The 141,800-nt window shown below is 55.0% G+C and overlaps 2 protein-coding genes and 1 long non-coding RNA gene across 4 annotated transcripts; 1 reads left to right on the forward strand and 2 right to left on the reverse strand.

Moving 5' to 3' along the window:
* On the forward strand, positions 9,635-18,623 carry LOC106506856. Its single transcript, XM_021078807.1, has 3 exons — positions 9,635-9,739; positions 13,874-14,365; positions 16,989-18,623. Exons 1-3 carry the CDS (start codon positions 9,722-9,724, stop codon positions 17,073-17,075), a joined length of 597 nt encoding a protein of 198 aa, XP_020934466.1. The 5' UTR covers positions 9,635-9,721; the 3' UTR covers positions 17,076-18,623.
* Positions 12,917-13,865, reverse strand: LOC106506857. The gene is made up of 2 exons (XR_001302468.2): positions 13,600-13,865; positions 12,917-13,232 (listed from the first exon to the last, which is right to left on the reverse strand). It is a non-coding gene; the product is annotated as an uncharacterized LOC106506857 (long non-coding RNA).
* Positions 19,234-119,211, reverse strand: ADCY1 (adenylate cyclase 1). Of its 2 annotated transcripts, XM_021078661.1 has the most exons (20): positions 118,561-119,211; positions 101,172-101,321; positions 88,685-88,803; positions 82,290-82,401; positions 69,529-69,656; positions 64,275-64,433; positions 63,272-63,413; positions 61,648-61,803; positions 51,118-51,312; positions 50,853-50,950; positions 49,877-49,961; positions 44,822-44,911; positions 44,090-44,346; positions 43,765-43,891; positions 40,911-41,027; positions 39,771-39,917; positions 39,064-39,162; positions 35,118-35,232; positions 32,620-32,744; positions 19,234-27,364 (listed from the first exon to the last, which is right to left on the reverse strand). In XM_021078661.1, the coding sequence occupies exons 1-20, from the start codon at positions 119,209-119,211 to the stop codon at positions 27,026-27,028; spliced, it is 3,411 nt and encodes a 1,136-aa protein (XP_020934320.1). In that variant the 3' UTR covers positions 19,234-27,025. The 2 variants fall into 2 exon arrangements, 1 of the variants encoding a protein (XP_020934320.1); XR_002340263.1 differs by lacking the exon at positions 19,234-27,364 and having other exon boundaries at positions 32,710-32,744; positions 39,064-39,181; positions 118,561-119,136.

Consider the following 141,800-nt stretch of genomic DNA (forward strand, 5'->3'; position numbering starts at 1 on the left):
TATGGAGTTCCCAGGCCAGGGATCAGATCCCAGCTGCAGCTGTGGCAACGCCCGATCCTTAACCCACTGTGCCTGGCCAGGGATCGACCCTGCCTCCCAGTGCCAAATATGCCACCCATCCCCTGGCACCCCAGCTCCTTTGTAGCCTTCTGGATATCTTTCTGAATTTACATTATGAGGGCATCTCACCACAGCCCCCAGAGACCCATCTCGTTTGTTTGGTTGGTTGGTTGGTTGGTTTTTCTTAAAGGATAGTTGCTTTCTGTTGCACAGCAAAGCGACCCATGTCTCACACTCTCCTCCATCACGTTCTATCCCAAGCGATGGCATATCATTTCCTGAGCTGTAGAGTAGGAGCTTATTTCTTATCCATTCTAGATTGCAAATCCATTTAGGATTTACGTTATCTAGTAAATGCTGCATTATTTGGTGTTATCGGGTACTTACGTTATGTATCTTATCTCAAGAAAGAATGAGTAAAATTAATTTACTAGCTTTTTTTTTCCCCTAGCTACCTCACTGGCTGTGTGGCCTTAGGCAACTTACTTGTTTGTGTTCTACCACTACTGTGTCAATAAATTGTAACACACACACACACACACACACACACACACACACCAGCATCTCCTCAGCAAACCATCAACATAAGCTTGGTGAGAACATTTGCAGGTGGAAGTTCACAGTCATATTGGTTGTTTTTTTACAGAACAAAAGTCAGTGTCCGGTGAAGGAGCTGACCAATGCTTTTGACCTTTTAACATTATTTTCGAGGTGAGTTCCTAAACGATTTCACTTCCCTCAAAAGAACTGGAATTTTCCAGCTCTGAATTTTCTCTCTTGGCTTTCTCGATTTAGAATCAGTATGCCCACTTAAAATGTTTTCGGAATGACACACATGACGGAGAGAATCATCTGGTAAATGCCTGGGGCCCGCCTCCTGTGTGCCTGGCAGTTTGCCAGCCCTGGACAGTTCACCCAGTTGCGCACTAGCCCAGCGAGGTCCCTCCCTCCCTCTCCCAGGCCTTGGTCATCCTGCACGCAGTAGAAGTTCCTCTCCTGGGGGATCAATGTCCCAAATGTTTCCATGGCTTACCTCGGAGCAGCAGCAAACCAAATGGCCCTCAACCCAGAGAGAGGTCTCCCTGCTCCCAGCCCCACTGGCCCAAATGGGCAGGATGCTTCCTCGAGGCCTGTGTAGGTAGGCTGTCCCTCTGTCCTGTGGGGTGAGCTGCCCTCCCCTGGCATGTCAAGAGGTACTTGCTCTTGGGCTCATTTCCAGGCACATCCTGAATCCCAGGGCCTGCTGCCCAGCGGTGAGCATCCACAGCCTGGCCTGGCCTTCCACGCTCCCTGCAGTCTGACTTCGGGTCTGGCCCCTGTTAGCATGAGGGGGTGCTCTCCCGTCTTACGTGTTGTAGCCTCCTCACTTGCCTCTCCTAACCCCAGCCCGACAGACTCCTGTTCATTTTCCAGCCTTGATGTCCCCCCCACCTCCAGAAAAAAAAAATCACCATCGTACCTCCATAACTTTCTTCTCCCTGTTCTCCATGCCCAAATTTCTATCATCCTATCACCTACATCTCGCTGGCATCCACATTTCCCCGTTATCTGCATCCCTGTACTCCAGCATCTCTCCATCATCCGCATCCCTCTATTCCATCATGTCTCTATCATCCAGCCATTCATGTCTCTCTACTCCAGTATCTCTCCCTCCATATCGAAAGCTCATTCTTCCAGGAGTCTATTCTAGCTGCCCCCACAGCCATCCCTGAGAATGAGGTGCCTTTTCTTCCAGCCCTCTCCATTCTCCCCCACACAGCAGGTGTCTGGAGCTTCCTGACATTCTTTCCCCCAGCAGAGAACACACAGCGGGACGGGAGCTGGCCTCCCATTGCTGCAGGGACAGAACTAGGTATGGGGAGAGGGCTAACTGTGCCACGCGCACAGTCTAGCAAGAGACCTGCTCTGTCGAGCACCAGTTAGAAGCCCATCCTTGTAAGGGTGTTAGCGGAGGGTTCAGAGAGCGGGGCATAGGTAGAGAAAGAGTCCAAGCTGTGCCCGGGCACTTCCTTGGCTGGCTGCCCCCGGACAGGCTTGGGCAGGGCTGAGATGTACAGGTCATCAGAGAGCCCTGGAAAGATCGAGGGGAGCAGCCCTGGAGACCAGAGACTGTTTCCAGCACCCCTCATTCTGGCGTCCTTTCAAGCCAGGCCCCAAGGGAGGCCCTGCGCACACTTTTCTGCCCATGGAAGGGCCTTTGGGAGTGTATTTGGGGGATTGGGAGTGAAAAGTAGTTTAGGGGGTGCAAATGGGAAGTTTTCAGAGCTGAATCTGTATCTTTTTTTTTTTTTTTTTCGTCTTTTGTCCTTTTAGGGCTGCACCAGCAGCATATGGAGGTTCCCAGGCTAGGGGTCTAATCGGAGCTGTAGCCACCGGCCTATGCCACAGCCACAACAATTCAGGATCTGAGCCATGTCTGCGACCTACACCACAGCTCACAGCAACGCCGGATCCTTAACCCACCGAGCGAGGCCAGGAATCAAACCTGCAGCCTCACGATTCCTAGCCGGATTTGTTTCCGCTGCGCCACAACAGGAACTCTCTGAATCTGTATAGTATCAACAAGGCCAAACAAAGCATTACATTCACGGAGTCCCAGATGTAAATTTTCTGCTTTTTGCCAAGGAGAGGAAACTACCGTTCCCGCCACAGGAAAGCAGAGGAGCTGCGCTTGATCCGGGCAGCCCCTCTGTGTGGTCCCAGGAGACACAAACTGAATGGGGCCACACAGATGTCATGCTGCCTCACAGCACAGCCCCTCTGCCTGCAGGATCTAGGGATACAGGAGCCCCCACCGCATCCAAGGAACCCAGCCCTGAGAGATTTATCAGCCCCTGCAGGGCAGGCACGGGAGCTCCCCAGCAGGTCTGCCTGTGCTGGCACCTTAGATTCCAAGTCCCTGCACATTATGTAATCCCCCTGGGCCTCAGTTTCTGCATCGGTAAAATGGGGGCATGGGGGAGGCTGGCAGAGTCAGCCCCAGATAAAGATGAGCTGTCACCGCCACCCTCGGCCACCGTGTGGGGTCACGGAGCAGAAGCCTGTGCCCTTTGCATGACACAAGAGCAAGGGACCTGCCTTCTGTCACACACTGTTTCCAATTCTGTCTTCTCTTCTCGTGCTGCTTACTCACCAGCAACCGGAAAATTGGGCAATCCCTGCCTGAAAAACAGTGCAAAGGTCAAGGACAAAATCAAAGTTTCCACGGGAGAGAACGCCGCAATCCAGGGGACCCCTCGAAGGGAGGTTGTTTTTAACCCAAGGGAAAAAAAAACAAAAAGAGATTCTGCTGTGTCCACCCATCGATCGCTGCAGAGAATGATGCAAATCTTGCAAAGTCCCGGCCCGGCTGCCTGGTGGCTCCTGAGTCATGAAGGACACCGCTCCGCAAACGGAGGGCAAGCCTGCAACCCCGCTCCTCACATCGGAAAAGTAAACCTCACTCTTGTCACGTCAACACAGCCCAGATCTAAACTTAGGCGCTCAAACAGCGCGTCCCGACGAGGCGGGCGCCCCGGGTTCCCCGGACAGACCAGGGTTTCATCTCTACTTTGGCAAACCACCCCCTGCCTTCCCATGTGGGATGCCATTAGGGTTAGGGTACAAGTGCCAGGCACATGGACGGTGTGCCCTGACCCTCCTCCTGCACCTGGGGCCTCAGGGTCATGGTCTGGACCGTGGTCACCTCACCTGCGGCCTGGGTAGAAATGCATGTTCTCAGGCCCCACCCCGACCCCCGATTTGGTAGCTCGGCTGGCCCTCTGTCTTCACAAGGTCTCCAGGAACCCTGAGGCTCTGTCAAGTTTGAGGGCGCTGGTTTAGAAGACACCTCCCATCCCACCCCCTGTTAGGAAGCTGGGAAGGACGAGTTCAGGGCAGGGCAATGGCTCGAACCGTCGTTGCTGCACTTGGGCGGGGTGGGCTGTGAGGGGCGATGGGGAGGTCTCAGAAGGGCCCAAGGGACCTGAGCCCTCTGGTCTCTAGCCCGCTGCTCACCCCAGAGGGACTCAGCTGAGTCATTTCCACCAAGACTTCACTGCCTCGTGTCCAAAAGAAGAGGTCGCCCTGGCCCCTTGCGTGGGCTGCGGGAAACCTGTGGCCTCTGCGCTGTGTTGCGCAAAGTGCTATTTGGTTAAGCGCTGATGATAATTTCTTGGCTATGAGGTCGGCGGTTTCGTCGATGGTTAAAGTTGTCTGTGACTTTGATGGAGAGAAAAGGCTGCTACTGCCCCTGGCTGGCCCCTGTCTCATCCTCCCGGAGGTCCACCTTCCCCAGGTCTCTGCCCACAGAGACCTTCATAGGTCTATGGGCCCATCAGGCAGCCTCAACATCCAGGATCCCCGGCCGAGCCTCCCTGAACCCGCCCATGGCAGCAGGGTCTCTCCCACCCACGGAATGCGAGGCGGTATTTTGCTCACATCTGCCAGGCTTGGCATTACCCAGCTCTTCCCCTTCTCTGACCTGGGCCCTGGGCCCAGGAGTCAGAACTTGATAATCTCTGGTCCATCACACAGGGGGCTGTCACCTCGCCTGGTCATCACATGGGGTGTTCTCGGCTATAGCGTGGAGTGAGCATCCCCTGCCAGGGTTGTCACCTACATCCCAGTGTGGACATCGCGAGGGGTCCCACCCACCTTACGAGTGTGGACATCCATGGGGCCGTCATGCGGGAGTGTGGCTGACGGTTCTCTGTTATTCAGTATCCAGGGATCCAGGGGCTGGATTTGGGTCATTCTAATCATTGTGTGCTTCTATCTCTTTTTTAAAATTTGCATTTCCCAGATGAAGTATGAGATGGGGCATTTTTTCATGTGCTTAATTGCCACCTGTTTCTCTTCTTTGGGGACGTGTCTGTTAACAACTTTGACCATTTATTAATCAAGTGGTTTGTTTTCTAATTTTTCAGTTCTAAGAGTTTTTTGTTTTTTTTTTTTTAACATTTTAGTGAATAGTCCTGTATCAGGTTTGTGTTTTGCAAAGATTTCCTCCTGGTTCTGTGGCTCGTATTCTCCTTACGTTTTCTTTCACAGATCAGAAGTTGTTAATTTTATTGAAGTCCAGCTTGGGTATATGTACATTCGTTTTCATGTGTCATGTGTTTGGTATCGTATCTAAAAAGTCACTGCTGTCCCCAAGGTCATCTACAGCCCTGTGGCTGCAGTGTATCAGCTCTTTTACGCGGTGAGAGACCAAGCGAGCCCCCGGAGAGTTGGAGAACTCAGGTTTATTACCCTGCGGCTCGGAGGAGGTGGCTCTCCCGAGTCTGAGCCCCGAAGAAGGGTTTCACAAGGCTTTATGGGCTGGCTCTTCGGGGGTCCATGCTTGGCGGACCAGAGTGAGGTCAGGCAAGGTAGTAGATGCAGAAGCCAGTTTCCAGAAGCAGATTGTGGGGGAGGGGTGGTTGGGGCAGGTGGCTGGACTTTGCTTGGTCATCACGGCCAGGGTCTCTCCTTTCTACCTTCTTATAGGGACATTTTTTCTCCTACAGATTGGTTGGTTCCCACATCAAAGAGGTGCTCCCAGATGAGCCCGTTTCTATCTCCAAGAATTGGCCAGGCCAGGGATGAGACCCGGCAGGGCCCGGGGGGCTCCCCAGACACAAGCCTTTGGGTGACCCCTATCTCTTGTTCTTAGGGAACAAGCTTCAGCCTCCACGACCTTCCCCAGAGCTCCAAAGGGCAAGTTCAAACTTGCTAATCAGGGAAGGGAGGGGATGCAGAGACAGGGAAGGAACGGTCAAGAAACGATGGTGCAGCCTTGGGGCAGGGTCCTGGTTCCTCCTCAAGGAATACACAGAACAATATCTTTGAGCCCTTCTGCAGATCTAAAACCCCCAAGAAGACGTTAACTACTTGATGGAGCATTTTTCATTCCATAAAGAAGGACCAGGAGTTCCCAAAGTGGCTCGGTGGAAACAAATCCGACAAGGATCCATGAGGACGCAGGTTCGATCCCTGGCCTTGCTCAGTGGGTTAAGGATCCGGCATTGCCGTGAGTTGTGGTGTAGATCACAGATGTGGCTTGGATGTGACGTTGCTGTGCCTGTGGTGTAGGCCAGTGGCTACAGCTCCAATTTGACCCCTACCCTGGGAACCTCCATATATGGGGACGGCCCTAGAAAGCAAAAAAAGAAGGACCACTGGAAGCAGTCCTGGGGCCACACTAAATACCAACTCTGAAGAAGAAAAGCTTGCCTCTACCCTGATCCTTATCTGTAGCCCTATTTTCTTCTCCCAAACTGCAAAACCACCTCCTAATCTCTCCCCAGGGAGGGCACAGTCGTTAGGGCATTAGCCTGCTGTGGCCTCCTGTGCCTGGCAAAGCAATAAAGCTGATTTTTTTCTCCTCTGCTCAAAATCCTGTCTCTGTGTTTCTTCTCAGCCCCGGTGGACAGAAGCCAAGTTTCAGCAGCAAGGAGAGTGGGTCTCTCCCCAGCCGGAAAGGTTTCTAAGATGCAAAACATCACACCGTTGTGGTCTGCGCACGTGGGTTGGAAAGAACTTTCCAGATTCAAAGCAAGGTGACTAAAAGACTCGTTTATGGAGGAGAGAGATGCTGTCGACACAGTGGGGCCGACTTCGTGGTGATTGGGGGAGAGCTGACCCCGGGCACGTGGTCATGTCTGCTTTTATAGCCCAGGGAGAGGCGAGGGCTCAGGAGACACCTGCTGACCTGCTTATTGGTTGGGGAAAAAGAGGTCTTACATATACTTGCTGGTAGTTTGGGACATATATTGGCCTGTAGGGGTGAGGGGAGGAGGGGGGCATATACCTTTCCTAGTAGGGACAGGAGGGAGTAGGCCAGGCTGCTTAAAGGTGGAAGAGGGGGCATTACAGCGAGACCCGTGGGGCAATGATAAGGTCTGGTGATCCTTGTCTTGGCCAGAGGCTTTGACTTCTCTCTCCTTGAAGGGAGCTTGAAATCCGATACACACTGTACAGAAAATTAAAATGCATGTACTACAGAAACAACAGGTCATTCACAGTGCTGGGGTTCAGAAGAGGCCCCAGTGCGAAGGGGAGATGGAACGCACCGGTGCAGGGTGACCACGTAACAGCGCGGGTGACAGGGGTGCTGACAGAAGATGCTGCCCGTTGCTGAGAGTCCGCCACGTGCCAAGCATCCCGTTATGACCATAACACATGGCGGGTGACGCTCACTGTGCTGGGCCCACCCCTTCAAAGTGACCAGAGCCAGGCTCTGAAGCAGCCCTTCCTCCTAGCGGGGCTGCGCACACCTGCGACTTGAATTCGAATCACACATGAGTTCAGCCTCCTTGTCTGGACAGTGAGGGGAATGTGGGTTCTGGGCGGCTGGCATCTCTAAGGATCAACACAAGGAAGCTTCCGGGTTCACCATGACGCTCAAGAGCTTGGGTCAGGCCTGAAGTCCCTGTAGGGACCCTGCACACTCCCAGACCCCCACACTTCTCCCTAGAGGGCTGCCCAATGTCACAGTGAAGGGCAGTGCTGACAGGGGACGCCGTGTCCCAGAAAAATGTGACTCTGGACACACACCTCAGATTTCACAATGTTTTTATTCACAAACACAAACAAAAAGCCTTACGTTATACTCAAAGCAGTGCGCCTAAGGGCCATGAGGTCAGGGGGGGACACTGGGATGGACAGACGCCGCAGGAAAACACCGGGCCAGACATCAGGACACCGGGACACAGGCAGCCCCCACCTACCCACTCCAGGGCTTTGGGCAAACTTCCCCTCGGCGGCCCTCTGTTTCTCCGTCAGGAAAATGATGGCCTGTCCCAGGGGAGCTTTATTTTTTTAATTATTATTTACTAATTACGTGTTCTTTTTAAAAAAAATGTAAAATGGATTTAAGTGATGTTAAAATTTCCCCATCACTTTGCCGCTTAGATATTACCGATGCTACTATTTCTACGAATCTCTCTCTGGACCTGTGTGTGTGGGGGGGGGTGTATGTCTGTGTGTGCACACACCATGTGTATGTGTAATTTTTAAAATGAGATCATACCCCACCGCCTGCTCTATAGCATTTTCCATTTAATACATCACGAACGTGCTGCCTGTCGTGCGTATTTACACACACGTGCATACCCGCGTGAATGTATGCGCACCTGTTTACACCGATTACCGGGTGCAGAGTTTACCTGTCCTTAGATGTGTGTGCATTTCTATCGGGCTATCAGAGGTAGTGCCCAGTAAGTAACAGGGAAGGAGTGACAGCCGGTCTGATTGTCCCCTGGAGCTCCTGAAAACGGAAGTGCCCTTTGAAGGCCTTGCATGCTCTCAAGTGTCTCCCACTGAAGGCTGCACCACCCTCCCAAAGGCAGTGCCCACGGAGGGCCCCAGAGTCCCTTCCACCGCCTGAGGCACTGGAGCCCAGAGAGCTTCCCCCGCTGCGATGATGGGGCCCCTGGAGGACACCTGTCTCTGACAATAGCCTTCAGCACCCCAGAATCTAGAGCTGTCAAAGCATTAATTAGGCCATGCCCTCAGATGCTGCCTCAATGTATAGACGAAAGAGAACAGGGACAAAAGCCATCTGCTCCAAATCACGCAGTGGCCGGGGGGCAAAGTTCGGATGGGTAATACTTTCTAATACCAGAAGAGGGGCAAGGGCAACGAGCACTGATTTTGGAGTCAGACTGTGTGGGGTTCTCATCTATTTTCCCCTCATTTTGAAGGTATTCTTAGTCCCTTACACCTGAGAGTGACAGAGTTTATCAGCTTTTTCCTGAGAACAGGGTTTTCAGAGAGGGCGAGGGTTCAGCGGTTCTGCGAGGCACCCCTGAATGATGCCAGCAGCTACCCCCGCTCCCAGGGCTCAGTCCTCCCCTCACTGAAGGGGGATCAGCAACCCGCTGCTTTGGGCTCTTGCGACACTGACATCGTGTCTCAGAGCAAACCCTCGTGGGCAGCGGGTTCAAGGCCACAGCTGTCCCTCTTCGCTGCTGCCTCCTCCCTGCAGCCCTCTCCCCCCAGAGGCTTAAGGCCAGGTGGGAGCCAGGAGGTTGGCGGGTCAGGTTACCTGTCCTCTGCGGTGAGAGAGAGAGAGAGAGCATTCATTTGCTCAGCATCCCCCGGGAGACCAGAGAAACGCCAGTTATGGGTCCCCACGGGGTCCTCAGCGGCTGGGCCCAAGCCAGGACTCTAATGGGCCCGCAGGGTCCCATCACTGAATGGAGGCTGCTGAGGGGTTCACCCAGCCCAAGGGACTCTGGAGTCTGATGGTGGTCACCTCGGCCAGCCTACCTTTCAACTCGCGCTTCAGTCGCCACGGGGACTGGTCTCGGTTGCCTCGGGGGCTAAGCGGAGGGATGGGCTCCTCTCCTTTAGGATGTCGTGGCCTTGTTGGCAAACCGCTTGGCACAGAGCGAGGGCACCATGCTTGGCTCATTGTCTGGGGGTCCCCCAGGCCCCCATTGTCCCTGACTTCCTGAAGGCCCAGACACACAACCCAGGCACACACAGAGGAGCCGGCCAGGTGGAACCCATCAAGGCTTCCCCAGCCCGATGCCGCCCTGCGCCTGCGCCAGGGGTGTCATCAGTGGGAGACAGGGCACAGGTGGGCTCCCGCACACCTGCGTGGGCCTGCCGGGCAGACGCCGCGGGTATTTCAGGGCAGGGGCTCGCCACAGCTGCAGCAGTCCGAGGCGTCCAGTCTCTGCAGGGAAGCAGGATGGAGCTTGAGGCACAGGTAGGACGGGACAGGATGGCGGTCAGGATGGGGAGGGTGAGGCAGGGGGGACATGGGGCAGCCGGGAGGGTGGAAGTGGGGTGGTGGAGGGGGAGGCATCCAGGTTTGCCCAAGGCACAGGTGGGCCAGGGCAGGATGGGGCATGGAGCGGGGTGGGGGGATGCTGGGGGGACGAGGTTTGGTGGGGGGCTGAGGATGCAGGTAGGAGGAGAGGAAGGCAGGGGAGGTGGAGAGGCCCTGCTCCTGCAGCCCAGGGGTCCTGCCTGAGCTTCCAGGCAGACAGGCCCCGTGTTGGCATAGGCAGTGGGGAGGGCCTCCTGGTCCTGGTCCTGGTCCCGGTGACAACTCCCCTCGTCCAGAGCCCCAGGCCCACTCCCCAGCCCCACCCCCTGCCAGCCCCCTGTGCTCCAAGGCCCCGCTTTCCCCAGCACCAAGCCCCACGTGACATCCCCGGAGACCTCAGAGGGGAGTCCCCTGTTCTGCCGCCCTCCCCCCTCATCAGGGGAGGCCTCTGTCCTGGGTCTTGGCCTTTCTGGGGAAAGCCCGGAGGCCCAGGGAACGAGGGGCGGCAGAGGAGAACCTATGCGATGCCCTGCTCGGCGTGAGGACTGAAAAGCAAGGCAGCTTTCTGTAGCCTCGGCACTGGGAAGACAGTATGAGCCAAAGAAAGATGACCGTATGTGGATGACTGTACAGCAGAAATTGGCACCACACTGTAAATCAGCTATACTTTAAAAGGTTTTTTTTTTTTAATTTAGAAAGAGAAAAATAGCAAAAAAAAAAAAAAAGCCAGGCTGCAGAATTAGGTAACAGGCCTCAGGTGAAGACCAAAACCGGACCTTCAGAAGCCTGCATTTTGGCTCCAGTGGCAGCAGCTGGCTTGGGACCCCTCGCCCACTTCCCACCAAGCAGGGGCGCCGGGGGTTTCTAGGTCTCTCCATCAGACCAGCAGGGATTCCTTTGCCCATTCTCATTTGTAAATAGGTACTGCGTTCCCATGGTTTCAAAATAAAAAAGCACAAATAGGTACGCACTGACCCCTGTCACCCTCTGTCCAGCCCCCAGCGCAAGTAAACATCATGTTTTTAACCTTTTCTAGAACTTCTTCAGATTCTTTTTTTCCCCTCAATTTGCACACTCAACCTAAAACAAAGACATCTTTCCTTATCAGCATATATTTTTTTAATTTGTAAATAAAACACTCTTAAGGGTCCTTGTCCATTTATCCATTAGGTTGTTAGTTTTTTCCCTAGCCTCTAGGAAGATTAACCCCTTATTTGTCTTTTCTAGAACTTGTGGTTTATCTTTTTCCACATAGTATATCATCTTTGAAAAATATATATATTTTAAATTATTACGGCTTTCTGAACTGTGAGTTATCATTAGAAAGCCTTGCTTCTGACAGATTTACAGAGGAATATTCACCCCAATTTCCTTCTGATACATTTACAGCTTTTCTTTTTTTACATTTACATCTCATAAGCATTTGGAATTTATCGCTGCGAATGATGTGAATAAGAATCCAACTTTGAGATTTTTTTTAATGTATTGTTTTTTCCTAATAATCTATGGATTTTTTAAAGAGTATAATATTCAACCCTTGGTGATTTATTTAAGGCATGAGGCGGAGCCAAGATTTTACTACCGTTCGCTTTTGCTTTGTTTTTCTCCAAATGACCAACCAGTTAGAACAACATGTAATGAGAGAAAACAAACTCTCTTTCCCACTCCCTTAAAGCCTTTATCTTTTCCCGTCTAATGTTCCCACATGTGTGTTTAGATGAAAAACAAATTATTTTTTATCTGTAAGCTTATCTGTACGCTTTTACATACATACATAATTTATAAAGATATAAAAACATTTTAAATAATTGTAAAACAGTGCTAAATTGTTTTATCTGTAAGCCTTCAATATGTTACCATACCATTGGCTTTAAAAACCGTATCACATTTCCAAAATGGAATTATTCATCCCTTCTTTACGTGCAGAAAGAGGTTCGTCCAAAGGCGCTCCCGTTAATAAGAAAATCCATTCCCCTGAAGGGTCTTTTTTGCCAGGGTCCCAGTCTTCCCCGCCGCACATCTTTATTCCGAGAACTTGGCCCTCGTTTAGCGTAGAAAGACGGAGGCCCCTGTGACAAGGGCTGATGATCTGCCCTAGGATTGGGAGCACTTCCTTTTCTCCTTGATCCCGCAAAGGCTTAAAAAAGGGGGGGGGGTGGTCCTCACTTCCTGCGTGAGTTCTGTTTCTCCTACTTCTCCTTGGATTGTGCCCTGTGATAGGACAGCTCTATCGATGCTGTACTATCTGGCGCCAAATAATTATAACAGCAAAGCATCTGGGCTTTTATTTCTACCACGCTGTGCTTTCGTTCCGTGGTCTGGCTGTGTTCCGCCGTGAATCCAGCCTTTTCCGACCCGGTGATGTCCCAGCACTTCCTCAGCTGTACTTCCCTGGGTGACTCCGTCATCCCGCGACCCGGAAACCCTCTCTGAGCCCCTAGTCCTCAGGGCGTCCTACTCCACACAGGGTGGAGCTGGATTTGTTTTCTGATCCAACCCGAGAGTCTTATTCTGTGAGTCTATTCTGTCTGCCTCTAGTGTGGCAGCGGTTTGACCTTCACCAAACAAGACATGAAGATGGTAAACAGATGGTAGATAAATGAAAAGATGCTCAATATCGTTAGTCTTTACAGGAATGCAAATACAAACCACTATGCAAATGAGATACCACTACTCACTATAAAACTGAAATTCAAAAAAATAAAAACCAACAATATTGTAGTTCCCGTCATGACTCAGCTGTAACGAACCTGACCAGGATACATGAGGCCACAGGTTCAGGCCTCGCTCAGTGGGTCAAGGATCCGGCATTGCCATGAGCTGTGCTGTGGGTCGCAGATGCAGCTCGGATCCTGTGTTGCTGTGGCTGTGGTGTAGGCCAGCAGCTGTTGCTCCAATTCGATCCCTAGACTGAGACCTTCCATATACTGTGGGTGAGGCCCTAAAAAGACAGAGGAAAAAAAAACAACAAAAAAAAGCAATACCAACTGCTGGTGAAGATGCGGAGGAACGGGAACTCTCCCGCACCATTGGGAGGGCAGGATGGCCCTGACACTCCAGGAGACAGCTGGGCAGTGTGTGATGCCAACTCATTCTCTGGAATAAAATTTACTGTTCAGGATATTTAGAGTTACTTTTAATTCATTTCCAGGGATTTTTGCTAAAGGAAACAAGGTTCAAAAGGCCCCCAAGGGTTACACGGTGGATGCTGTGCAGACAGCAGGATCAGCTCATCCTCCCAGGAGGAGGGCATTCTATCCTTGCTTTTTCCAGCCAAGCTGGAGGCGTCTCAGTGCGTGAAGCCAGACCACCACAGACGTGGGCTCCGCCAGCTCCAGGCCGCAGCTTGTCCCTTCTCGCCTGCTTCTGGCCACTCGCCGCCCCTGGCCTTGAACACCCTTCGTTCCTGGGTGATGATCACACCCACTCCCTAGGAATGCCGTGAGAAATCAAGGAGAACAGAGTTTGAACCTTCCAGAACACTCCATCGAATAATGTTTCCATGGGAAACCCTCCCTAGACTGTATTTTCAGCACCTCTGATGCTTTCATCAAGGATTCATGTTGGAAGAAGCAGAAAAGTGGCCATGATGGACTTGCTACCGTCAGTCATGGGGCTGAAATTAGGACATCAGGGAGCATCTCAAAAGTGTCCCCCCCCCCCCCCCCCGCAAGCCCACCTGCCCAACGGGATTTCACTTATGTGCAAAAACTGCAGTTTTGCTTCCTCAGGCTGAGGTTCAATGTTAAGATGATTTCATTGACAATTCAAACTCTTTTTTCCCCAAGTAATAATACCTGAAACTCATCCGTTTCTCCTTAAAAAAAAAAAAAAAATCTTTTCGACTAATGCTTAAAATTTTAACAAACGAAAAGTCTAGTGAAAGGCCGGCAGAGCATGGGTGTGGCCTTGTCCTGAGCTGGTTGCATCTCACGCTGCAGGCAGGCTCCCTTCTCTGGAACAGAACCGCAGAACCGGCGGGTGGTCGTACCTCGGGAGTGTGCCCTGCCGGCCGGGTCTCTGCTGGCTGTGACCTTCTAGGAGGCTGACCTCTCTGCTTTGCTTTGACAGTTTCCTGGGTGGAGCTCCCCTGAGGAGGAGGCCCTTGGCTCAGGGACCAGCCAGCCGGGCCCGAGAAGGCTCCTAAAGCACAGCACCCCGGAGGGAGCCGCCGTCAGCTGGCGCTCGGGGCTGCTGGGCGATGTCCCCTCCCCGCAGGAAGCGGGCCCTGCAGGTGCATCCCCGCTGCCTGCACCCTCCTCGCAGGGCCTCCCGTCGCCCCGGGCAGGGCTCAGCCCCACGGCCCCCGTCAGAAAGAGGCGGCTCTCCACCATCCGGGCCTCTGGGGTGTCCAGTGGGCAGCTAGGGTCCGACGCAGACCCCTGGGCTTTCGAGGAAGATCCGCCCGTGCCGGCCTCCTTCACGCCACGGCGGCGGCAGCGGCGGCAGCAGCAGCAGGACGCGTCCCCCCAAGCAAGGAGAGGGCCACCACACTTAGGGTTGCCGGGGATCCCAAACAAGACCAGCAGGAGGCGCCGGGACCTGAAGAAGCTGGCGGCTGCGGTAGGACCTGACCCCGCCCCGCCCCCGTCCGCCCCGCCCCCGCCCTGGGTCCCCGCCCATGGCCCCGCCCACCGGGAAGCCGCCAGCTGGAGGCAGAGAGGGAGGGCTGCCCTTTCCCCAGGGATGCGCCCTTGGCCTGGGCATCACGAGGTCATCCGGGCTGGAGGAGACCATCCAGCTCAGGGCCCTGCCTGTACCCCGCCCTTTCCCCTCCCTGGGGGTCCCCATGACCCCATGAGAAGGACCTTGGCTTGTGCCTAAACTAGGGGCCTCCCCCAGTTCCCACGTGCTCCCCAGACCCCTCAGTCCCTGTAACCTTCCTGCGCCCAGGGTGGGACTCCCCGAAAGCTATTTGCTTGGTCCTCATCTCAGCTGCAAACCCCGCCGCCCCGATCCTGCTCTCTGTTCTGGCGGAGCCCTGGGGTCTCCTGCTCTTCCTGCTGCGAGCTCTGCTTCCCAGCCCCTCAGCGGGTCCTTCTAGTGACCTCATGTTCTAGGAGTTTCTCGGGAAGGAGCCATGGACGCTTCTGCCTTGTCGTTCACGTGGGTTTACTTACAGCCTCTGCCCCTTTTCAAATTGGGTTATTCGCCTTCTGGCTATAGAGTTATCTATTTCGGATATTAATCCCACGTCAGGCATATGATTTGCAAATATTTTCTCTCCTCTCACAGGTCCCCTTTGCATTTCGTGGTTTCCTTTGCTGAGCAGAAGCTTTTTAGTTGGATAGCGTCTTGCTTTCGTCTGGGTTCCTTTCGTTGTCTTTGCTTTGGTGTTGAGGGACGTCAGGGCCAAGACCATGGCCAAGGATCTCACCCCGATGTTTTCTTCTAGTTTTCTGGTTTCAGGTCTGACATCCAAGTCTCTAATCCACTTGGAGTAGGTCTGTGTGTGTGTCAGGGGGTGCTCCAGACTCGCCGTTTTCACACGTGGCAGCCCAGGCTCCCCAGGGCCGTTTACTGAAGAGGCCGTCCTCTCCTCACTGTGTGTTCTTGGCTCTTTTGTCATAAATTGACCACGTACCCACGAGTTTATTTCTGGGTTCTGTATTCTGTCCCTTTGATCGATGTGTCTGTGTGTCAGTGCCATATTGCTTCTAGTACAATAGGTTTGTAATTCAGTTTGAAACCAGGAAGCCTGAGGCCTCCAGCTTTGTTCTTTCTCAAGATTGTTTTGGCTGTTTGGGGTCTTTTGTGATTCCATATGAATTTGAAGATTGTTTGTAATTTTAGGATCTATTTTTGTAAAAAAAAAAAATGCCCTTGGAATGTTGATAGGGATTGCGTTGAATCTGTAGATGGCTTTGGGTAGCATGGGCATTTCAACAGTGTTCTTCCAACCCATGAGCACAGGCTGTCTTTCCATTTATTTGTGTCATCTCCCATGTCTAGTGAAGACACCCTGTCTCAATTTTTTTTAGCCAGCTGCTTCAGCCGTCATTGGGTTCTACCTTCCAGAGTTACCTACTGCAGGATGACTTGACTTACCAGGAACTCCCTTGTTCCCATAAGCCCCTCTTCTTGGCCCTCCCCCTTGCACCCAGCCCTCTGCTTGGCTTCACTTGCCTTTCTGGGGCCGTTGCTGGTTGAGTGGGTTTTTCTGATGCCACCCTCCACACCCTGCCAAGCTCCGAGGCATGGCGGTTGTGGTTATAGGAGCAAGGACTTACCAGCTGATCAGAAGCTCCATATGTGTTGCTGGGCTGCCTAACCGTTGCAGGACAGCTGCTTCCTCTCACTGGTCAATTTCCCTGCAAGCTAATGTCCCCACCTGCTCCCAGGAGAGGCCTGAGCCTGGCTGGAATATTCTGGAGCTAAAGAGGGGAAGGGGCCTGCTGATTTTTGGTGGGGGGAGATTGCCCCAAACCTACCTGCCCTGGGTCCCCAGAGGAGCTGGGCAGCTCCGTGCCGTCAGAGGCCATCTCGGTCCAGCTCTGGGACAGAGGCGTGAATCCACCACAGGGCCACGCCCTCCCATTCTGCATCTTGCCCCAGGGGCTTGCTTCTCCTTTATAGTCCTGGGGTGTGTGGAGGACCGGGTCCACAGTGGGCCTGCCATCGATGGCCGGCGGCCCCCAGCCTTCTTCCTTCCACTTCCACGCTTCTCCTCTGAGGTTGTCCAGTCCCCACATCACATGCCACTGGATGTGGCTGCGTCACCTGAACCCCACCCACTCCAGTTTCTACTCCGCCTTGTTCTGCAGCCTGAATCATGCTGTCCTGGGGGCCTTCCTCCTCGGGGGCCCTGAGTGGCCCTGGACAAGCCCCACAGCCCTCATGTTCCTGGCTCACACCTGGCTGGCCCCTCCCTATCCTGTCCCCGCCCCCCAGCAACCTCTCCATACCCTTGTCAGACCCAGATCCTGGGGTCCTGCCCACATATCTGTCCTCAAACCAGGATCCGGCACTCTGGGTGCTCGCCGGCTCTGTCATGGGGTCACGGTGCCCGGCACGCAGAGGCAGAGCCGTGGAGGCCGGCCAGGCCAGCTCTCACTGGCGAGGCCTGGATGGTGCCCGTGCAGGGGTCCACAGCCCTGGGTGGCATCTGCTTTTCCTACCCAGCTGGTCTCTAGCAAAGACCAGTGCTCCCGCAGAGCGCACCTCAGAGGCGCCTTCTCCTACACAGTTGGAGCGAGCGAGGCAGTGGGAAATCCGCCTGCTTCAGAGCATCGAGGAGGCCACCCAGCATGAGCTCACCGTCCAGGAGGAGTGAACTCTCCGCCCCGGGACCAGGACGCAGCTGTGCTCAGGAGCTCCTGCTGTGGCCTGATCTGCTCAAGTGTCCGTCCGTCTGCCCATCTGTCTGTAAACCCTGCACCTTCCTCGGGGCTTGCCCTGGGTCCACCCTTCACCTCTATTGTGCCTCCTGGTGGCAGCGGGAGAGGGGGTGCAAGGAACTGGCTGAGGCTGTCACATCCCACATGTGGCCCTCGGGCCCCATCTGAGAGGAAGGGCTGCAGAGCGCAGGTGCAGACAGGGGCGGTGGATGCCCACTGCCACCCTGGGCAAACCACTCCCCCACTCCCCGACTCTGCCTTCTTCCCCAACACAGCTGGGTGAGCCTTCAATGCTGGGATGACACAAGGTGGGAACAGGACCAAGTTTTGCAGGTAATCACCAGGGAGGCAGGCACCCCACCGGCTGCTGAGGATGGGGCTTCACACCCAGCAGGCTTAGAATGCCACTCCAGGAAAAAATGCCACTCCAGCCAAAGCGGTGGCTCTCCACTGGAGGGCATGCTGGGGGTTTGCAGGTGCTGGTTCGGTTCGCAGGGGACGGGAGAGCTTTGAACCTCGCCCCCTTCAGTGTCACCGGCTGTCTCCTGTCCCCGCCTCCCTCGCTCTAAAGTGGAGATCACTGCCTCACTGCTTAAAATAAGAATCCCGCCAGGAGTTCTCTGATGGCCTGGAGGGTTAAGGCTCTGCAGTTTCACCTCTGTGTCTCTGGTTGCTGCTGCGTGGCGAAGGTTCAGTCCCTGGCCCAAACCCACCACCGCCAGCCTCCCAGGTCCAGACATGTTATGGTTATAAATACAGAGCTAGGTTTTATTCTTGGAAATGCTTTCATTCCTCACTTTACCTAAAAATTGCTTAATTTCTTTCCTTCTAAAAACCAAAGAATGCTTTTGTTTCTAGAGCCACCCTGGGCTATAGATGTGACCTGGCTCTCCGCTGGGGTGCAGATAAAGCCTATGGCCAGGGCAGACTCAAACGGGCCCTCCGCAGTCTCAGGCTGGCCTGGAACAACAGGACAGGGCAGATTCCAAGGGCAGGCAAGGTTGGGGTAGGGGTGGCTCAGGGTGCAGGGAGGCTTATTCTGGAGCTCGGGATGGGTGGAGGCATTCGGGTCAGGAACTGGATGGTCCTGGAAGAGCCTGCCTTTGTGTGGTGGATTCGAATAAAGGGCATCATGAGATTCCTCACGAGAGGGGTTAGATGCAGGCTGGGGGCTGCAGTTATTGGAGTCGTTGCTTCAAATTTCACCTGCTGATGCCCTTATAGACATAAGAATGTATTTACTGTGTAGTGTGGAAAACATTTAAGTTTTATGAGCTAATTCCCCCTTTAGAAGCTGACTATTTAACTTGTTCGCTTTTTCCTTTTTTTATGATAATTATTAGATTTAAAAAAGTTGATCTTTTTGTTTTAGTTGAACAATTAAGCAGCAGAAAAACTGCATACAGTTACACAATGTGAAGATAAATGCTTCGGTGTAATTCCTTCCCAACTTTATTATCAAAAATAAACTGTTTTCATGAGAACTGTTTCCAAAATCTGTGTCTGAGGCAAAGTGATTCAGATGTGTCATCAAGGGACTTCTATCTCTGCTTTTCATCCTTAGAAAAATTCCAGTTCAAAATGAGTTCAGGGAGGAAGAAAAACAATGTAGGGCCTTTGGGGAAGCCTGTTCTTGAAAGATGGGGAATTAGAGGGTCTCATGCAAAATTACTTTATGCATGAGAACACTTCCTAGATACTTTTGCTGCTTTTTCTTCTCAACTGAAAAACATATACAACCCGCGGTTCCCGTCATGGCTCGGCAGAAACGAACCTGACCAGCATCCATGAGGACGCAGGTTCAATCCCTGGCCTCACTCAGCGGGTTAAGGATTCAGCACTGCTGCGAGCTGTGGTGTAGGTCGCAGACACGGCTCGAATCCTGCATTGCTGTGGCTGTGGTGCAGGCCGGCGGCTACAGCTCTGATTTGACCCCTGGCCTGGGAACCTCCATAGGCTGCAGGTGTGGCCCTAAAAAAGCAAAAAGAAAAAAAAGGAAAATGACGGTCTCACTGCAGGGTAAGTGAAACAGGCAGGACTGTCTTTAAACTACCCACACCACCATTTGTTTTTCCACTTAAAAGGGCCACGGAGCTTAGTCAAGCAATTTTTTCTTCTTTATTTTTGTTAAATAAGATTCCAGAAAGTATAGTGCAAACACTCAGTAGAAAAGTTGCAATTAAGAAATGTACATTCACATTTAACATTTCAGTCCATTCACTGGTTTTTGCTTTTTAAATAAAAATAGGACAAATTATTCAATTACTTGTCTCAATTTAACAATCTTGGAAAAGACTGGAAGGTGCTCTACAGTGTTCAGTTGACGTAAAAATAGACCCGTATTGATTATACAAATCTATCACGAGAGGTTCCCCAGTGATATTGAGTTGGTGTCCTTCTGGAACAGACATCTGGTTTCCGCGTCTAAAGAAGCATTCTCAGCAAGGTCTACTGATGGGAGAACGTGTCACCCAGGCCCACTCTGTGCTCCCGGGCGGGACACGGAGGGACACAGGGGTTCACACAAACCCTTCTCAGACAATCAAGAAAGTCCAAGCGGGGGCTTTGGGTTTACCTTAAATGAGAGATGGTTGTAATTGTTACATTATCTCTGCTTGTGCAAGGCGGTGTGCAATCAGTGTGAAGGAGAGATGGGGGGGGGGCTCTGCAGGTGTGCAGGAGATGCAAGGCTCAGGGTCCAGGATCCGCCGTGGCGGGACGCTCTGCGGCCAGCCGGCAGACGACCCGTGGTGGCCTGGGCCTGTCCCTTTGCACATGCTGCATGTGTTGGAATCCAAACGAAGTTTCACACACTTGGGAATCTCACAGCATGCGATGCTGAGTGCGTGTGGCTTGCGGGGCCGCAGTTTCCAACGGGGAGGAAGGCAGGACTGCAAGCCTCTCTGGGGCTGATGCCCGGGGAGCGCCCTACGGGCAGGTGCAAGAGGCCGTGGAGGCTTCCTCGGGACTCCCGGAACATGGGAGTGGTCCCCTGAGACGTATGCTTTGTGCCTGGGCCCAGGGTGGCGTGGGGGTTGCTGGTGGGAGGCAAGAAACAGGTTCTGGCGGCCAGCGGGCTCGCTGCCCACCGCGTGTGCGTGCGGCGGGGAGTGAGGGCCCGCAGACTCGGCCCTCTGACTGCTGGTCCTGCCCGCTGCCTGGCACACGCTTCTGACGCCCAAGAGGTGGCCAGACCTCCCAGGGTGAGTCTAGGGATTCCTCTCTGCTTAAACGTCGATTCTCCGTAAGTGACTGCCATCGGTTTCGGAACCGCCACCCTTCTGAAAATGAGCTGCTCGGAACCACAGCTCCTGGAGGGGCAGGGGACACCTGGGCTCGGGGGCTGTCGGCATCTCCCCATCATCGTGATCCCCACCACACCCTCTGCACATTCTCAGTGAGATCTGCCCCTGGGTGTCCTCCTGTCCCCAGGAAGGGACACTACACCACGTGATGAGGACATTGGCCGGCTCTGGCCAGGAGTTGGGGGCTGGCTTGGCTCCTTGTGAGGGGAGAGGCGTGTGCAGCTTGGGGGTTCCAGGGGGCCTGGCTCTCCCCCTGGCTGATGTCAGAGAGGCCTTACAGGAAGAGACAGGACGACTGTGCTCCTGGCCGAGGGAGAGGCTGTTTACTAAGACACGATGGCAGGTGGTACTGCGGACATGGCTTCAGGACAGAAAGTGTAACAAGACAGGGCGAGGTGGGCTCCTTTGGGCCCCCACTGTGTCTCTGCTGGGGATCAGCTGTTCAAGCAGAGGCAGGGCTCAGCCGCGAGCACATGCCCTGTTCTCATCTCGCCACGTGAGGCCTGGGTGAGGATGACCTTGTGCCTGGGCACATCCCTGGATGGGCTGTGGGGCAAGCCCCCGGCCTGAGGACCCACCTGGCTGCTCAGAACCAACCTGCCAGGCACCCCCGCCACTTGTGCATGCACGGGCTAAGGGCTCCATCAACACCAACACTTCACTGAGTTCATGGTTAGCTACGAGGCGCCCAAGAGAACGGACACCCAGGGGCTTGGGATGGATGGGACCCGGATGCCTCCTGGTCCTGCGCTCAGTGCTGTGCAACTTTGTCCAAGTCTGTCACCTCTCTGAGCCTCTGATTCCTCACGGACAACGTGGGGCGTGTAAGCAGGCCTCCCTCTGCAGACTGTCTGGAGGAGAGCGGGCTCGAGGCCGGGAAGGCGCTCCTTGCGGTCACAGGCAAAGCCCATCAGAGTCATCTGCTCACCAAAGCCCCCACAGGCCTCCCCTGTGCGTCTCAGCTACTACTGAACCCAGGGGTTTCACAAAGGAAGGAAGAACTGTGTCTACACGGACTGTCACCGGGGGGCTGAAGAAACAGAGCCGTAACAGCGAGAGGCCAGGGGCGGCCCCAGGTCGGTTTTCTGACTCCCAAGGTGTTTTTTCCAGCCAGCTGTGAACCACCCCCCGGAAGACACTGTCTGTTGTTTTGTCTTCACACCGCACAGCGCAGACTGAACCCCGACCACCAAGTGGCTCCCCAGGGAACTGGGAGGGAGATGGAGGGCCCGTGGGCTCCTCCCTTCAGAATCCCTGCACCCACACCCACCTGCAGCTCTCCCCACAGGCCTCCGTGTACCCAAACCCAAACCCAACCACAAAACCACCACGCGAGCTACTCAAAATGGGGCCAGTTCGGTGCCGATAGCCACCCGGGACTTCAGTACTGAGACTGCAGAGATTCGAGGAAGGAAGAGAAGGAAAAGAAGACGGAAAAGAGACTTTCTTACTCGGGACTTCAGTACTGAGACTGCAGAGATTCGAGGAAGGCGGGGGGGGGGAGGGGAGGAAGAGAAGAAAAGAAGACGGAAAAGAGACTTTCTTACTCCCCAGTAGCCGCTGGAGCCAGAGGCCCAAACACCACATGGACCCAGTGGGGGCCAGGCCACCTCTGTGTCCCGCCGCTGCTGGGTAGCTGCTGCCCTGCCCCTACCCCCACCTCCTCCCTCCAAGGTCAAGATTTCTGGGGGAAACAGAGTCAGGGCATCAGGGACGGTCTCACCCAATGCCCTGGGGGGCAGTCATCTCTGCCCAGTTAATTTATTCCCAATATGAATCGACCCTAATCCCAGGAACAAATAATTGATTTTAATTTTGCTTAAACCACGCGCACGCGTGCGTGCACACACACACACACACACACATATACCCCGATTCAGATTAATCATGGCCCCTCTGGCAGAATAATTATATTTTATCTTCGGGAACAGACATCTTTTCAGGGATATTAAGGAAGACGAGAGTCTGAGTCGTGACGGGGAGTCCGATTGTTTAGGAAGGTCTAGGAGGTCTAGGCCCCAGACGGGGCCGGAAATTGGGTTTGCTAACTTTGTGAGATGGAAGGGGGAGAGGACAGATTTCCTCACCATCACAGGACCTGCCTCTAGTCCGCATAAGCACGAGTGGGAGACAAAGGAAACTTCCCGAATCATTTCCAAAGCATCCCGTGGCTTCCCGGGGTGACGATCCCCAGGAGCTCCCCTGTGTACCCTCTGCCTGGGCTGTGCCCACACGGCCTCTGACCTGAGGGAAGATCTACGTCGGGTTCCAGCCGCTGGGGCCCATGGCTGCTTTGACTGCCAACCTGCTTTGACACCCACCCCTGCCCCAAGACCCCCCGGGCCCACTCTCCTGTGCTCCTGCATTCAGCGGCTTCCGCCCACCGTCTCCTGCGCCCGGGGCCTGCCTTTGGCTCCCGGCCATCAGTGCACACAGAATCGGGGATGCCCATCTCACTGTGCAGGACCGGAGGGTGGGGGACCACTGGCTGTCAGCATCCCTGGGGAGGCCACCCCCCCAGGCCTCAGACGGGACCACCCTCAAGGTCCCGAATCCACCCTAGAAAGACCTAACAGCTCCATCCCGCACCCGGCCAGGGCAGTGGGTGTCTAGCCTGGCCCTGTCTCAGGACACACGTCATGGGACAAGGGGTACTGCGTCTAACAGGAGTTCCGTGGGTAATATCTATCTCTTTGTTGCCCCCCAGACTCAATTTGGAGGCCTCCCAACCCTCAGGCCTGGGCCCCCGGGCCCTGCCTGCTGAGCTCTGGGCCTGGCAGCCCCCAGAAGACCTTGAATCTGATTTAGACCAAGCCCCAGCCTAAAGTCTAGTGTAGACAGATGCAAATTCAAGACACCACAGGAAGAAACGTCCCGCCTTCCAGCATCCACAACAGAACCAGGGGTATCCGGCGACACGAGGGACAGCGAGCACAGACTGCCAACTTGCAAAGCAAACGGCAGCTGGGGAGGCCGGAGGTCAGGGCCCAGGGACACTGCCCTGTCTTCCAGCTGCCACGGGCCACAGCTCACCTCTCATTTATTTCACCAAGCCAAGTGTTTTGAAACCAGCTGCCTCTATGGCGTTAGGATTTGGGGGCCTTGTTTTGTTGTCGTTTTTTTCATTGACGCCGTTATAAAACCAGGGGCAAGTCAGGTTCTGGAGGGCGAGTTACACACAACCAACGGGTCTGCAGCCTTCAGAGTGGCAAGCGTGACTGCAGAGCTGTGACCCTCCCGTAAGAGCACTGCTCGGGGCAGGTCACATGAACTTGCATTTCCTGGGCCGTGGGCACACGGGCAGGGCCTGCCACGTGAGGTCCCAGTGCCTGCCGCGGGGAAGGGCCCAGACGGGGGTCCACTGCCGGGAGGAAACCTAGCCGCACAGCCGATCGGCCAAGCCAGCCCTTCCTTCCCAAGTGGCGGTCAAAGCAGCGACGGGGAGGACATCAAGGTCACTGCTGGGACGACAATGCAGTGTTCCTACCAGGTGGAGACAAAGCACGGCGTCTCGGAGGCTGGCTGGATCCTGCCTCAGCCTGCACATCCGCCAGGGATGAGGGTGTCAGCGCCCCCCCCCGGTGCCCTTCAATTTGGGGAAACTTGGACACCTGGCTTGTCTGCTTTGGACCAGACCTGCCTCTACAGTTTAGTTAGTGTTATTGCTTCTAATGATAGAAGGTATCGGAAGCCCCGGTGGCTTTGGAGTCTGATAAACACGGCAGGCTCGGGGTGGGGGTCAGGGGCCCGGGTCTGGGGAGCGGGGTCCTAGAGACCCCGGAGCCGACCAGCCCAGGGCAGGGGCCACGGAATCACGGGGACATTCGGGGCTGCGTGCGAATCTACTGAGGTTGGGTCCAAAAGGCGTGCGAGGGTCGGAAGGGGACACACGGACAGGGTCATTCCAGAGGGGTGCAGCCCCGCCAGGCAGGGCGTGATGCATCTGGAAGCTCACACATCAGCTGATGTGAGCTGTTCACACGGCGTGTCGGGCTCACCTTCCTTTGGTCAGAAGGGAAGGGCAGCCCCTGTAACCGGTGCGCTATTTACACAGCATCTTAAAATAAAGAATTTAGAGAGAATTCTACGCGGAAGGCTCTAACATTTGTACACGAATATTGTACACGGTTAAAAATAAATAAGGCAAATATCATACAGTCTTATCACAAATAAAAAGGACGTCGTTGGCCAAACCCCAAGGAACGCTATGGCTGACGGGCCCCTGTGCCCACAGGAAGCAGGTAGGGTTTGGAACTGCTGATGATGGAAGAGGTGCTGCTTGTCAAAGGGGAGGCCTCGCCGCCGTCTCAGAGCAGCTGAGGCCCCGATGGCTTCCCGCGGCCACGGGGACAGCGGGCCACATGTCCCACGGCTTTGCCAGCGCACACGGAGGGTCCCGTGGCTCTGTGGACCCGAGCACGGCGGGGCTGGGCTCTCACCCCAGGGCTCAGGTCCATCCGGCTCTGGTTGGTGTGAATTCAGCGCCCGTGGCCGTGGGAGTGGCGACCCGCCGCCTCGCTGGCTGATGGTTAGGGCGTCCTCCCTTCCACCGGCCGCAGCCCCTCATCTTTAAACAGCAACTTCGTGCTTTGAATCTTCCTGAAGGCCCTGCCTGCCCCGTCCACTTCTAAGGGGCCACGTGGTCACACTGAGCCCACATAGCTGGCCCAGAATCCAGTCCCCAGCTCACAGCCCCGGCCCTGACTGGCCCCAGCAGAGCTGCCCTGGCCGTGTGACACAGCATCCATGTGACACAGCATGTTCACAGGGTCGTGGGCCACCGCGCTGTCCACCCCCTCCTGCTCCGCCCTGGGGTGGAAGCTCGGCCGTGACAAGCAGGCGGGGCGGCAAGGCCCTGGCCCGGGTCTCAGCCCCCAGGAGCAGGTGGGCACAGACATGGGCACCTGCACGGGCCACCTGTCCACTGGGCGCTGGAGATGACCCAGTTTCCTTCCCCGGAGGGAATGGCTCCCCGTCTATAAGGGAGAAGGGCAATTCGGCTGCTCATTCAGGGCCCGTCAGAGGAAAGACACAGTCCACCTGCCCAACTCCATCACTGGCCTGTCCACACACAGCCAGGTGGCCAACTCTGCTGGCTGTACACACACAGCAACAAGTCACACACCCACACTAGGGGTGGCCCCGGGGACACCGCCAGCCACTCCCATGGGGCTCAGTCCAGAGTGAGCCCCTGTTCTAATCCTGAAAAATCAGGACCCTCAGTGGCGGGGGGTGGGGGGAGCCCTTGAGGAGCAGTGACACCTGGGACCCCCAGGGCTCTGGCTCGACAGAGCAGATCCCCTGCAACCCTAGGCACCCCGCAATCAGCTGCTGTGGGACCTGTGGGTCTGGGGACAGCATCCCCCTACTGACTGGCCCATCCAGAACCTTCCTTCCAGTTTCAAGCTGCTCTCCTTCCTGGAGTCAAGAGCTGAGGTCTCCACGTCCAGCTATGTCTGGCCAGTCCTCTCCCACTGGCCCTCCCGGACCCCTGCCCGCCAACAGCTCATCCCAGTCTCACCCTTCATCGCCATGGCGACCACGGAGAAGCACAGGCAGGAGATACCCAGACTTGTACAGAATGACTTGCAGTCACTTTCCCTGCAAACTGGAGCAGGGACATCTGTCTTATAGCCAGAAACTAACACCAAGATTCCATGTCCAGGGGACCGGCTCTGCCAGAGAAACACCTTTCATCCAGGAAGCTTCTCACGCTGTGAGGTTCCCTGGTCTTCAAAATCAACCAAGCCTTGCACTGTTGTTCAAGAACCCAAGATGCCACAGCAGAGAGGTGAGAAATAACAGCAACTGCCGTCTCTGCTTTGAACAAACACAGTGACTTGGGCAGAAAAGGGAATGTCCAGGTTTCACGGAGCCGATACCCTCGGGTGGGGCAGGTGGAGGACACACAGGCAGAAAAGGATCTATGCTGGTTCAGAGATGTGGCTGCAGAGCCTCCAAGAATTCCAGAAGACCTGCCTCTGGCTCTTAGCGAAAAAACAGTCTTGAAGAAAGCCAGTGGCCACCATCATCCCTGCTATGGAACAGGAGCGTCTCAATTCTTCCCAAACTGTCTGTCTAAGGCCTGTCCAGCTCTGGCCCTGCCGAGAGAGTCCTGACTCCCACTCCAGCTCCACAGGCCACTGCCCAGAGCTGGAGCCGCCTCCACAGGACCCCTGCTGGGCTGACGCCAATCCGTCTTAGGGCACACTCGAGGGGGGGTGCCCCGGTCCCTCTGCCAGCCAGATTCCAGGGCTCTTGCTGTAGCCTGCAGCCCTGGCAGATGTCCTGAAGGTCCGGCCTCCTGATGCTGACCCAGGCAGCCTCCTTCTGCCGCCCAGGAGAGGCGGGAGCAAGCAGAGTCGCCGTGAAAGCCTCGGCATCCACACAATTAGGTTCTCCCCTCACCCGAGTCACTGCCAAAGGCTTTGGCCCATGCTTGGACAGTGCCCCTTCCCTAGCCTGGCCACTGGCTCCCGGCCCTGCTCTGCTGGTGGGGCTGGTCCCTGGGGGAGCTCCCCAGGGCCCCCCACACCCCAAGCATTCATGCCTTGTGCCCCCAGTGGCCCATGGGAGCTCCGCTAAGCCTCCTTCCCAGCCACTCTGGGGGGCAGGTGCTGGCCTGGGGGGCAGGGGACGACCCCCGTGCCCTGCACAGCCCCCAGCCCGGCTCTGACGGGGAGGCCGGCTGCTGGGGGCACTGGGGGGTGGCCCGTGGCCGGTCTGGCCTGGAGGCCGGCTCTTCCGTAGGGACACATTTTCCGCTCTGAGTTCAGGGACCTAGCTTGGGAGCCGTTTCCATCGGTCCTGCCTTCCAGGAAGTATGTCAGCATCTCACCCTTGCCCTTGACGCTGACTTTGCCTCGGCACACAAAACGGTACGTGCCCCGTCGCAGCAGCCGGTGAACTTCCTCGGTCACCTGCAGCAGAGAAACACGGCATCACGCTTGGTCAGGGGGGCGCCCAAGGAAGGGCCCCTCCTCTCCCCACACTGCCCCCCAGACCAGGACCTGCCCCCCGATGGCCTGGCCTCCGGCCTCCCTAGCTTAGCCTGGAAGCGGAGTCCTCTGCTCCGCCGATGGTCACTCTGGTGTCATCCTGCAAACAGAGCAGGGGACTCGGAGGGGCCCTAACGGGGTCCTGGACAAGCAGGAGAGGAGTGTCTGCCATGAGAAGTGCCCAGAGTGGACAGGAAGCTGGACAGGGCCCATGCGGAGCCAGCTCCAGGAGCTGGGGTGTGAGTTCCATGGTCACCCCACGCTCTAGCCAGATGCCTGGACATGGAGCTCCAGCTGTGGACAGAGAGAGGCAGGGCCAGTCCCCTGGGCCAGGGCTCTCGGCGCCCATGGTAGCCTCAGGTGTCTTTGAGAAGCCGGGAGGGACCAGCAGGTAGCCCTCGGGGCCCAGGTGAGGTGACTGTGGGCCTGCCAGGGCCCCCTGGGGCTTCCGTGGGCCAAATCGTGGGAGCCACTAGCCCAGAAAGGGCGGTGGTGACAACAGGGACAAGACTTAACAGCCCTGATTCTCAGGTTCTCAGCCAATAGCTGAGCCGGAAGACTTCCTGCCTCACGAAGTTATAGAAACGGTGAGAGAGGAGCAGTGCTGCAAATCGAAGAGGACGTGACGGTTGGGCGTCTCCGGGTCTCACGCTGAAGGCCTCTGTCCTCCCGGCCTCCCAGCTGCTGCTCCTCCGCAACCCGCCCCTCCTCGCCGTCACCCATCACTGGCATCTTTAGTTAAAATGACGCAGCCCATTCCCAGAGCCCCAGGTCTCGTTCCGGGGTGTCAGCCCCCGGCAGCACTGGGCAGATGGCTCTCTTTCCCACTGCCTGGGCTGGAACCCGCCTTTGGCCCGCGTGGCTCCACACTTGCTAGGCATCAGCCTGCCTCGCGCAGGCCCACCACCCAGCGCCCTCTCTGGACAGTAAGGGCCCCACACGAGGGACCTGGTCGGCCTTGCCACGCCTCATCAGGGCGTCTGGTACCCTCCTAAGTGCTCACTGAACTGAAGGAGGAAGGGAGGAAGGGAAGGAGAGACCCAAGCGCTGCCTTAACCCCGCCTGGGGCAGCTCAGGAAGCAAAAATAAGCACAGACTATCAGCACCTGCCCAGCTCCAGGGACAGGGAAATCCGCCAAGGGTTCAAAAGCACTGGGATGGGGCCCTCGGCTCCCCTCATAGGAAAAACACCACCACTGCCTGATCCAGTGTAGACAGGAGGGGTTGGAACCAAGAATGCCCAATCCACAGAAATGGTCAAGGAGGTAGCATCCCCCTTAGTTAATTAATTCCGACAATGTCTGTTCATCGACAAGGAAGCGGCTGGTGCGCACACAGGGGGGCTGGGGGCTGGGGGCTGCTCGGCGTTCTGGAGAAGGTTCCGTGGCTCCTTGCCAGGGCTGCTGCCACCCACCCACCGGGACGGAGAAGGACCCTCACCAAGTCCACCCCATCTCTCGGCCTCGGGAGCCGGTCAGGTGGCCCCTCTCAGACCTTGGAAATGAGAAGAATGCCATCCGCTTACAAGAAGCGTATCTAGACCGCGACTGCTACCTTCACAAAAACTCAGCAGTCAAGAAACAGGGCCAGTGCCGCAACTCCCAGGGCGCTGGCCGGTTGGTGGCCCCAAAGCTGCCAAAGACCCCGACCCAAGGCCGCACTGGGGCCAGGGCCACATGGCCTCACTCGGGTCCCCAGCAGGACTCAGAGCACCCCCAAAGGCCCTTGAGGAAGTGAGCCACAGACTGGCCGGTGACACAGAGGAGACGCCATTGCCACAAAGGTCACCACTCAGATGCCAGGTGGCGAAATGCAGGGTGATGAAAGCTCCACTTTGCGCTGTCCTTTCACAGCTGAAGCCGTAACTCATCTGTCCCAAGAGTCCTGGGCTCCTGAGAACCTGACGTCCAGCTGGAGCCTCGAGACACACACTGACACAGCCTCTGCGTCCCAGTCGCGTGGTGAGCTAGCTCCTTCCACTGCTTTCCTCTGCTTCGGGAAGAGTCAGAGGTCATAAAACACCCATTCGTTGCACAAAGAAACGCTGGAGGTCACGTTGACCCCCCACCCCCACACACACACGGCCCCACACTCAGGAAAGCCAGGGCCCGGGTGTCCTTCGGGGCCGCCTAGGAGCTGGGGGTGCATGCCCCCCGCCCCATGCGCCCCTCAGCCCTGAGATTCGAGCCAGGAAGTCCCAGGCTGGGACTCAATCAGGACGGTGCAGGATGCTACCACAGTGGGTCCTGGAGAGGGTCCAGGTCAGGTGATCAGAGACACGTGGTCCCCAAGAAGCCCGATTCCTGGCCCTCCGCCTGGGGACCCCTGTGTCCCCGCAGAGGCGAGCTGGGAACCCTTCCTGGAGGTCTCGGTGAGGCCCTGCCAGCGGGGAGGACACGCCCTGCAGCCACGTCAACCTCAGTGTCCACGAGAGAGAGGGCTGGGCCCCACGGAGGCATTTCCAGGGATGCACCTGCTTGGCCCCCACGTGGATGGCCAAGGTGGAATCTGGGTATTGGGACAGTCAAGCTGCCCTTGGCCACCTTGCTCCTCAAAAGACGGGGCCCTGGACCTCCCGGGGCTTCGGTCTGCACAGAGCCCTCTGGTCTGCCTCTCCTGGGACTTCAGGGGAGGCTCTTTTTTTGGAATTTTGACATAGAAGCAAGAAGGCTCCCAGCAGAGCACCGACAAAAGAGAATTCCATTCCGGCAGGTGATAGCTGATTAGATATTATCCTCAGGAAAAAGGGACCGCTTTTTTTTTTTTTTTTTTTTTTTTTTCCTTTTTAGGGCTGCATCTGCAGATATGGAAGTTCTCAGGCCAAGGGTGGAATCGGAGCTGTCGCTGCCGGCCTTCACCGCAGCCACAGCAATGCGGGATCTGAGCCACATCTGCGACCTACGCTGCAGCTCACGGCAACGCCCACTGAGCGAGGCCAGGGATCGAACCCGCATTCTCACAGAGACAGTGCTGGGTTCTTCACGGGCGGAACCACAGTGGGAACTCCAGGACACCTCTTCACAAAACGCTGTCATTAACATCTGAGTCTCTCGGTCACTTCTTCAAGGAAAGCACCCCAGGTCTCACTAGGACCGGCAAAGGGAAGGGTCCTCTCCTGAGCCGTGACCAAGAACCCCTAAAAGGACCACCCAACAGTGGGGCATAACTGTTTCTCCCTTAAAACAGGGAAGAGGAGCGCGACGGGCTGGAGGGGAAGCTCCTCTGGCCAAGGGGGGGTCGCGTGGCCAGGCCAGGTCACGTGGGCTGCCCCACGGAGGGAAGGCTGCTATTACCAGGCTGGCAAACACGAGCAGAGCCCCGCTTTTGCCCTGCCCTGTCCCAAGGGTATGGGTGCGGACACCAAGTGGAAAGGAGGGGCCTGGGCTGCAAAGACCTCCCTTGAGGAGGGAGCTCGCGGGAGGTCCATGCGGGGCCGGGGGTGCAGAGCCAAGGGAGGGCACTCGGCCCGTGAGGAGTCCAGACGCAGACGGGCCGGGTAGCCCAGCAGCTGGGAGGGGCTCGACGGGGTGGTGGAGGCCCTGCCGAGGCAGAAAGCGCTCAGAGGAGGCTGGGGGAGCAAGACGGTTCTGAGCAGAAGAGTGGCGGACTCAGATCCGATTTCAGAATCTCAGAAATGGATGTTGGTGCCATTCAGCAGCTGGGCTGGAGAGTGGAGGGGGCTCCTGCCAGGCCCCCCAGGGGCAGGACCAACTCCTCGGGAAGGCTCTGAGAAACCTGCTGAAAGATCCCATTAGAAAAGGAACAGTGGGAGTTCCCATTGTGGCTCAGCCGGTGAAAAACCTGACTAGTACCCATGAGGACACAGGTTCGACCCCCGGCCTCGCTCAGGGGGCTAATGATCTGCCGAGTCTGCAGCATAGGTCGCAGACTCGGCTCAGATCTGGTGTTGCTGTGGCTGTGGTGTTGGCTCCAGCCGCAGCTCCTATTCCACCCCTGGCCTGGGAACTTTCATATGCTGCAGGTGTGGCCCTAAAAACTAGAGCAGTGTCCTGGGTTCTGGGATGGACAATGTGGACACACTTGGCATCACGGAGCAGTGCACTTAAAAACAGCTAAGACAGGAGCTCCCTGGTAGCTCAGTAGGTTAACTGGCATTGTCCCTGCTGTGGCGCAGGTTTGATCCCTGGCCCAGGGACTTCTGCAAGCTGCAGATGCAGCCAAAAGGGGGAAAAAGGAGAGAGGAGAGCGAAGACGGTCCATTTTCCATTATGTGTATTTCACCACAAGAGAGGTTTCTCCCCAGGTCTGCTGGGTGGAGAGCCCACCTGTGTTCTAAGCAGCAGGAGAGCTCCAGGAAGATTCTGGGCTGCCTGTCTTTTAAGCAGGTGCTAAAGGACCCACCAAGGTACCTGACCCAGTGTTAGTGCCCAATGAACGCCGGGCAGGGGCTGCGGGAACGAAACAGGCATGACAAGGGAGGGACCCAGGCTGACAACCTCCTCCAGGACCGCGCCTGCAGGGGCCGCACCCTGGCGCCTCCCTCAAAACCTGCGGTGAATGCACGTGTCTGACAGGGTCTACGGAGGATGCAGTGAGCCTCTGGGACGGGGCACAAAGGCTGGCACTGTCTGAAAGGTAGTGAGCCACTGCTGGGCGCCCAGTCATCAGATGCCACTGCCCCAAGGCCAGGCCGCAGCAGGCCCTGCTCACCCAGCGCCGCCTTCGCTGCCCTGTGCCCCCTGCCCCCCGGGTCCCCAGGGGTCCGCCACGTCCAGGTTCCAGCTAAGCACCCTTGCACGTTTGTTCCAGGAGCAGAACCACACTCCCGCAGCCCAGGGAGAGTCGGCCACTGTCTTCTAAACCTTCGGTGCCAGCTGGTGTCATGGCACCAGCTCTCATCCCAAGTGAGCCACCCACAAGTGTACAAGTCAGGTGGTCGCACAGCACCCACCCTTCGAATGGCGAGGAAGCGCCTTCCCCTCTAGGGAGCTGTCACTCACCATCCCCAGCTGTCACTGCCACTCAGCAGCCTGACTCTGCACAGGGCCACCTGGGGGCCAAGCCCCAAGCCTGCAGACACACTGAGCCACACGGCTCGGTGTCCCCACCCGGAAGAGGCAGACAGGGCAGGAAGGACACAGCGCTTGCCTCTTCCGCCTCCATCTCCCGCCTGCAGGATGGGCACCTGTGCCTTGGGGACCCGGCAGCGCACTGACCTGGATTCTGCCCTGGACGCCGGTGCTGTCCATCCGACTGGCCACGTTGACGGTGTTTCCCCAAATGTCGTACTGCGGCCTGCGGGCCCCGATCACCCCGGCCACCACGGGGCCAACGTTAATGCCTAGGAAACAGTCCCAGCGCGGTGTTAGTGGGGCGGCTTCTGAGGGAGGAGCTGCCCTTGGTGAGGTCAGGGATTTCTGGGTCCCTGAGCACAGTCCCCTCCCTAAAGCAGGGACTCCCCCCACTCCCCCAACCTCAGCTCCCAGCCTCTGCTGGCACATCACCCAGTCAGGAAGCAGTCCTGATCTGGGGAAAAAAATCCTACTCCTGGAATAGCGACCCATTGCTGAGTCCTGCTGCTAAGAAGGCTGACCTCTCAGTCTGTGGGGCCACAGTGTGTGACCCCACCCCCAGCTCCCTCTTCCAGAAAGGGCAGTAGGTCCCATAATCCCAGGCAGGGATCCTTCAGCTCTTTGGGGTGTGAGGCCCAGAACTAAGGATTTCAGGATGCTTGGAAGGAGCGTGGAGGTCCCTTTCCCTTCCCTTTATGTGGCTCAGGGTCCAAGTGGCCTGCAAGTGACACAGGCCCAGGGGCCCCGTGTTGGCCCTGCGGCCGTGCCTGGGCTGGCACCACATCCGACCTTCTGCCTCCGTACCGGAGCATCAGTTGTGCTGAGCTCAGCCAAGCACGTTAGTTATGTTCCAGACACGGGCCCAGTCAATCCCCCCGAAGCCTGGGCAGCGGGCACCAGGGTCTTTAGGAGGAGCGTGGGGGGCAGAACTGGACGGGGAGACCTGGGAGCCTCCCCAGGCTAAGGGGATGTGGGGACGCAGGAGGGCCCTTGAGAGCTGGGGGAACACAGAGAGCCCCCCCACCACCAAGAATACCGCAGTCCACGTGGACCAAACTGAGTCAGTGTCCAGCCTCCGAGTGACCAGGCACCCAGGCCCAGAGGCCCAACTGGCCTATGGGCTCTCAGTGGGGGGGGGGGGGGTAAGAAACCGCATCTCCCTGGGGTCCATCTATACCGCTCCACATCTATTAATCCGAGCCCACAGCCCCAGAGGAGAAGGGAACGCTGGGGGTGAGATGCAGAGGGCACCCAGCACCGCCTGCAGCCTGGGCACCAGGGCTGAGTTAGCGCTGGTGTTTAAGGGTATCTGAACTCCACATGCTCTGGCAGACACCTGCAGCCACCCTCACACTCACTCAGCTTCTCTTCCTAGGGCCGCCAGACGTTTGAATTATGAAACAAGCATGTGTCCAGATGAACTGCATTCCAGACTAGGAGGAGAGGGGTGGAGGAGGGAGGGAGGGAGGAGGAAAGAAGGAAAGGAGGAACTCAGACGTCTCTAGGGAGTTCGCTCTTGGCCCAGCAGGTTAAGGATCCCGCATTGTCACTGCAGCAGCTTGGGTCGCTGCTGTGGCGCAGGTTCAATCCCTGGCCCAGGAACCTTTGCATGCCACGAGCACGGCCAAAAAAAGAAGAAAAAAAATAGACTGTGGAGATGGTGAGGGGGAAAAGGGCAGCTGCTTGTGGGACTGAAGATCTAAAACGGCAAATATTTCAAGAGGAGACAAAAAAATTTAGATTTTTTTCTGTGGACACTAATTTTAAAATATTGATAGCTAAAATTAAAAAAAAAAAAAACCCTCATAAATCTCTAGTCTATATCCTGAACTAGTAAAGAATTTTCTGGTAAACTATCTTTATCCCAGAAAAAAAGTGAGTTTAGGAGTGCCTGCTGTGGCTCAGCTGATTAAGAACCTGACATAGTATCCGTGAGGATGCAAGTTCAATCCCTGGCCTCGCTCAGTGGGTTGGGGACCCAGCGTTGCCGTGAGCTATGGTGGAGGTCGCAGATGTGGCTCAGATCCTGCGTTGCTGCGGCTGTGGCATAGGCCGGAAGTGGCAGCTCTGATTCAATCCCTACCCTGGGAATTTCCATATGCTGCGGTTGCGGCCCTGAAAAAAAAGGGGGAGTTTAAGACCTAAAAAAACCCCCCAAAACCCTGCAGTTTGAAAAGTTAGGGAGGAACTTAGACCCCAGATGGTTCCCCTCCCCACTGACAGGCGACGGGAGGGAGCCCAGGAGGACAAAGCCTTAGTCCGTACAGCTGGCCTCCTGCACAGCCAGGGCCCCCGTGTTTCAGGCCTGCAAACGAGGACATGGGGCCTCTCCCCCCAGCTAAGTGTGGGCCCAGAGCACACTCATCAAGATTAGATCAAGATTCCTCATGCATTTCATGAATCAGACAACTCGTCAGGTCCTAAGTCACTGGTTGGCACACTCAGCTAGCTGCCCCTAAGCTGGTAGGCACGCCCAGCTCTCCCTGCATCCCAGGGTCTCCTCTGGGTGGCGCCATCCTCCTTCTGGTGAGACAAGGGAGCTTGGATCCCCGCTTCTAGGGGGAGGGGGAGGGCCTCCAGCTCCCGGCAGGTGCGGGAAGAGGGCACGGACCCAAGGGATGGGACGGCTGGCAGTCACGTACCCACACGGAGCACGAAGTCGTTGTAAGACTGGTAGTTGATCTCATCCAAGACATCAAACATCTCAATGGCAAAGTCCGCCAACGTGCTGAGATGGGAGGAGATGCATTTCTTAGCCTGGAAGGGAGCAGACACGGTTTATTAGGCTGGAGGGGTGCAAGGGCAGAGGGGGCCAGGACACGCAGCCAGTGACCTGCAGAGGGGAAGAGTCTGTACCCCTGCTGGGATCAGGGACTTGACCCCCACATCAACCATGCAGCAGCCTGCTGGCTGGGACTGGGGCTGGGGGCTGGCTGGGTGGTTTTCATCAGGGACTGCCTGGCACCCTACAGCTGCCCTGGGCGGTGCTTGGCATCCCATTCTATGGGCAGCAAACCAAGACAGAGGTGGAATATTACCGCCCAAGGCGGAGACTGAGGCCGCTGGAGCCCAGGCAGAGCCCTTCCGCATGAATGGCGTGGGAGGAACCCCTGCAGTGGTAGACCAGATGTCCTACTCCAGTTCCAACAGTGTTGTCGTTCGTTTGCTCCAAGTGAGCAAAGCAGGGTGAGCGTCGTGGGTGTGAGTGTGCGCTCACTGCGGGAAGGAGGTGCTGCCCCCCTCCTCACACAGGTCCATCTCTTCCCCTGCGTTGTGCGGAAAGATGCCCTCTTTTGTGAAACAACAACAGTAATTTTTTTTTCTTTTTTTTCATGATTCAAGCTTTCCCATTTTTCTCTTTTTAGAGATATTTTCACAGTTCCCAAAGTTATGGAACTAATGCTTAAAAAACTTAACTGATGATTTTTTTAAATAATCGTTTTAGATTTACTTGTAAATGAACAGCTTAGAGAGGTCCCATGTTCTAGCCCGTGGCCCCCCCCCCCCCCCCCCCCGCCCACAGAAAGTTTGTCCTCTTGTTAGTATCTTGCTTGGGGTATGGAGCGCTTGTGACCACTGCTGAAGCTACAGTGATTCATCATTAACTAAAATCCAGTTTACAGGAGGGTTCACTCTATGTGCTATATGGTCTCTGGGCTTTGACAAAGGGAGAATTTCATGTGTCTGCAGTTTCAGCAGCATATAGAATCATTTCACTGTCCTCCAAACCCCTAGTAGTTTTCTGTTTCGGAAGGTTATTAATTACTGATTCAATTACTTCAATGGACATAAGCCTATCCAGAGCATCTACTTCTTATACAAATTTTGGCAGATTATGTCTTTTAAAGAATCGGTCCAGGAGTTCCCGTCGTGGCGCAGTGGTTAACGAATCCAACTAGGAACCATGAGGTTGCGGGTTCGGTCCCTGCCCTTGCTCAGTGGGTTAACGATCCGGCGTTGCCGTGAGCTGTGGTGTAGGTTGCAGATGCGGCTCGGATCCAGCGTTGCTGTGGCTCTGGCGTAGGCTGGTGGCTACAGCTCCGATTCGACCCCTAGCCTGGGAACCTCCATATGCCGCGGGAGCGGCCCAAGAAATAGCAAAAAGACAAAAAAAAAAAAAAAAAGAATCGGTCCATTCCACCTAAGCTATCAAATTGGGGGGCATATTGTTGTATTTTTTAAATACAAATTGAAAAGAGTAACTTCTAAATATTTTATTTTCTCATCGCCCATAATTAATATACAGAGATAAAACAGAAATTTGTATGCCGATTTTGTATCCAGCAAGTTTGGTAAAGGCACTTAAAAATTCTAGTAGTTTTCATATTTTAGCACTGAGTATCCTTAGGACACAAGCAAAATATGAAAATGATGGTTTCGTTCCTACTTTTGAAAAATACATAAAATCTTCCATTTACTTTTCTTCTCTTATTCGACTGGCTAGGACCAGTATCATGGAGTTGTCTAAAATAGACTTTAGTATTTTTTAATGTCCATTGGTTTAGTGAAATGACCCCTCCTTCATTTCTAATATTAATAACTGGTGACTCTTCCCTTTTTTCTTAGCTAGTAATGGCTAGAGATTATCAATTTTATTGATCTTTTCAAAAAGTCTACTTTTGGTTTTATCGATTTTCTTAGTTTTCTCGTCTCTGATTTCATTGATTTGGGCTCCGACTTTTATTATTTTTTCTTCTCTTGCTTCAGGTTTGCATTACTCCTTTTTCTCTACTTTCCTAAGGTGGAAGCTTGGATTATTTATTGTGAATTGGTCTTTTTCAATGTACAAATTCAATGATGTTAATTTCTCTAAGCACTGTTTTTTTGTATCCCCCAAATTTTGATAAGTTGTATTTTCATTTTCATTTAGTTCAAAATATTTTTCAACTTCTCTTGAGATTTCTTCTTTGTCCCGTGTGTCATTTAGAAGTGTTTCGTGGGAGTTCCTGTGGTGGCACAGTGGTCATGAACCCGACTAGCATCCATGAGGATGTGGGTTCAATCCCTGGCTTTGCTCAATGGGTTAAGGATCCAGAGTGGCCATGAGCTCTGCTGTAGGTTGCAGGCAGGTCTTGGATCCGGTGTTGCTGTTGCTGTGGCATAGGCCAGGAGCCAGAGCTCTGATTCGACCCCTGGCCTGGGAACTTCCATATGTGGTGGGTGTGGCCCTAAAAAGATTGGGAAAAAAAAAAAAAGAAGAAGAAGAAGAAGCCTTTTGCTTCATCTCCAAATACTTTGGAATTTTCCAACTGTTTCCTAGCAATAGATTTCTACTCTGGTCTGAGAATACAGTTTATATGATTTCAATTCTTTTGCACGTGTTGTGTTTGACGGCCTAGAATGTGGTCTATCTTGGTAAATGTTCCATGTGAGCTTCAAAAGAAGCTTCTGCTATTGCTGGATGAAGTAGTCGACAGAGGTCAATTACATCCAGGCGATGGATGATGTTCAGTTCAGATCTTTATAGATTTTCAGCCCACTGCATCTACCCGTTACTGAGGGTGGGGCACCGACATCTCCAACTAAGTACTGGATCCATCTATGTCTCCTTGTGGTTTTCTCCAGCTGTTACGTGCATAAATATTAAAGATTGTTAGGTCTTCTTGAAGAATTAACTCCTTTTTTACTACACAATGTCCCTATTTTATTTTGTTTGTTTGTGTTTTTGTTTTTGCCTTTTTCAGGGCTGCTCCCACAGCATATGGAGGTTCCCAGGCTAGGGATCTAATCCAAGCTGTAGCTACCAGCTTACACCAGAGCCACAGCAACATGGGATCCGAGCTGCGTCTGTGACCTACACCACAGCTCAGGGCAACGCTGGATCCTGAACTCACTGAGCAAGGCCAGGGATCGAACCCGCAACCTCATGGTTCCTAGTCGGATTCATTAACCACTGAGCCACGACCAGATCTCCCCAGTGTCCCTCTTTATCCCTGATAAGTTTCCTTGATCTGCAGTTTACTTCATCTGAAATTACGATATCATGCAGCTGTTTGAGTTTTTAATAGTGCTAATATGGGTATTTCTTTTTATTTTGAATGCACCTGAGACTTTAAAACATGTTTCCTGCAGAAAACCTAGTGGCGTCTTGTTTGTTAGCCACTCTGTCGGTTGCTGGGTTTTAATTGCCATGTTTAAACCATGCACATTTAAGGTGCTTATTGTTATATTTAGCTCAGTACCTGCCATATGTATAACTGCTTCCTATTCATGGCACCTTTTTTTTTTAACACCTTCCTCTCTTTGTCTGTCTTTCGTGTAGGGGCAACCTGAAGACTCTAGTCACAATCCTGCACCAGGAAAGGGGGACACTCAGTGGTGCCAGGCTGCCTGGGTGGGCGTGGGGCTGGTGGGGAGGGGGCAGGGCGGGAGGATGTCCCTGAGACCAGCCTTTGGTGTGGACTTTCCACGGAAGGTTGTGTCTAGAAAGAGCCAGCCACGGACAAGATAGCCTGCAGGCAGCTGCCCTAATCCAATGCAGAGGGCAAGCCGAGGCCCAAGGCGAGGAGCCTGGCCGTGGTCTGTGGGCAGCTGGGGCAGAGCTGGGACCCAGTCCCTGAGCGGGCACGCCTGACAGCCGGCACCCACCTTGGCCCCGGCCGTGGGCGCCAGCCCCACAGCAGCCATGTAGGTGCTTCCGATGGTCTTGATCTTCTCCAGGTCCTTGTAAAAGTCCTTGTCCATGAGCTTTGTTTGAAACACAAAACTGTTAAACGTTACATAACATTTTAGAGACGCCACGGCAGTGTACAGCCGCCAGGAGCAACCGCAGAGCAGATGGGCACGTTCTGGAAAGCAACGGTGTCTTCTTCGTGTGGGCACGAGAGACGTTCTGGGGCTGAACGAAGAAACGCAGGGCCTCGGGGGCGCCAGCAAAGGCATTTAAAAGAGGAGCCAAAGGTGGGGGGGGGCCCAGGCAAACACACCCCAGTCCTCCAGCAGCTGAGCTTGCGACCACCCAGGAGGAGGGCAGGGTCCATGGTGAGGGAAGCTGGACTCACACAGATGAGACCCGGATGTGGCAGGTGCAGAGGTGTCTGCCCGCCCATCCTGCAGGTGAGGCTGCCCACCTGAGCCCAGCATTTACAAGGCAGAGCGTGGGTGCCAGGACTGCCCCCCGCATCCCAAGGCAAAGCCCCTTCCTCCACAGTCACGGTCCTATGGGATTCCCAAGGACCCAGAATGCATGCGCTCCTCCCTGTGCCAGCGCCGCGCGCGGGCTACACAGGTGGACGCACTTCTGCCCTCGGCTGGAGGAGGGCCCCCGGGGGTCAGGACCGTGGGGGGGCCCTTACCTCGTCGAAGTCGGCAATGATCTCGTTGAGGAGGCGCAGGCACTCCACCCCCATGTTGTTACCGTCCAGCTCGATGTAGAAGTCGTTGAAGTTGGGGATGGAGGCAAACATGACCCCCACCTGCGAGTAGGACTGGTAGTACAGGTCCTGGGGGTCAAAGGCTGGGTCAGCCACTGGCACCCACAGGGCGGCCGGAGCGGCATGCAGGGCTGGCCCTGGGGACGGATGGACGGGCCCCGCGGGCCAGGTCCCGAGACATGGCTGGAACCCATGGCTGCCGGACACTCTGGGACCCCGAGCCACACAAGGAGGGGCTCGGAGGATCTAGGACGACCCAGTGTTTTTCAGCTCACAGGTGCGTGTGGAGCCCCCTGTGGGGGTGGGGGAGCAGCAAAGCGATGGGCTCTGGACCCCTGGGCCCAGAGGGATGAGATAACGAGGCCTGGAGCTATTTCCGGCCAAAGCCGGTCAAACTGAGCCTGGCGTTTACACCTCTAAGACCTAAAAACCCAGCCCGAGCTTCTTTATGTCTGAGCCAGCTCTTGCGAGCTCTGCTCTGTGCTGTTTGGGTCGTCCCAGGGCTTTCCTGCAGCGGGTCGTGGCCACCAGGATGTTCGGACCAACCCAGACCGCACGGACCACGCAGAGAACCACCCACTAGCCCTGCAGCCGGGCATGCGCGGCCAGGCCAACCACGCGGGGCACAGTTTCTACGGCACATGCAGACGACTCAGCCAGGAGGGGGCCCCCCAGACGGAGGAGCCAGGCCTGACAGGCGCTTCTCCCCCTTGTGGGAGGTCTGCCGAAGCCCTCGCCCTTCCTGGTGGGGGAAGGGGATGCTGTGCCGTCCTGAGATCAAAGAGGAGGACACGATCATTCTGGCCACGTGTCAACCCCACGTCCCGGGAGCCTCCTGATGGCCCAGCCTCATCCTGTCCTTAGGGCTGCGCAGAGGGGGCCCCTTGACCTCCGTGCCGCCGAGGGCTTGGAAAGGGCCACCCTTCGCAATCTGAGGCAGAGGTAACAGGAGGCGCCCTCTGGGTCAGACCCCCAGCTGGGCCCTGCAGCCACGCCACCTCCCCCCCGAAACCCAGCCGGGCTAGTGACAGAAAGCAGGTGCCGCCCGGGCCGCAGGCTCACCATGTTGCGGGGGTTGGACATGAGGAAGTGCTGGGCCACGTGGGCCGGCAGGAGGTTGAAAAGGATCCTCTTGTTGTCCAGCTTCACCCTCTCCATGTCGTCCCGCTCCTCCTCGGCCTGCGGCGGGGACCTCCGTTAGTCACCGCCCGTCCGTTCACACGCTTCCTTCGCTCACTCCACCACCGGCCACGTGACCAGAGTCCCTCCTGGACCAGACCCTGAACCTGTGTCCCACCCGGGCCCTGACTCGGGGCCTCTGCGCAGTCTCAGCAAGAACCCTGCCCGGTCAGTTTAACCCGTCACCCCATCCTTGACATCCAACCACCCCAGACGTCTGATGGGGCTCCTCATCTTCGACCTCCTCCAGGCGATGCCAGGTCACCTTGGCCTGCCCTCAGCACGACTCCCGTTAGATCAGTTTAGCCACAACCCCCCTCACCACTGATGTCTCCTCTTTTTTTTTTTTTTTTTTTTGCCTATTCTAGGGCTGCACCCGAGGCACATGGACGTTCCCAGGCCAGGGGTCGAATCGGAGCTGTGGCCGCCAGCCTACACCACAGCCACAGCAACTCAGGATCCGAGCCAAGTCTGTGACCTACACCACAGCTCATGGCAATGCCGGATCCTTAATCCACGGAGCCAGGCCAGGGATCGAACCTGCAACCTCATGGTTCCTAGTCGGGTTCATTAACCCCTGAGCCATAATGGGAACTCCTGATGTCTCCTCTTAATAATTTCCTATCCCCTGGCCCCACCCTGTTCCTGGGCTATAAACCCCCGCTCGCCCACACGGTCTTTGAGGCTGAGCCTCATCTCCCCGCCCCCTGCGAGAGGCCCGGCAGGGGTCCCTACACCTGAGGCCATGATCCGGAAGAACACCTGCCTGACCCTCTTTCACGAGAGGGTCATTACTCATCACACCTTTAACACCGGCTTCCTTCTAACCGTCCAGACTAAACACCAAGAGCGCCAGTGGTCTACGCCAGGCTCGTCTCTGCACCCTCACCAGAGTGACTAGATCAATGCTATGGGTCCTGATCTGGCTCAGACCAGGGTGAGCTCTGCCAGGGACGTGGGCATGCACAGAGTCCGAGATTAGGGTCAGCGGACACAGCCATGTGGGAAAGAAAAGCTCCAGGAGGGAGCTGGGAACCTCTCCTAAGACACGTACAATTAATTTCCTATTAAAGAGAACTACCACATGATCCAGCAATCCCACTCCTGAGCATCTATCCAGAGAAAACCATAATTCCAAAAGACACATGCACCCCAATGTTCACTGCAGCACTATTTACAACAGCCAAGCCCTGGAAGCCACCTGTATGTCCGTCAATGGAGGAATGGATAAAGAAGATGTGGTACATACACACAGGGGAACATTACTCAGCCATGAAAAAGAATGAAATAATGCCATTTGTAGCAAGACAGATGGACCCAGAAACTGTGACACTAAGTGCAGTTAGACAGTGAAAGACAAACATCATATGATATCACCTATATGTGGACTCTTTAAACAAGGATACAGGAGTTCCCGTCATGGCTCAGTGGTTAACAAACCCAACTAGTATCCCTGAGGACACATGTTCCCTCCCTGGCCTCGCTCAGTGGGTTCAGGACCCGGCGTTGCCATGAGCTGTGGTGTAGGTCGCAGACATGCCTCGGATCCCACATTGCTGTGGCTGTGGTGTAGGCCGGCGGCTACAGCTCCTTTTGGACCCCTAGCCTGGGAACTTCCATATGCTGCAGGTGAAGCCCTAAAAAAGACAAAAAAGAAGAAGAATGGATATGTGTCTATATATGACTGAATCACTTTGTTGTTCAGCAGAAATTATTACAACCTTGTAAATCAACTATACTTCAATAAAACTTTTTAAAAATAAAAAAAACTCCAAAAAAATTTCCTATTAACATGTGTTCACTGATGTACACAAAAGAAAGTCTTTGTTAAAGTTCTTATACTATATGTGAGGTAACATACCACTCGAAGACAGACTATGATAATATCCATTAAAATAATACAACAGGAGTTCCCGTCGTGGTGCAGCGGAAACGAATCCAACTAGGAACCATGAGGTTGCGGGTTTGATCCCTGGCCTCGCTCAGTGGGTTAAGGATCCGGTGTTGCTGTGAGCTGAGGTGTAGGTCACAGACACAGCTCAGATCCTGCATTGCTGTGGCTGTGGTGCAGGCTGGCAGCTGCAGCTCCGATTCAAACCCTAGCCTTGAACTTCTATATGCTGCGGGTATGGCCCTAAAAAGACAAAAAGAAAACAAAAAGAAAAAAGAAACAGGCAAATCCACAGAAACAGAAAGTAGATTAGTGGTGGCTCAGGGCTGTGGGATGGCTAGAAATGGGGAGTGACTGCTAATGACTATGGGAGTTCTTTGGGGGGGGGCCCTAAAAATGTACTAAAGTTGACTGTGGTGTCAGTTGCACAACCCTGAGAATATACTGAAAACCACTGATTTGTAGGGGTTTTTTCATTTTTATTTTTTATGGCCACACCCACAGCATGTGGAAGTTCCTGGGCCAGGGACTGAATCCCAGCCATGGCTGTGGCAACACCGGATCCTTTACCCCACTGCAGCAGACTGGGGATCAAACCCGCACCTCTGCAGTGACCGGAGCCACTGCAGTCGGATTCTTAACCTGGTGTGCCACAGCAGGAGCTCCTGAACCCTACACTTTCTATGGGCGGGTGAGTCCTGTGGGATGTGAATTACATCTGAATTTACTACAAGTCTAGGGTGCGCCAGGTGAGATCTGGCATCTTCGGGAGTTTCCCACACGCCTCCCAAGGGCTTCCTGGCCACCCCCCACCCCACCCCAAGGAAGCAGAGGGGCTCCTCTTGCCTGAGCTGCCCAGAGGTAGTCCAGCCGCAGCTTGATATCCACCTGCCGGGCGTGCAAGGCCAGCGCACATGAGAACAGCAGGATGGCCAAGATGGGCTCGAAGCTGCGCCCAGAGACGGCGCCGCCCCTGGGGAAATAAGCCCCCATCAGTGCCAAGAACACAAGACCCGTCCCCAGCGGGCCCCTCAGACATGACCCCCCTGGCGGCGCCCAGGACGAACCCCGGCTGAGGGCTGCATCTCCCAGGAAACCCGACGTGATGCTTTCGCACTAACAGGCTTCTCGTCAGCCAATCAGAGCACAGGGCACCCCTCGGCGTACCTACCCCACGGCCTTCGTGTACCCGCTGAGCTCCAGGACCAGGATGTAGGACGTGGTGAGCACGGCAAGCAGGATCATTTTCGGCAGGGAGGAGACGCGCAGGAACGTGACCAGCGGGAGGGTGCCCACGAGGCCGCAGAGCAGGGCGTGCGGCGCAGACTCGCAGGGCGGGGCGGGCAGCATGGGGGCCCGGCCCCCCGATGACAGGACCACCAGGGACCCGTTGGGGCTGGAGCTCCAGGTCCAAGGCAGGCAGCCCACCTGGAGGGGGATGGAGGGACCAGGCGCGTGGGAGGGGGCCCTCCTCCCCAGCCCCTTGCGAGCTCCCTCTCCGACCACTCCCCGAGGGCCACCAGCAGGCCCTCAGACACTCCCACCCCCTGAGAGCCTTTCTAGACTCCTGACCAGAGGGGCAGCCGGATTCCCAGGGCCTGGCCCAGCAGGCACGAGACTCCTCACCATCCTCTGAAAGCACTCAACTCCATCCCGCACCCCCCACCCCCCACCACCTCCTTCCTGTTTCTCTGCCCCAGCTCCTGGGCTCTGCCCTCTGAAGGGCAGGGTCTCCCATTTCCAGATCACATGTCCTCCACTGGCTAGCCCCCCCCCAGCTCATCTCCAAAGCCCCTGTTTCCCTCCCCAACCCCGGGGCCGGCCCTCTATGCGGCCCCTGAAGATGCCCCACCTCCCGGCAGCTCTCACTACACCGGGCCCGCGGCCAGGCGGAGATGCTCACCACGCATCCTTGGGCCACGGAGTAGATCAGGACCACTATGAAGATACATAAGACTGTGCGGATCTGGATCGTCAGGCACCCTGGAAAACACTGAACACCACGATACTTGTTGCGGCATACGGAGGTTCCCAGGCTAGGGGTGGACTCAGAGCTGCAGACGCCGGCCTACACCACAGCCACAGCAACTCGGGATCTGAGCCACGTCTGTGACCTACACCACAGCTCATGGAAGACGGGATCCTTAACCCACTGAGCGAGGCCAGGGACCGAACCCACATCCTCACGAATGCTAGTCAGGTTCATTACCACCGAGCCACAGCGGGAACTCCCTGTAACGGGATTTTTAAAACAACTCTGGTGACCAAGTCGCTCATGGCCACGGTAAATCATTCACAATAACGACGTCCAGAGCCGCGAGAACGCAGCTGGAGTCTCTCCCACTATTCCCCCTCCACACCCATTTCTTGGCTGTTTTCAGGTAATTAATTTCCCAGGTGGGAAAACTGCAAAACCAAAAGAAGGAAAACTGATGTGTCTTTAAATGAAAAAGCAGCAGCTCCCACCCCTCCCCCACGCTGTGACATTGATCGGCCTGAAGTTCACTGAATAGACTAACGCCACATTATCAAAATCTGGCCTCTTTCTGTCTCAGAAATGGCAAGCCTTCCCATCTATTTGTGTCTTCTTTTACATGCCTTAACTAAGTTTTATATCGTTAGAGATATATATAAATATGTATTTTTATGGGCTCTATATACTTTTTGTCAAGTTATTAGAAATTCCATTTCCAGCCTATTAACTTTACATGCATTTTGCAATACCCAACAAATGATTCAGGAATGAAAGAAGTTCTTGGACTCATAGGTCTGAAATTAGAAATGAAAACAAAAGCAGAGACCGCAGGGACCTTACAGAAAACCGTGAGCAGCCAGGGAGCCCAGGGCCATCCGCGCAGTTAGACCTCCCCTCCCACCCTTGAAGCCGGGATCATCACGGCCCCTGCCCTGCGGAGGAGGAAACGCAGCCCAGCACCTCCAGCCAAGCTCACTCATTCTCCAGCCCAGGACCAGAGCGGTGTGCCCCAGCTCACACGGCAGAGGACACGGATCTGGGTACCTGATTCAGGTTCCAATACCGTTGTATTGTCCTCGAAACCCACGTCTCCTCTGTGCTTGCTAGAAGAGCTGTTCTGTGGTGGTGCCAGGCCCTGTTGCCTGCCTGACCCAGCTTCCTCACTCCCCTGACAAGTCTCATCTCCCACCGAGCCCCTGGGCAAGACCAGAGCTGCACTGGGGAACCCATGCCCCCAGCTAGACAAAGCACTGGACAAACACTGGAGAGGCTCCTTCTGTCCAGGTGGGCCTTGGGAGTCCCCAGGGCACCAGTGGGAGTAAAGCCTGGCCCCTGGACCTCATGGCTGGCAGGGGTTCAGAGCCTGAGCCAAATTTCACAAAGGACCCCAATGGTGTGATGAGGCCACAAGGCAAGGGGATGCCCAGCAAGACCCTGTGCCCTGCAGAGAAGAGAAGGTGTGCAGCATGCCGTGAGCAGGGCACAGCACAGGGAGGCGCCTCCCAGGTGGCGGCGGGAGGCGGGGTGACCGTGGGCACCGTGGATGGATGGTCAGTCTCCATGCGAGTGACACTCTGCCACTGACCCTGCTGTGCCTGAGCCATGTGGCTGCAGAGTCTAAATGACCCAGGCAAATGGGACAACTACACAACCGCAGCCTCTCTGCTCAGCCACGCTGCACCCCTGGCTTCTCAGAGCTGGTGTGTGTTAAGGGCCAGAGAAGCACAGTCCAGCGTGGCCCCCAGGACCGTGTGCTCCCTCGAGGGGGTGCGGGGCAGGACCTTCAGAAGCTTCCAACCCAGCGTCGAATTAAGAACCACGATTTACACTGGGGCGCACAGACACCCGCGACTGAAACAAATCAACTTCCAGGAAGCCCTGACTCCAGCAGATGCAGGGTGACGTCTTCACTCATTCCATCCCTTTTGTTCACACCTCACAAAAAAATAGACTCCACAGCACCCCCAAACCCCCACCCCACCCCCCCAACCACCACCACCCCAGGGAGCTGAAATTTGAAGTTTAATACTACTGACTTAATCTCTGCTACATAAATGAACTCAATCCCACACAGACGCACTGGGGAGCCAGTGGGGCTGAGGTAGAAAATGCTGTGACACGGGCACTGGGACACTGGACGGGAGCAGGTGGAGAGGGCAGGACACTCGGAGGGCTCGCAGGAGCCCTTGGTTAGTTTCCAGGGGCCATGTCCTCGGTAGAGGCTCCCTCGCCCCCGCACAGGCTTTCTAACTTTCCAGTTGCTGTCCATCCACCAAAGATGTCCAGTTTATTTTTATTTATTTTTGTTATTTTTTTGCCTTTTCTAGGGCCGCTCCTAGAGGTTCCCAGGCTAGGGATCAAATTGGAGCTGCAGCTGCCAGCCTAAGCCAGAGCCACAGCAACACGGGATCCGAGCCACATCTTCAACCTTCACCACAGCCACGGCAACGCCATATCCTTTAACCCACTGAATGAAGCCAGGGATCGAACCCACGTCTTCATGGACACTAGTCAGGTTTGTTCACGTTGAGCCCAACGGGAACTCCAAGGCTGCCCAGTTTAAGCAGGAATCTCACCACCACTGCGAACCTCCTCCCCGCCTCCCCGCGCCCTTGGGCGGCTTCAGGGTCTAGGGTGGGCTGGGGCGGGGGGCCTCTCTTCCTCCCCCGAGGCCAGCCCTGCCAGGGCAGCAGAGAGGGAAGGAAGCCCGAGGCAGGATCCCCGCCCTCCCAAGTGGGCACCTCTGCTTTGCTCAGAGGGCCAGGAAGGGGTGACTGGGGCGGTGGATGGGGAAACAAAGCTGAAATACGACCGTCGGCACCAGGCTGGGGTGGGACAGCCAAGAGGGAGGTGCCCAAGGCACACCCCAGCCACCCTCCAGCCACGCTATGCTCACGTCTCCAGGAGCTGGCGCGCCCCAGAGAGCAAAGGGCACCTGAACCTGCCGTGGCCCCTCCTCCCTCCCGGCCTGGTCAGCCCTGCCCACCCCCCACCTCCCACCCAGGGCCAGCAACGCTGCAGGAACACCCTCAGCCACAGCCCAGCCTCAGCTGGGTCCTCACATCCAGGCCGTCTAGCGCTGCTCCTTTCCAGCCCTCAGGGGGACCCGGGCACCTGCTCCCTGCCCTCCACCCACAGCCCTGCAGAGCTCCTCCCCCAGGTCCCCGTCCCCTTGCCTCCAGAAGTGACAGGACGGGTCCCCTCCCCTTGTTTCACCAGCTCCTCTTCGAGTTTTAAGAATGTTTAGGAAGGAGTTCCCATTGTGGCTCAGTATCCATGAGGATGCAGGTTCGATCCCTGGCCTCGATTAGAGGGTTAAGGATCCAGCGTTACCGTGAGCTGTGATGTAGGTTGAACTTACGGCTCAGATCCCACATTGCTGTGGCTATGGTGTAGGCGTGCAGCTGCAGCTCAGATTCAACCCCCAGCCTGGGAACTTCTATATGCCATGGGTGCGGCCCTAAAAATTTTTTTTAAAAAGTTCAGCTGAGCCCATCGTGTGCCAGGCCCTCCTTCCTGAACAGCTGCTCCAAGTTCCTATCCCTTTCATGGAGGGAGACACTGAGACGCAGCCCCTAGCAATGGGGGAGCCAAGTAGCTGGGCGAAGACCCCAGGGCTTCTACACCGGCCGGATGACCCCAGGTGGCCCCAGGGCTGCTATACCGGCCGGATGCCTCCATGTCACAGAGGAAGGCACTCTGCCCAGCTGACTCCCAGGCTTTTTCAAAGGCACAACAGACTGCACCCCGCCTGCAGTGCTGGGCTAAAATCACACACTTGGGAAAAATGGTCAGGCCCACCGGGGAGGGTGAGGAAAGAAAGGTGGCTGGTGATCGCCTCTGCCAGGGAAACTGTCCACCCGGCACACGAGTTCCCAACCTTAAGGACAAATGGGACAGGTCTTGGAAATTAGGTGAATAAAGCAATCTTATTTGAAGTGGGAAATTTCAGTTTACCAAACCAGACACTCATCTATGAAAACAAAGAACTGAGGATGCAGTTCAAATAAAGAGCATTTTTTTCTTAAATCAAGAAGTTGGAGTTCCCGTCGTGGCTCAGTGGTTTACAAATCTGACTAGGAGCCATGAGGTTGCGGGTTCGATCCCTGGCCTTGCTCAGTGGGTTAAGGATCCGGCGTTGCCGTGAGCTGTGGTGTAGGTCGCAGACACGGCTCGGATCCCTCATTGCTGTGGCTCTGGCGTAGGCTGGTGCCTACAGCTCCGATTAGACCCCTAGCCTGGGAACCTCCATATGCCGTGGGAGCAGCCCAAGAAATGGAAAAAAAAAAAAAAAAAAAAAAACCAACAACAGAAGAAGTTAAAGGATAACAAAGAATGAAGAATTTAAATAAATAAAACTAGGTCCAGTCATCTCAACAAGCAGCTGTTTTCAATGACTGTGCGAAATAACCCTGCGTCTGCCAGACGTGACGAGTGCGGGTCTGATGGGGACCTGGGATGTTTGAAAATGCAGCTGAGGATGCGAGAAAGGTGTGTAGGACCAGGACAGAGCCCTCTCCCAGGAGTCATGGATGGCACAGGGCCATGAGCTCAGCCCCGGCTCCCAGCTAAGCATCTTCCAGAGTGTAGACGCCCAGTGTATGATGGAAACACACAAGTTCCAAGACTCTCCATCTGGAGAGCACAACATCACAAGTCACCCCCTATGTTCCTTCACTCACTCATTCTGTGTCTGCAGGGCAGGATCCCAGGGTGCCAAGCAGCACCTGGCACGTGACAGGCTCCTGCTACTTGGACAACCCTTTCCACCTGCCAGGAAGGCGAGGGGATGAACTGTCTCTTTCCCTCCACTGGTCCTGCAAGAAGGCAGGCAGAGGCCACCCACCTACCAGTCCAGGTGATGCGCAGGTACAAGACACACATACACCTGTTCCTGGACCGGGTAATATGCAGGTACAGAACACGGGCACACATACACCTGGACCAGGTGAAGGGCAGGTACAGGACACACCCTGCACGTACCTGGACACGGGTGATGTGTAGATACAGGACACAGGCTACCAGGAAGCAGACGCAGAACACCAGCAGGAGCAGGACAGCCACGCTCCTGGGAGAGAAGACACGCAGTCACTGCAGGCTGGGCTGGCAAGGCGTGCCCGAGAGATGCCCAGGAACCTGCCCTTCCTCTGCTACCCACCAGGTCCCCGGCCCCCAGGAAGAACCAGTGGTCCCTGGGGACCTATCCACCCTGACATCTAAGCCAGGGTCTCTCCAGTCCTGAGGGCCTGAGAGGCGCTTTCCTCCTGCAGGAAAGACTGGGTTTGCACACACTTGGTTGCTGGGCTTCACTTGAGAAGGGTTTTTCTAACAAAAAGCTGGATCCCCAGACCGGGCCATTCAGATGGCCACTGTGGGTCCATGGTATCGTGGGGTGGGGGGACTGCTTCCTTGGGTTTTCTGGAAACTCAGAGGAGAATTGCTCTACTTGGGAGGTTTATTAAGAAAAGTGGAGATTTTTCTGGATCTTTCTGCCCCCCCCGAAAAAAACCCAAAATTACCACTCACTTTGACTTATGATAATTAAATGCTATAAAAATTACTATATTTTTGCTTCTTTCCAGAGGCCCCTTTTTCTCATTTTAATGTTTCTGAAAACGACAAGGACCTAGAAGTCAGGGTGCCCACGTGCTGCCCGTTCTCTCCCACAGACGCGGTCATGCCGTCGATGGCACACCGTGTGGACAGCGATGCTGAAGATACACGATGTCGGAGAACGGAGCACACGGGACATGAAAACCCGAGTGAGCAGCCCACCCGTGTGCCGTCGAGTGCCCCCAACGAGCCCCACAAGCACACGGAGAGTGGGTGTGGGGCTCCGGCCATCCCCAAAGGCTGGGGCACCAGGGGAGAGTGACCGCAGGCGTTGAACCTGAACGTGAAAAGGAAAGGACGCCTGGTGACCTTCTCCTTTGACGGATGGGCCCAGAACGGCACTTACTGCGGGATGATTAGAAGGTAGACAAGGCCGAATAAGGCGGCCAGGATGAGGGCCAGAACCACGGCGCTGGTGAAATACTCGTCCTGCAGCTGGTGGTACTGGAAGACACAGAAAGCGACCGTCAGCTGCCCGCTTCCCGGAGACACCAAGGTCATCCCAAGGGCGCCAGGGCCGCCTAGAACCCCCACAGCAGGAAGGGCAGCAGCCACGTTCACAGACAGCTCAGCGCCTCGGACCCCCGCCTCCTCGACCCTGCAGCACCCACCTTCCGCTCTCGCTCAGCCTGCTTGTACTTGAGGGTGAAGAAGTGCAGGTCTGCCATCTCCAGCTCCATCTGGCGGGCTTCCAGGAGGCGGCCGATGTACCTGTTGACGCGTGTCCCGGGGGTGGCGTGGACGACATTGGTGGAGAAAGACGAGCGGTTTCTGAGTTTCTCCGAGGCTGTTCTCAGCGCCCTCCGCTGCCCGTCGCGGAAAGAAAGGAAGGGAGAGCATCACAGCCTCCGCTTGGCAAAGCAAACAGCTCTCACGCCCCCTCCTCCTGGGTCCTGGCCCGCTGCGAGGTCTCAGGGGACGGGGTTTGGAGGTCTGAGATGCGACTCCGGCTCCACCACCTGCTGGTGGGGAGAACCCAGGTGAGTCATCTCATCCGTGGTGTTGGGGTTCCTGTGTCTGAAAGTGCGGTTACAGGGCACCTGTGTGGTGGCACTGCATGAAGGGTGATGGGTCCCCATCCATGTGCAGTGGACAGTGTGTCCAGCACAAAGTAATAAAGAGGTTTCTCGAAAATATCAATAAAATCAACAGATCTCCAGCAAGCATGACAACGAAAAAGAGAGAAAGACGCTAACAAATTCAGGAAAGAAATGTAATTTTACTGCAGTTCCTGTAGACATCAAAAGGATAATAAATTACTATGAACAAGAGTACATATGTTCATTTGACAGCCTAGCTCACTGGCCTACCCTTTGAAACAAACTACTACAACTCACCAGGATAATTAGAATAGCCTTATAATGGCTAAAGAAAATTAATTCAAATAGCCAACAACAAAAAGACAAAAAGACAAAAAAAAAAAAAGAAAATTAATTCATAATTTTAAAATTCATGACAAAGTCATCTCCAGGCTGTGAGGGTTTCACCAGAGAATTCTACCAAGCATTTAAATAAGAATTAACACCAATTCTATGCCATGTCTTCCAGAAAATAGAAGAGTCAACACTTACCAACTCGCTTTCTACAGTCAATTTTATCTTGATACCAAAACCAGACTAAGAGCTTTGAGGCTGTATCCCTCATGAATACTGATGTAAAAATCCTTAGCAACACACTAGCAAATAGGATGGTACGATATATAAAGAGAAGCATTTACCATGGCCATTTCTAGAAATGCAAGATTGTTAAAATATTTGAATATCAGTGCAATGCACCATGTTAGCACCAAGTTAACCACTACATGGAAAACCATACAGTCACAGCATTTGATACAGAAAAAGCACTTGACAAAATTCAGTACCCGTTCATGACACAAATGACCAGAAAACTAGGAGTGAAAGAGAACGGCCCCAGCTCGATGAAGAACATCCTGAGAATACCCGCAGCTAACATGACCCTCAACGGTAAAGGATGAATGCTTTCTCTCTACAATCTGCAGCAATGCAGAGATGTCTGCCTCACCCTCCTATTCAATATAGTGCTAGAACTACCCCCCAACACACACAACCAATTCAATAAGGCAAGAAAAGGAAATAAAAGGCAAATAGATCAGAAAGAAAGAAATGAAATGGTCCCCATTTGCAGAAGACATGCTAGTCTACAGAGAAAATCCCAACAAGAAGAAAAAAAAATCCTAGAGCAAATAAGTGAGCTCCACAAGGTCACAGGACACAAGATAAACATAAAAAAGCAGTCTTATTTCTTTACACTGACTATGAGCATGTGAATACCAAACATAAAGCAGTACACCATTCACAGTCACTGAAAAAATTAAATACTAGGTGTAAATCTAACAAAACGTGTACAGAATTTGTATGAAGACAGTACAATGACAATGAAAGAAATCGAGACTCAGTAGATGGGCAGGCATACAAAGTTCATGGATTAGAAGATTCAGCACAGGGAAGCGGTCAATGCCCCCCACACTGAAGTACATAGGTTTAACATAATTCCCAGAAAATCCTAACCAGATTTTTTTTCTTTTGTAGATAGACAGGCTTATTCTAAACATTAAACAGAATGGCAAAAGGCTAATTTTTCTTAAAAAAAATAAAGTGAGAGGGATCACTCTACTGAGTTTAAGTCTTACTATATAACTATATCAGTCAAAACACTGCGGTGTTGGCCGAGGGACAGACACACAGATCAGTGGGACAGAACAGAGAGCCCAGAAATAACCTCGAACAACTGATGGTCAACTGCTTTTTGACAAAAGTGCAAAAAGCGAGTCAGTAGAAGAAACACAGCTTTTCTTTTTTCTTTTCTTTTCTTTTGACAGATATGTCTTTTAACAGAAAAAAATGCTTTTCAACATTTTTTACTATAGTTGATTTACAATGTCATGTCAATTTCTGCCGTACAGTAAAGTGACAAAAATACATATATATATATATATATATATATATATATATATATATATATAGAGAGAGAGAGAGAGAGAGAGAGAGAGAGATGCATTCTTTTTCTCACATTATCCTCCATCATGTTCCATCACAAGTGATTAGACATAGTTCCCCATGCTATACAGCAGGATCTCACTGCTTACTCAAGAAACACAGCTTTTCAACAAATGGCACTGGAGCCATTGGAGATCCATTAACAAAAAAAAAAAACCTTGACTCAAATCTCACCCTTTATAAAAACAATTAACTCAGAATGGATCATCAGTTTAACTATAAAATACGAAAAATAAAATCCAATTGGAAAGCAGGCAGAGGCACGAGAGGCAGTTCACCAAAGAGGAGGAGCATATAGACAGAAACTAAGCATCTGAAAGATAGTGACACCACTAAGCATCAGGGAAATACAAAATAAAATCTCAGCTAAGGCATCCCCACATACTTACTAGAACAATATTTTTTAATTAGATTTTTTTTTAAAAAGACTGACAGGACCAAGTGCTGGCAAGGACACAGAGACACTGGATCACGTCTACATTGCTGATGGGAATGTGAGATGGTACAGTCGCTCCGGAAACCCGTTTGGCAGTTTCTTAAAAGAAGAGCAACCACGACCCATCAATGGCATACATGGACATCGATACAAAACATGAAAATGTATGTCCACCTCAAAATCTGCACCTAAATGTTTAATAGCCATTTTAATTGTAACAGTCAACATTAGAAATAATCAAAAGGTCCTTCGACAGGTGCGTGGTTAAGCAAAGGTGGTTCATCCCAACCCCGCCACCAGCCGGCCACGGAAAGGAAGGCGCTATTGACCCCAGAAACATCCTGGAAGGACCCAAGGGCATAGAGCTGAGTGCAGAAAAGGCCAAGTTCAAAAGGTCACACACTGTGCAATTCCATTCCTGCCACATTCTCCAGTGACAAAGTTATAGGATGGAGAACAGTTTAGCGGGGTCCCGGGTTGAGGAGGGCTGCCAGGAGGAAGCAGGTATGACCATGAGGGGACAGAGAGACCTCAGCGGCGAAGGAAATATTCGGTATCACGGGGTGCAGAGGGCGACCTGAACCCACCGTGCGATCAAGCAACACAACCTAAGCATACACGGCGCTCCGGTGTCGGTTTCCTACTCTGGGTATCAGACTGCAGTTACGGAGGATGCAGCTGGGCGAGGGTACCAGAACCTCCCTGTACAGGATGGTGGACTCCATGCTCACCTGTGCGCCATGGGCAGTGTGTCAACTCTACCTCCAGAAAGCTGTAAAAATATGTTAAGTAAATAAACAAAACCCAAGTCCCTCACAATCTCTGCTTGGAAATAAATCATGGCTCTTGGGCAGTACCTGTCTCCAGTCTTTTCCCTACGCAGATGCCTGCCTGGAATGTGTATTTTTACAATCACATTTCCTACTCCACAGGTCCTCCTACCTCCCCTGGTCGTGCAAGAAGGGGTACAAGCAGGAGCGGAAAGGAACTGTGAGGTCCGCCTTCAGCTCTCGCCTGCTCCTGGGCACCCTCTCTCCCTCTGGCACCTGACACACTTGTAAACACTAAAGAAAACAGTTGTGGAGGTCCCGTCATGGTTAAAAACCCATCTAGTATCCATGAAGACACAGGTTCAATCCCTGGCCCCACTCAATGGGATAAGGATCCAGTAGGCAGAAGACGTGGCTCAGATGGGGCATTGCCGTGAGCTGCAGCGGGGGCTGGCAGCGACATCTCCAATTTAACCCCTAGGCTGGGAACTTCCATATGCCACAGGTGTGACCCTAAAAAAAAAGAAAACAGCTGATGTGGTGTCTGTGAGCCGGCTGGAGGCACAGGCAGGCAGGGATCACAGTGGCCAGATTTCAGGGCTTGGTGCTGCTTTGGTGTGGGCGGGACTGACTTCTGGGGGCCAGCGTTGTCCTCAGCCCTCAGGCGGCTGGACAGTGAGACCCAGAGCTGTGCTCTCTCACCAGGTCCTACAGGACACCTGGATGCAGGGGCCACCTGCATTCACCCCCCTCCCACGATACTTTTCTGATTATTAAACTGTGGCTCCTTCCATGAGACAGAATGTTAACCACGGCCACCTCTTGGCAGTGGAATTACAGATTTTTCCCCCCCTTATCATGCTTTTCTCTTCTTTGCCACAACAGCAAAATCAAGTTAAAGGAAAACGTGACTCATTTTGAAGTGGAAATTGGCTCTCTGAGGCTCTTTCTTGACCCGCCAGAGGGAAGGATAGTGGTTTAAGTACAAGGACTTGAGAGCCAGGGGCTGTGCAACCTTGAGTGAGCAGCTTAACCTCTCTGTGCTCCATCTTCCTGGTCTGTAAAATGGGAGCAACAGTGGCCACCGCATGAGCTCTCACGAGGATTCAGACTGTTCACACTCCGAGGAGGGATGTCTGGCCCAGAGCGCATCCTCCAGCTGCCAGTACTGTCCTCAGGGGCGACTACAGGAGGGCTCTCCCACTATCGCCACGGAGTCAAAGTCAGTGGCAAGGGCTGCAGGGAGCACACTCTCTGGCCTCCTGAGCCCCGGGCCAGGATGGAGGCCCCAGAGAGGCAGAGACTCAGGGAACTTCGGGCTCCTCATGGGAAATGGGGCAGGGCGGCAGAGGAGGATCCTGGGAGAATCCCAGCAGATGTCAGCTGTCAGCTCCGCCCGGCCCCCGAGGGCAGGAGATGTGAATACCTCTGTTTGTTGCAGGGAGGGCTGATGGCGAGGACGTGGAGAAGTGGGCACAGAGCCGGGCAGGGCAGAGCTGACTTCTCCTCCTCCCACACTCCTCTCTCAGCGCATCTCATACCCCTGAGGTCAGGGTGTTCCAGTCCCCTCTCGTGTCTGGGGGCCACTCCTCCAAGGCGGAGTCCCTCATGGCCGCGGGTCTCCAGGGGGGTCTCCAGACACTGGGAACCCGTCGGGGGTGCACTCTGCTGCCTCAAGCCCTCCAGGGTCCCTGATTTAAGCCTGAGTTTGAGAAGCGCTGCTTTTACCAGTACCTTTCCTGTTTTTCACAAACCAGGTAGGTCACATCCACAAAAACCAAGTTAGGAGCTGACTTAAACCAAAGCCACTGGGTTGCAAACCACATCGGGACATTTCCATGAACGCCCTGATGCCAGGGCCTCAGGTGCAAGTGTGTGAGAGAGACCACTGGCAGCACGCCCCCCCCCCGCCCCCCACATTCATGCTCCCCTCGGTCACAGAACCCAAGCTCTGTAAAGGCAGTGACCTTGGCCACCGCCCTGCCTTCTCCTCCATCCCATCAACGAGGGGTGGCCAGGGACCCGAGTCTCAGCCAATGAACTACATGCGGAAGTGCTGCTCGGGCGCATCCTCGGGGGGATGGAGCTAGGCCTTGGGCCAGCTCTGCTTTCTCCCTGCTGGCCGGAATGCACATGCGATGACTGGAGCCCCAGCATTCATTTCGGGCCACACCAGGCAAGTCAGAATAATGAAATAGAAGGCGTCGGGTCAGGTGCCTGTGAAGCCATCACATTAGCCTCCAGCTGCCTGCTCTCTGGCATCACATTATCCATGAGAAAACTAACCTCGACTTGCTCAAACCACCATGACTGGGGTTTTCTTCACACGCCATGAAATCCGCTGCCGGTTAGTACCAGCCCCCAAGAACACACATCCCTGAAGTGGCTTTGTTGGATGCCATGGCCAGTCTGCTGCTCCAGACCCAATCAGCCCTCTACCTGCCATGGATGCGGCTGTTTCAAGAACACGGGTGGCAAACTGGGGGACTGGAAAGTGGGCATTGCCCCAGCATGGGGCTGAATCCTGGCCTGGGGTAGATGGGGCAGCCGTGTGCGTCCTGGAGCGGAGCTGGGGCGCCCAACTTCCTGAAGCAGATCAGCAGCCAAGATCAGCGGACATGTCCCCAAGCCTGCAAAGCACAGAGCTGTGTCTCATGCTTCCCCTCGTGCCTGACACCCCAGAAGGCCATGTTCTGAGAAATGGCCTCTGCTCAGCATCGGCCCCTCTGGGGAGCTGGTGGCAGGAGGCTGCCCCCTCCCAGGTCTTGCCCAGCAGCCCCCCATGTATGCCGCTCCCCACGGGGCCCACTGAGCAGCCCTGCCATCCACCCTCACCCTCCAATGAGACAGGGACATCCCAGGGCCTTGATGCCACCACGGCACTTCCTAGGAAAGACTCATCCGTCTAAGAAAAGACAGCTCCTCTCCACCCTCTTCCACAAAGAAGCCCTTGTATGAACCTCTCCCGGAACAGAGGGAGCAGAGGCCAGGCTGGGCCGCCCGGGGGCAGGGGCCAGGCTCATGCCTCCCAAGAGGCGTCTTGTCGGGCGGTGGCCAGGGCCTCAGCGAGGCAGCTGCAAGGAGTTCTCTCCCTCTTCTCTGCAAGAGCCTGTGTAAGTAGTGGCACGGCGCCTCCTTCAGTGACTGGCGAGAGGCACCGTCAGAGACACCCGGGCTGGGAGTTTCTCCCTGGGAAGCTGTTGGTAAGACCTAAGTTCCTAACAGAGGAGTATTCTGATTCCACTTCTGCTTGGGTCTGTTTGCTTTTTTTTAATTTTTTTTTTTTAGGGCTGCACCTGCGGCATATGGAGGTTCCCAGGCTAGGGGTCGAATTGGAGCTGGAGCTACAGCTGCCAGCCTATGCCACAGCCACAGCAGGCCAGGTCCAAGCCACTCGTGAGACCTATGCTACAGCTTTCAACCTTCGTCACAGGGTGCGCAAAGACACGAAGGGCAGGGAACCCATTGCCCTGGTTCCACCTCTTCCTGGGCTCCATCCTAGGCCACCTCTATCAGCTGCCAGGCTCAGAGGTGAGGACAAAGTACACAGAAGACAGGATGGGAGTGAAGAGACAGACCTCCTCCTAAAGCAGATGCAAGACTGACACCTGCCGGAGAGAACGGCTGCAGGGGAAGGGGCTGCTCTGGGTGGGGTCACCCGAGGGGTCGCTCACGGCGTCCTTTCCAGATGCCCCTGATGGTAGCTGGCCCTGCCTGTGCATGGCCTCCCTTCCAGAAGCACCATGGACCCCACCACCACTATCCACTTGTCACTGCCCTGTCTTCACCCTCCGATGCCCTCCCTCGGTGCCAGTACTGCCACCCTCCCTATTCTAGACCTATTTTCACTAATTACAAGGGGCAACAGGGCACAGAGCAGAGAAGCAGAGGCCCAGGCTCTGGTTCAGCCCCCAGACCGCGTAGCACCTGCCCATGTGGGCTGTGCTGCCTCCTGTCTCCCCAGCCGGGGGCCTGCCAGGCCCACAGAGGCTGCCCAGGTCAAGGGGTCAGAGATGGAGACCGAGGCCCAAGGACACAGATTACACAGCTTTCAGCTGGGATGTACTGGTGGCTGCTGACCGGAAGCAGGGGGACCCTCCCAGTGCAGGGAGCTCTGTGCAAATAGGAAGCCTCAAAACCGCACAGTGAAGGTGGGCTCTGGCTTGGATCCTGGAATGGGGGCACAAGGGGACAGAAACGGCAGTAGAGGGTGCAGATCCTGAGAGGCAGATGCACCCAACACTCTGCAGCTCCCTGGGAAGCTTCATCCAAGGCGGGAAGGGGCAGGCACCAGGACGAGGCTCATCTGCACGGGGCCAGAGGGGTCAGGGCCTGAGTTCAGCCCGGCAGATGCAGGGACAGGACCAGAGTCTGATGGAGGCGGTGTAATGGGGAGAGAAGCCCACTCGGTGCGGGAGGGCCCTTGAGAGCAGAGCACAGGCCTGGGCGGTAGTGTCCTCAGTCTGAGGCCAGCCAGACAGGGGCAGAGGTGTCCCGGGCATCAGGGACTGTCAGGGCTGTCAGAGCAGGGGTCTGGAGACCCTTAGCATACAGGGGAGACGCTGTAGGGATGGTGGGGACAGAGGTCCCAAGGACGAAATGGGTCACCACCGCACCTGCTCCCAGGGAAGGAGACAGGGCCACAAGGCCAGGGCGGTGAGAAGCTTGGACGCAGAGTTATCCAGGAATCCAAAGGTGACTCCTGATGCTGGCATGGTGGCATGCTGCAGACACCAGCCAGAGAAGGAAACATGAGATTCCTTCCCAGCGTAAGGGAGCCCCCTCAAAGGGAAGGAGGGGGGCTGCTGGTGGTGCTCTGAGGTCCCAGCGGGGACACAAGGAGGCTGCCAGGTAGAGAGACAGACACTAACTGTGTGGGTTCGTCAAGCAGAGTTTGAATCCAGGGGTCACAGTCTCCTTAGGTCAGCAGGCTCTGCCCAGGAGAGCCTGGACTCCCGGGCCTTCGGAACCCCCCTCCTCGGGGAATAAAATGGGAATGATTTGCTCCCTCCCCCTCTGCACCCCAGCTCCTCGAGGCCTGGGGAGATGGGCCCTGGCCGCGGGCTCCTTGACGAGGGCTCTGCAGGGCCCTGGCTTCATCTCAAATGTGATTTTTGGTTCACTGTGGATTCTCTTTGAATACCTTTGATTTCTTAAAATATTGCACTAGTATGTACCCTTGATGCTGAGTTTTAGACTCGTTTATATTGTGCAAACCACAACCCCCTCCCCCGTCCCATCCCTGGGGGGTCAGGTCAGTCCGGGGGTCGGGGAGGGGGACACTGCAGATAGAAGACATCAATGAAATCACTGTTTCCACCCCGGCAGGTTGGCAAACAGGAGCGCCTGAGCCTTCTCCTGGTACAAATTCTGGGTAAATGTACTCACGCACACATACTCTGAAATGCCACCGCTGAGCTGGCAAGAAAGTAAGGAGAATGACCAGAGGCCAAAAAAAAAAAAAAACCATCAAGACAGCACCATCTAGGCCAGGGCATGGCGTCATCACCCTTTCCTGGGGCTCACAGAAAAGCTGGGACCCGGGCAAGGTGGGCGGTGAGGCCAAAGCCCTCAGGCTGAACCCTAGGCCCCAAGAGGCTCCATCGGCCAACACAGACCAGCGAGATGCAGAAGGAGCTGGCCTGGCTGAGACCCCGCTCGGCACTGGGGGCTCCAGGAGTGAGCATGCAGGCAGCTCCTGACCCGGGCCAGCATCTGCCACCCGGGAGTCTACAGCCCCTAAGGCAGACACTTAGTCCAAAGCCTCCCGCGGGGCTGGCAGAGTAAAGGCCAAGCTTCTTGAAGGAGTTCACCATCAACAGAGCTCTTCAGAAATTTCCAGATCAAGTTTTCCCAAAGAGGAACTCACAACCAAAAAAAAAATCCCTCTAGAATAAGGCACCATGAGAGAGAGTCCACAGGATTTTGCCTTTTCCTGAAAAGCTGCTAAAGCTGAGGTGAGGGAATTCCTTTCAAAGGCACAAAACCCACCTGGCAGAGAAAACAAGCATGCAGAAGGCAGCAAGGCACCCTCAGGGTCCCAGGAACACAGGTGACAACGAAAGCGAGAACATTCAGGAGGTGCAGCCAAGGCTGCCAGGGCAGGGGCTGGAGGGACCGGGGAAGGATGCTCAAAGCCACCCACGAAGTGGTGGAGTGTGGGCTTCACCCGGGGTCCGGGGACACGGCCCTCCTGCCTCAAAGGACCAGGGTCGTCCCTGGAGGGGATGGGATTGGGGTCTCTGGCTCAGGGTTAGAGACCCCATGGATGCAGCAGTCACTGAGGAGCTCCCTGCCCCCACTCGGCTCCAGGCGCTCACCCCAGGCCCGGCCCCACCCCAGCGGCAGACTAAAGACATGGGAAGGCGACACTGAGCGACCAGGAAGAAAGACAGAAAATACACAGGACTGCCCACAAAAGGAACCTCGGTCAAGTGCTAGAGGCCATGGCCCATCAACCAGAGGGACTAAACCAAGCAAAAGGGGCAGCTGATATGGGATCCAGGAGGCCCACCACCAAGGGACGGCCAGAGGCGCTCTCCACGGAGGTGAAGGGCAAGGCTTGGGTGATGCCACCCCGAGGCGCTCCAGGGCATGGAAGAGGGAGGTCAGAGGCTCCAGAACCCTCAACAGAACATGTGACCCGCATGCCTATCCTGAGAGTGGATCTAAAAGCAGCTGGGAGATCTCCGCTTGAATTCACCAATAAATCGAAGGGATGCCACGTTGGAAAAAAAAAAAAAAAAAAGATAATAAAAAGATTTTTGCAGGAAAGCAAAAGCCGCCCAGCTCCGAAGAGCATCTGCAAGACTATGAAAGGGGAAGGGCTGACGGAGCAAACTGCAGCGGGACGGTCTGGGGAGGACAGACGGACAAGGACTCAGGGTGAGGTGGACACGCGGCGCTGGGGCCACCTACCTTGTCGTCGTCCTCGCAGGTCATGACGTTGGAGAAAGGGATCTCCGCCTTGAACATCTTCCGGCAGTGCATCAGCTGCACCAGCAGGTAGCACACGGTCTTGAACTTCATCCTCTTGGCTGGTTTTATGTCTGAGAGAATCAGCCCCGGAAATATCTGCGTAGACGTGCGGCAAAGAGAAACTGGGTGAGTAGACACACACACACACACACACACACACGCACACACACGCACACACACGTCCTACCTCTCTGTAGGAAGCATGAATGTGATGGAGCAGGGAGATCAGGGCTCGCTTGCTCAAGGCCTCCCCCTCCCCAGACACAGCAGGGAACAGAACCAGCACCCCTGCTCCAAAACAGGCAGCCCTCAACTGCACCCGACACCTCTGAAAACCTGAGAGGTGCCCACATCCTGGGCCAGATTCATGGACATCGCCCAGCTGGGTCAGCCCTGCACTGATGAGTGTCACCCACTGTCCCGCAAGGTCCCTCCTGCAGACCTCCCTGTGTGCCTTTCCCTTTTTTTCCTCTCCTTCTCATCCCCAACTTCTCCAGAGGAGCTGCTCGCTATGGAGACCTGGTCATCACGCCCCCGCCTCCACCCACAGCCACGCCCGATGCTGTGGTTTGATTCTGCAGGATGGGTGGGGTGGCATCCACGCAGGTCACTGCGGCTCCCACGCCTGGTTGAGGACCTCCCGCACCCGGGCTGTGCCTCGCAGGCCTCCCTTCTCAGCCCTCGCCCTCCGCTCCCAGGCTCCCAGGTTGACTCCGGCTGGTCACCCAAACCCCCTCCTCCAGGCCACGTTCACACCTGCCCTTCCCCTGCACCCCCACTCCCTTTCTCCAGTGCCTCCCTGAGCCCCATCTCTCACCCCTGGCCAGTGCCACTCTTGCCCATAGTCCCCAGGTCACATGGGAGCCACTGTACCCCTAGGCCTGGAGAGCACTGGCCCATGGATGCACCAGGACAATGAAATTCGACTCTCCCTCGTATCTGACCTGCTTGTGTCCTGAAGGAGCATTGTGGCCGCCTGTGTCTTAAGGCCTTCACATGAACCCTGCACCCCTCACCGGAGCCCTGAACCCCTCACCGGAGCCCTGCCCCCCTCACCTGGGCCTTGCATCCCCCATCCGTGTGCACCCCCCATCTGAGCCCTGTACCCCCCCCATCTGAGCCCTGGAAGTGGCTTAGCCATCCTCGGTCATGTCCAGATCACCTTTCCTGAGCAGACTGACCTTGAACGCCCCACACAGGACAGTCACAAGCCTCCTGTGTGGGAGTCACAGCACCCCTCAATCCATAGCGCACCCCACCCCTGACCTCCTGCAGAAGGTTCTCCAACTGATTTGCAGGAGAAGCAGCAAAGGCCCAGGGAGGTGCGGGGGGGACTCAGGTCGGCCCAGCCCTTGAGGACCCCCGGGCCCGACTCTAGGCTGTGCCCTCTCCCCCTGCCCCCCGACGGCCCTCCCCACAGGTGCAAAAGGCCGGGCCCAGGGCACAGATTAGTGGGGACACCCTCCGTGTCTGCAGAGCTCAAGGCCTGAGGAGAAAGGAGCCATTCGTCCCTGAGCAGCTCCTCCCGTGCCGGGGCAGTGGTGGGGGGCGGTCTGGAGCCCACCTTTCGCCGATGGGAGGGCACGATGAAAAAAGTCTCGATGTTGTGAGTTTTCAGAAAACTGTTCCTCTCGTGGCCGTGGCCGGGCTCCACCTCGTAGTCCCCGTTCAGACACGCCAGGGTGCTCTTGGTGATGTGAACCTTCCTGCAAGAAGGAGGCGGAGACTTGGAAAAGAGCCTTGGCGCCCCGCTCTGGGTCAAGGCCGGGGCCCCCCTCGGGGCCGCAGCTGGTTGACCCCCAGCCTGGGAAGCTCCATATGCTGAGGGTGTGGCCCTCAAAAGACAAAAAAAAAAAAAAAAAAGAAAGAAAGAAAGAAAGAAAGAGAGAGCGAGAGAGACAGAAAGAAAGCAAGCAAGCAAGCAAGCAAGCACTAGAAATCCATGGACTGGAGTTCCCGCTGCAGTTCAGCAGTTAACAATCCCAACGAGTATCCATGAGGATGGGGATTCGATCCCTGGCCTCGCTCAGTGGGTTAAGCATCCGGTGGGCTTTGCCGTGAACTGTGGTGTAGGCACAGAGGCAGCTCGGATCTGGCGTTGCTGTGGCTGTGGCGTAGGCTTGGCAGCTACAGCTCTGATTGGACCCCTAGCCTGGGAACCTCCATGTGCCGAGGGTGTGGCCCCCAAAAGACCAAACAACAAAAAACAAAAAAGAAATCCACGGACCAGTGAGAAACCCACCCCCGTTCTAGAGGGAAGCCTCTATCTTCCCTAGTGCAGCTCTGAAGCCGCAGCTCTTTGCACTGTTAAGTCTAAGAAAGCAAAATGAGAAGCCACCGTCAGCACCGGGGACAGCTCCTCGTCAGCCTTCCCGAACTTTCACTCTCCTCCAGGCTCTCCATGGCTGAACGGAGGTTGGGAGGCTTATGGGGCCAGGGGTCTGAGTCAGCCCTCGGGAAGCCCCTCCCGTGTTGGTGGGGGGCTGAGACGGCCAGGCTGCCCTGGGTCCCCACACAGAAGGTCGGATCAGCATCCCTCACGCCTGCCCTCGGGGTCCCCGACTTACCCAGGCAGCCCGGCGGCTTCCATGACGTTGGCCAGGGTCACGTCGTTGGACCACACGTCGTACTGCCACTTGCGCAGGCCCAGGACCCCACAGAGGACCCTCCCGGTGTGCAGCCCCACACGCATGTTCAGATCCACCTCAGTGGCCTCAGCCACGGACCTGCAGCAAATATGGATACAGGGCGCAGGGCTGGGCCCGTGGTCCACTCCCGAGAGGTCAGGGCACAGGGGAGCAGGAGCTTCTCGTCAGCCTGACCCTGGAGCCGTGACCCCTGATGGCTCCCCCAGCTCCCTGGCCCCCGGCCATCTCACGAGTCATCATGCTTCCCCTCCCCCCTCCCCACCCAGGGCAGGCCCAGGAGGGAAATGGGCCCTAAGGCCACCCGGTGAGGCCACCCTCGAAGTGGGTGCAGCATCACAGGAAGCACTCATGCAAGGAAACGGGAGGTGGGTTTAAAAGCTCCTTGGAAGTTCTATGATCCAGCAATGCTCTCCCCTGGGCATCTATCCAGAGAAAACTGCAATTGGAAAAGACACCTGCACCTCAATGTTCACTGCAGCACTATTCACAGTAGCCGAGACACAAAAGCCACCCACGTGTCCATCAACAGAGGAATGGATAATGGAATATATATACATGTGTGTATGTGTGTGTATATACATATACGTACATACACACACAATGGAATATTATTCAGCCATAAAAAAGAATGAAATAACGCCATTGGCAGCAACATGGACGGATCTAGAGATTATCAAACCAAGTGAAGTGAGACGATAAAAGACAAATATCATATGATATCGCTTATATGTAGAATCTAATAAAAATAATGCAAAAAAAACTTATTTTAAAAAATTTCACAGATTTCAAAACCAATATTATGGTTACCATAGGTGAAACTGTTGAGGGCAGGGAAGAATTGAGAGGGTGGGAATGACACATACACACAACTCTATAAAAACAGATGACTAATAAGAACCTACTGTCTAGCACCAGGAAATCTGCTCAGTAGTTTGTAATAATCTACACGGGAAGAAAGAACGGATACAGCTGTGTGTTTGACTGATTCACTTTGCTGTACGCCTGGAACTAATACAACATTGCAAATCAACTATGCATACTCCAATAAAATTAAATTTTTAAAAAATTCTTTATTAAAAAAATAAGCTCCTTGGAAAGAGATTCGCCGCAGTCCTGTAGGCGGGCCATGCTCAGAAGTCCCCTCGGGGCCCATGAGAACGCCCTGCACGGTTCCTCCAACCCCAAGATGCCCACAATGAAATGAGACGCAGGAGGCGCAGGATTGGCCTGGGACTGCCCAGTCAGAGCGCAGGGGACGCACCGCAGCCACAGGGAGACCCTTTGATGCTGTTTGTCTTTATTTTCCACTTTTCCCCAAAAGGCAAAATTATTTTATTTTTTAAAAGTCTAACATGGAGTTCCCGTCGTGGCGCAGTGGTTAACGAATCCGACTAGGAACCATGAGGTTGTGGGTTCAGTCCCTGCCCTTGCTCAGTGGGTTAACGATCCGGCATTGCCGTGAGCTGTGGTGTAGGTTGCAGACGCGGCTCGGATCGCGTGTTGCTGTGGCTGTGGCGTAGGCCAGCGGCTACAGCTCCGATTCGACCCCTAGCCTGGGAACCTCCATATGCCGCGGGAGCGGCCCAAGAAATAGCAACAACAAAAAAAAAAGTCTAACATGCATGTTGTCTGGAGTTCCCGTCATGGTGCAGTGGAAATGAATCCGACTAGCATCCATGAGGATGCAGGTTCAATCCCTGGCCTCGCTCAGTGGGCTAAGGATCCTGCATTGCTGTGGCTATGGTGTAGGCCAGCAGCTGTCGCTCCGATTAGGCCACTAGCCTGGGAACCTCCATATGCTATGGGTGTGGCCCTAAAACAAGACAAAAAGAAATAAAATTAAAAATAAAATAAAATGTTTTTAAAGAAGCAACGTGGGGCCCAGCTGGTGTGCTCCAGGGGACAGAACTGCAGCGAAGCCCTGAATGAGGGGAGGGCCCTCCATTGTGCCCCCAATCCCAGCCCCAGCGGGTCCAAAGGCGGCCCAAGGGCAGGCGTGTCCACAGGGCTCTCCGCCAACCGTGGGCTTCCTAGCAAGCCGGGCAGGGAGGCTGAGAAGAGGCTCGGGGACAGCGCGGCCCCACGATCAGGACACGGGCCAGGAGTGGTAAGAGGCTAGGAATCTTCATCAGAACAAAATGCCTGTTACCAGGACACAACTCGAGTCCACAAGACCGCAAAGGGGCTGGTGAGGGGCTGGTGACGAGAGAGAAGGAAGGTCCCAAAGCCTGAGTGCCACCCCACTGACAGGGAAGAGAAAACAGCCGGGAACCAGCAGCAAGGCCAGATGCAAACAGCCTAAAATCCCCAAAGACTCCGAAACGAACCCATGATCTCTTCACAGGGGGTTACTAAGGCCCCCTGATCATTCACCATCGTCGCAGGAGCAGCAGCGTGAATGTGAAGCCGACACCCACTGGCACTGTGGACGCCGGAGCCCCCTCCCCAGCCCTGGGAGGCGGGGGGCGCTGAGAGAAATGTAACTAAGTAAACCTGCAAAAGGTATTTTTGTGCGTTTTAAGCATCTACTTCTGCAATCACGAAAGGGCAAAGGGCACGGGGCCTCCTGGGGCCCAGGGCCCCGTTCCTCCCGCAGGCCTTCCTGTCCCGGCGTACAGTGTCCGGGCCCACGTTCAGCGCCACGTGGCCCAGGACACTCCTCCAGCTCCCTCCATCTGTCACCCCTTCCCGCAGGCTCGCAACTGGGGGGACAGCAGATGTTCAGTTAACTGGACAAACAAGGTTTCCCCATCTCACAGCAAAGGAACCCAGGGATGTGAGGACACAGAAGCACCCCCTCAGGGATGGGGAGCCAGGCATCCAGGGGGTCTGTCTGCCGCCTCGGGCGGGAAGCCCCCAGCCCCCTCAGGAACAGCTGCGCCTGGAGACTGACAGCTTGAACCCTCGGACATGTTGCTCCTGTACCAGACCTGACTGCACAGGAGCCGTGTCCTCCGGGGTGACCTAATATTCGAGGCCAGACAGAGGGAGGCTGGCACTGGGTGCGGGAAACAGGGCAGGCACAGGTGTCACGTGGCACAGCATACCCACTGGTGGCGGAAGGTGGGCTCGGGCCTGGGTACCCTGGGGAGGGGCCATGGGACTTAGGAGACCCGGGGTGCAGGGCCTGGTAGGACCAGGCTCAGCAGCTGAAATGCCAGGAGATAGAGCTGAGGGGACCCCCTTTCGAGGAGCAAATGCACCTCGGAGCAGAGCAAGGCCAGCAGGTCAGCACAGCCCCACACGGTCAGCGCCAGACGCAGGGCTCCCTGGCAGAAACCTCTCCTAATCCGCAGACGTGCAGCCGGGCAAGGTGAAAATGGGAAGGAAGGAGCGGGCAGCACCAAGGAAGGCCCAGAGCCCCGCAAGAGAAATGTCACTGCAGAGGGACCCGACAGGCACAGAGGCTCGAGAACGGATGGGGCACCAGGCACCCCCAGGAGGACCGGAGCCAGTGTCACCCACCTTCAGGGACAGAGTCCATCTGGTTCAGCTTCACAAGCCACCTGCTTCTGCTCAGTCAGGCCCACGTCAGGGACTCAGAGCTCCTACGTGACCCATCCAACTGTCACCCCCACAGAAGCAGGGGCCTCCCGAATACTAACGAGGGAGCTGACATCCGTCTCCTTCTAATTTCCAGCTACAGAACCTCGTTTTACCCCTAAGGAGGTCACACCAAACCAGAGGAGGGGATACACAACATATGCTGTGTTTATAATGTGCTGTATGAAATGACGTAAGATACGGGATATGATATGACGTGATATAGGAAATAAATAAGGTGCAACGTGATGCATGATGTATGCCATGAACTGATGCAGCATATATGTGATATGTGATATGCCATGCGATTAGGACGTGATGTGACATATGTGATATATGAAACGATGTGTGAGAGGTGATATGCTGTAATGTGGTATGTGTGATATATGGTGAAATGTGATACATATGATGTGATGTATGATATGATGTGATATGAAGTGATACAGCATAAACACACGTGATGTGCTATTTGATTATAATGTGACGTCATATGATAATGATGTGACACAAGACACAACATGACACGCTTTCCGACCACAGACGCTACTGCCAGGTTTCTAAGTCTCCTTGAAGCCAGGCCTCTTCCCTTGCTCCCCTGGCTCTGACCAGCCCCTCCTCCAGTCCCGCTTGGCTTCTTTTCTCCAGAGCAGGGGCTGCATGACCTGGCGGGGCCTGTCTACCTCCAATCCTAGACCGCAGCCAGACCAGCTACCACGGGCTCTCCAGGCAGAGCAGGCGCCAGGGGTTCGATTTGCCCCAGTGATGCCGACACGCAGCTGCTGTCTCCCGGGAAGCGGGTACCAGGCTGAGCAGGCTGGTGAGGTGCTGAACACTCGGCTTCGACACAGCGCGTGCAGACGTGTGGACCCTGCCATCACCCTCGCAAGGACGGTACAGTCAGCCAGCTGTTCAGCTCCATCTCCTGCCCTTCTGGTGCTATCACGTCTCTGCTCCTGAGTGGGAAACTACACCAGGCCCTGGGCCCCCACCTCGCTGAGCCGAACTCATCTCTCCGTGCAGTCTCCATGTCGGAATGTGGGTCTGTGCTCCGTCCACCAGCTCAACCTCCCAGCTGCACACCCTCCTTGACCAGATGGAAGGCTCCCTGCCTCGCCCTCCGGTCACTGACAGGGACAGTGAGGACAGAGGCTGCCTAAGAAACGGGCAGCCAGCCCCAGGGTTCCAGAAATACTCACCTGCCCCCTCAAACCCTCTCTCCACAGAGAGCATCTGACACCTGGTCCCCTGCCCGCATGGACAAGCACACGTGATGCCTTTCCGACTGGAACTCAGCTGGGTTCGAGCCAATCCTTTCCCTCAGTTGGCTCCCTAAACATCTTATTGGGCTAAGCTAGAAAGGTCACTTCTTCTGGTCTGACTAAGGCACACCTGACAAGACCCGCGATCACCACGGACAAAGAAAAGCAACGCCGCCAAAAGGCCAAGGAGCCACAGCTCCCCAGAGCAGGTGGGTTCCTCCACCCAGCGCCTTGCCAGGTGGCGCTGGTTCTCTGCAGCCACAGCACCCGTGACCCACGCGGCACAGTCGGGCCGGCCCCGCCCCCAGGGCCCCGCCCCCAGGGCCCCGCCCCCAGGGCCCCGCCCCCAGGGCCCCGCCCCCAGCGCTCACGTGATGGTGTCGATCATGTCCAGGCCCATCTCCACGCAGCAGTGGGCGTGGTCGGTCTTGGGCTGAGTGAGGCCCGACACGCAGTAGTAGCAGTCTCCCAGGATCTTGATGCGGCGGCAGTGGTTCTCCTTTGGATGAGAGGACAAACGACATGTCAGTGACACACCTGGGCTGCAGGTGCACCTGCACCTCTGCCACTGCTAATACACTGACCATCAAGCTTGAGGCATGACCAACGCAAGGGCACAGGTGACACCCCACAGTCAGGATGCCTTGGGAGGGCAGGTGGCCCCTATGGCTAGGATTAGAGTTTCCTTGGGGACCCCGCACTGCCCCTACCCCTGCACTCAGGCCTCTTCCCATGCACGGATCCACCCCTCCTGCCCTTCAGTTCACCCTACAGATCTTTCAAGGTCAGGAGGCCACCCCACAACCGGGGAGCCAGCTTCTCTCTCTGAGGAGGCGACCTGTCTCCCAAGAGGGGCTGGCACAGCACCCCTCTTGACTGTCAATGTAGATCACCTTGCGATGGCCCTTCTGGAACATGCTAGACTCCTCTCCCACCCTGGGAAGAGCAGCTGCACCCATCTCAGGGTCCCTGTGACTTTTAACCCAGAGTCAAGGTCCACAGGACGTGTGAACTGCGATTCCGAAAGACTCTCCTTCCCAGGCCTGAGCCCTGACCTCACGCCCACAGGGAACACCCCACGCCCACTCTGGGAAGGCATCCAACAACAAAAAGATCCATTCTCACACTTACACAGCAGTAAGAATGCCAGCACCCATGCCCCATCATGTTAAGGACAGAGAGAAACCTCAGACGCTGATACACCTGCCCGGTGCTAATCCGTCAGGATGACTGATGATTACAATGGGGAGTGTCAGTTTTATTTCAAGGACAGCATTTAAATGGCAGTTCTAGAACCTTTCATTTAAAGCATCCCTTTACGCTCTTAAATAACTGAGAATCTCACAAAAAGTCTTCATGCAAGTGGGTTATAGATACGGATATTTGCCCTATAAGAAGTTTCAGTTGATTTTTTTTAATGTATTAATGCATTTAAAGTAACAATAGCTCCTGGGCATATAGCCAGACAAAACTACAATTCAAAAAAATACATGCACCCCTATGTTCATAGCAGCGCTATTCACAATAGCCAAGACGTGGAAACAACCTAAATGTCCATCGACAGATGAAAGGATAAAGAACCTGTGGTACATATTCACAATGGAATACAACTCAGCCATAAAAAAGAACAAAGTAATGCCATGTGCAGCAACATGGGTGCAACTAGAGATTCTCATACCAAGTGACGTAAGTCAGAAAGAGAAAGACCATATAATATCACTTATATGTGGAATCTAAAATATGGCACAAACGAACCTATCTAGAGAACAGATACAGACTCACAGACGTGGAGAACTGACTTGTGGTTGCCAAGTGGCAGGAGTAGCAGGGGAACGGGATGGACTGAGAGGGTGGGGTTGGTAGATGCAAACTATTACTTTTAAAATGGATAAGCTTGAGGACCTACTGTACAGCCCTGGGAACCATATCCAATCTCCTGGGATAGACCATGATGGAAGATAACATGAGAAAAAGTACACACACACACACACCTGTATATATACATACACGTATATGTGTGTGTGTGTATATATATGTATACGTATATACACACTTTGCTGTACGGCAGAAGTTGACACAACACTGGAAATCAACTGTATCTTCATTTAAAAACCTTTAAAAATAAATAACAATAGCAAATCCATTACTGAGTAACATAAGCAACATTTTATGGAAAATTATGCATTTCCCCAGACAAAACCATTGGTCACAAGGAGGCACTGTTCTCACGTTTGCAAGTCCGCAGGACCTATCTCCATAGGAGACGGCTGGCTTCTCGGATCTGCCACTCCCAACAGGCTGCTGCTGAGCTTGCGGCTGTCTGAGAAGGAGCCGGCTTCGCGCAGCCTGTCCTTGGATGAGACGGACCTCGCCCTGGAGACGGACAGCCCCCGGAAAGGGCCCTTAAAGCCCAGAAGGCTGACCCGCCCCTGAGAACACATTCTAGCTTAGATTTAAGTTTTTTAGGCTGCTCTTTGGTTCCTTACAGAGGAGCCGGCTCCTGCAGGTTTTCTCGAATGCCAAGAATTAATGCAGTGCCCGGAGAGAGGAGAGTTCTCAGCCCTCACTATCCACGTGCTCACACAAGCCCTGCACTTCTGCAGGACACTCTCCACGGGGCAGGGCAGGAACCAGGGCCAGTGACCCCGCTGCTCTCCAGTGAGATGGCCCGGCCACCACCCCGTATCAGGGGAGAGGGCCCAGATGGCTTGGTGCCCAGCTCCTCCCAGCCCTGGGCCTCCCTTAATCCAGAGACACTTGGTCAAAGGGGAGGACGAGAGTGGACACTTCCACCTGTCGGGAGGGCTCAGGGGAAGCCCAGTGACTGGGTCTGCTCTGTCCTGAGCCCCGAAGGCTCCCCCTGTGGACAGGGCACTGGCCTCCAGGAGGTCCAGGGTCTGGCCCCTCAGCTCCATGTGACCAGGAGCAGCCTCTTAGCCATCAGGACGCCAGCCTCCAGGTCTGCAGAAAGGGTTTTCCCAGCATCCCATGGGCAGGCCGTCCTGGGGCTGACTTGTCCTGTGACGGCATCTGGGAGCCCGGGGCCAGACGGCTGGTGTGGATATTCACCCTCTGGAGCCCAGGGCTGGGCTTCGGCTTCTCCAGGCCAGCAGGCAGCACCGGGCTCTCTCCTGACTCCTCCAGGATCTGCCCCACCTGTCCCCACTGTCCCTGCCAGGACACACTGTGCAGGCAGCTCCTCCCCCCTCTGCTCCCCGTCTTCACACTCGGGCTGCCTTCCCTGGACCCAAGGGCCCAGGTTGAGATGTGGGCAGACTCCCAGGGCCCGACCTCACCCCCGGCCCCCGGAACAGAGACCCTCGGCAGAGCTCACAACCGCCGACTCAGTGGCACCCGCCCCAGTTTGGCTCCACAGTGTCCCTGGCCGACTCCAGGGTCCGTAACCCCGGCCTCCTGTTCATCTCTGCGCGTCCCCAACAGGCCTGTGTCTGGGACCGCGAGGTGCTTGGTACGAGGCCACTGAGCAGGCAGGTGCGCGTGATTGATCAGGTCACACATCCAAGGGGCAGGTCGTAAGAGGCAGCAGTGCCATCAGACTCGAAGGCAGATCAGAGGTGGAGCTGCGGCCAACAGCCACCCTGTGAGCCTGCCTATCACATCTGACACAGAGACTCAGAGTAGCCGCCACAGAGAAGGAAGTCACTGGGGGGCTGGATGGGATCGCCGATGGCGGGCCCCTTGGGACAGGAGGCATTGGAAGCACAAGGGGTCAGCTGTGATGAAGGCAGGTGGGACCCCGGAGAGCCTCGCGAAGGACCTCACTGCTCTGCGTGGCCGCTCCCTGAGTCAGGACGGGGGCGTCCAGCAGGTGACCTCCAGGCCACGGGTGTCCGGCAGGCTCACAGGTGGACAAGGGGCCACTGCATTGAGGACAGCTTCCTAAAGCACAGCCGTCCTCAGCTGGACCCGTCAACACACACAGGCCTGGGCGCATAATCACAGCCCGGCAGCGACAGAGGTGTCCTTGGCGACCATCCTGAGAGGGTCCGTCCTGGACCCGGCTCCCCCGCAGGGCGGCCGACATGGCCCCGAACAGACAGGGGACGTGAGATGCTAACCCATCGCCTGATTTGCTCATCTCAACGGTCCTGGCTTTTGTTAGCAAGTTTAAGAGACCAAAAAAAAAAGTGTTTTCCATTGCTCTGGGCGTTGGTTACAAAGCTGTTCCCTGTGAATAGAGAGAGCCAGCACCTGGCGTTGCCCTGGGGGAGCGTTTGTGACACCCGAACAGCTGTTTCCCAGCCAAAGCAATGAAAGAAAACAGAGGAGGAGGTCAGCCCGGGCGGGCTGGCTCGGGAGGGACAGGAGGGACAGGACATAATGACAGAGCGCCCTGAGAGCGCCAGAGGGGCTGCAGAAGGATCCAGGTGTTGTCTGCACACTCATAGGTGAATTCTGGACCTGCCTGGTCCCGCCCGAGAGGACAGCAGAGACCCTCACGCTCAAGGGCTCTGTGATGCTGCCCACCCGGCCCCAGGCCCCAAGAAGGCACAGAGAGTTCAAGGAATCAGAAGGACCCCCCGCAAGTCCTGAACCCAAAGATGCCCAAAGCCCTCTGAGGCCGGCTCTGAAACAGGGGAGTCCAGAGAGGCCAGAAGCCAGCACGTGGACCCCACAAGACACCTGGATTCTGGGAAGGCAGCCCCAGGGGGAGGGGAGGGGCAGAGGGAGATCTGGAAACGTCCCAGTGATTGCACCTGATCCCCAGGTGGCAGCACCCAAAACCCAACTAACTGCGTGGTAGGGGGCATCAGTGGGAAAACAAGAGAATTAAGAAAATGTGATTTCTCGGTGGCTGTCTCGTGTCCTGAAGCAGCATGTCTTTACCCTGCTGTGTCCACACAAAGCTGAAAAGAAAGGCACCAAAATGTAACCCATGGCTATTGCTAGAAGGAAGGAAACATACCCATTTCTACTTCAATTTTCATAAATCCCTCCTGCTCGGTTCCTTTTACACATGCGCCAGCCCCTGTGATAAGCACCGAGGAGCTGAGAAAAGGGAAGGGTGAGAGTCTGGGGCTCCGGGGAGGGACCACCCAGGAGCCACAGAGCTGGGGTCCAAGAAGCCGCAGACATCTGTGGGCAGCAGGGACCAGCCGACTCAGCACCAGAAGTCTCTCCAGCCTCATTCACGCCCAAGAGACTCAACAGGCCCCACTGAGGCGAGTTCTCCAGTAATAAAAAGTCACGCATACGCATCTGGTCCTGGTACCCAACAGGAAAATGCAGGGGCAACCCCAAGCCAAGCACAGATGCCTAACTGCACGGGGCAGGGGATACGGAGACCGTGAGGCAGGCCAGCCTTCTCCACGTGTCTTGCCTCCAGCTCGGCTCTGCACGCGGGACGGAGCCATGCACATATTTCATGTACCAAAAAGAAAAATTACAAGTTCCCACTGCGGCTCAGCAGGTTAAGAATCTGACTAGTAGCCATGAGGATACCGGTTTGATCCTTGGCCTCGCTCAGTGGGTTAAGGATCCAGTGTGGCCATGAGCTGTGACATGTGTAGGTCACAGATGTGGCTCAGATCCCGCGTTGCTGTGGCTGTGGTGTAGGCTGGCAGCTGCAGCTCCACTTAGACCCCTAGCCTGAGAACTTCCATTTGTCGCAGGTGCAGCCCTAAAAGGAAAAAAAAAAAAAATTAGGTGTCAAACAATGATGCCTAAAAATCCCAACCAAAATGAAATAAATCTAACTGCGACCACACTGGTAGCACGATCACATGGCAGAGGGCTATTCAAGGCACGTGAAAGCACAGCCAGCGGGATATAATTCAAGGACAAGATAACCAAAGGAAGCACGAAGGAAATCTGAAAGTGCCTCTGATGGTCTTCTTACAGGTAATAACACTGGCGATGCTATTTTGGATCAACTGTATATAAAAAGATGAAAGGAAAAATTATTTTACTGCCATTAGGGTTTCCAGCATCAAAGGAAAAGAGACACAAATACAAAAATCACAGGAGCGAAGTTAAGTGAATTGGAAATATCAATATGCACGCAGACTTTCTTTTACTTTTTCTAAAAAATATCTTCCATCTCTGTCTCCTGTGAAATTCCAGGGCCAGCAACAACCCAGATTATGGGCTGCAAAAACCATTTCCCCCTGAAAGAAACCAAGGGCTTCTCTGAGACAAGAACGTGGTCAGAGGGAGCAGGAGGCAACCTCATGGCTCACCCCTCTGGAGGGTTCGAGTCCTGGAACGTGACAAAGACATGGAAAGAATCAACATTTCCTGTTTTTGAGGAAAAACCAAGTAGCTGATGGGCGAATGTGCGTGTGTAAAGAATCACTAGCTAATGAATGTACAAGAGACAACAGGATCGGAAACCCGCCACTGCATAAACCCAGGGAATTCAGATCCACTCTGAGCTTTCGAGGAGCGGCTGTGACCCTCGGGTGTGACATCCCGGGAAGTGGAGGAGAACATGAGAACCTCAGATCCACGTGCCCTGGAGCCAGGGGGCCAGCGGGGCACACGGGCCGCCAGCCGGTGCTTTGGGAAGGATCACTGCTCTGGGTAAAGGGCCCTTAACACAAACGAGCGAGGAGGGGCAGAGAGGTCGGGGAGAGAAGGTCAGCCGGTTCAGGGGCCTGATAGGGCGGGAGAAGCCCAGGGCACACCCGGCCCGGGGTGAGCCGCCGCAAAGAGCAGGAGGGCTGCGCAAGCTTAACAAGGAAGAGGCAAAAACCAGAAACTCTTGACACATCCCCCAAGTGCAACGTGTGTGTTCATCTAGTTTCGTTTTCTTTTGTCTTTTTAGGGCCGCACCTGCAGCATACGGAAGTCCCTGGGCTCTCGGGATCGAATCGGAGCTGCAGGCCTATGCCCAGCCACAGCAACGCCAGATCTGAAGTGCATCTGCCACCTACGTTTCCGGCTATGCCGGATCCTTAACCCGCTGAGCAAGGCCAGGGATCAAACCCACATCCTCAGGGACACTATGTCAGGTTCTTAACCTGTGAGCCACAGTGGGAACTCCTAGGTTTTGTTTTCTGCATCCTATCATGGTCTGACGTCTTGGGGGTCTTGCTGGCGGGGAAGGACACTCCATCCCCCCAGGGCTGGCGTATTCCTCGAGAGAATAAAGAATTTGTTCCTATTCCACCCCTGGATCAGAGCCCACACCTCCTCTGCAGGCTCTCACACTCCGGCCACTACCCCCACCCTAATCACCAGGGCAGGGAACAGACAGCAGGGGACACCCTGCAGCCTGGAGCCCTCACTTCCACACTGTCCAGCCCCACGTCTGCCTCATCTCTAATTCCTACGGAAACCCCCATAAAGCCCAGCCACCCTCTCCCAGCCCCTCTGCCTCCTGGGTGCCTGGTGGCCCTGAACAGCCTGGCGTGTCCCCTCCTTTAGGGACCGTGACTGATAAAACTTCCTCCAGTGACTTTAGCCTCCGTCTCATCACTCCGTCCCCTCCGTATGTGAGAACCACTCCAAGGGCACAATCCAGACACAGGTCCATCTCAGTTGAGTCCCGAAAGGAACAAGCCAGCTCTGAAGAAGAGAGATGAGTGAGACAAGCAGTGTCGGAGCCCAGAGGGGGCGTTAGGAATCTGGAACTGTGGTCAGCGCGGGTGGGTACGATGGGGGCGCTGAGGTAGCACTGGCTGAAACGTGCTTGATGGAAGGGCCACTCACCAAGGATGCACGGATGCGGTGCGGTGATGGGTGGGATCGGGGCGGGAGGGGGTGGACCAAAGGAGACTGACCGGACCTTAGTTACCGTCCAGGGGGGACTGCGGGTGCCTGGGGAGGGGGTGTTATGTTACTGCTTCTATCTCTGTGCGTGTGTGAATTTTCCAAAACCTCTGAGGTCAGGGTTTATGTCTCACTTGTTCATGTTGCGTTCCCATCACCTATGACAATTCTGGCACACAGTAGGGACCCGGCAGCTGCTTCCTGACAGCTGAACCCAACTATGAACATCTGCCTCCTTGGTGACACAGGAAGGGACCCCACCCTCTGTACCTGCACGCACTCCAGGCCCCCCTCCTGGCCACCCCGCCCCTCCCTCCACCTCTCCACTCAGGCCTCCAGTGAGCCTTGCTCCCCACACCCCACTCCCCCCTCAGCCTAGGGTGCACCTGCCCACGAAGGGGCCATGGCACAGCTCTGAGCCACTGCAGCTGCTGGAGGGAGGTTTCCTCCCAGCGTTCCTGCAGGTGGCCTGATACAGATGCCAGCCAAACTCATGAGAGTTCCAAACATCGACTGGTTTCTCCAGAAACTATGCTTATTCCCCCCTAATCAAGGGATAATGAAAGATGTCCAGGTTCATAACAAAGGATGCAAGAGGTTCAGAAAACTATAACTCAACCCAGCAAGAACCACGTTTATTCTGGAAGATTCCATTCCAACCTTTTCTCTCTGGCGCTCACCTAAGTGTGAGCACACACCGTGTGAAAACTGGGATGCTACTCTAGATGCTAATTCACAGCCTGCTTTGATCTCCTGGAATCGTACCCTTGGGTCAGTTTTCCAAGCTGAGCAGCCGTCCGCCTACAGCCGTGCTCACCATGTCTGGTTCCCATCCCGACCACACTCTAGCAAACAGCTTGTGCAGCGAAACTGGCTCAGGGTCTCCCCTCCTGAACTGAGCTCTGCCCCCTCTCCCGAGAGGTCCTCTTATGTCGTCGAGGACAGCAGCAGGGGCACAGGTGGCTTTGCTGGAGGAAGACCCTCCAGCAGTCACAGCTGACCCGCCAGCACTCGCTCGGCCTGAATGCAGCCAGCTCTGTGCGGCTTTGCAGGACCAGGGTGTCGGAGCAGGAAGGCTGGACCCTGTGAGGTGAGTCCAAGAAACATCTCCAGAGGAGGAGAAAGGATGAGGGGAGTGGACAGGAAGGATGGACGTGACCGCACACCGAGTCAGCTCAGAACTGGTGAGGAGCCCGACCCTCTAACCGGCTTCCGTGGGTCCCTTTCAGAAACATCCAGAGTCACACAAATAACTGAAAAGTCGTGCCCTCCCCAGTACAGGTCCCGGGAGTCAGCCTTCAGGAACTGAAGCAACATGGCCAGGCGGTCCACACAGCCATGCGAGTGGTCCTGGCGTCTGCGGCCAGGGGCCCGGCTAGAGGATTCCTACACGAGGCGCCCAAACCGTGCGGTTCTGCCCGCACCATCCTAAGCCAAACGCCGCCTACACTGCTGCCTGAGTGGTGCTGGGTCCTCATGGCTGGAAAGGCTCCCACAGTATCCAAGTTCAGGGATGGCACAGACCAGCAGAGCCCGAGGGCAGGCGTGCCCAGAGCCCCTCGGGGGCTCAGCACACCCCCAGGACTGCCCAGACCGGAGGGGTCCCCGAGCTCACTAACCGCCCATAACGTGTGCGGATCAGCCTCCTGACCCCGGGGCACTGCCTGCACTGGCCTAAACCCAATGCATCCCTTCTCCCATGCTGGGTGATGGGGCTGAGAAGTGACAGCCATGTGACAAGCTCTTGCTGGGACAGCCATGTGATAGCCCCTGCAGGACTTCTGGAGTCACGACCAGAGCTGAGAACTGGGGCCATGACCAGCTCGGGTGGCCTGGCTGAGAAGAGGCCAACTGGGCCTCAGGCTCGTCTCTACAGCTGGCACACCGAAAACCCGCTGTACTGCTCCACGCTGCCCCTGGAACCAGCCAGAGGGACATCCGCTCCAGGTGGCCAGTTCATGTTCCCACTGACAAAACCGACATTCAGGAGTTCCCATTGTGGTTCCAGGGGTTAAGACCCTGACACAGGGTCCATGAGGAGACAGGTTTGATCCCCGGCCTTGCTCAGTAGGTTAAGAATCTGTCTGGTGTTGCCACAAGCTGTGGCATAGGTCACAGATGTGGCTCGGATCCCACCTTGCTGTGGCTGTGGTGCAGGCCAGCAGCTGCAGTTCCAATACGACCCCTCGCCTGGGAACTTCCCTATGCTGCAGGTACGGCCCTAAAAAGAAAAAACAAAAAAACAGAAAAACAAACCCTGACATTCAGAGAAGGACCCTGCCCCCGACAGGTGGTGGTGAAGCAGAACTAAGCCTGGGACAGGTGTTTCTCTATAAATTCCCAGGGTGTGGCCAGCTCCCCAAATACACACGGATGTCAGAGTAAACACAGGCCTAAAAGGGATCCAATAAATGGGGCAAAGGTCAAGAACAAGCTGCCCATCTGTGGGCATCGGCCGAGCATCGGGATAAATCGACCGTCAGCTCCCGTGGAGACAAAGACAAACATGCCGTGTTTGTCTGACTGCCCGGCAGGGACCTTGGTAAAGGAAGATGTGTTTGCATCCCTGGGGTCCCCACTCCCTCCCTACCGGCCACTCCGACGCAAGACAGGCACACACACGAGGGAAACGCAGCCAGGTGCTCCTCGGCACAGGATGCAAACAGATGAGAGTGAAAATGTATTTACGACACCCAATGTCAAGGCGCAAAAGAACAGAGGCTAAAAGCAAACAAATGAGAAGGGAAGGAGGCCACTTTCCTGTTGAGCTTCCTCACAGGCAAATCAACAAGAAGGACAGAAGATCCGGCCCAGCACAGTGGGTTAAAGGATCCAGCGCTGCTGCAGCTGAGCCCAGATCAAAGCTGCGGCTCAGATTCAGTCCCTCGCCTGGGAACGTCCTTATGCCACAGGTACGATCGTTGAAAAAAAAAAAAATCTCAAATCAATGGCCTCAGCTTTTACCTTTGGAAACTACAAAAATAAGAGCAAATGAAACCCAAAATAAGCAAATAATACATAGAAAATAAAGGAAATCAATAAAATAGAAATAGAGAAACATGAAACCAAAAGCAAATTCTTTTTAAAAGTTAATAAGATTGACAAATCTGTATCCAGAATGGTGAGTAAAAAAAGAAGACACAAATTACCAAAATTAGGAATGGGAGAGATGATATCACAACAGATGCTACAAATAGTAAAAGGATAACAAGGAAATATTGTGAAGAGTCTAATAATTTTTACAATTTAGACTAAAATGATCGTTTCCTTGAAAGATTAAAAAACCGCCAACCTCATTTGGGGGAAAAAAAAAAGTCACTTGATTAGCCCTACTGAAAGTAATTGAATTTGGAGTTAAAGACATCCACAAAGAAAATTCCATGCACCAGTAAATTCTATCACACATTTAAGAAAGAAATACTACCAATTCTACACAAACTCTTCCAGAAAACTGAAGTGGAGGAAATACTCCCAAACATTTCCATGAAACAGCATTGATACCACATAAAAACAACATAAGAAAAAAAGGGCAGCCCTAAAAAGAAAAGAAAGGAAAGAAAGTGATCACTGGACCACAGAAAAACCAAAACCTCTGCCGCCCATACAACGCTGCTGGGAAAATGATCGAACACGCCGCATGCTGCAGCCGGGAAAATATCTCCACATCGGGTGAGCGACGAAGGACGAGTGGAAAACCTCCAGACTCCTGGGCCTTCCTGGGGGGCTGGGAGCAGGTGCCATCCTGAGAGACCTGGAGCGGTGGTGGCAGGGACCTCCCGGGGCAATGGACGGGCAGGTGGCACTGGTCTCCACCCAGTCACTGACCCTCAGGCACCAGGATGCCAACCTCAAGCTGCTGGGGAGACAGAGTCCAGCGACAGGGCAAAGAGGCCAGGCCCTCCGGTGAGCAGCCTTATGCTCAGAGAGGGGCCCTGGTGGGCGAGGGTGAGGAAGGAGCAGGCGTGGGAAAGCTCCCCAGCAGCATGTGAGAGCCCCGGGCCGCCGACCCCCCACCCCTTGCCCACACTGCACGAATCGCGCGTCATGACCCAAATGCAAACGGCGCCGGAGGCCCCGCGCGACAGCCAGCGGCACGCGTGGACACAGACCACAGTCAGGCCCGCCCCTATCCCACGCTTCCCGAAACCACAAGCAACCCTGTCGGTGGGGAGGACGCCCAGGATCCCTCTCCCAGAAGGCGAACGGCACTTGCTGGCACCAACCACAGCCTGGCTCCCGGGGGCAAGCCCAAGATCCCCCGGATAAAGGCCCCCAGGTACTGCAGACAGACAGCTCTGTGCCCAGCAAACGACACGACCACTCTGCCTGCAGGTCAGGGGCAAAGGCTGGGGCCTGTGTTCCGTGCCCTGCCCAGGGGCCAGCCCAAGTCTGCGGCCCACATCGTCCCGGTCCCCCAGCCCCACACGCACACCCCTGCGATGTCCTGCGTGACTCCCGGCGCCATGTGAGCCTGGCCTCACTGGGTCCACTCCTCACCCTGCTCGTTGAGGGAACGTCACTCTTCCTTCCAAGACCTTTGCTCCTCCTCTGAGAAGGATTCTGACCCTGACAGAATTGGCCGCCCCGCCCCCACCCCACAACCACCCACTGAGGGCCCCTCCTCATCCACCTCGAGCAAGGCTAGACGTGACAGTGAACTTGTCTGTGCCCTTGTGCCCCTGCCCCGGTCCTCACGCGGCAGGGAAGGCGGGTGTTGGGGCCCCAGGAAGCCCAGGCCATCAGCCCGAACACTGGGCTTGACCTCTACGGAACTTAGATGGGACCTGTCCCAGGAAAGTCTCAAAAGCCTGGCACTCAGCTGGCAGCAGGCAAGCAGGCCAGACCTGGAGAGAGGTCATCAAGTGGCCCCCAGACCTCTACGGAACTTAGATGGGACCTGTCCCAGGAAAGTCTCAAAAGCCTGGCACTCAGCTGGCAGCGGGCAAGCAGGCCAGACCTGGAGAGAGGTCATCAAGTGGCCCCCAGCAGGCAAGTTTCATATCCAAGCAACGGGCACAGAGAAGGGCAGTGCCGACTGGCCCCCTAGAGCCCTCGGCCAAGGCCGGCCACAGGGCAGAGGGTGTGGGGGCCCAGGCCATCCACAGCCACCACGACCTCCATCCAGCACAGCCCGCGCCTCCTCCTGCCTGGAGCCCTTTTCCGGAGGTGCCCGGGCTGTGCAGGTGTTTTCCTATCTGCAAAGGTAGCAATCGGGTCGGAGGGGAGGAACCAACGATGAGTGAGGCTGAAATCACAGGTGAACAGGGTGTCGCCACCAGCCGTGGTCACACCTCCAACAGGGGCATCCACCCGGCACACCGTCCCCTCCACCCCGCAGCAGGTCAAATGGTACCCAAGCAAAGGGAGCAGCTGCGCTTACCGCGGCGGCTGCGCTTACCGTGGCTAGTTCATCAAACTTGCCGAAGAGCTCGTTGAGGAGTTTCACCAGCTCCTGGGCCGTGCACTGCGACGCCAAGCCCGTGAAGCCCACGATGTCTGCAAAGAGGATGCTGCAAGACAAAGGGTGCAGGCTGCCCTCCTGCCCGGATGGACAGTCTCGGCCCCTGAGACAGGCGGTGACCTGTACTCTTCCCCTTCAGCTAGAGCCCTGCTTCTTCCCCGGAGCCGCCGGCCACGAAGGCTCTGCTGTTCTCATTTCACAGGCGAGAAGGCTGAGTGGCACGCTGCACGGTCCCATCGGCCACTCGGAGCTCCCGCTGACCCTTCCCAGGACACAGGCAGCAGCTGTGACCCCCACATGCTATCTAGTTACTGGGCGTCCCCCAGACAAAGGGCTCAACAGCCACTACACCGGTACCTCCTTCCCCGGGTGGCCCTGTGACAGCGTCTGGCCAGTGGCAGGTGAGCAGAAGTGACATGCTCTTAGGGCACGAGCAGCCCTCCGCACCCTCTCTCCCCTCTTACAGCTGATGCCGGGGACACGAGGCCTGGGCCTTGCCGGAGCCCCACGCGGGTGACTGGGCTGCCTGGACAGGGAGCAAACCTCTCTCTGCTGGGCAGATGTTAGGCATCCATTTACTGCAGAACCCGGGGCAGTCTAAACAACAGCATCCCCCCACAGCACACAGACCATGTCCCGGATGCCACGAAGACTTTAAAAGTCTAAAGTGAGGAAACAGCACGGGGGGACCGAGGTAGGACAGAGAACCTGCAGGACAGCAGAGAGCTGTGTTCACTCCAGGACGAGTCTAACGGCCCATCAAAATCCTCCAACGGCTGGACGGCGTCCCCTGCCGAGACCGAGGGGAGCTGAAGGATGCAGACCCCGACTTGAACCTCCCACGGCCCCAAACACAGAGCGAGGCCGAGGCGTCTTTGGGTTGTGAATGAATGAATGAGTGACAACAGAGGGTCTGGGATGGAGACGTGTCACTGATGCGGGGAAGCTGGGACACGTGGGCGGAGAAAGACAACATGGGGTTTTTTTCCCTTCTGTTTTGGTATAAAATTCAGGCATATGCACATCTCTGAGGAGCCCCCGTGTTGTCTTCTCCCCACCCCGCCGTGTCACTACCCACGCAGTCGTACGCTTCGTCTATCCATGGGCTTCGCAGCCTCTGTTCATTCATTTAGTTCCACGGACACTGACTGAGCACAGCCACTGCCAACCCCCCCCCCCCGTGCTAGCAAAGCCCCCAGGGTTTCCCTGCCTGTCCTCGGCCACCCTGTGGGAAACCTCCACCCCGAAGCACCCGGACATCCTCCACGCAGACAGGCAGACACGCGTGGAGGACCGCACACACCCCACGCCTCTGTCCTCAGGAACTCGGCATCTGGGGAAGAGGCTCCGAGCAGGGAGGGGCAGAGCCCAGGGACGCTCTGACACGGGCAGCCCCGAATTCTGCAGGAAGGCATAACACCCACTTCGCCGAAGCAGCCAGGCTGCAGCAGGGTCTGGAGCCTGCCCAGGGATGATCCAGACAAAGAAAGCAGGAGGGAGGGAAGGAGGGAAGAGGAAAGGAAGAGGGGATTGATTCAGAAGGGCCAATAACACGCAGAAACGAGTGCATGCAAAGATGGTGAGAAACCAGATCGAGAGCTAGGAGATGGTGACGGGTGAGAACGCACGTACAGGCAGTAAGCAGCGGAGCACAAGTCTCCAGGATGAGGGCTTCCTGAGGGTCTGCCCAGAGCGGCAAGAGGAGGGCAGCAGTTAGAGCTTGGACCCCAGTAGGACCGCCCAGCTCCACCATTGCCAGCAACAGGGCCCCAGGCAGCGTATCCAATACTTTCAGGTGTCAGTCCTGCCATCTTCAAAAGGGGAAGAAGACTAGAGTCAAATCATAGGGCATAGGGTTAAAGAGATTAACCAAGCACTTAGAGTAATACCTTGCCCCTAATAAGATCTCAACAATCCCTTAGTGATAACGACTTGTGTTGCAGTGTAACAAATATTTACTGAAGGATCTACGTGTTAGGCAAGATGCTACGAGCTTGGGACTTAGCCATGGACAAGAGATTCTAAGGCCTGAGCCCTCCAGAAGCTTCCACTCTGGTCGGTGCTGGTAGACGCAGTATTTCCAAGGTGACAAGTATATAACTATGAAGAACAATGAAGGAGGGAAGATGGGTGTGGAACTCTGAGCAGGCCAGGTGACACTTGGGTCCTAAAGGGAAGAAACCCCCTGGAGGAGTCATGAAGACACTGGGAGAAAGTTCTAGCCAGAGGGGATAGCAGGTGCTACTGCTGTGATTTTTGCTTGATATGGAATTCCTGTCTTTTTTTAGTTCAGGTTTTGAATATGCCATTCCATTGCCTTGTGGCCTCCATGGTTTCAGATGAGAAATCTGCTAACAACTTTATGAAGGTGCCCTTTTGTATAACAAGTTGATTCCCTCTTCCTGCTTCCAAGATTCTCTTCTTGGCTTTGGCTTTTGATGTGTCTAGGTGTGGTTCTCTTTGAGTTTATCCTAACTGAGTTTCTTCAATGTGAGGGTTCGTGTTTTTCATTAAGTTCGGGATATTTGATTTTCCACTGTTTTTTCCAGTATTTTTTCTTCCCCCTTTTCTCTTTCCTCATTTCCAGGACTCTCCTTATGAGTGTGTTACTGTCTGATGGTGTCCCTCAGGTGTCTGAGGATCTGTTCACTTGTCTTCATCCTTTTTGCATTCTGTTCTTCAGATTGGATGACCTGAATGGACCTATCTTGAATTTCACTCATTCTTTCTTCAGTCTGCTTAAATTTACTGTTAAGCCCCAGGTGAATTTTCCATTTTAGTTGTTTCATTTTTCAAATTTGGAATTTCTATTTGGGTTTTTAAAATAATTTCTATCTCTTTATTGGTCTTCTTTATTTGATGAAAAAATCACTCTCATACTTTCCTTTAGTTACTCAGATATGGTTTCTTCTTTGAACATATTTAATAGCTGATTTTAAAGGTATTATCAAATAAATCCAATATCTGGGCTTCCTCTGGCATAGTTTCTTTTGACTGCTTTTCTTATTCATGTGAAAGCCATGCATTTTTTTTTCATGTCTTATATATTTTTATTGAAAAGTGGATAATATACTGTGGCAACTCTGAAAATCATACCCCCCAAACTCAGATTTTGTTGTTGTTGCTGATTGTTTATGTTGTTAATTATTCAGTTTATTATTATTTATTTATGAACTAATTCTGTAAAATCTGTATTCTTTGTCATATGAAGCCACTCAAATCTCTGCTTCATTAATTTGGTGCTCAGCTAATGACTAGACAGAAATTCCCCGAGATGTCTGAAGCCAGTAAGTCTCTTTGTCTTTGATGACAAGGTGTGCATGCATGTTGGGGCATGCTTTCAACATTTAGTCAAGCAAATTACAACTCTTCCTTAGCCTTCACTTCCTGCTTGCATAAAAACCTCAAGGTCAATCAGAGGTGACAGTATAGGGCCTTCTCAGGTCTTTCCTGAGCATGTGCACTGCCCCATGCTTGTACATGATCTTCTTCCTCTTTTTTTTTTAGTTTTTTTTTTTATTATAGTTGATTTACAGTGTTCTGTCAATTTCTGCTGTACAGAAAAGTGACCCAGTTTTATATATATATTCTTTTTCTCATATTATCTTCTACCATGTACATGGTCTTCTGATTCCCAGAAATACTCCCTTTCAAATCACCTAATGGACATCTCATCCCTCAGTTTTTTCCTTCCAGTCTTTTGATTACCTTGCTATTTGCCTCATCTGCTGTCACTGCCTAAGGCAGCTATGACATTAAACAAATGCCATTGATTGTTTTCAACAAATGTTCTGGGCAAAATCTGTTCACACTAAGTTTGAGTCAAGTCAAATAAAGATAAACCCATGAGTGGGGCTTCCTAGGGAATTTTCAGACAGCCAAATAATGGTAATTCTCTCAGAATGGGGCTTTGAAAGAGTGCCAACCTAGTTTTGCACCTTCCAGTGGCTGCCAGGCTGCACGTTTTCATCATGATTGCAGCCATTGGTTTTCAAAACTATTGTGGACCTGGGAGAGGGAGGGTGGAAATTAAAACTGCACACAGCTCACTGTTGCTCCAAGATTTAGCTATTTTTCTTAAAAATAAGCATTCCTGAATTCGCATTCCTGAATTCTTGCAAGACTGATTATTTCCAGAGTTCTGTCAATGTTGTTTCTGACCATTCTCTCCCATGTTATTGCTTCTATGGAGGAGAAGATTTTCATGGTACTCTACCACTTCCAGTGGCATCAGCCTGTTATGAACTATGAATGCCATACTGAGTTTGGACATAATGAAGATAAGAGAAGAGAAGGCAATGAGATGTTTGTATCTGGGCTTTAGAAATAATCCTTCTGGAGAGTGGCCAGAGGGGCCAGGGAGCAGCTGACACCATCTGTGACAGGGAGCCTCAGCTTCCTCTCCTATCACAGGGCTGTCACACCTGCACCCAGAATACTGGCCCACCAGGGGATGTGGATGGAGATTTTTCAGCAGCAAAGGGAAGTAGCAACTCGCTATTATCCATATTTGTTGTCACAGGTAGAGGAGAGGGAGGGAAAGGCAGGTGGGTGCACATGTACTGTGCTCACCTCCACCCACAACTCCAGAAGATGCTTGATGGCCTCCCCTGCTGTGTGCAGATGCTCTGCCCTGGCAAAGTGCTCCTTGCATGGTTCCAGTGATCTGGTCTTCTCAGCAGGGGTCTTGGCCACTAAATCATGTCCTTACCCAGTAATGAGAGGTAGTATGCAAAGGGGAAAAGTCTAGGCAGATGTCAGCATCAGCCAATCCTAGGTCCAGCCCCAGCCCCATCGCTCATGGGCTGGGAAGTCCTGCATATTCATCTCACTTTGCTGAACCTCAATGTCCTCATCTATAAAACAGAGGTGACGGTGCCCATGGATATTAGGGGTATGGTTACATAACACAGAACCAAGTGTCTAGTGGAGAAGTTTGTCTTGCCTGGGCGTGAATGCTGGCCCCACATACTGGGCCTTAACCCCGCGCAGCTTTAGTGTCCTCTGTAGGAGGACAAAACTTGTCCTCATCAAGAGGCACAGCAGTGGGAGTGAGTGCACCCACCAGACAGCTGTTAGGCACTCTGGCCCATGCCCCAGGCAGCTTGGACCCTGCTCGGGAGGGGTTGGCAGCGTCAGGCCTTGGCTCATTTCGGAAGCACAAGCACCAGCTCGCAGGGACCCAGGCTGCAGAGTACGACACAGACAGAACGAGGATTTTCTTATCCTTTCGTGTCTGCAGGGGCCCAGTGGACAAGAAGCCCTGACATGGACACTCAGGAGAGCCAGCAAAGAACAGCAGAAAGGGAGAGCACTTGGTCCTCAAAGCACCATCTCCTACCTGAATGACACTTAAGTCAAGCATTACTCCCACACAGACAACACTTGGCTATTTCAAGTACCTTAAAAGGGACACACAATTTAATACAACAAACTGCTTTTTTAACAGTAGCTTTAAAAACAAACAAGCAAACCTCAGCATATCCATGGAAAGCTGGCTCATTCTGAGGACTCAGTTTCTTCATCAATAAGATGGTAACACCAATCCCTACCTCCTGGGGCTGCCATGAGATGAACAGAGTGAGAAAGGGAATGGCTACCCCAGAGCCTGGCACCAACTAGAACAATGCTCAGCAATCAACCCAAGGCAGGCAAATTTCCAGCCCAAAGGTCATTGCCCAAACCTGGCTTAGGGACAGAGTTTGGACCCTCTCTAGCCAACACAGGAAGTAAAAAGAGCAAAAATAAGAAAATGGGAAAGAGCAGCTGTGAAACACATCACCCAAGAAGCCAACACACCACTCGCCTTGTGAGACCTGCTTCCCTGTCAGGCAAGTTTGCCTTCTAACTCACACTTGCCCCCTCCTTCCCTCAAACCAGGGCCCTCTGCCCACCCCCACCATCACCTCCATCTCCTCCATGAGCTCCTACCTCTGCCATCACCTCCACCTCCTCCAATCCACCTCCCTCCATCACCTCCACCTCCCTCCATCACCTCCACCTCCCTCCATCACCTCCACCTCCTCCATCACCTCCCGCCTTTGCTTTCACCTCCACCTCCTCCATCACCTCCCACGCCCACCATCAGCACCCCCACTCCAGACCTCCCACCTCCATCACCTCCCACCTCCGCCATCACCTCCACCTCCTCCAATCCACCTCCCTCCATCACCTCCACCTCCCTCCATCACCTCCACCTCCCTCCATCACCTCCACCTCCTCCATCACCTCCCACGCCCACCATCAGCACTCCCCTCCAGACCTCCCACCTCCATCACCTCCCACCTCCGCTCCCCAGGCCCACTGTAGAGCCAGGGCAGCGCCACCCCTACCTCACATTGTCATGCCGCTGAATGTAAATCTTGTGGAAAATCCTCTCGGGGGGCTTCAGGAAGTCTTCCTTCATCTCCATGGCAACATTCCGGGGCAGGAGACTCATGAGCAGCCGCTCCTGGACAAGAGAGACGGGCCCACGTGATGCAGCAGCTCCTCCCCCCACCAAGGACTGTGATGCTGAGGACCTGCCCTCCCCGCGGGGCTGCAGACCCTCCTCATGCACAGCCGACATGCGGTCCAGGCCTGCGGGTTCTGCCCAGCCCCAGAGCCCCATTAGGTCATGCCCAGGCCTGGACTGTCACTGCACGGGGGACTCACTCCCAGAGCACTGGGCAAGCACCAGCATTCCCTCTGGAACACCCTGCCTGCCCACACAACCCACTACTGAGCAGGGGGTCACAGGGAGGAAACACCGCTGCCTCCAACCAGGGGGGTCCAGGCTCGCTCCCCACGTCACTGCCCAACGTGGCCCCAAGAGGGCCCTCGAGGTGGGCTACGAAAGCACCTGTCCCTGGACAGATAGGGGCCCCTTGTGCCCAGAAAGAAGGGGCTTTGGACACGGTGGCATTTTCTCCCAGTCTCGTCTTCCGAGTTCTCCCCGATCTCAACGTTTCCTCCCCCCAGAGGACGAACTAAACATCCGGGCTTCTCCAAAGGCGCCCTGCCGCTCTGGGGACTCTGCTGCCTTTTCTCAGTTTCCTCCTCCAGCCTCTGCCTCTCCTCCGCTTGGTGGATCCTTCCCTGGCCTCAAGGCCGCTGGCCCTTGACCAGCTGGCTACACGGTGTCTCCGTGACACCTGACCTCAGGCCACACGGGAAGAGGACCCGCTGAGACATAAGTGCCACTCTGAGTACATGTGTGGGGACAGCCTCAGGGACAGAAAGCCTCACTGTGCAGGGCACCGGAGCTGGTTTGCAACTCGAGCCTGGACAGGACAACGCTGTTGGCCCCTTCCTTAGCAGAGGGGCCTCTGGGGACACACCTGAGCATGACCCACAGAAAGGAGCCTCTGCAGGTGGCCAGCTGCTCCACAGGTGGAGGGAACTGGGCTCCCTCAGGCCACCACCAAGGGACCATCTGGTAGCTTCCAGAGACTGTTACCACCCCGAGGCGGAAGGTGGGAAGAGAGGCAGCTGGACGACAAGGCAGGTGCCAGGAAAGGCCCTGGAACACGCAGGGCAGCATGCCCTCTCCAGCAGCCCCAGCGAGGCGGGTATCTGCCACCCTGGGCCCCTCGGGCTGCCAGCTGTTCTAGGGCCCTGCACCCCGAGCCCCGCTCACACGGAGAGTGTCGCAAGAAGGAGAGTCGCTGTGCCTCACATCCAGGCTCCGTCTCTATGGAGCAGTTAGTTAAGCTCGGTCTCAACTCCATCTCTTCCAACAGGCTGATAATCACACCAACCCTGCTAGCAGGGTGTCTGAGAAGGGGACGAATCCCAGGCCCCCGCTGAGCCAAGGGGGCCCCTCCTGGGTATCACGCCTCCCAGCACCTCCCACGACAGCCCTTCACAGCTGCGCTCTCTCGTCTCCTGTGTCTTTTAAACCCGTCACCTGCACCGAGAAAAACCCTCAGGCATCCCCAGCCAAATCCAACAAGTGGAAGCATCCTCCCCCTTCCCGTTTCACACCTTCCACCACCCTCTGTGATCGGTGATCTCCTAACGCCTCAGTTTTGCAGCCCCAGGACTCCCCCTGTGCACCGCCCCCTGGGGACCCCTGCTGAGGGAGCCTTCTGGACTCCTGGTCTCTCCCTCACCTCGGCTGCCCTGCACGATGTGGAGCTGGAACAGAGAAACAGTTCCAGCCACAGGAGGGAAGGAAGAACTGCAAAGGTGGAGGGACAATGACAAGCCCCAGACCTGAGAGGTGATGGGAGACGATGGGCGGGCGGGGCCAATCCCAGAGGATGCGGAGAAGGCTGCTGGCCGCCCAGGTGTGGACACCCAGCCCAGCAGGGGGTGCCAGGACAGATGGCTGCAGCAGAGTCAGTGCTGCCCCTGGATCCCTTCTCCACAGCTCATACCACAATCAAGTCCCTTGGTCTCACCAAGGACTTGGCGACCTGGACTAAAGACTACATTGTCCAGCGTCCTGTGCAGCTTAGATGTGGCCAAGGAGAAAGGAGTTAAAGGGGCATGTGGCAGTTTCTGGAATATTCCCTAAAGACAGCTCATTCTTCCCTCCCTGGTGTTGCTGCGGACACAGTCGTGATGGCTGGATCTGCATCTACCATCTTAGTTCAGGAGGAAGAAGGTTCCGCATTAGTGATGGCAGACCATTTAACTAGAGGGAGACAGGGCTGTGATGGCTGCGTGGATGAGATCTGCCACATCGACCATAAACTGCCTGCCCTGGACTACATGTGTAAGGGAAAAAGAGTTATCCCCCTTGGATGAGCCACTGTCATGTGAAGTTCCCACGAGCAGGCTGTATTTCCCACCAAGGGCTCAGCATTAACTCTACCTACAGGATTAGTGACAGTGCCTAAAGCAAACACACATTAATCACCAGGACTGAAAGGACACAAGCTCTCCACAGGGAGCCAAACGGCCATCTGAAAAGATCAAGCACCCATCCCTGATTAAAAACAAAAACCAGCAAATAACCCGAGACAAAGTACCTCACTGGCATCCTAAAGATAATACCTGAAATCCACATGCAGTTCCAAACCTAGCCCTAGAGGCTCAGGCCACAATAAACACGACTTTAGGAGCAGACAGCTTCGTGGATGAGTCCCAACCAGTGAAAAGAAATACAAAGCCGGAAATCAAAGGGAAAAATTTAAGAATATGGCTAAAGAAGTCTTCCACACAAAAGAAAAGAAGAAGAAAAGGAATCTTTGGACACCGGGAAGAAAAAAAACAAACAGTAAGATGAATACATGTGTCAACACAACCGGTTTCCTTCTCCACTGACGACTGAAGCAAAATTATAACACTGCTTGATGTGGCTCCAAATATATGTAAAAGAAACATTTAAGGCAATTTTATCACAAATCGGGTTGTGGGACAAAGATGAAGGTGGGGTTTCTACCTTTCCCTCCGTCTGATAAAACGCTGACAACAGTAGGATGTGGTAAGTTATGACTATAAAATATACAACCTAGAGCAAACACTAAAAGAGCTATACAAAAAGACACACTCTGATAAACAACAAAGCCCTTCTGTTAGCACAAGGAACTGCAGTCAGCATCTTGTAATAATAAACTATAATAGAAAAGAATATGAAAAAGAATATGTGTGCATATATACATATATAAATATGTATGAATTCTTTTGCGATACACCAGAAATTAACACAACATTGTAAATTAACTATTCTTCAATTTAAAAAAATGTTTAAAGATACACTCAAGGACATAATAAATAAATCAAAATTGAATTCCGAAAAAATGTTCAAGGAGCCCACATGAAGGTAGGCAAAAGAAAACAGAGAGAGCCACCAGAAAACAAAAATTAAATGACAAGCTGTAAAAATTAAATAACAGTAATCACATAAAATACAAATGTTCTAAATATACAAATTAAAAGAGATTGGCCAAGTGGATAAAAAAAAGTATGACTCAACTGTATGGTGTCACCAAGAAACCATCTTCAAACATAATATAAGCAGGTTAACAGGAAAAGGATGGAAAAATTATATCTTGCAAACATTAATCAAAAGAAAATACGAGTGGCTACATCATTATCAGGTACACCAGACCTCAAAGGAAAAAATTACAAGTCAAGGAGAGCATCACACAGTGATAAAAAAGTCAGTCCACCAAAAAGACAAAGCAAAGCCTAAAGGTGTGTGCACCAGACGACAGAGCTGTGAAACCAAAAACCAACAGGACCAAAAGGAGAAAATGACAAATTTAATCATTGACTTAAACACCCACAGCAGTAAATGATAAAAAAACTCACAAGACTGAAATGTCAGAAATGATACAGAAGAAATCAAAAATACTGTTAGCCAACTGTACCTAATCAACATTTATAGAACACCTGACTCGAGAGGTACCAAATACACCTTTTTTTTTGGGGGGGGGGGTGTCTTTTTAAGGCCGCACTCTTGGCATATGAAGGTTCCCAGGCTAGGGGTTGAATCAGAGCTGTAGCCACTGGCCTACACCACAGCCACAGCAACGCAGAATCCAAGCTGCATCTGCGACCTGTACAACAGCTCATGGCAACACCAGATCCTTAACCCACTGAGTGAGGCTAGTCATCGAACCTGCGTCCTCACTAGTCAGATTTGTTTCTGCTGAGCCACGACGGGAACTGCAGAATACACGTCTTTTTCAAGCACCCACAGAACAAATACCAAGATAGGCCATATTCTGGATCATCAAAAAAACCTCAACATATTTAAAAGAATTCAAATAATGGAGTATGTTCCCTGAAAATAATGGTCTCAAAGTAAAAATCAACAGCAGAAAACAGAAAAATCTCCAAACATTAGGAAATTAAGCAAAATACTTTCAAACAATCCAAGAGTTGAAAGGATATCCCAAAGGAAATTTTAAAAATACATAAAAGTGAATGAAAGTGAAAATACAATATAAAACTTGTGTCATGCAGTACTAAAAGAGAAATTAATAAGATTGTATGCTTACATTAAAAAAGAGAAAAGTCTCAAATAAATAATCTAGTCTTCCATCTAAAGAAACTAAAAAAAGAAGACCAAAAGAAACCAAAACCAGAGAAGGGAATAAAATAATAAGAAATCAGTGGAACTGAAAACAGAAAAAAAAGGGGGGGGAGAGAAAATCAATGAAATTTTAAAATGGTTCTTTAACTATATGAATAAAATTTACAAACCTCAAGCAAAACCAGCAAGATCGGGGTGGGGGGGGAGGGAGAGGGAGGGAGATGTGACACAAATTAATAAAATCAGGAATGAAATGAGATATCACTATAATCTCTGCAGGATAAAGAGAATAGTTACAACTCTTCACACGTACATTTGACAATTTAGAAGAAATGGATCAATTTCTTAAAAAGCACAGGCTACCACAACTCATCAATATGAAATACATACTATGGATAAAATATTCAAAGAGTTGTATATCTATTAAAGGCACTGAATTCTTATAAAAACTCAGGAGTTCCCACTGTGGCACAATAGGATCAGAGGCATCTCTGCAGTGCCAGGACACAGGTTCAATCCCCACCCTGCAAAGTGGGTTAAAGGATTCGGCATTGCCGCAGCTGTGGCATAGGTTGCAACTGTGGTTTGGATCTGACCCCTGACCAGGGAATGCCATACACAGCAGGGTGGCCAAAAAAGAAAAAAAAAAAAAAAAAAAACTCGTTAAAAAAAAAAAATCTCCAGATCCAGGTAATTTTACTGGATATGTCTTCCAAGCTTAAAGAATTAACGCTAATACTACATAAAATCTTCCATAAGGTAGAAGAGAGGCAAACACATCCCAATTCATTTCGTAAAGTTAATATTATCTAACACCAATGGAGAACACTATGGGTGTCCCTTTAAAAACTAAAAATAGAGTTACCATATGATCCAGCAATCCCACTTCTGGACATATATCCAGAAAAGACGGAAACTCTAATTAGAAAAGATACTTGCTCCCCAGTGCTCACTGCAGCACTATTTACAATAGCCAAGACATGGAAGCAACTTAACTGTCCTTTGACAGATAAATGGGTAAGGAAGATATGGTACATATATATAATGGAATATTACTCAGCCATAAAAAAGAATGAAATAAAGCCTTTTGCAGCAACATGGATGGACCTAGAGATTATCATACTAAGTGAAGTAAGCCAGACTGAAAGACAAATAATATATCACTTATATTAAAAAATTATACAAATGAACTTATTTAAAAAACAGAAATAGACTTACAGACATAGAAAACAAATTTATAGTTACCAAACAGGAAAGTGTGGGGGGGGTACATTAAGAGTCTGGGATTAAAATATACACACTACTATATGTAAAACAGATAACCAGCAAGGACCTACTGTATAGTACAGGGAACTATACTCAATACTTTGTAATAATCTATAATGGAAAATAATCTAAAAAAGAATATATGTTCTATAAATGTACATAGAGAATAATCCCCAAAAGAATATATATGCAAAACTGAATTACTTCGCTGCACACCCAAAACTAATATAACATTGTAACTCAACTGTAATTCAAGAAAAAGACAAGAGCATAAAACAAAATAAACAGCAAGGACATACTGTATGGCACAGGAAATTACAATTAATGTCTTGTAATAGATTATTGTGAAGGTTATACACTCAAAATACGAGAAAAAAAACCTTTAGTTGTCTTGAACTTTACACCAAACTTAACAGTATGCGAACTATGGATCAACAGGCTTTTTAAATTTAAAATAGGGAGTTCCCATCGTGGCTGGCTCGGCAGAAATGAATCTGACTGGTATCCATGAGGACACAGGTTCAATCCCTGGCCTCACATGTGGGTTAAGGATCCAGCATTGCTGTGGCTGGGGTGTAGGTCGCAGACACGGCTCGGATCTGGCGTGGCTGTAGCTGTGGTGTAGGCTGGCAGCTGCAGCTCCGAGTGGACCCCTAGCCTGGGAACCTCCATATGCTGAGGGTACGGCCCCCCTCCTCCCAAAAAAAGACCCAAAAAATTGAAATAAATAACAACTATAGTGGTTTCAAAAGGTGCTGTGAATAAGCCAGAGTTCGTAAAAAAAAAAAAAAAAAAAAAAAAATCAGTCCTATATCACTTAAAAGGAAATTTGCTTTCTCTGGGTAATTTTCCTCATACAAGGTAAACTGTCCCCTTTACCTTGTTAGGATGACAAGTATGTGACAAATAAGCATGTGCTGTGTAAACAGCTGTCTGTAATTTCGGAATTCCGACTTAATAACGGCACTGAGGAGTATCAGAGCCTTTGGTGCAGTGGCCTCTGCAGTCAGCAAGGAAGCTGATCTCAGGAGTAGGGGCTTTGCAAGCCCAGGCCTCCTGGCGAGGCTGTGAGGGCCCCCAAGAGATAAGGCTGACCTTCAGAGGCCTCTCACCCCCCTCCCTATGCTCTCGAGCTGTGAGCACTCAGGGACCCCAGGTGCTCTCTGCACCCCACTAAGGCAGCCCTTCCAGCTCGAGCCCAGCCCTCTCCAAGCTGAAGGAAGACAGAGCTGCAGCTTACCAACCTGCCTGCCCATACATAATACCTGTGCCCCCCCATCGGCTGCTTGCATGCCACCCCAGTGCTCATCTCCCAGCCTCCACCTGGAAAACTCCTACACATCCTTCAAAGCCCCAACCAAATATTTCTTCCTCTGGCATCCATCCCCAATGCACGGCCTCCTCCACAGAGCCTGCCCGTGGGGGCCAGCTGCTGCCTCCCATCCGCTTACACCAGGTCTTGTTGAGACCAGGTTCCCCTTGTCCCAGGGTCTTCAGAGCCCTGGGCCAAGCATTCAGTGGCCTGCGGTCATAGATGAGCACCCTCCCCACAGACGTTCAAGCTGGGCCTCTCCCAACCCACTCAGGCACCAAGAGGCAAAGGGTCTCGGGGCTGACACGGCTCATGACGCAGAACTGGGGGGAGAGGGGCCGCTCCCTGGCCTGCCTTTCTGAGATTCTGGAATCCTAGCTCCGTCCTCCATAATCACAAGCAAGGCCATCCTGCATTCACAGAAGGAGTTTCCATCCTCTGGATGATCAGACTGGAAAAATGTGTTCCCTGGAAGTTTGTATGACTCAGCTGTCAAACCACCGCGGCCTGGCAATAACTTTTTGGCAAGCTCTTCAATAGAGTCCATCATTTTCATCCTCATAGGATGGCCCAGGCTTTCTTTTTCTTCTCGAATCAGTTTCAGTAACTGACACCTTTCTGGGAATGTGTCCACCTTGTCTGAGTTTTCAAATATTCTGGCAAATGAAAAAAATGTCTTAGTATCTCCCTCACATCTATTTTTAAGCTGGCTTCATCCTGGAGGCCATGCACCTTCCCGACCTGGTCACCGCGGCCCACTCCTTCTTGTCGGGCAGCCCCTCTCAGGCTTTTCTACTTCAAAGAACCAACTTTGACATGTTTGTTCTGAAACTGAGAGAGTCCTGTTACAAGACCTCTCGGAGCCCTTTGGTGTGTGTTAACCTGCCCAGCTATCAACCCCAAACCTCGCTGTCAACCTTTTCACGTGGAGTAAAAAGGAAGAAAATGGGCCACGGCTGGGCTGGGGGGCAGTGGCTCTGGGCTTTGGCCTCTGCTGTCCTCACCACCAACTACTTTGTCACTCTTTTTTTTTTTTTTTTTTTTTTTTTTTTTTTTTTTTTTGGCTGCCCCTGTGGCACATGGAACTTCCTGGGCCAGGGATTGAACCTGAGCCTCTGCAGCAACCTGAGCTACTGCAGTCAGATTCTAACCCGCTGTGCCACAGCAGGAACTCCTGCCACTCACCTTACTGTCCTTCCCAAAGAACTTCTTTTTTTCTTTTTTCTTTTTTTTTTTTTTTTTTGTTTTTTAGGGCCACACCTGCAGCATATGGAAGTTCCCAGGCTAGGGGTCAAACTGGAGCTATAGCTGCCGGCCTACCCCACAGCCACAGCAACGCCAGATCCAAGCCACGTCTGCAACCTACACCACAGCTCACAGCAATGCCAGATCCTTAACCCACTGAGCGAGGCCAGGGATCAAAGCTCATGGATCCTAGTTGGGAACTCCCCCACAGCATTTAAATTCTCCGAGCCAACAGTTCTCAGATTTATAAAACCGAAGGAAGTTCTTGCATGCTTAACGATGACGCAGAGGCCTGAAATTAGTTCCAAAGAGGACAGAATGCCTTCAGATGGAGTACCTTCTTCTGTTCTGCCAAGACCCCTGACGGACAGGACAGAGTCAGACGGTCCTGCTTAGGGGCCCGTTCTGTTCTGACTTGGTGGAAGGAGGGGTCGCTTCAGCACATCCAAGTCCCTCTCAGAGGAGTCAGCCTCGGGGACAATGACAACTCAGGTAGCTTTTTCAACGTAGAGCGGAGAACCTTCCAGAAGTAAAGTGTGTCCAACAAAACAGACATGCCCCTGCCCAGCCTCTCCCATCCCCTCTGGTGCTGCAGGCTGCCCGAGGAGGCCAGACCAATCCTCACATTCCCCTGTGCAGACACGCTGAAGGAGGCGTTGCTCTTGGAGGCTGGTCTGGGGAGACCAGTCTTGCCCACTCCTGCAGGGAGCAGGGCAGGAGATAAATAAAAACCCAGATCTCAGAGCCAAAGCAGCTGGACTTTCTTTTAAAGGAGCAACTGCAGGGCTATTAGTTCTCAACAATATGCGGTGTGGGGTTGGGGGGGGGCTCCTGATTCCTGGTGCTCTTATCACCTTTCTTCACAGGGTTGTCGCAAAGTCAGCGATTCCAGGAACAGAATGGCCACAGGTCCTTCCTGGCTACGGGCGGGCTCCAAGCACACAGAGGCACCCTGGTCTCTGCCCAAGGTTTGAGGCGAAGCGCACCCTAAAACCTACATAGCTGAATCACCCGCTGGACACCTGAAGCTAACCCAGCACTGGAATTCAATGACACAATCCTACCCCACAAAGTCACACTCAGCCCCAGCGAGGCCAATGTTGGCGTCAGATCTGGAGAGCACGGGGAAGGGCCTGCGGTCTCCACGTCGCTGCCCAGGATTCTGCAGCGGGAGCATCTCAACAGTGCCCACCTGCTGACTCCTGTCCAGAACCACAATGGTCCAGCAGCCGGAAGAGGCCAAGGTTCTGAGATTGGGTGTCTGCATTTCAGAGCCAGTCCCATTATGGCTCAGCGGTTATGAACCCAACTAGCATCCATGAGGATACAGGTTCAATCCCTGGCCTCGCTCAGTGGGTTAAGGATCCGGCGTTGCCATGCCCTGTGGTGTAGGTGGCAGACACGGCTCGGATCTGGTGTTGCTGTGGCTGTGGCGTAGGCTGGTAGCTGCAGCGCCAATTCCACCCCTAGCCTGGGAACTTCCATATGCTGTGGATGCGGCCCTTAAAAGGACAAAAAGACAAAAAACAAAACAAAACAAACAAAAGAAAAAAACCAGCAACAAAAACCCAGGGTAGGCCTGAGAATCTGCATTTCCGGCAGGCCCGCTGCAAGGCTGACACTGCTGGCTCCAGGATCCCACTCACAGACCCACTGCCTCCGAGGTAACCATGACTTATAAAGAGAAAATGAAGCCCCGCATGTCTGGGGAAAAAACCAGGACCCGGGAGAGAAATGACATGGTACCCACATTCCTGAGAACGTAGCCAAGGCATAATTCGAGTCTCAGTAAAGATGCTCGTGAGTTACTTCACTTGGTAAGAGAGGCTCTGGTTGCATCCCGTACAGCACAGGCAACCCTGTCCAGCGCCTTGTGATAGAACACGGTGGAAGGTAACGTGAGCAGAGGACCACGTATACCTGTGTGACTGCGTCACTTTGCAGTAGAGCAGAAGTGGGCACAACACTGTACATCAACTGTAATAAAAAACAGATGCTCAGGAGGAAGAAACACTTTTAAAGCCACGGTATCTATCGGTGTCAGACGCGGAGAGGAAGCAGGAGCCGTCTTAAGTGACCTTTAGAGCACCGGTGGATACACCTGTGGGAAGTGGTCAAAATGCAGAGAATAAAATGATGTCTACACTGAAATGATGATGTAGCAGGAAGGGGCGGGGAGAGAATCCCCCTGGGGAGAAAACTTGAAAGCGCAGAGCTTCGGTCGGGCTGATGGGATTGGAGCCATCTACCATTTTGCTGATTTCCTGCTTGTGAACCTCAGGTCTGTGGTTAGACCTCAGATGCCATCTCTGAGCCTCCTCAGCTGTGGGACCGAGAAAAGACACCCTGGCTCTTGGAATGCAGTGAAATGACACACGTACAGCGGCAGACGCTGAGCTTGCAGCTGCTCAGAGCACGAGTGCTTCCTCGGCCCCCGTCCCCAGGGCGGGCAGCGGGGAGATGCACGCTTGCGGGCAGCAAGAGCGGCCGTGCCACAGCCCGCACCCTCGCCATCGACAGACAGAACCCACTGGCAGGACAGGGGGCACAGCAAGCTGGAAAACTGGGTAGTCAATAGGAGAGGCAGCAAACGTAAGAAAAGAAATGAAAGCCGAAATCAGAGCCAGTGGGAAAGGAAGAGATTCGAAAGGAGATGGAGAGGCGCGAAAAACAGGGAGCAAAGGAAGATTCAGACACGCACAAGAACGGCCCCCAGACCCCCTCTGGGGTCTCGCGGAGGCGGTGAAGGCTCAAGGCCTCTCAGCCACACGGACGCCACGGGTGCTGACGACGCTGATCTGGGACAGCGCTCAGGGCGCAGCCCCAGAAGACACGCTCTTCATACTGGTGCATGTGTGTGCGTGCACACTCATACACACCCGTCCACGCGAGGACATACGCGCACACATCCACCAGCACACAGACATATAGGCAGGCACACACACAGTCCACATGAAGGCAAACACATACGTGCACACACGTGCCCACAGACACGTTTGCACACGTGCCCCACATATCCACAAACATACAATGGGTACGTGTACGTATTCACACTTGCAGGGGCACACATGACGCACACTTGGCACATCACATGTGTGCACATACACACACCGACACAAATCCTGCACACACATATGCCACCCACAGATCCAAACACGTGAGCAAAATACACACACACCACCTATTTCTAAGTGATATTCAGCTTTTACTATAAGCACGAGGTTCGTTCTAACGCCTATACGTGGACATGTGAACATTTTTTAATGTACAGTCTGCACTTAATGCCTTGGATTTACAATAAAAATAGCACCTCATTTATAAACCAATCCCACGCCCCCCACCCCACCCCCACCCAGGGAAACAAGCCTCCACCTTCAGCACTTTGGTGCAGCGCAGGAGCCTGGGTGCTCCCAGGTAACGCCCCACCCAGAGGTCTCAGACCATCTTCGAGGCCCCAGAACAGCAGCAGAGGCGACATCACTGACCAGAGTTGGGGGAGCAGGGCAGCGGGGGGTGGGGGACGTTTGCTGGAAACCCAGCCCAGCTCCTCCAAGCCTGCACCCTTTAGACTGGAGGGGACAGTGCTGGAGTCCCAGCAGGCCTGGCGGGCAGGGTGCTCGGCAGGCTCAGGCCAAGCTGCCGGTGTGTGTGCGTCTAGGGGGACCGTCCTTTCCTAGCAGCTCAGCCGCCTCGAGCGGCACCAAAGGCAGCCCTTCTCCGCCCCCACCTGAGTCCTTCAAAGCTGCCTGGACGCCTCCTCCACAGCCCGGTTCCTCAGGTCACCCGCAGGTAAATCGAGGCCAAAGGATGACAGGGGGCGGCATTTCTTCCACCTCCGCCCCCATCTCTGACCGGATGCGGGGTGGCCCACAAAGGCAGAGGGGCCGGCAGGGCCTGAGGCCCCCACCCGCCCCCAGGCAGGCCAGGTTGGGCCCCACACCCAGGGACCGTGTGAGAAGGCCATGCCGCCCCGTGCTCCCCACCCTGCATCCCCCCGTGTCCCTCCGGCAGGACCCCAGGCACTGACCTGCTTCTCGTTCTCATCCTCCAGCCGCAGCCGGTCCTCGATGCAGTTCCGGGCCTGCAGGAAGGCCTTCCTCTGGGAGCGCTCGGCCAGGAGCCTCACAAAGACCCCGTACATGTTCACGCTCAGGAAGAGCAGGGCGTTGGCACCGAGCTGGAGGGGAGAGAACACACAGGGGGCTGCACCCGGGGCCTAAATGTCCTCCGAGCAGCAGCCCGTGGAACGACCACACCGGCCAGATGCCAGTGCAAAGCCGGTTTCACGCGGTCACGAGCCAGGACAGCAGCCTCAGCCCTCAGCCCGCACGGGGGCCTCCCATGCTCTACGCGTGTCACATCATGCGACAGCACACGAGGATGCAAGGTGTGTCCCCCAAAACTCACGTGAACGTCCTGCCCCCCAATACCCCGGAGTGCACCTGTGAGCGGAGACGGTCTTTCAACAGGGGATGGAGTGAGAGGGAGGCCAGGAGGGTGGGGTCCGAATCCAGCATGACCGGCGCCTTTACGGGAGATCAGGCCACAGACACGCTCAGAGCAATGACCGCGCGAGGACACGGGGACAAGACGGCCATCGACGCGCCAAGGGGAGAGGCCTCTGGAGAAACCAGCCTCCAGGACTCTGGGGAGCAATGTCTGCTGTTCGAGCCACCCAGTCTGGGCCCTTTGTTACAATAGCCCGAGGAAACCCTTACACCTAGAAGGTTCGGACACGAAGACTGTGGTTGCTCCCCCAGAGGCCCCATGGAAAGCGCTAGAGAGAAGCAGCGAAGGAGAGCCGATTGAAAGCAAAAGGGAGCTCCCACTGAGGCTCAGTAGTAATGAACCCAACTAACATCCTTGAGGATGCGAGTTCGATCCCTGGCCTCGCTCAGTGGGTGAAGGATCTGGCGTTGCCATGAGCTGTGGCGTAGGTTGCAGAGGTGGCTTGGATCCCGCATGGCTGTGCCCGTGGCGTAGACCAGCAGCTGTAGCTCCGATTCGACTCCTAGCCTGGGAACCTCCATATGCCATGGGTGTGGCCCTAAAAAGCAAGCAATCCAACAATCAATATAAAAACAAAAGGAAGAAAGAATGGCATTTGTGCATAAAGTGAACACCTGTGATGCACGTATGAGGATGAAGAGAACACAGCATCCGGAGCCTCTGATGTCCCCGGGCTGTCACTCCACATCGAGAGACAAGAAGTGAGCAAGGGGCCCAGCCGAGAAGAGCCCCTCCAGCACAGCCACAGCCCAGACTCGGGGATGGGACCTGCTCAACCAGGAAAGACACCGCGTAGGGAAGTTCGGGTAGGCCGTCCAAGGGCCGCAGCGTGTCACGGCTTCCCGCTTTCACCTGCCTGGACTCACATCTGGTCCAGACAGCCCAGGACTGAGCTCGGGGGACGTCGCAGGAGCCCACAAGGGGCGAAGGACTCCCTTGCCCCAGGTCGCTGTTCACAGAGTGGCAGGCCTGGGGGAGGATCAGACCCCGCTTCCCCTCCTCGGCCTCCTCAGCGGGTCTGCCTCTCATGGCCGCAGGTCCCAGGACCAGACCCGGGTGCCTCTCAGGGACCAGCAGGACCCCAGCACATTCCCCTGAGACCCCCAGGCCACCCACAGAGACAATGCCCACCCGCCTCCCCTTGGGACGGCAGTGTATATAAGCATTGCACCAACCGCTGCCCCTCGGTTGCTGCAAAGTGGATGCTTTTGTGCCTGATGAAAGTCTGGCACCTCCTGCAGGTTCCAGGGGACCCCTCTCCTCATGGATTACCCAGAAATCCTCCCCACCCAGGACTGACCGCCAGACTCGGTTACACGGGACAAAGAAACACCGTAGCGGCGGGACAGTTGTCCTTGGTCAGAGAGCTCCCGTCAGAGCCCCGGCAGTGACGGGCAAGGCGTCCCGAGCAGGACGAGCTGTGGGATGAGGACAGGCGGGACCCAGGAGGTCGCGGTCGGCAACAATGTCACCTAGAGACACGAGAGCTGTTCACAGGAGGTGACAGGAAGCAGGCCGAGGGACTTGACTCTGCAGGACCCCAGCAAACAATGGCCATCTCCCTAGACACCCCCCACTGGGGGAGTGAGCTCCCAACAAACACGTCTCACACATGCCCGATGGAGAGGACGGGCCTGTGCTCAGAGCCCGCAGATCGTGTGCAGACACTGGCCTGCAATCACCTCCCGGACCCTACCTCTGCCACCCAGAGAGGGACGGCTGTCCCGAGCGGGGGCCAGGAGAGCGGCCGAAAGTCCTACTAAAATGGTGCCCACTGTCACCCTGAACATCTCACTGCGACCTAGGCATCTCCATGTGACCCTGGACAGCTCCATGTGACATCATCACCAGGTCTCCTGACCATCTCCAGGCGATGTCATCACCTCCAGGTGACCTCGTCATCTCCGTGTGACCTGACTGTCTGCATGTGACCCTGGACACCTCCGTGTGGCCCTGATCTCCTTCATGGCGACTTGAAACATCTCCAAGCCTGAGGCTGCCCCGAGCTGGGGCATCCGTGCTTTAACCAGGTGTAGGGCTAAACACAAATACTTCCTCGGAGCCCGTCAATCTCTCACCCGGCGTGGGTGACCAGCATTGGCTGTACCAAGGGAGGCTGTGCTGGGGCCCCCGTATCAGGCAGTGTTTGCTGTGTCTAAAGGGCCATCTGCTCTGTTTAGGGATCAGCTCATGCCAGTCTGTTGATGCAGGCACGTGTCTGGTGGCACCAGGAAGACCAGTATATAGGAAACAAGAAATGACAGTTGGCCAGAGTCAATATTTAAATGTGTACTGAGTGTGTTTAAAATGCCCGCAGCCACAGGAGTGAACACCACATTTCCAAAAATGCAAACGATAGTGCGTCTTTGCACAAAATGCACTTCTCTCCCCGTAGACGCTGAATCGCCCATGGCTTCCACCTGCCGCCTCCCAGCCTCCCCAAAGGTTTGGATCACGTAGCACACAGAACACACGGCACCCTCTCGGGAGATGCCCCACCAGCCCGGTGCCCCCACAGCTTCTGCAGGTCACCCGCGGGCCTGGCAGAGCTTTGCCAGACAGCAAGGCCTCCGCCAGCCTGGACAGAAGTAGGGGAAGGTGGGGGTCCCCCCTGAGGTCTGGGCAGAGAAGTGAGGCACAGGCTGGGGGAGAAGAACCAGCAGAGGCTGGACAGAGGGTCAGGGGTAAAATCAGTAGCAGGGTGGGCTGGGTCACCAGGAGCCCCACCCTGTCACCGCCTCTACACCCACCCTCGTCACTCCTTCCCTTAACTCCGGCCGTGGTGATCCCCCAGGGACACCGAGGCCCAGCTGGGTGGTCACTGGTACCTGGCTGCCTCGTCAACGCCGCTGAGCTGCTCACACGGAGAAAAGCCCCACAGCCCGGCCAACAGCTGGAGTCTGGTGGGCAGGGCAAGGCAGGAGCAGAGATGCGGGGAGGGCTCCCCTGCCTGGCACTCTGCATTCATAGTCATACCCCCCCAGGAAAACAAGACGGCAAAGCTGTGGCACACCTGCCCCCTCTTCATTCACACACAGCCCATGATCAGGAGCCATGGTGATGGGCACACGGCAGTGACAGGAGGCGCAGCCCCTGCCCCCTGGGACAGAGAGGTTTCTGGACCAGCTACCGAATCGGGGATCAGTGATGAGGGTGACAAGGCAGAGGAAGATGGGCCCAGAGGTCACCTGCTGGCAGGTGTGGCCTGGAGGGGGCGTGGGTTCACTCTAGCAGCAGGAGTCGTGTTGGCGCGGAAACAGGTGGGGGGTTCTGAGCTCGGGGAGGGTGCGTGTGGGGTGGAGGCTGAGCACCACACACCCAGAGCTTCCTGGGAGTGACAAGCCCCCACCCCACCCCCACCCGCGTCCTCGCTCTACACATCCTGAGCCCAGGCTCAAGTCCCAGTGACCAGCGCCCCCTGCTCAGGGCCATCAGCTCCCCTCCCCGGAGCCCCCTCCCCAGCCTCCTCTGGTCCACGCCTCACACCCAGATCCCTCTCCACCGCAAACACCCACCCCTCCTGCTGTCTCATCCACACTCAACTTGGGACCCCAACCCTGTGCCAAAGGCCCCAAACCAACACCTTCAGCTTGGCCCAGCCAGTCGTGCCCTCCCCAGTGCAGGCACGTCTCCAGCTGGGTGTCTGCTCGGCCCTTCCTGTGTAGACATCACCCTGTCGCTTCTTGAACCTGCCCAGAACACACTGGAGGTGGTCGTGGCCGTGGGAGGTGGGGAAGGGCTCAGCTCTGCTCAGGGAACCAGCCTCGCCGACTAACCAGACCTCTTAAGGCCATCACACCAAGGAGCGTGCCTGCCTCGGACGAGGCAGCCTCGTCCAACCTGACTGCAAAAAACAGAAACCGCAGGACAGGAAGTGGGTGATCTCTGCACGGGGCGCTGACCCCGCAGAAAGTCCTGTGCCCCGTGCATCAGCTCTGCAGAGCGCTGGCTCGGAGGCGCAAACCTAGCACCACAGCAGGTGGGCAGCACCCACAGCCAGCGCAGGGGAGCGGGGGGGACATGCTCAGATCCCCTCCTGGGCCGCCAGGAGCGGGGCCAATGCTTCAAAGCAGACCCCCGCCCTGTGACCTGGGCAGACAGCCAGCAGGGGAAGCACAGCGGGGAAACAGGTGAGGTGACCTGGAGACAGGTGTGTCTGGCCACAGCAGCTCATCCGCCCTCTGCCCGCGGGCAGGCAGCCAGCCCCACCCCACAATGGGCACCTGGTGTCCATCGGCCCCTTGGGGAGGCAGCTGTGGAGCAGAGAGAAGCTGGCACCGCGTATTGGGCAGGCGCCCGGGGGCGGGGGGGGGGACTGGTCAGCAGCCCGCATGAACGGTCCAGATCCCCTGTGTCAGGCAGGGCCCTCCCACCCCGGGCACTCCAGGTCCCAGGGGGCCAGGCGGGCCTTGCCGGGGCTGGAGGAGGTGCGCTCTGAGTGCGGTCCGAGGCTGGACTGCAAATAAACAGGCCTGGTCTGGCCCCTGGAAATGAGGCCTCTTCCGAGTCCGCAGTGACCACAAAGCTACAGACCCAGCCAGGAGGGCAAAGCGGGGAGGGCGACGAGTTGTGCAAAAACATAAAACCCCCTTATATCTGTATCCCCTCCCCCAAGCGGACCCCCCAGGGCTTCCCGGGCACCCACGCTGGGGGCAGGACACACGTTCAGAATCACTGAGTACAGTGAACGGTGTCTTTCTCACACCCATGACCTTTCAAGGGCATTCTCTGCAATTCCCAATACGCTGTTCCTCTTGCGACACAGGAGCAAAGACTTCTGCAGGAAAATGCCTCTTGGAGAGTCCTTACATCCCCGCCCTGCGCTCAGGTCACACACCACCTCCCTGGGGTTTTCTCAGCATCGGAGCTTCCCTTCTCCCATCCTTGAGGTTAGATCACAGACAGGAATGGGGCGTCCTGGGGGCGGGAGGGCGGGGGGTGTACAGGAGCCAGTGTCCTCACCTGCCAGAGTCCCAGGCCATGCGCGCGCGTGCACACACACACACACACACACACACACACACACACCCCTTTGCCAAGTGTGTGGTCGAGGCCCCTCCCAAGAGCAGAGGCTGGGCGGAGAGCTGCTGGCGGCCCTCACTGCTGCACGTGGGGGGGCTCCCCAAGCCCCCAGAGCCGCGGCCCCCGCCAGCTCCCCACCCTCGCTGGGCTCGACGCCTCCAGGACCCACCCAGAGGGAGCAGCTCTTCTTCCTTGCTCCCTCCCACTAACTCTCCTCCCCCATTTCTTTTTTTTTTTTCTTTTTTCTTTTTTGCTTTTTTGGGCTGCACCTGGGGCATATGGAGGTTCCCAAGCTAGGGGTCCAATCAGAGCTGCAGCTGCCGGCCAACACCACAGCCACAGCCACAGCCACACGGGATCCGAGCCACGTCTGCAACTTACACCACAGCTCACAGCAATGCTGGATCCTTCACCCACTGAGCAAGGCCAGGGATCGAACCTGCAACCTCGTGGACACTAGTCGGGCCTGTCACCCCTGAACCACAGGGGAACCTCCTCACCTCCCCACTTCGATCAGCTGCAAAACTGTCTTGCGAGCAGGACCACCACCAACCGCAGTTAGGAAACCTGAGCGGCTCCCTCGCAAAGCCCGAACTCCCACTCCACCCCACCTTCCAACCACCTGCGGGCCCTTCACACAGTAGGAAACTGCCCCCACTCCTCCCCGCCCAGTGGGCTGGGAGCTGCCCCCTACTCCAGGGGACCCCATCAAAGTGATATCTTGAAACGGGGTCACTGGCGGAAAGGGAGGCTTCAGGAAGACTGGGTGGGGCATCCGCCAACCACCTGTCACTCCCACCTGGAGCCCCCTTGATGTCAAGCACGGGGACCGGGCGTGCCCCCACATCTTCCCAGACCAGAGCTTCCCCACACGCCCACTGCAGCTCCTGATCCAAACCAGCCACCCCCAAGGTTCTCCCCAGGGGGTCAGGACTTTTCATTCTTCCCATGAAGTTCTCTGAACTCATCACCTGGCCAGAGGTGCAGAGAACAGGCACATGGCTTAGCGCCTGCTGTGCAGAAACAGCTGGGGTCACCGTGAGCTTCTCAGAGACGGAGGTGACCACAGGCTGCGGGGGGGAGTGGGGAGAGAGGTGGCATCAGGAAGCCTCACCCGCCACAGCTGGAGCAGGAGTTCGATCCCAGGCCCTCCTCAGGGGAGGCCCAGTCCAGGCCGGCCTCGCTCCTGGCAGGTCCCTGGGGATCCTGACGTCACTCACTGCTCAGCACAAGGAGGCAACAGCAGCAGGTCAACGTGGGCTCTCCAGGAAGTTCCCCAGAACGGCACCTGGACCAGGTGAGTTAGAAGCCAGGCCAGGCAAGGTAACCTGGAGCAGGGGAGTAGGGGCGGGGTCACCAAAGGCGGCGCTCATCTCGCCAGGCCAGGTGAGCTGGAGGCTTCCTGCCCCATCAGCAGATGGTACGCAGGGGAACTGTGCCCAGGCATCTGTGAGGGCCACGTGGGAAAGGCTTGTGGCCCATCTCAACGCCCCTCTGTGGACTGCCTCCCGGGGGGATCTCCAAGTGCCCCCACTCCTGGGGACCCTCTGGCAGCAGACACTGGCCAAACAGATGCCTCTTCAGTGTGGCAAGGCAGCCCATCCTCTGGGCTCCGAGGCCAGGCTGGGGCTGGCACACAGCTGCCCATAAACTATGACCAGGGATCAGCAGGACCACACCCTGCCTGGGGCAGCTCTCCCCAGGGGTGATGGCACCAGGACCACTGGGGCTACTGTGGTCCCAGCCAAGGGGCTGCTCAGGGCCCTGGTCCCCATGGGGACCCAGGGACGGGGTCTGCCCTGCACTGCTTCCGGGGTGAGACCCAGGCTCGCGCCAATCCCACAGGGCTCAGGCAGGCGGGGCCTGATCCCACCTGGCCAAGAGTTCTCCCCCCAGCACAGTGACCAAGTCCAGGTAGACACAGGGCCCGAGCCTCGACCCTGAGCCCCCCACCCCTGAAACTCCTCCCTTTCCTCCAGGGGGAAGGGTCCACCTCAGAACAGGGCTGGGGGCGGGGGGGCTGAGAGATGGAGCCAAGCCCCCTTTAGGTGCCGAAGCACATGTGACCTGAGTTTCACACATTCACGTCCCCGGCCCTCTGTCCTGCAGTGAAATTCTTCTGGGCTCGCCCCAAAGGCATGTGGTCAGCCCCAAGTACATGACGAGAAGCCAGACGGGGAAAGAACTAAGCACCCAGGTCAGACCTGGACCCAGCGGACCCCAGCCCATCCCCGAGGGGCTTCAGGGAGGACCACACACACACACACACACACACACACACACACACACACCGGCACCTCAGGAATGAAGGGCACTTAGGATTTACACACTGGACAGTTAAACAGGAAAAGCAGTGGCCTGATGTGTGTTCTTCTCAGAGGGACCCTTCTAAGGGGAAATAACACACACGGCAAAGAAAAAACCAGTTTACAAGGTTCGTGGCAATTAAGAAAACAGTTCAAATGTTAGCGGAAGAATATCTGCTGGGACCAGCATCGCCCGTGGTCACTGCACCCACACCCCCTGGCCAGGACTCTCAAAATCCCACTGCACCTGCACCCTCTGTCACTGCTCTCGCGACCCCATGGTCTCCAGGACAGGGTCCCACCTCCACAGCAAATTTCTGTAATAAAAATAAGACTGTGCTCTGCCCACTCTCCCAGGAGGGTCTCTCTGTCCCCTTCCCCCACCCGGGGTGCCAGGCGGGGTGCACACAGTGTGAAGCTCTGGGGAGACCACACTCTCCCAGGCACCACACTCTCTCACTGGTGCCTCTGCCTGCAAGGGCTTCCTTCCCTTTACTCTGTAGCCTTCTGACCCCCCAATCCCGAGGCACCCCAAGAGCACCCCATCTAGTATTCAAACTTCTCCACTAAACTTGTTCCCTTGTCATCCTGGCTCCGCCCAGATGGTCCCAGCACAGGACTCGGAGCCTTTCCTGCTGAGGAGCCAGCGGTGTGGACGAGAGGTCCCTCTCAGCGCCTCCCTGCCGGCGCTCTGACTGGGACCCCTTCCTGCCTCTGCCCTGTCACCAGGCTGGGTGGTGCTCCTGTCATTTTTTAAAAGCCTGGCTGGCTTTTCAACATCACTCACAAGTGTTTTGTCAAATTAACATAATTGCCTATTAGCTCTCTGTTTTCAAATTAATAAAAATGTTTAGGATTACTGTCTTTTGAAAGAAGAAGGGTAGAATGTTGACAGCTTGTTGGAGTTCAGGGCTTGTACCCAAGAAATGGCCCTGCTGGTCCCTCTACTCCATGTACCTTTGAAGTTTCAATCATAAAAATGAAATAAGAACAAGTTATAAAGTAAAAGATTCTTTTTTGTTGTTTTTTTTAGGGCCATGTCTGCGGCACATGAGGTTCCCAGGCTAGAGGTAGAATCAGAGCTACAGCTGCCAGCCTACACCACAGCCACAGCAACACAGGAGCCGCATCTGCAACCTAAACCACACTCGCGGCAACGCCGGATCCTTAACCCACTGAGCGAGGCCAGGGATTGAACCTGCATCCTCATGGATGCTAGTCGGATTCATTTCCACTGAGCCATGACAGGAACTCCAAGGAAAAGATTCTGGTGCGCTCCTCTGAGCTCCAGCCACTGGGGATTCCAAGCGCTGAAGCTGAGTCCGGCCAGGCTGTGGTTGCCACACCCAGGTAGGGGCAGGGGGGTCCAGGGTGCAGTGCTATGTCACCCTCAGCCTCTTCATCAAGGGCACTTCCTGGTGCTGGCCCCGGCTCGCCCACCTTCTGGGGCACAGCCCTGGTTCAAGCAAGCTGGGTGCCCCCAAGTCCCCACCCACCTATCCATAGCACCTGCACTCTTTCAGCAGCTCCATTCACCGTCAGACACCTGGACACCGACTCTAGCCACAAAGAGGCTCTTAGCTCACGCCTCATCTCTGACCCTTGAACAAGTAACTTCAGAAATGGGTCCCACTGCAGGGTCCCCCGGGGACACGGTGAGTACCTGGCAACCCCTTGGAATTTCTGGAAGTGAAGATTGGCTTTAAAATAACGTATCAGGTGGGCTCCCTTATGGTGGGTGAAGGATCCAGTGTTATCGCTACAGCGGCTCAGGTGGCTGCTGTGGCTCGGCTTCGATCCTTGGCCCGAGAACTTTCACATGCAGGCGTGGCCAAAAAAAAAGATCACGTAACAGAGATAGTTCCAAACCCTTAGGCTAAACCAGTGACTCCCCAGATGTGCTCACCAAGCATCTTACCCACGCGGCAGGCCTCGTGGTATCTGGGGAAGCAGCCACCTTGGAAAAGAAGCTCCAGCGGGTGCCCTGCAGATCCCTTTGGCCACCGTGGCTTCAGGAAGGCACCGCGTTCTCGTAACAAGGAACTGTTTCTCCCATAAGGAAACCAGGCAAGGGCGTCAAGGAGAAGGCACTACTTCAGAGCAGGTCCTCACGCCTCTCCAGCGCGAGGCTGCAAGGAAGCCCGCTGCCCTCCCAGGGCTCACGGCCAGCCAAGTTCGCCCAGCGGGGACAGTGTCCCAGAGCAGACGCCCCGCCCAGCTATACAGATGTGGGTGCAGATGTGGCAGGCGCATCTCACACGGGCTCGCTGGCAGCCGCCGAGAAGGGCGCCAGGAGGACGGCGCAGGGGACAAGGGGCCAAGCAGCAGGGCCGGCTGGAGGGCCAGGGTCCCAGGTCCTCAGACAGCCTCCATTCTTGTCTGGAGTGTGGCATCTGACCTCCCCCAACCTGGGCACGTGGTGCCATGGGCCCCCAAGGGCCGCTGCGTGTGCAGCAAGGCCCACTCGTCCATTGGAGGCAGCTCTGCTCCCGGAAAGCCTCCTTCAGCAAAGGAAACCTGACAGTTACTCTGAACCGCAGCGTCAAGACAGAAAGCTGCCTTCACACTGGGGATGTGCCCAAGGGTGAGGATGGCCCCTCTGCCCGGCATGCACGGAGGGAGAAGGCTCCCAGCATGTCTGGTGATCCTGACACGCCACAGGCGGGAGTCCCAACCCTGGGGTCCCTCGGTGGCCTCCTGTCCCCCTGCACCCAGGCCCCTCCCCGGGCATCCTCTCTTCCTGCACAAGGGGACCCTCGCCTGGGATCCCCGGTTCTCGGCCTGCAGCAGCCCCACAGCCCACACAATCGCCCACCATGCCAAGTGCCCCACCTCCAGACCTAGACACACGATGGCCCTGCCTGCTGTCCCTGTGCCCAGGCTGTGGGCCCTCTCAGACCACAGGCGCTGCACCAAGCCTGGCACAAGGCGGGTGCTGGGTTCTGAGGGGAGTGGGCGACCTCCAACCCAGATACCCAGACTCTGCAGGTCTGGCTGGGGTGGGACTCAGGCCTCTGAATGCTACCGATGTGTGCACGCACACGGGCACACACTCACACCCATGCACATGAGGGTCCGTGCACACGTGGACATCCTGGCACCCACTGTGAACAGAGAGATGCACATGCACTACACATCCACATGCACACATATTCACACGCGTGTACACACGCATGGCCCCACACCCGCAGCTGCAGCCACGCTCCGCACGGCCCCGCCCAGAGCCCTAGGCAGCAGGGAAGCTCTTCTGCGTCAGCTGGGCCCTGGGCTGAGGGCAGCTCAGATATCAAAGCAGATCTTCCACCCCCCAGTCCAGAAAGCCAGGGTCCGGGGTTGAAGGGGACAGAGCACGACCCAGGGAGGACGAGGACATGAGGGACACAGACATGGGCAGTAGGGGGGGCTATAGAGGATGGGAAGGCAGAGTCAGCCCTGTGCCATGCCCCGCACCTGGAAATGAACCTGACAAAGCACAGAGGGGAGAGGGACCCAGCCAGTGGGGGTCCCGGCCCTTGTCACCCGTCCCCCCGACGGTTCTGAGTCCCATGTGTACAGCCCCCCCACAATCTCCCCATCTGGACACAGCCTGGGGCCGGGACTCACTTCTAGGGCTGGCGTCTGAGGTCGGGAGCTGGTGGAACCCAGCGCCTAAGGGTAGGGAGGGTCTCCCCCGCCCGCCTGGCTTAGCCTCTGTGCAAACTGAGGTGCCTGCCATTGGCAGGAACAGGATCTCCCTCGGGGGCGTTGCCCAGGCCACCTGGACTGCCATGCTGGCCTCCCTGCCCCAGCCCCAGCCCCTGCCCAGCCTGGCACATACACGAGCGAAGCCATGGACCTGGGGAGGCCACTCCCTGCAGACACGGGCCTCTGGTGGTAGCTGTCAGGGACCCAGGCTGGGCTGGGCTCTAGAAGTGCTCCGGACAGCACAGCTGGCCAGAAGCAATGGAAACAGCCAGAAGACATTCAATCTGGACAGACGGCCTGCCACCAGCATCCCGGGCATCTCTTCAAACGTTTGAAACCAGGCCAAACGCGGATCACTGAGGCAGAGAAAAGCATAGATCCCTACAATCGAGTGATGGCCAGAGGGGCTCCCACCTCCCTGGGCACCAGCCCCGCCCTGCAGGGATGGGACCCGAGGGTGCACCTGCTCTGACAAAACCATGGGCCTGACCTCAGAAGTCACCGAAGCACAGAGTGAGTCCTGTGCCTGAGGCTCTCCTGCTCCAAGCGCAGCCCAGAGGTGCCAGGCGTTCCACCCCACCCGAGTCAGGAGACGGTCTAAAGACATTTCTGGGCTCCAAGCCTGCGGGAACACAGCACAGGTGGCTCGTCAACCCAGGAGCTGGGCCCCGGCCCTCTGGATCTCAGACACGTGACAGGAAAAGGGCCCTAGAACCACTGGGAGCCCCTGGAAAGGGCGGGCCGCAGCTCCGACAGTGAGTGGGGACAGTGGCAGACAGCCACTTCCCCACAGGTCCGGCTCGGGGGAGGCCTCCAAATATTTCCTGTGGCCTGCAGCCCCAGGGCCAGCTGGCCTGCCTGCCCCTCCCTCCATGGTCCCACGGCAACCAGCCAGTCCCTCAGTCAGCCAGCACGGCCCAGCAGCCCCTCCGCCTCATCCACCCAGGATCTGGGCCCGAGCGCTCTGTCCCCAGGAAGTCACTCGGAGCCCTCAGTCTGCCTTGTCCCCTCCATATGCGCCAAAGGCCACACACACTCCCCCAGCACAGACTGCAGTCCCCAAGACTAACGTCCTGAAGGGCGGGCGGTGTTCCTGTGCCCCCAGCCCCCAGCTCCCCCAGATGTGGAGCACCGCTGTCCAGCCAGTGCTGCAGCCAGACTCAGAACAGGGGCTCCTTCCTGGCCCATCCCAGGGAAGCACATAGAAGCCTGAGGCTCACAGGACCGCCTGGAGGGGAGCAGGTAGAACCCTCACCCGATGCCAGGATGCAGGATGCCTCCCCTCCCCCTCTGGGCCCCCCTTCCCTAAGTTCCCGTGGTCGTGGGTGTGGGCGACTCCAGCTGCTTCTTACAGCCAGAGCTGGCTGCGCAAGGGCAGATTGACACAAGCTGCGACGGAGACTGGTTCTAGGGAGGGGACCGCCCATCAGACAAGGGGGCTGGAGGCGCAGGGTCCACAGACATGAACCTGGAACCCTGGAGGAGGCACTGGACACCGGCGGGATGGGAGACCAGGGGCAGTAAGAGCAGAAGCTGTGGGGCTGAGCCCTGCCCAGCGACCGGAGGCCTAGGGGAGCGTGTCCAGCCAAGGACAAGCCTGGGCCACGGGAGCCACCTGCCCCTCTCCCTGCTTCAGCCCTGCCCGGGCAGCCCTGTCAGCCAAGGTAGGCGGCCACACGGGCTAGTGAGCAAACAGGTGACAGGACCCAGCCAGAGTGGGAGAGGGGGAGGCCTGGTGAGGGGCGGAAGCCGGGGAGTCAGGGAGTCAGGAAGGGGGTGCAGCAGGAGAGGGCCACCTGGGAGAGAGCCAGGCCACAGGAGACGGGCCCCACGGGGAGCGGGGCAGCAGAGGCCACTGGTCAGACGGTCCAGGGAGGCCGGGAGGACGGGGGATGCAGAGAACCAGAGGGGAGGAGGTCCAGCCAGAGGAGGGGCTGGGCTCAGGAGGGGCACAGGTCCCAACAGACATGCCCCTCCCAGGCCTGCCTGGAAGAGGAGTAGTTGGGGTGGAGAGGGGAGCCAAGGGTCAAAGCCCCTGTGAGCAGCTGGCACACGCTGGCCCAGGGGTACCAGTGATGGTGAGAGAGGTCACCTACCAGTTTTCCTCAGGGGCTCAAATGGGAAGGGCCGGGGTAGGGGACACTAGCCAGCCCCCACTTCTCCAGGACGGCTGTGATTTTTTTTTTTTTTTTTTTTTTATTTGCTTTTTAGGGCCCTACCTGTGGCATATGGAGGTTCCCAGGCTAGGGGCTGAATCACAGCTACAACCGCGGGCCTGCACCACAGCCACAGCAAGGCGGGGTCTTAGCCACATCTGTGACCTGCCCGAGAGGTCACGGCAATGCCACATCCTTAACCCGCCGAGCGGGGCCAGGGATCGAACCCGCATCCTTGGATACTCGTCAGGTTTGTGACCCATGAGTCACGACAGGAACTCCCCGGAGAGCTGTGATTTCTGTGATCCTTGCTGTGGTTCAGAACTCATCAGGCACTAAACCTATTTCCTTTACATTGACAGGCAACCAAACGGTGCTGCCAGCTGCACACTGCCGTGGACCCCCATCCCCCACTCTGAGAAACGGCAGCGATGCCCGCCCCCTGGGCACGACACTGTGAGGAGAGAGCCAGCACGAGGAGGACACAGCCAAGGCATCCAAGGGGCCAGGGCGGGCACCCTCTGCCAGCAACCTTTCTCCCGAGATACCCGCCTCCCCATCTCCCCCACCGTCACTCCCTGGCAATGACCTTCGCAGGCACCCCACGGACTCCACTCCCCAGCCCTGTCCCTGAGCAGTCACCTCCCCCAGCCTCGCCCCTCCAGGCTCTGTGAGTCAGAGAGAACGTGTCTGATGTCTGGTCTCCCCCCTCCCCTCCTCCCCACACCCTCAAAGCCCCAGGACCCTCAGCGGCTGCACCCATCCCCCAGGCCCGGCTCTCCAGCCCACCCACCACTGCCAGCTCTGAGTGGGCCTTTAGTTCTGCCGCTCAGTGGCTCAGTTAAATCAAAGTGAGTGACTGGGTGTAGGTACAAGCAGAGGGGCCAGAGGAGGGAGGGACCCGGTCTGATCCACATTTATGGGGCTCATCGCTGGTGCTGGGCTAGGCGGGAATAGGGCCATTTCTTTTCTCTCTCGAGGAAGGCAGCAGCAGGCACACCCTCTGGGGGAGGGTGGAGCCCCAGCCCCCCGAATTTCAGCTGAGCAGTCACACGCAGGCTTTCTGCACACCATCCGCCTCCCAGCATCTGGGCTGGCCTGGGCTCTCCTGAGCCCAGCAGAGGGCTGCCTCTCCAGAACCCCAGACACCAGGGTGGCACAGGATTGCTGCAGGGAAACCCCAGAGCCTCCCGTGAGGGGCAGGGATTCTGGGAGCCCGCTTTGGAACCCAGGTCTCAATCCCCAGCGCAGGCTCCCTCCTACTGGGGCATACATGCAGCAAAGGCAGCACCCCTGCAGGCTGCCTGCCCCTCCCAGCCCCTTTTTCCCTTCTTTTGAGCCTCCACCCCCTGCCCAGCAGGGCTCCCGCCCCCGAAATTCCATCCCCAAGGAGGGAGCAGTGCCGCTGGCAGGTGAGAGCACTGCCGGATGGCAGGGGGGCCAGTGAACTGGGAATTGGCAACGGGCAGGCTTCATCAATGCGGGGCCATTTTCTTCTCCGATCTCAAGTACCAAGTGGCAGAGCTCACGAAAGACAGATTTCACAGGTTCCCCGAATTTCCTAATTGGGAGGGAGACCCCAGAAGCATCCTGCGGTCTGATCACCATATGCTTTCTCGAATCCAACCCCATCTATCTGTCAATATCACCACCACCTACATGGACTCGTGGACTTGAATGCCAACATTGTAAAGAACCAGAACGGTTGAGAGGTGGCACAAGATTTCAAATATGTGCTTTTCCAGAACCAACTTTACACTCTCGCCACAGCCCCCCAGGGGCAATGTGATGCCCTTTAGGCAGGTGGGGAAACTGAGGCTCGGTGAGGAAAGGGCCTGCGTGGCCCAGGGAGTCCCAGCCAGGAGCAGGGAACCCCAGATGTCTGCTCCCTAAAAAGCTGCTCCTGGGATGGGCTCCCCTCCCCTCCAGATTCCAGGAGCTCACCCTATCCTGGGGGAGGGGCAGGGCTCTCAATGCCCAGGGCACCTTTACCCTCTCCACCTGCTCTCTCCCTTTTAATCTTTTAATTCTCTAAAAGGAATGACTATAGGCTACACAGAACATGCGCTATTGCAAAAGGATGAGACACCGGGAGAGCCTTTCCCTGAAGCAGCTACCAAACCCCACCTCGGGCTCCAGAACTCAGCCTGGAGGCTGCAGCCTGGGCCTGTCCGGGTTCCCCCTCCCCACCTGGAGCGGACCTGGCCTCTGGGCTGACCTTCGGGTCCTGATAGAAAGGTTGTCCGTTGTACCTCCTGGGGCGGGGCGGGGGGGGGGTGGGGGTGGGGCAAACATACAGCACATGGAAGGGTTGCGGGGGAGAGGAGGGAGAGGAGGGAGAGGCAGAGGAGTCCCCCCCAGAACATCCAGCAAGCCCCGCGGGACACCCATAGGATGCGAGGCGGGAGGCCTGCTGGAGAACCAACCGTCCAGAACACTCCCTGTCCCCTCCCTGGGGACATGCAGCCTCTGGCCCCTTTCCCTTTTTTCCTCCCCCTCCCTTCCCTTTTTTCCGCCTTTATCTCTGCCTCCTCTCTGGCTTCACCCCTGCTTTCTTCCCCCCCCACACACACAGGCTGTCCTCTAGCAGCCCTGAAATGGAGGTCCAGCATTGTCTCTCCGTGTCCCATGGCCCCTCTGATGGCATGCAACCTGGCCAGCACCGTCTGGGGGCACCTTCCTTGGTCCCTGGGTGGTGGGCTCCTGGCGGGGCCCAGGCTCCAGCCGTCTGACTCCCATCACGCCCCCACCCCAGCTGTTCTTCCCAAAGGCAGCCCTGTCCAGCTTCCTCCCCTCACCCCCTGTCTCCCCACCTCCTCCATCGGCCACCTTCTCTCCTTGGATGGGCTCCTCCAATCCAGTTCCCAGCACCCTCCTGCCAAAATGCAGCCAGAGGCACAAATAAAACCCTCTCTCAGGGCCCCCGAGCCCAGATGGGATAGTCTGGCTGCACAGAGAAGCTGCAAAAGCCCTGCCAGACATCTGCCTCAGATCCCTGGGGTCCTTGGGCTCCGGAGGAGCCCGCAGGAAGTGGCCAGCATTGGCGTCCTCCCCGTGGTCCTGCCAGACCCTGAAAGACAGTGACAAAGTTCAGGAGCTGAGAGCCCGGGTCCCAGCTGCGGCAGAGCGAGGCAGTAGGGACCAGAGCCCTGGACGACCTTGGCAAACTGTGTCCTTCTGGACCCCAAATGGGTCCACAACTGGACGCCAGGGCAGCTGGAGGGGGCCAAAGTCCTTGTCCCCTTTTCACAGCCCGCGTGGCCGCCTGGCTGGGAAGGGGACTGTGAGAGCCTGGCACTCGCCCCAGGTGCACCGGAGAGGAGCAGGGGGCTGCGCGCACAGCCGGCTGCAGGAACCCTGCCTGCCTGGGCGCTCCAGAGCCGACTCTTCTTCCCTCCTGCGGAGATGGGTGCAGCCAGAGAGCGGCAGACCCCGCTTGGACGTTCACCAGCTGCCTGACCTTGGGCCAATCCTGGCTCTCCCCACGCTTGCCTCCCGTCTCCACACTCCACCACACCCAGGGGCGCTTTGTGGACTGTAACTCAGAAGAGTCCGGCCCCAGGATGCGAGTCTCTACTGTCCCCAATTCTCTGAGTGACCTTGAACGTCCCCCCTCCAATTCGGGGCCTCAGTTTCCCCATCTGCCCAATCGGCACCTGCGCGCCCTTCTCTCAGCGTCCCCATCCCTCCCGGGCAGGTGCGTCCCGGGGCCGATCAGGCGCGCGGCGGCGGCACTCACCGTCCTCCAGAGACGTGGGCGCTTGGCGGGGACCAGGGTAGCCGTGACCAGCAAGTGCGAGGCGGCCACCACGAGCCCAAAACCGATGGCCAGCAGGCTGCGCACGGGCAGCAGGGCATAGGACACGAAGGTGACCAAAAGAAGCTGCCAGACGCCCTGCTCGGCTGCCGCCGGCACCGCTGCCACCCCGGCGTGGGCCCCGGCGGGGCCGCCGAGCGCGAAGGGACAGCAGAGCAGCGCGAAGGTGAGGCTGAAAAGCAGCGCCAGCTGGCCGACCTGCTGCAGCTGGGGCACCTGCAGCGAGCGGACGTTGGTGACCACGAGCAGCGCCAAGAAGAGCACGCAGTGCACGGGGTGCGAGCCCTTGGCCAGGCCGGGCGCGGGCCCAGGCGCGCCCAGCAGCTCGGCCACAGCCAGCGCGCCCGCCAGCAGGCTGAGCACCGCCAGTGCCTTCAGCGTGGCCGCCTGCTCCAGCCGCAGCGTGTAGCCGCGGAACAGCGCCTCCAGCTCGGGGCACGCGAACTCCTCTTCGCACGCCCGCAGCCCGCGCCGGCCAGCCGGCCCTGCCGCCCGCTCGGCGCCCCCAGACTCGCCCGCGCCGCCTCCGCCTCCGCCTCCGCCGCCGCCTCGGCCGCGCGGCGCCCCCGCCATCCCAGCGCCATGCAGCGGGCGCGCCCCTCGCCGGCCGGGGCGCCGGGCGGGCGGGCGGGCGGGCGGCGAGGCGCCGGGGCGCGGCGGGCCGAGTTGGGGCGCCGGCTGCCCCGCGCGCGCGCCCCGAGCGCGTCCCCTCCCGCCCGCCGCGCCTGCGCACTGGCGCCGCCCGCGCCTCGGCCGCGGCTCTCCGGCGGCCGCGCTGCGACAGCCGAGCTCGGAGCCGCGGGCCCGGGCGCGCGAGGCCCACGCGCGCGCCCCGGCCCGCACCCCAACTCCGCAAGGCGCGCCCCCCGCCGCCCGAGGGGCCGCGCGATCTCGGCCGCCCACCCCGCCCCTCCCCGCCTCAGTTTCCCCGCGGGGGCGCAGGGCCCCCAGCCGTGCAGGCTCTCTCCGGGCGTGAAAGAGGCTGCTGATATTTTGCGCTCTTCCCCTGGGAGGGGGGTTACCCTCTCCAATGTGCCGCCCTCCAGATAAGACCAGGTCCTTCTATTCTAGGGGAACTCAAAGTGGGATCCGCGCTCGACTGCAGATCCGTAGCCAGGGCCCTGCGAAGGGAAGAGATGCCCAAGGACCCCCCCCCGGGGGGGGGGGCAGGGAGGAAGGTGGTGGACCGCGAAGTCTCCCTCCCCCGGCCCCGCTGCACGCCAGCCCCTCCGCCTGGCGGGGCAGTGGGCGAGTCCTGCCCTGGTTCCTGCAACCCCCGAGAGCGAGAGCGAGGGCTGCGGGGGCGCAGGAGCAGGGGTCAAGCGGTGAGGCCAGACACGCAGAGCGCCCAGCCCGAGTTGGGGGCTGCGGCTGAAGCCTGGGTGAGGAAGGAGCCAGGTCAGAGTCCTGGCGATGAAGCGTCGGGTGTGAGGCTCTTGGTGCAGGGAGACAAAGGGACGCTGCCGTTTGCCCTGAGAGGAAGCTGGAAACCCAGGCGGTGGGAAGCTGACAAATGCGGGGACTGTTGTCATGGTGCGTGTGGGGCGCGCTGCCGACACTCAGACACCCATTCACTAGAGGAAGGGGCCTCGTGCCGGCCGTCACCTTCACACGCGTTATGTCCTTTGGGGCTCACAACGGCCCCTGGGGGTCCTTCTGTCCCCCTTTGCCCGTGAGGATCCCAGCTGGCTCCGGGAGGCAGTGGAGAGATATCAACTCTCACGGCAGAACCCCTGTCCCCTCGTCATCACTCTTCTCCTGAGTGGACCCCCACATGTAAGGTCGGGGAACTGGAGGTCCCAGGATATCACAGAGACCGGGAGGCTAGCCCCCTGCAGGAGGTCCCCCCCAGGGCCCACTTCCAGACAGAAAGATTTAATTCATGTGGCCCAGGCTGGGGTCTGTCTTCACCGTACTTCATGGTTTCCAGGGGTTCTAGAACCATGCAGCGTTTCGTGGGCACAAAGATGAGACTGTGGGGAGAGTTTCGTGTCTTTCTGGAATCAGTGTTAATCGAGCCACAGGTGTAAAAGGTCCAAAGTGATCCCTTATCAGCTCTGATCATTGTCACGACAGCACCTCCCAGTCTTAGCACTTCCACTCCGTGTCCCCAGCAGTTCACACCAGCACATGTTTGTGGCCCTCCGGTCTCTCCTTCTGGCATGTTCTGCCCACACATGGCACCTCTTCTGGCAAGGCTTCCCAACTCCCCCACCCCCAGGTTAATTGCTTCCCACCCCCACCCCCATCCCTAAAAAGGGGGGGGGGTTGATTCTCTTGGTGAATGGTGGGGTGTATTTTTATATTCCAACGATTGTATGAAAAGAAAGCTGAATAATATCCAAAAATGGATCAAACGACACAAGAATGAAAGCAGTAAGATAAAGTGCTCTGAGTGCCAAGTTCACAAGTCAGTAGCAAGCTCTTCCCTCGCCCAACAAATGTAAGAGGTTAGTTTGGGCTTGTGAGGCTGTCTATCGGACATGATGGGAAGAGGTTCCCAAGTGGGTACCATGCCCTCTGCTTGCTGCCACCCGTGCCCCTCCTGGCAAAGCTCCCAGAGCCTGCAGGTCATTGTCACATCCATCATCCCGTTTGTGCCTCACAGCAGCCTGGAGAAAAGGTTTCACTGACCAAGAAGCCGAGGACTGGAGGTGCTTGTACATTGCCAGAGATGGGACATGCGAGAGCTCCTAACTCCAGTCGGCGGTAGGGGTGGGTCCTGTCGGTGTGGACCCGTACTGCTGGTGGCTTCATCTTCTCTCATCCCATCTGCTGGGTGGAAATGAGAAGGCCTCCCATGGGCCGTTTGCAGCCAAGGCTGAACACCGGGGACGTTGTCTGCGAGACAGTCAGGTACACACACGCTGCACGCTCACTCTGTCGTGGCTTGACTTGTGTCCTCTCCACACTCACATGCTGACGTCCTAACACCCCTAGTAGCTCCGAACGTGACCTTATTTGGAAATGAGGTTGAGGCTGATGTCATTCAGTTGAGGCCATTCTTGAGTAAGGTGGGTCCTAGTGTAGTGTGACCGGTGTCCTTATGCACAGGGGGCATTTGGACACACACACACACACACACACACACACACACACACACACACACACACATACACGGAGGATACCCTGAAGACGGGAGTGATGCTGCCACAAGTCAGGGCGGAACCGGGAGTCAGGAGAGAGGCCGTGAACACATCCTCCCCTGGTACCTTCAGCGGGAGCCTTCCCCCCACCCCACCCCCCGCCCCCGACACACACCCCTTGACCTTGGACTTCTGGCCTCCACAGCTGTGGGAGAATACAGCTTTGTCGTTCAAGCCGCTAGTCTGCCGTCCTTTGCTATAGGGCCCAGCGAACTAACCCATCACGCATGTGCTCTGTCCTGAGTGAAGGTCGTGTCACATGGAGGAAATGTGGACCCCCAGCCGAAGGGGCTGCAAAGGTCCCAAGGGGACCTTGTGCTCTTCCGGGGAGCTCCCCCTCCCATCAGAGGTGAGCAGATGGACACATCATGGGCCACCTGTGTCCTGCTGGTCTGGGAGGACCAGCTTTTGATAACCTCCTTGTAAACAAACAAAAGCTTCCCCCCCCAAAAAAAAAAATAGTATGATGCCTTTGGCTCCCTTGTTCCCCTGGAGGGCGGTGGGGGGAGTTTAGCATCCTCTTCCCATTTTCTTAAGGAGGGTAGGCACCTCATGTGAGAACCAAAGGCAGCGCCTCTGGCAGCAGTTATGCCACTAGGTTGTCCCTCGGACATTTTCATCATTCACAAATCTCATGCGTATCTTTGCATTTGAGCCTCACAACTGCCGAGACCCTGGCCTTCAGGGAAACTCACCCAGTTTCAATGGATCATGCATGGTGGGCATGGTTCCGGGTGGTCCAGCCTGGAGGCAGGTCCAGGATTGTGGATGCCATGAGAGTGGTAAGACCCTGAGTCACATTGCCCAGCACCAGCCATCCCAGCTGTGTGACTTTGGGGAGGTTACTCAACCTCTCTGTGCCTCATGTCCTCTTTAGACTGGGTAAGTAACAGCCCCTGGCTGATAGGGCTATCATGGGAAGAGATGCCCAAATGCACACAGAGCCTGCACCTCATAAACACAAAATGGACAGGTTTTATTTCTCGTGTGCAGTGTTGCGTGCACTGAACAGGATGGGCGGGTGTCATGCAAACTCTTTGAGGTAAATGTGTGAGTTTCAGGCATTCTGAACAGAGACTAAAATTTCGGGGAAGATGGCTGTTGAGTTCCTCAGGCTTTGGCCAGAAACGTGGCTTCCAGCTGAGTGTTTCTTATTGCACCCCCGCTCTGTACTGGGGACAAAGTTCCCCTGTCGGGTTGCAGGGAAGACTCCCACCTCTGGTGGCGTGACCCTGGGCCACTGTGGAAGTGCAGGCTGGTCCAGAAGAAGGTGGCGAAGTTCAACAGGGAGTTACATTCGGCGGAAGTTCATTTCGTCAAAGCCATTGCCAGGAAATCAAATGACCCACATGACATGTTGGATGGGCCATTAAACTGGAGAAAGACTGTAGCCCAGTGACTTTCAGGGGCTCCGCCTCCAGGACTCTCAGACGCATGATCCTCTAGCCCCCAAGGTAGGCACCCTGCCCAGGCCTTCCTTAGCTCCCTCCTAGCGGACTTGTGTGGGGCTCGTGAGGCCCGTGAACAGGATTTGTGGAAGGTGAGAGAAAAGGTCCTGGGATCTCTGCAGGAAAGGAGCAGAGAGGAGTTCCTGCTGTGGCTCAGCGGGTTAGGAACCCGACTCGTATCCACAAGGTTGCGGGTTCGATCCCTGGCCTCGCTCAGTGGGTTAAGGATCCGGTGTCACCGTGAGCTGTGGCATAGGTCACAGACACAGCTCGGATGTGGCATGGCTGTGGCTGTGGCGTAGGCTGGCAGCTCCGATTTGACCCATAATCTGGGAACTTCCATGTGCTCCACAAATGGCCCTAAAAAGACAAAAAAATAAAAAGAAATTAAATAAAAGCCAAGAACTCCAACCCCAACTACCTTCCTCTCCAAATGCTAGGAAGCTGCGCTGCTCTCCCAACTGAAAGCCTGGACGGCTGACCCGAAACCACAGCTCGGAGCCTCCGGGAGGTTTCTGGAGGAGGTGGGCTGCTCCTGGAACTGAGGGCAAGAGGGTCATGAGCCCAAGCAGATGACCGGTGGGCAGAGAAGCAGCAGTGGAGGGGGTCAAACTGGCCAATTTGGCCCCTTCACACACTGCTGTCCCCTGCCGGGGCTGGCAGGAAGAAGACTATCTGGGACATCGGAGCCACAGCTCTGCCTTTGCCTCCCTCGGGTGCCAGACTGTCAGGTGCTGGGGTGACTCGGCGTCCTCACGTCTGTGCCAGGGTCTCTGGCTGGCTTAGGGGCACCAGATATCAGGCAGCATCTGACTATACACTCCTCTGCAGGGAGAGCCTGGTGGCAGGAAGGGGTTTGTGTGACAGGTACTTTTGCCAATCACTCTCATCACTTAGGATTTGGCATCAGGCAGAGCAGGACCCCTGGCTGGTGGGAGAGGCCGGCGCCAGCCCACCAATTACACGATAAATATGTGGTCACAAAAGTGGCAGGTCCCTCCCAAGAAAGCAGCCGCAGGGCGTGTCCTCGGGCCATCTCCTGGGAGAGGTGGGTGGGGCCACACGGGGCTCCGTAGATGGCACTCGAGCCCCAGAAGGGGGGGCTTGGTGGCAGCAGGGAGACCCAGCGCCCCGCTCTCTTGATGCCCAGAGATGCCATGGGGCCCGGACACTTAATCCAGACTCGGGGTGGGCGGGCGGCAGACCTCCTCTCTGCAGGGGGCCCTGTGAGGTTTCTGTGACATCCTAATGAGACAAGTGTCTTCAAGAGGGAGGGCACCAGCCACGGGCAGGATGAAAGGGTCCGGATGATGACAGGAGGGTGGCCACAGCAGACACGCTCAGATACAGACGGCTGCTCATTCAAGCGCATCCACGCCCTCTCAGGTGTTCTAAGGACAAGCGGCCTCCCCCGAGGGAACACGTCTCCCTCATTGAGCCAAAGCAAGTGTGTCCCCGCCTGCTTTCTCTAAATGGCAGGGTTTTTTTCCTCCTTAATGCAAAAGGAATTAGATTCTGGGCAGGTATGCTGGGGTGTTTTCCAAGGGGGGTGCTCTCCGCCCTGTGGGTGAGCGGGCAGGAGCCAAGCCCCCTGCTCAAGAGTGTGGCTCTGGCCTTGCCGGACCCCCCGGGGTCCTGCATGCATCCCGTGCCACCAGGATGTCACTCTCACACAGGGACTTCAGGGGTCCCTGAGTTACGCTGCAGAGGACACAGCTCTCCGTCAGGAAGGTGGGCCCCCCAGCAGTTTCCCTGGACGGCTTTTCACGGGTTCCTGGCCATTTCGGGGATGACAAGTGACTTCACAAAGGGTGCCGGCAGTTCCCATTGTGGCTCAGCCAGTTAAGAACCTGACCGTATCCATGAGGAGGCGGTGTGTTCCCTGGCCTCGCTCAGTGGGTTAAAGACCTGGCGTTGCTATGAGCTGTGGTGTAGGCCGGCAGCTGTAGCTCCAGTTCAGCCCCCGAGCCTGGGAACCTCCACGTGCCATGGGTGCAGACCTAAAAAAAAAAGGTGCCAGGCCTCACCGCTTGTCCTCACCTGGGTGTGTCTTCAAGGCACAGCCATCCTCGGCCGCTGTGGCCAGTCTGCTGGAAGGGTCAGGGGATGTGAGGCGGGAGATGGCAGCGCTGGTTCCAGGCCCCTCGCCCTGAGCATCACCCAGAGCACATTTAGGAGGTAGCTGCAGCTCCAAGGCTCCTTCGAGCACCTTCTCGGGTGACTTCACCACGACTGTCTCAGGAAGGAGGCCGTGGTCGTGTTTGGAATCTGCTGGCCTGGGAGGGGGGCTTGGACTGAAAGGAACCAGAAAGGGTGACCAGGCTGAGGTCCGTCAATGGGAAATCCTTTGAGGTTAGAAACGACCTCCCCATCCACACTGGAGGCTGCTAGGAGAGGGTGGGTGTGGGCTCACCAGTGTTCCTGGGAGGGCAGGCAGGGGGTAGAACCGCCTAGAAGATGCCCAGAGAGAGATGTCTGCTGGACAGAGATTGCTGAGAAGTAGAGAGCGGGGGATGGACGCAGCGTAAGAATCCAGAGGTGCTGTGCCCCTCTCCCAGCATCCCAGCTGTTCAGGATGTGGGGTGAGGGCTTTCCTGGCCCTGGGTGTCCCCGTGACAACCTGCTGAGGTGGAAGGACTCCAGAAGGACATACACCCACACCAGACGCGGCTGGGCCTCTCTTGTCGGGGCGGCGACTCCCTGGCCCCACACACCGGAGACACCTGCACTTCAACCAGGGGCTCTGGTCAGGCCCCTCAAAGGCAGGGCCCCTCAAAGGCAGGTCAAAGAGGGGACCTCAGGAGACACAAGGTGCTGGGTTCTGAGGATGCACTGGTGACAAAGGCTTCACCCTGTCAGGAGCTCACAGTCCGACAGGGAGAAAGGAGGGGTCACCTCTGCTATTAGAGAGAACAGGACAGTCAGCACAGACGAGGGCCTCCCACTCTGGAGGCAGTGCCCCACGTGTGCCCTGAAGCCAAGCAGGGTCCCCCAGCTGAGAAGGACAAGGACAGGATTCTCCAGGAATTCCCCAGTGACATTTGGGGTCCTCACAGGTGGTGAAACAGTGCTCTTAGTACTCCATCTCCTGGTGGACCAGCCACCACGGGGACAGACGGCGACAAGAGAGGCACCCGCTCTGCGCTGCCCCAAAGCCGGCTGCCAACAGTTATTTATAGTGACCCAAGGGACCTAAGCTGACGCGCGCTAAATGGATTTGGATAAACCATCCCAGGGCGTCGGGCTGAGGAGCGGGGGAGGGAGGCAGGAGAGGGGACCTTTGGGTGCACCCTGAAACGTGCCAGGGGCTGGGGGGGTGCAGATTTTAAAATAAGCGCTGCCGGGGAGCTGGCGTGGCGGAGAGTCAGCTCTGACAGCTGCACCGAAAGGCAGGGAAGCTTCAGCCCGAGGATTTGAACTAAAAATAGAATCGCTGGCTTGTGGGTAGAGAATTTGACCCAATTAGAGATTACCAGTTTCAGGAATTACTGGAAAAGAAATCTCATTAAATAGGTTAAATATAGGAGCCAGAGGCTCAAAAGGCCATCTGGGACGAAAAGGAAAACCAAAACTCCGAAAGGATTTTTAAATGCATTTGGCATCTCCTGCAAAGGAAAGGGACTTAACACGCTGTAAATGCAGCCCAAGGCACCTGAGATGAGAGGAGCGCCCAGCCCCGTGCATTTTGCACTTTGCATTTTGCGGAGGGTGGGGCTGAAGCAGAGCCACACTCACCGCTGTGGGGTCTGGCTAAGCTGGCCCTTCCCCATGCTGAAAAGCTGCAGCTCAGTGTTGGTGACAGGGCTCGGGTGTGCCCATGGGAAATGCGAGCAGGACCCCACCCTAGCCCACTCCGGATTCCCTGCATCTCCAGGCACCACCTTCCCCCCAGGCCAGGAGCCCAGCAGCGTCCTTCCACACCTCCCCTCCTCGCCCCACGTCCAAGTCCTTAAGTCTCCAAGTCCTATGAATCCGGTCCCCGAAATAGCTTCCTCCATTCACACCCACTGCAGCCGCCTTCATCCGGGTCTTCGCCGCTTCCTGCTGGGACCACTGGAACCACCCTCCCTCCCATCACTCAGTCACCGGCACCTCTCCCCTAAAATGCAGACAGCGTTTTCTTCATTCCAAGCTCTAAAAAAAGATACTTCCTAGTGCCTCAGAGCCTCCCCCAAGCGTGTTCTTACAGCAGACACACGTCCTGGGGAAACCCGAAGAACAGAAACACTGTGTCTGAGAGCTTTCAAAAGATGCTGCAGGCAGGAACCCCGCTTACCTTGGTTTAACACAGGCAGCCTTTCCACTGACTTGACCACAGGACACCTAAGGGCACAGAACACCTGGGGGCAAGTGTGAATTCAGCACCCAGCCAGACCCCTCCCCTGCACACCCGCGTGCTGGCGCCCCCATCTCCAACTGGGGATTCTAACCTGTTCCCTGCCCCCCACTGCGTGGCCAGCTCCCGTCCTCTCCTATGTTTTGCAGAGTATCACCTGCTGCAGCCACCAGAAACCTTCCAGCTCAACCGGAGGGTGTGGGAACCGGAGTCGCAGGTTGGTTTCCGAACATCTTTGACAGGTCCAGACACCAGGGGAAGCAGCACAAGAGCAGGAAGGTGCCCCTGCGCCTGGGGTCGTTCCAGGTCAACTCTGTCCTCACAGGCGGGTGGCCCCCAGCTGGCCTACTCAGGGTTCACTGTTGAGAGTGGGAGAGGCCCCTTTGCATTTACTCAGAATCTCTGCCTAGAGCTTTCCTGGCCCAGCCAGCCCATGCACTCACTGCTGGGACAGTCACTGTGCCAGGGGCCCGAGGTCTCCGATCACCAGCCCCAGAGTCAGTCCTGTGTCCTCTCTAGGCAACGGGGTGCGTGGCACCCCACTAGAGCCGTGCCAGCTGGGGAGAGCAGGGACGCTGGTAAGATAAAACTCCTCACATTCCGTTTAAGGGCCCTTCATCACAGGAGCCCCACCATCGCCCCATGTGGGTCCCTCTATGCGCCCTCGCCCTCTGCCTCCCAGACTCACCCGTGTGTCTTTGCAGCAGGTTGAGTGGGGGCCCCCCAGAACTCATGTCCACTTGGAACCTCAGACTATAACTTTATTTCGAAAGCAGGGCTTTGCAGATACGATTAGCCAAATCATCTGCGTTTAGAATGGGCCCCAAATTCATCCGCTGGAGTCCTCATAACGGCAGAAGAAGGTCACGTAGGGACGGAGGCAGAGCGTGAGTGATGCTGTCTCCCCGGCCAGCCACCCCGCAGCTGGATTACTCCGTCGCAGGTTTCAGAGAGAGCCTGCGGACGCCTTGATTTTGAACGTCTGGCATCCAGGTGGGGAAAGGATTAATTTCCAGTGGGAAACAACTACCCAGCTTTGTGTCACAGCAGCCCTAGGAAACAACTACCCAAAGACAGTCTCGAAGGGCACATACGTAACTACCTCCTTCTCCCACTCATGTCCACTTATGAACTCCTGGACCCCATGGCCACTTCGTAATCATTTTCGTCCCCACACCTCCAACCCCAGGGCTTAGCTCCCCTCAGCGGTGCCAGCAAATGGTCCTGGATTCAGGTTCATTAAGTCTCATGGCACCAAGGGTCTGGTGTTTCAGAGCAGTGATGGGCACGAGGCAGGGAGAGCTACTCAATCATGCGTGGTCCCTGGTGTGCCCAGCACCGGGGCCCTGCACCTCCGTGCCACCCACACTGCCATGAACAGCAAAGGTGCGTAAGGCCTGGGGTCCTCATGCCTCTTCTGGGTGAGAATATGGATGTCTGTTTCCTCTCCTATGCATGTTTCTGTGCAGAATTTTTTATAAAATTTTGATGACAAATTTTTATAATCAGAAAAATGTAATTTAACATGATGAGGTTGGATTGAAGTCTAACACATTACAGGCTTGCTGTGAGGACAAATGAATAAATTAGAATAGATATGGCAGGATTTTGGCCACTTAAGCAGAGGCAAAATATATGTTATGACTGTGTAATACTTTTTTTTTTCTTTTTTATGTCCGCAGGTACAGCATATACAAATTCCCAGGCTTGGGGTAGACTCAGAGCTGCCCCTGCCGGCCTACGCCACAGCCACAGCAACACGAGATTGGAACCAAATATACAAACTACACCACAGCTCAGGGCAACAAGGGATCCTTAACCCACTGATCGAGGCCAGGGGTCGAACCCACATCTTCATGGAGAATAGTCGGGATCATAACCCACTGAGCAACAACGGGAACTCCAACGTAATACTTCTTTTACAAGTCAAGACAAATTATGAACAATGAGAACAAAGCAAGCCAGTGTATGTTTTCAGAACCCAATTATTAAGCTCGTGCTCACGGCGTGCTGGGGGACGAAGAGGCGCCTGCCTCCAGGGTCTGGCCAGGAAGGACAGCACACCAGACCTTTGGCTGCCCTGCTCGCGTCTGGTTGATGCACATTCTCTTTGGTCAGATGTTGAAAAAGAAAGAGCTGGAATGTACTGCAGGCAAGACTTCCTTCTCCCCACAGACTGTCACAATCAGAGGGTGAATGAGTACTTATCATGTAGTAATTGAAGTTTCCAGGGGAAAAATATTAAATAAATATTGTGATTATTGGCAAAAAAATAATAAAAAAATTAAGTGCCCAGGAAGAAACAGAGAGTTGGGATGCTAAGAGGTTATGGAGGAGAAGCAACGTTCCAAAGAGGTTCCACTGCACCCCAGCGGATGGGCAAATCAGGATGCTGGTCAGGATGTGGCAGCATCAGAGCCCACAGCAAAGGGGTGTGGCCTGGGTCCCCACAGGTGGCAATGTGCAGCCCCCAGCCCTGCGCATACCTGGGCAGGTTGGGTGCTTCTGGGCACTGCACCTGGGTTTGGCAGGAGTATCTGGAGGAAGGGGCACAGTTCACTTTGCAAAACACTCAGAGCTCAGCTCCAGCCTTGCACGAGTTCGCTGCTGCCATTGACCCCTTTCCAGAGCGAACCCTCCATGAGCCCCGTTACTCTCAGCCTCACCATTTTTATCTGGTAAAAGGAACGCGACACTGGAGGTCCTGCTGTGGCACAGTGGGTTAAGCTTGGATTCGATCCCTGGCCGGGGAACTTTCATCTGCTGCAAGTGCAGCCATTAAAAAAAAAAAAAAAGGGGGAAAGTGACTCTGATGATCCCCTCTCTGCTGTGAGGATGGGTGACCTGCCCGTTGCGGAGGTGCTGGGGAGAGCCCCCCTCAAGTGCCCCGAGAGACTGTGGGAAGGGAGAGCCGGGTCACCGCACCTGCAGAGGAGAGGGCCAGCCCCACGGGCAGGGGGACGGAAGAGTGGGGGGTGAGGAAAGGGCTGGTGGGGGCTGTCTTCTCCTTCTTTCTCCCTTCTCGATGGCAGAGAGAAAGGGGCCGCCCAGAGTTCTCACCGTGGGCTCGGGCTGGAAGTCACTGGCGGGAATGGTAAAGCCATTCCCAGGCTCCTCTTTGGGAAATTATATGTGGTGGGGGAATGTTTTTCTGTAAAAAACATAGTGGGGGGAGTTCCCGTCGTGGCTCAGTGGTTGACGAATCCGACTAGGAACCATGGGGTTGCGGGTTCAATCCCTGGCCTTGCTCAGTGGGTTAAGGATCCAGCGTTGCCCTGAGCTGTGGTGTAGGTTGCAGACGCAGCTCAGATCCTGCGTTGCTGTGGCTCTGGCGTAGGCCAGCGGCTACAGCTCCGATTCCACCCCTAGCCTGGAAACCTCCATATGCTGTGGGAGAGGCCCAAGAAATGGCAAAAAGACAAAAACAAAACAAAACAAAACCACCATAGTGGGGGATTTCCTGTCGTGGATCCAGGGCAACGAAACCGACTAATATCCACAAGGACTCAGCTTCAATCCCAGGCTTTGCTCAGTGGGTTAAGGATCTGGCATTGCCATGAGCTGTGGTGTAGGTCACAGACATGGCTCAGATCCCACCTTGCTGCGGCTATGGCGTAGGCTGACATCTGCAGCTCCAATGAGACCCCTAGCCTTAGGAACTTGCATATGCTGCAGGTGCAGCCTTGAAGAGACAAAAAAATAAAAAGCACATAGGGGGACTATTATAGAATAAAAGAGACAGAATAACTGATTGCAATACGTGAACCTTGGGAGTTCCCACTGTGACAGAGTGGGTTAAAGATTCAGCATTGCTGTATCTGTGGCAGAGGTTGCTGGCCTGGGAAGTTCCAAATGCCATGGTTGGGGCCATAAGAAAAAAAAAAAAGGAGTTCCTGTTGTGGTTCAGTGGGTTAAGAATCCAACTAATATTCAAGAAGATGCAGGTTAGATCCCTGGCCTCACTCAGTGGGTTAAGGAGCCGGTATTGCCACAAGTGTGGGTCACAGATGTGGCTCAGATCTGGTGTTGCTGTGGCTGTGACATAGGCCTGCCCCTACAGTTCCAGTTAGATCCCTAGCCTGAGAACTTCCGTATGCCACAGATGCAGCCCTAAAAAGAAAAAGAAAACAAAATTAAATAAATACATGCATCTTGAATGAATTTTAGGGTTTTTTTTAATTGAACTATAGTTGATGTACAACATTGTATTAGTTTCAGAAGTACAACAAGGTGATTCAGATATACAGATATAGATTCTTTTCAGATTCTTACATCTATATACTTATTCAGATTCTTTCCCATATAGACCATTACACGATATTGAATATAGTTCCTTGTACTATGCTGCAAATCCTTATTTCTCTATGTTACATATAGTTGTGTGTATCTGTTAATCTCATCATTGAATTCATCCCTTCTCCGCCTTTTCCACAGCCATAAGCTTGTCTTCTATGTCTATGAGTCTGTTTCTATTTTGCAAATGAGCTCATTTGTATTATTTTTTAAATTCCACATGTAAGTGACATCATTTGTCTTTCTCTGTCTGACCTCACTTATACAATAATCGCCAGAATCCTAGTTTTTAATCTATAAAAGACCCTTTGGGGACAGTGAGGAGAAAGTGAAAATGATCTGGGGAATTTCTTCGTGGCCAGCTGACTCGATTTCCTTAAGAGCGATAATGACGGTGCTGTGACAAGCCAGAGCATCCATGATATTCAAGGATGAAGTTTCACCATGTCTATAACTTTCGTTGAATTGGTTCAATCAAAGAAAACTCCTCTGGGGAGTTGCCCTGGTGCCCTGGTGGTTAGGACTCAGTGCTTTCTTTGCTGAGGCCCGAGGTCATTCCCTGGTCTGGGAACAGGGATGTCACAGTGAGACACTGCGGGCTGGAGCCAAAAAAAAAAAAAAGAACACTCTTTCCACTTTCCCTTTTGTTTGAAAGTTTTATGTTGACAGTTAGATATGGGAAGAGGGAGGAAAGAATGAACGAAACCTACAGAGAATTCAGCCCAGAAGGGCCCCTTGCTCCCAGCAGCTTCACGAGTGTTTCCTGTAGGAAAGCACCTTGGTTCGGGCCCCTGGTTCTTCTCAGACGAAGATAAACTGAGCCCAACTTCATGCTCAAAGATCTTCAAAGACATAAGGAAGCAAACTACTGAGAGTGACAGTCAACAGAAAACAAGAAGCCATAGACTTAGACCCTCAGAGACCGCAGACGTTGCAAGGATCATATACGGAGTATAAACCGACAGCGAATCCATTTCTAAGGCATTAAAGGTGCAATTACAAAAGCGAGCGAGCAACAGACTATAGCAAACACAGGGACTTAAAAGCAGCCAGAAGGGAAGGATCTGCCACCTACAAAAGAACAACAGGCGGCCTGAGAATAGACTTTTCAAACAGCAACAAAGAGAGGCCCTCAAAAGAGGGGGAACAATTTGAAAGGACTGAGGACAAGTAATTCTCAACTGAGAATGATGCGAGTTGGAGAATAAACTTTCGCGAATGAGGTTGCAGACCAAGAGAACTGTACCAATATTACCGGCAATAATGAAATGTCTAAAGGAGTGCTCCTGGGAGGGAAAGAAAATGAACCCAGAAAAATGATCTGAAGTGTGTGGGGAATGAAAAGACGAATATTGGGCACACAAACAAAATGAAGTAATTTCTTGTTTGTAAGAGGAACGAGTTAACAACGCCCGAAAAAGGACAATCAAGAAACAGGAAAGAGATGCAAGCACTGAGCAAAAGATGGCTGGGTGACAAGGCTAACACCAGGCAGGATGAGCTTTAATACAGAAAGCGTCCCTAAGGACAGAGAAGGTCACCACATAATGACCACAGTTCACTGGGAAGATATAAGTTGTGGTCAGCTCAGCTGGCTATAGCAAAGCACCACGATAACAGGGGTTTTTTTCAAACTGCTGTGGAAGCTGGAAGTCCACGGTCAAGGGGGCAGTATGGTCAGGTTCTGGTGAGACCATTCTTCGAGGTTGCAGACAGCTGACTTCTCCTCTCCCGTGGCAGGACTAGGTCAGACCAGGTCTCTGGGACCCCTTCTTAGAAGGGCACTAACCCCATTCATGAGGGCACCACTCTCAGGACCTAGTCACTTCCCAAAGGACCCACCTTCTCATGCCGTGGCATTGGGGACTGGATTTCAACATATGAATTTGGGGGAGAGACACAAAATTCAATCCATGCAGTGTAATAATTCTAAATTGGCATGCAAAAAAAATGGACCCCAAATATATAAATTGAGAATCGGTAGAACCACAAGAAGAAATTCATGGACATATCAACAGTGTGGCTGATTTCAGTCCACCTCTTTCAATTATTAATAATTCAAGCTTGAGTTCCCGTTGTGGTTCAGTGGTAACAAACCCAACTAGTATCCATGAGGACGCTTCATCCAGGGGGTTAAGGATCCAGCGTTGCCGTGAGCTGTGGTGTAGGTCGCAGACACAGCTCAGATCTGGTGTTGCTGGGGCTGTGGTGCAGGCCGGAGGCTACAGCCTGGATTTGGCCCTTATCCTGGGAACCTCCATATGCCATGGGTGTGGCCCTAAAAAGACAAACAAAAAAAAAAAGGAATCCCACTCTTTTATTTACAATTTACTGAAGGTCCTTGCATAGCATAATAAATAGTATACAACTCTAAAAATCAAAAAGCTTTAAGAATTGGAAAATTATAAGGAAACACTATTATTAATTTAAGTATTATATGATATTCTACATCAAAAGTTCAACAAAATCTTGGAGTTCCCATTGCAGCTCAGCAGTAACAAACCCGACTGGTAACCATGAGGACTCTGGTTCAATCCCTAGCCTTGCTCAGTGGGTTAAGGATCTGGCGTTGCCTTGAGCTGCAGGGTTCGTCGCAGACTCTGCTGGGATCTGGGCATTGCTGTGGCTGTGGTGCAGGCTGACCCCTAGCCGGGGAACTTCTGCATGCTGCGGGTGCGGCCCTAAAAGACAAAAGAAAAAAAGTTCAACAAAATCTCTGCCTAAAATATCAGAAGTGATACGCATTTAGCAATACGACTGGCTGTAAGATCAACATCAAAAATTGAGCACATACTTACACATCTGAAACAGAGACAGAACTTTCCAAAAAGTCCCATTTATAACGATCGCCAAACTCATAGGTTACCTAAGAATAAATGTGACGAAACAGGTGCGAGTCCCATAGAGAGAAAATTATGAAACTTTACGGAAACTTTAGGGATGCACATGCTTTTTTTTGGAAAAAAAAGAAAAGAAAAACCTGTTTTCAAGATCAGAGGGAAAATGAGCTGCAGAGACATTCTAGGTGTCTTTCACAGACAGAACCTGCTCACTGCTCGTTCATTGCTCTTTTCTGTGAAAGTCAGAGAGAGCCTTAAGCTGTTTCGGTAGGTGTGGATATGGGTCTGTGTATGTATACGTGTGTGCGTATCGTCTGCTGAATTATATAACCAGGAATATTATCCCAAATTCCATGCTGTTAATCAGCGGTTCTTTAACCTGAGCCTGGATTCGAAGCCTGAGGAGGGCTGCCCTCCCTCCTCCAGGTTCCGGTTTAGGGGGTCTGGACCGGAGCCAAAGAATATGCATTTTAAACAGTTTCCCAGGCGATGCGATGCTAGTCAAGCGACCGTCCTGTATCTATTCCTAAGTATTACCAATAAATGATTCTTTCTGCCTAAAGAGCCTATGTTACTCTCTTTCTTCCATCAGTTTATAAAAGGCTTCCAATCTGACTGAAAAATTAGGAAACTTTTTTAATTGTTAAAATTTTCATTTCCCATTATCAGAACAGGAATAGAAATTAACAATTATATTTGACAGACATAATCTGTTCTATATATAACTCCGTAATTATAGAAGCAGGGACTCTTCCCATGAAACTTTTAAGGCTCTGTGTCTCTCTCCACGTGGCTCAGGCAGGCAGAGCGAACCAAGAAGCATCACCGCTGCGGCCCCATCCACGGGCAGGAGACACCAGGGGACCAAGAACTCTAATTCGTATCGCCGGACCCAGCACAGCAGGATTCAAGCGCAAAAGGAAAATTTTCACACTCACCTAAGTGTTTTCCATCCCTTTAAAGATTCATGTAGAGACTTCGTGAGTTTTATTTGGACGAGGGCCGGGGTGAGTAGGTTCAGTGGGAAAGCAGGTGGTCTCCCCACAGCTTCTCGTTCATATATTCATACAAATGAACACAGAAAGCTCTTAGTGCATCTAGAGTCCTAAAATTATTCATGACACACGGGCTTTCGTGCACTCATGACGCACGTGGATAAAGTAAAGTCAACCCAATGATGCCTTCAACCTGATCCCAAGAAGGTGAAAACACTCAATGTGCAGAAGACACGGTTTCCTATATACACTTTCGTATTTTCTACAGTGAGTATAAACAGCAGGGGCTGGTATTTAGTGCCCTCGCTGTGTGCCAGGCCCTGCCATCAGCATTTTATGTATCTTACCTCCCACAGTTCCCCAGCGATTCTTGATATGAGGACAGGTGGGGACACTGAGGCACAGAGCTGCAGATGGCTTGCCCGTGGTCCCAGGGCAGAAATCTGGGGCTCCGCCCAGCAGGACCCTGGCTCTCCCTCCTGCACTGGCCTCAGGGAGCTGGAAAGAAGCAAGTGTGAGAACCCCCAGCACTGGGGGCAGCAGACTGAGCTGAGGGGCACGGTGCTCAGCAGTGCCTGTGCTCCGGACCCATCAAGAGGGCCTTTCCCTGGGGCCAATCACAGGTCAGGGTCCTTCCCACGGGAACAGCACTTTGCAGGTGGTTCCTGCCCTGCGAGTCCCACTCAGTCATCTCAGGCTGGGGGGTTGGGAGCTTCACTTTGGGGTCGGAAGTTGAAGGTCAGGAGTGAGGTGGCCCCAGATACACACGCAGTGAGAGACCCGTGTTCCCACGCTTTGGAATTCACTGTGGGTTGGTGATAGCTCAGGAGGGCCGTCAGAAGGAGGCAGACTTGCTTGATGAGTGGAGGCACGAGATATGCCTCAGGTCATTGGTGGGGGGTGGGCTGAGGCCTACATTCAAGGTCAGACCAAGGGCAGGAGTTTGAGGACCGCCCTTCTGCTGATTGGAAGAAGCGCTTGACAGGGTCAGATACTCTCTCACAGGATACCCAGGAGGAAGAGGCCGTCTTTACCACTTAAAGAGGAAGAGGTGGCCTTTTTCCACCCCCATCTCCCTTGGATTGTAGAGATGCAGCCCCCACCTCTTCCTCAGGACAGAGCCTCCTTGCCTGCCCGATTGCATCTCTGATGCCTGTCTTATCTTAATTTATCTATTTCTTGCCTATCACTTTGTCTTTCACTGAAGAGGCACAAAGAACCTGAACCTCAGTTAGTCCAGACACCCAGTGAGTAATTCTAATTTAAAAACCATGGGAGGAGTTCCCGTTGTGGCTTAGTGGAATCAAATCTAACATCCATGAGGACGCAGGTTCTATCCCTGGCCTTGCTCAGTGGGTTAAGGATCCAGCGTTGCCGTGAGCTGTAGTGTAGGTCACAGATGCAGCTTGGATCCTGCATGGCTTTGGCTGTGGTGTAGGCTGGCAGCTGCAGCTCCGATTCAGCCCTTAGCCTGGGAACCTCTGTATGCTGCGGCTTCAGGCCCAAAAAAGACTAAATAAATAAATCAATAAATAACATGGCTTCCCATCCCCATCTGGGTTCCGGGTGGGTTCAAGTCACAAGTGCTGTCAGTTTTCAAATGTGTAAAGTGGGGGGAACAGAGGGAGATGATTCATCTCCCTAACAGCTTATGTGCAATTAAATGTACAGAGGTTAAGAATACAGATTAAGAGTTCCCACTGTGCACAGTGGGTTAAGAATCCAGCTGCTTTGGCGCGGGTCGCTGCAGATGCCTGGGTTCAATCCCCAGCCCAGGGCCGTGGGTTAAAACATCCTGCATGGCCACAATTGTGGTGTAGGTCACGACGGTGGCTTGGATGCAGTCCCTAGCCTAGGAACTTCCATATGCCCCAGAAGCAGCTATTAAAACAGAAGAATACATATTAAATTTTACTTATCTATAAACCCATAGATTAACCACCCAAATCAAGATGGTAAACATTTCCAGCACCCCTGAATTCTCCCTTCAGATAAGAGTTTCTCTAAAAGCAATGGCTATTTTTGCAAGACTTTATTTTGAAACCAAAGCTCTGTTGCTACTTTCTAATATCTGTTTGAAGCTACGTTGTCCCAGGGGGGCCCTGGTATCGCCTGTCTCCGAGTTCTGACCTCTTCTAAGCACAAGGTCTCCTCCGTGCCTGTCTGTTCTGTGGCTCCAACCGGAGCAGACATCTGCTAAGGGCTTCAAATCAATCGGGGACGATCCTGCCCGGTTTCATTCCTGGCACCGATGCATCCTGTTCAATCACCCGTGTTCATCTGCTAAGTGTCCGAGTTAATAAAGGAGCCAGGCTTACTCGCTGGTCTTCCAGGGCTGACGTTCCTGTTAGATCCCCTGCTACTTCTCAGACCAGCTTCAAGCTGTAAAGTGACAGCCGGAGACAGCTACTTACCCCGCCATCCACCACGGGCCTCTGAGGGGCCAGATAACGGGACGCTCCACGAATGCGAGAGAATTTATTTATTGCCACTTATCCTGAAGGCTTACACGTTGGCCTTGCATCGTAGCTTTTGTCGCCTTTCCCCCCACCCCTAGTCTATTCATTCTTATGATGATTTTTTTCTTTTTTGGCCACCCTGAGGCACATGGAATTCCAGGACCAGGGATCAGATCCCAGCCTCAGTAGTGACCCACACCTGATGGGATCCCTAACCCACTGTGCTGGGCTGAGGATCGAACCTGCATCCAGAAACATCACAGATCCTATTGCATCACAGCAGGAACTTCTATTCTTGTGCTGGTTTTATAGATCCTCAGAGCTGCATCACCAGCAACACAGAATAAAATTCAGCAGCTGCAATGACAGCGTACTCTCAAGCTCCTTTTGCGGAAGTCTCGGCTCCACCCGTGCCCACAGATGCCTCCCTGAAGACCCTTGTCCGCTGATTGCAAAAGCATCTCAAGCTCAGTCTGCGAAACACTGAAATCCCCGCCCAGGCTTCTCCTGAAAATCATACTACTTTGCCCTTGCTGGGGATTCGTGTGCGTCATTACTGTTTGGGTCTTTGGTTTATTTTTGTTCTTAGGCTAGTGCATCAGTCCTCTGTCCACTCAGTCATCCAAGAAAAACTCCTGGGGATTATGCTAAATGCCAACATCCAACTGAGGCAGAGTAATAACTCAGGTGGTCCGTGTAGGAACGTGGGCTTCGATATATTCTTTGACATGGTCTTTGATTATCGTCCAAGACTTAAGGGTTCCAGGGAGTAACATCCCATAGGCCTTGTTTACTAGAGGGAGTGTATCTGTTTTATCCGTGGACCATTAATCTCTAACCCACTCCTCAACCAATAGAAAAGGAATGAGAGGAATGACGACTCCCAGTCTAGGGAAGAGAAGAACAAAGAAACCGTAAGACTCCTGGGATATATCCGCCTCTAAGACCCCTTTTGGACAAGGACAGATACAGGTAAACTGGGCGAGGCCAATGGGAAAAAGAACTAGTATCTGGACCACACACTTGTACTCCCATCTTTAAGAGATAAAACCTCTGTAGAACAATAGAGAGGGGTCCCTTCTTCCCCTTCCAGTGTCTGTGCTGGGAGCTGTTTGCTTTCCTGTAATAAAGACTTTGTTTGCTTGCTGCCTGTGTGTCTGAGAAGTTCATTCTTTGGTTCCGTGAACAAGAACTTGGATTCTGGTGACATCTTTCCAGTAACACATCACATAACGATCTCTGGACCTCCGCATCTCTCTCCCTCCCCATCCCCGCTGCCTGAGAGGCACCAGCCCTCCAGCTGTTTTTCCAGCCACTATCGCCCCTCCCTCTCTTCTACCCCACCCTCCAACCCACCCCCACCCCGTGTCATCAAGTTGAATTTTCTGCAGGGTGAGAATGCTGAACCCTAACCACTTGATGTAGGTCCCCAGAACTTTGTCCCTTTGGAGAAAGAATTTGGCAAAGGGACTGAGGGTAGTGAGGCAATTAAGTGTTTATTTAAAGAGAGAGAAGATAGGTGTGGGGAACATACAGGCACAGGCAGGCGGCGGTGGACAGGGGAGGAGAGCAACCTGTGCCTGGAAGTCATTGAAATCCCTGTAGGGTGGGCCTTCCGGGCTCCCTGTGGCCAATCATCTGGCTTCGTCTGGCTTTGGCTGGACTCAGGACGCTGGACTCAGGATGGGTTTTAGCACCAGCGTCTCCGGGAAGTTGACGGGATGTCCCGGGGTCTGTGCCCCTCCCTTCTCTGAACCCTGAGGAAGCTTTCTGCGAGTTGGTCGTTCCAGAGGTCTCCTTGACCCCAAGAATGAAAAATAGATGGTCTCTATCTTTTATCCAAGCAGGAGGCAGCTTTTATCTTGAAGTTATCTGTCCGCAGGGATCAGATTACTGTCGCTCAGGCTGGGATCCATCCAACCCCTGCTTCAGAAATATGGGTGTGTTTCTTCAAGCCTAACACGGTCCAGAGTCTCCTAATAACCTCTGGTCCAGACCATAGAGGTATCGCCAAACCTCGGCCTCTGTCTACCGGTGCCAAAGGAGAAAAAAATAGCTGTTATTGCATTGCTTTGCCAGGCAAAGGAGGCCGTAGCAGGCTAACGCCCTAAAGACCTTGCCCTCCTTTGGGAGAGAACGGAGGGTCCTAGAGTTTTGGGGTTTGGAAAATAGGGCCACAGACAAGGATCAGGGTGGATGCAAGCTTTTCCAAAGCTGGTGTTTAATGGCCTGAGACTGGTTTCAGGGGTCCTCCTTTTTGGAACGAAGGCTGCTTTATCAAGTGGTGAGCATCTGGGAGTTCCCACTGTGGTACAGTGGATTAAAAATCTGACTGCAGTGGCTAGGGCCACTACAGAGGGCGTGTTTGATCCCTCACCCAGCACAGCGGGTTAAAGGATCTTGTGTTGCCACAATTCAGTCCCGGCCTGGGAATTTCCATATGAACCAATAAGGCCATTACAAAAAAAAAAAAAAAAGTTAACTTCTTCCATTTGTTGGGGTTTTAGTTCTACAGAGGAGCTCAAAGCTATTGTTCTGTGTAACCTCTGAGGGGGAACCAGGACCTGCCCCCAGGCTGCACTGCTGTTTCTTGACGGCTCCTCCCTGAGCTCTGCATCCCCTCCCTTCCCTGATCAGCAGCTGTCTGAACTTGCCCTTTGGAGCTCAGGGAAGGTCCTGAGGCTGAACGAGGCCCATGTCCTAAAATCAAGAAATGGAGGGAGTTGTGTTGTGGCTCAGCGGCAACGAACGCGACTGGTATCCGTGAGGACCCCCAGCTCACAAAGTTCCGGCTTTGGCGTCCTAGCCCCGTGACCCTCCTCCCCCCGGCGAAGCGAGCCCCGTCCTCTGCACCCCAACTTGCAGGCACCCAAACTCTGCTCCCAGATTCGTTATGACTCCAGCAGCCAAGAGTGCGAGACCCTCTTCCAACACTTCAAACCAAATGACCTTGAACAAGTCTGTTGACCTCTCTGGGCCTTGATTTCCATCTGTAAAATGGGAGTCATGATAGCCTATCTCCAAGGCTGTTACAGGAGTGATGTTTTAACATTGCTACCTGGGAAATGGCCAGTTCTCAATAAATATTCCTTGTTCATCTTGCCCTTTGTGTCTTTCTATTAAACTGCTCCCACGGTGGAATAAGATCCATGAGCTCCCCGAGAGGGAGAACCACTGCTGACCATCCCTCTAGGCTCGGGCATGGCCCAGTGCCCTGTACAGAAGACAGATGGAGTCACAGCAAAGACGGCCACTTACTCCGTTTCTCCCCTAGGCTGGCCGGGCTGGCCGCCTCGCTTCCAGCACGTGCATGTTGCAGACGCTAAGGAAATGCAGTGCTTAGGACTTGCCCTTGGCCTTGTCCACCTTTCCTCTAGACTCTTCCCCAGAGATGGCCATCTGGTCACACTTTGGTACTGAATGACATTGAGTTGGTTGACGCCTTCAGCTCCCGGGCTTCTGGCTGCACCAGGGAATCAGACGGAAGGCATTTGGGGTTCGGGAACTACTGCTTTGCCTCCCGACTCCAGGGATGAGATTGGTCTGAACCTCTTGGTTACAATGCAGGTGACAAATCTGCTTGGGATCTGGGAAGCCAGGGCCCGGCCACACTCTGACACAGTCCCAAGACGCTGACAGGGTCTG

Source organism: Sus scrofa, chromosome 18, assembly GCF_000003025.6.
Source record: "Sus scrofa isolate TJ Tabasco breed Duroc chromosome 18, Sscrofa11.1, whole genome shotgun sequence".
NCBI lineage: Eukaryota > Metazoa > Chordata > Mammalia > Artiodactyla > Suidae > Sus > Sus scrofa.

What these genes read in the sequence shown, in the direction of transcription:
- LOC106506856 (XM_021078807.1), top strand. An exon ending in TGAAGAAGCTGGCGGCTGCG is followed by an intron (nt 14,366 to 16,988) that starts GTAGGACCTGAC and finishes TCTCCTACACAG; the next exon opens with TTGGAGCGAGCGAGGCAGTG.
- ADCY1 (XM_021078661.1), bottom strand. Translation starts at nt 119,211, where the DNA reads ATGGCGGGGGCGCCGCGCGGCCGAGGCGGCGGCGGAGGCGGAGGCGGA. An exon ending in CCTGCGAGGACGACGACAAG is followed by an intron (nt 51,313 to 61,647) that starts GTAGGTGGCCCC and finishes CGCGACGGGCAG; the next exon opens with CGGAGGGCGCTGAGAACAGC. An exon ending in CGCCCACGGCCGGGGCCAAG is followed by an intron (nt 35,233 to 39,063) that starts GTGGGTGCCGGC and finishes GCTCCCTTCCAG; the next exon opens with GCTAAGAAATGCATCTCCTC.